The sequence below is a fragment of the Trematomus bernacchii genome, unplaced genomic scaffold (assembly GCF_902827165.1).
Source record: "Trematomus bernacchii unplaced genomic scaffold, fTreBer1.1, whole genome shotgun sequence".
Classification (NCBI taxonomy): Eukaryota; Metazoa; Chordata; class Actinopteri; order Perciformes; family Nototheniidae; genus Trematomus; species Trematomus bernacchii.
In genome coordinates this window covers 8,095,981-8,240,159 of record NW_022987477.1, presented here as the reverse complement: position 1 = coordinate 8,240,159, position 144,179 = coordinate 8,095,981, and the positions used below count along the sequence as shown (strand labels likewise).

Sequence of the window (144,179 nt, the reverse complement as noted above, 5' to 3'; positions counted from 1 at the left end):
TTGCAGTGGGCCTCGCTTTTTTCATGTCTCTCCAACGACTTACGCAGGTGCTTCCAGTCTTGATAGCCATCCCTCGTGAATGCACCTTCAGCTCCTGGGCTGGGGAAATGTCTGCACATTTTGCAGAAAAGCGCGTCCGTACTTGTGCTGTATTACACCCAGGGAAAATCTCCATACCACCTCGATGAGAAGCACCTTGCTTTCCCATGATTAAGAGTGTAAGGGAACTTATTCAATTGTGGCTGTGAAGGCGGTTCATCAATTGCAGACAGACTAGCAGGTACGCCTACACCTGCTTCACGCTGACGACCGGGAGCGGGCGGGGGCACTGCTAGCGCCGTGGAGCAAGCGGCCGTAACAGTCTCCGGACTAGTCGGAGAGCCTGGCCCTGGATTGCTGCTAGATGAGGGCAGTGGGGGCTCTTCTTGGAGTCTGTCTTTTAAAAAAAAAAGTTCATTAGTGAACTTTGAGCCATCATTTATTTTGCAGGCAGCTCTCTGCCTCTCTCACGTTATTATGGCGTGCACCGGAACCAACAACCAGTTTTTACCGTAAATTAGTTCGGTTCAGAGGATAAAACACATACAACATTAATTCAACTCGATATTTGTTCACTTGTATTTCACTTTGAATGCTTGGATATTCTCAATGGGTGAATACATTTTTTTATAATAATAATTAAATAATTAAAAAAAGAAAAGGAAAAAGAAATTACACCGAAGCTTTCTCAGGGTGGGCCAATGAGTAAACTGGGTGGGCCTGGGCCCGCCCTATGGTGGCTACGCCACTGCAGCACGCCCAAAACCGGAAGCTGGGTTGTAGCTCTCACAAGCATGCATATGACATCTCCGTTTTTGAGGGTTTTGGACAAAAATGGAAGGATGGATTATCAGTAATCCTTTCAAAGTGACACAGACACATTGGATTAACCTTCAGCAGCTTTGTTATCGTTTTAATGCCATTGAACAAAGCGGCAAACTCTGGGGAAGAGCCGGGACGCCAATACGGAACAATACGGAAGTGCCACAAACTGCAGTTCATATATTGGCCGATAGGCGATGACTGCAGAAAGGAGCAATTTCCATAGACCCCCATGTTAAAATGCCCAATTTTACAGCAGAAAAAAACAAGTTTCTACCCCTGGATTCAATAAATATTATTATAGATATAGTTAGATTCCACCTTCATGATTATGAATCTGTGAGTGAATTGTTTTCTAACGCGACCCTTTTATTTATATTAGGTCTTAACGTTTTTGCATAAATTAGGGCGTGGTCACTTTGATAGACAGGTACGTGCCTCACTGTCAGCTAACAGCAACTTGTCCACTCTGCTAGGCTACAACGTTAGTTAGTTGTAGTTACTGTACTTGACCCTTTAGCCGTGTTCGTGGTGATTGTGCCTTTTAGGGAATATTGTTACAAATACCAGACAATTAAAATGTCGTGCTGTGCGCTTGAATGTAGTAACAGAACTTCCAAGAAGTCTAAAACGATAATATTATACATGTTAACCCCGTTAGCAGGTGTGTGTGTGTGCTTGTTAGCTTAGCTTGTTATGTAGCTTATTAGCCAGCTAAGGACGTAACCCTTTATACATGTATACATATATATATATACAGTTTCGTTTATGATTCAGCCTTGGGTAAGACTTTTATAGTATATGGCTATGACGCCCATAATGCTAAACGGGAGAAAATGTTAAAAGGGGACCCAATTATCCCAGTGGTGGCCGCCGGAGCTAACAGAGCCGCAGGGGGCTAGCTACAGCCGGCGTCCAGCTCCAGCCGCGGGGATCGTTGGGCACCCCTGATCTAAACAATACATATTAACAATATAATAATATAATACATCTTATAATAAATCATTATTCATAGTGGCCATTTCCCTGTATCCTGCGATGACAGGTTCACTTTTGATATTGTAACTACATTTTGCTGATAATAGCTGTTTACTTCATCTGGAGTAGGAATGAAAATAAATTGAGTTATTTTGCGTTTGTGGAATTGCTTCTTTAAGTTAATTGAGTCCTCTGTTTTATAAACAAGATATAATGACTAAGTGCTGAAATCCTAGTCATTTCTCCCTTTTCAAACACCATATTACCTGTCTAACCTTATTTTGACGTTTTGTCACAATGTGAAAGATAATTATGACAGTTGTAGTAAAATGACAATAATTTGTGTCAGTGCATGAATGGACAGCGGCCTCTCGACAAGATAATTGGAGCAGGAGCGGATTCAGTCACGAAACCTGAAGGGTTCCTTTGCCCATTTACTGGCCGTAATTATAATGTGACAATTCTCAGCACTATGTTATCGTTTCCCCGTTGAGATGCATAATAACTTTATTTTCCATTAGGAGTCTGTCTCCATGGAGAGTTATCAGGTGGCGGTACTGCTCAGTGTTATCAGCGGGGGGGGGAAACCGTGGCCCTCGGGCTCAGGAGGTGTCCACATCTCCGTCCTCGGGCTGTCCTCGAGCCTCCTTGGCCTCACAGCAGCACAAAGGAAGGGATTCAATTATGAAGTGACACATTGAGGCACGCTGCTTCAAAAGAGATCACTCAAAATGTATCCTCTCCCTTTATCTCCCCTCCGTCTGCCAGCCTGTCTCCCCCTCTCCCATCTCAATTCACTGATTCCTATAGTGTTGCTCTGGAAAGCATAAAATAGATAAATGTCTCTCCGGGTGGCTCCCAAGGTCATATTGCTCTGAATGTGAGAACTTTGCCTTTGGATTAAAGCATTTTATTGATTCAATTAGTGCAGAAGTGAAGGGATAACTGAGCCTGCATCAGCATACATAATAAAAAACACAGCAGTCAGATTTCTCCTTGATTTTCCAATGTACATTTTGGACTAACACGTGTTAAATTACTTGTATTTTAATAATAAATCCCCTGCAAAGACTGCTGTAAACACAGATGCACATATTATTTACTTTTATTCTGCTTGGTTTAAAGTTACACAATGAAAGTTGTTTTTTTATATATGAAAAATTACGTTATGTTAAAGGTGTTGCTAATAAGATTCTGTTAATGGGCCCACAACCAGGTTTGGGAAGTAACGCATTACTTGTGACTGGATTACACAATCCAGGATTACAATGTTTTAGTTTACATTCATTCTTCTTTATTTGAAACACCTTTTCTTCAAATGCAGTAAGTTAACGCCTGATTTATTAAACAAAGATACTGTGATTGCTGTTAATTCATGTGTTAAACTAAAGCAGCACCTGTGAACTTAAAGGTAGGGTAGATATGTTTGAGAAACCGGCTCGAGATAAACTTTTTTTTATATTCCATGGAATGCTCTTAACATCCCGATAGCAATGAATATCTTAAAGGTGGGGTAGGTAAGTTTGAGAAACTGGCTCGAGATCGCTAGAATTTGAAAATACACAACCGGAGAAAATCTGCCACTTCCTTATAGAGCCCCTCCTCCAACACACACAAACGCGCACATGACCAATGAGGGCACGAGATAAGTTTGTGCACAGATGGAAGGCTGACAGGCAGGTAGGCCATCCAGTTATTTTAGCCGGACCGGCTAAAATGATTGGTCGTGCTTTTTACAGTATTACGGCTTCCACAGATGACATTTTTTTATGGATTTTTTGTCAAAGCACTTAAGATATTCATTGCTATCGGGATGTTAAGAGCATTCCATGGAATATAACAAAAAGTGTATCTCGAGCCGGTTTCTCAAACTTACCTACCCCACCTTTAAGTGCTTTGACAAAAAATCCATGAAATAATTTCATCTGTGGAAGCCTTAATACTGTAAAAAGCACGACCAATCATTTTAGCCGGCCCGGCTAAAATAACTGGATGGCCTACCTGCCTGTCAGCCTTCCATCTGTGCACAAACTTATCTCGTGCCCTCATTGGTCATGTGCGCGTTCGTGTGTGTTGGAGGAGGGGCTCTATAAGGAAGTGGCAGATTCTCTCCGGTTGTGTATTTTCAAATTCTAGCGATATCGAGCCGGTTTCTCAAACTTACCTACCCTACCTTTAACTGTTCTCTATGCTAGCCTATAACTTAAAGTGGACCTATCATGCTATATTTGAATAATATAGTGTAGGACCATACCTATATAAGGCATATTTATACTTTTTTTTTTTCAAAATACCAAACAGATCATGCATTTTAGCCATGCCTCATTTCGCTCAATTTGCACTTTTTTAGCTCTGTTTTTGCAAGGGCTGATTCTGTGAGAACAGCACCACCTACAGGCCTGTCATATCTACTACAGCGTCTCCAGCGCTTTCGAACGGCAATGGCCGTGGCTGTCTCCTCCTGATTGGTGGAGTTGGCCCAATAGCCGTAGTGCCACTGTCCTGACGTCAGGACAGTGTTCAAATCTGGATCAGTTTTTATCAGATCCGTTGCAGCCCCTTTTTTAGAGATTTGGGTATGGAGGAAAATAGAGAGGGTTGTGTTTTCTGACACTTGGTGAGTTCCCTGGAACACCGGGGACACATATTCATGTATAAAAGACGTACAAAAGTGCATTTTGCATGATAGGTCCCCTTTAATAAAACACGTTTTTGATACAAATATCTTGCAAGATAATTCATTTTTCTTACATAATACACGTAATACTTAACATCGTATAGATCTTTATTTTCTCTATATATTTGAATTGCATTTGATGTTGAGGTCATCCAAAAGTAAGGGAAAGTAATTACTTTTATATTATGATACTTCGATTAGGTTACTTATTACATATGTGTACTGATTGTAACGTTATACATTTTAAAGTAACCCTCCCAACTCAGCCCACAACTTTCCCTTTTACCGCTCTCATCAAGCTCGTTCCCAGCTTAGTTATTGATGCTATAAAGAAAATATATAAATAGTACATTTGTACATTGTTTGACAAAACAGAAATTAATTAGGCTATAGTTTTGAATTTATGAGGAGCAAATGGCCCTTAAGTGTCTTTCATTTCTGTGTTTCTTTTTGGCAGCGCTCATTATGCTATTAGGGTTTCTCAACGCAACACTGCATTCATTATCTTACAATGCTCACAACACAGGCCCCCCACACAAAATGAATAAATAAAATAAATGACAAAGGCTAGAGAGTGCGTCACATTAGGTTGAATGCAGTTTGTGTCTCATTCAATACAGGTCTGAGGATCATTGTTTTTATTAAAGTTTTCAAGGCAACAAAAACAAAAGCAACTTACAGAGGTGTATTGAGTTCAGTCTTACCAGCTGTCACAGAGAAACACATTGAGTTCATGTCTCAAACAGTGTAAAACTGCATGAGCAAACTTTAACGACGTTAGAATAATATGTGATCTGATATTTAAAAAAAACGCCATCATAAAAACACTTTTGTTAGACCTTAAGGATACAAACAATGCCTTTTAGCACTGAATGTAAACATGTGGTTTTACAATAAAAACTCCACAGTTAATGTAAAAAAATGCTTTACAATTAAAGTACAACAGTATAACAACTTATATCAAGTGTATTAAAGGTAACGTGGAGTTTTCTTTTCTTTTTAACAATGCACTGTGCAGCAATTATTTTTATTTTGTTATTTTATTTTTAAATGTTCCCCTTAAAGGGCCCATGTCATGCTTTTCCGGTTATTACCCGTCCCCTTGTGTGTTATGAAGGTTTTTATGCATGTAAACGGTGTGCAGAGTCAAAACCCTCAAAGTACACCCTGTAGCGAGTAAAACTCTAACACGCCTCGTTGGAGATACGTCACTGCCCATTTGAGTCTTCCATTTAGTTCCGGGTACGGCATGATGTCATGCGGTACCCGGAACAAAATTGACCAATCCGGAAGAGCTATGGCCACACCCAACGGCGCTGGCCGCACCCTCTGCCAGCCTAACATTTACTGTTGGAAGCTCTGGTTCAGTTCACAATCGATCCAGTCATGCCAATGCCAAGGACCTGTTTCCTGAAATGTGAGGAGAAATCTGAGCTGTTTGTCCTACCGACGGAAGAACCACAACGAAGTCAGTTGTTGAAATTTCTTTTTAACACTGTTCCTTCAGAGGTTCGAAGAACGTTACTGTGTGCGCGGCATTTCACAGACGAAAGCTTCCAAAACATTGCCCAGTTTGAGGCCGGATATGCACAGCATTTGAAACTGAAGGACGATGCTATTCCTAGTTTGTTTGGACCGTTTGGAGCAGGGGAAGATTCGGGTACACAACCTGTAAGTTTGCATTGTTATTTGTGTGTTTATCACAACAAGACTGTTTAAATGTGTAAACTGTGTCGGACTGCTAAGCCATTGACACAGTGCTAACTGTGCTAACTAAGTTGCTAGCGTTTCCATATATCAACTCGAATATCAGCAGATGGCCTTACATACATGTATCTCATAGCAGGAGAATGTCTGCATTCACACACGAAATACTCATAGACAGTATACTCTGGGTGATTTGCCGTACGGTCAGTCGCGAAACGTAATTACATTATAGCTGGCGTAGCGTGTATGCTGCCGAGCTAACCAACGGAGCTAGACATGGGTTTGCTCGGGAAAACATTTGTGTTATGCCAGCTACAATGAATGTAGCAGACTACCCGTATAAGATTGCAATTGTAAACACGTTCTTGCTAGCCTAATATGAATCACTAGCTTTTGTTCATAGTGGTTTTATTACACTAAACAAGCCCAGCTTACTGGGCTAACGACGTTGCTAGCGTTTAAATATATCAACTACAATGTCAGCAGATGGCCTTACATGTCATGGCAGGAGAATGTCTGCAGTCACACACGGAATACTCATACAGTATACTCCGGGTGATTTACCGTACATTGTGACAGTACATGTACATACTGCATGTATAGTGAAGTAAAAAGATATGATTCTACACTGTATTGAAGTAAACATGTATTGTTTGAACTGTTTTATGTAATCACAAACGGGTTTTGATAAGTCACTTAGAATAGGAATGTTATTCTTACTTTCAAACTCACTGATCCAGAGATTCTGTGTTTCAACACACCAACATCCTTCTTATCATCCCTAAAAGCCAGATGCGGCTGTTAAGTCGTTAAAGACACATCGTTAAATAGGTGAGGAAGAGTTTAAATGTCTGAAGGAGGATAGTTTAGGTGAAAATATCCCCTGGGAAAGGAATGTAGAGTAAGATAAGGTAAAGATAAACATTGACTTTTGACCTTATGGAACTTTATGGTCCGAACTCTGATTGAACCAGACCAGAAGCGAATCCAGCCAGTCAGGGCACTTGGGGGAGGTGGTCAGTTTAAACAGCTCCTCCCCAGGGGCTCTCTAATTCGCTTGGGAGAAAAGTGGGAAGGAAGAATCGACAAATCTCCGCCCCAAAGACAGATAGAAATACTGATGTTTGTGTGTGTAGAAATGCTTTTGGGTTTGGTGAGTTTGTTGGTTCCGATATCTGTGTCCGCATCGCATCACAAACTTGAAGTCACTTTCTTCTCGTTTGATGAGTTTGCCGGGTCCCGACGCTTTTATCCGCATCGCATCACAAATCTAAAAGCCCGGAGTACCCGGAGTACTCTGTATAACTTGTATACTTGTTCTATTTCCTACCAGTAAACTCAGAAAATTGTTATAACTTTGATTCCGGTGTTTTCAATTCCTTTCTTAATTTAATAGAGATCCAGCCTCATCCAACGAACGGCGCGTAGCAGAGGTGTTCTGCTCCAACAAGTGGTGACCTGCCGACGTGGGAGCTGATCTCTAGAAAGGGACACCGATAGCCAGGGGACAGAATCCAGTCCAGGGGGAGGACACAGAGATACTGTTGACAACTACACCAAGGCGCCATATACAAAAGGTGAGCAGACACCTGTTTTGATTATCAAAAATCTGTGATTGATTATACTAAAACATTTAGAGTTGTCAGCAGCGTTCTCAGTGTTCTTAGTCACGGTGGGAAATACAATACATATTACAAGTTGGGGATATTGGGGAAGTGCTTAGAGAAGGGTATTCAGTCCTGGACCTAGAGCAAAAATAGTGTTTGAGTGTGGCGGGTATTGAAGTAAGAAGATATGATTCTACACTGTATTGAAGTAAACATGTATTGTTTGAACTGTTTTATGTAATCACAACGGTTTGGGTAATTATATATAGAATAGGAATGTTATTCTCACTTTCAAACTCACTGACTTAGAGATTCTGTGTTTCACACACCAACATTGATCCTTATCACCACTAAGAGCCAGATGCTGTTTCTAAGTCGTTAAAGACATCGTAAAATAAGAAAAGATCCCCTGGAAAAGGTAGGGAGGGGAGATCGGGACGGAGATAACATTGACTTTTGACCTAGTGTGGTTTGGGGTCTCACTCTGTTCGAAACTCTGATTGACCTCGGCCAGAAGCGAATCCAGCCAATCAGGACACTTGGAGGAGGTGGTCAGTTTAAACAGCTCCTCCCCAGGGCTTCTCTGATTCGCTTGGGAGAAAAGTGGGAAGGAAGAATCGACAAATCTCCGCCCCAAAGACAGATAGAAATACTGACGTTTGTGTGTGTAAAATTGCTTTTGGGTTTGGTGAGTTTGTTGGTTCCGATATCTGTGTCCGCATCGAATCACAAACTTGAAGTCCAATTTCTTCTCGTTTGATGAGTTTGTCTGGTCCCGATGCATTTATCCGCATCGCATCACAAATCTAAAAGCCCGGGGTACTCGAGTACTCTGTATAACTTGTATATGTGTTTGGTTTCCTACTAGAAGTAAACTCAGATAATTTGTTATAACTTTGATTCCGGTGTTTTCAATTCCTTTCTTAATTTAATAGAGATCCAGCCTCATCCAACGAACGGCGCGTAGCAGAGGTATTCTACTCCAACAAGTGGTGACTCCCGACGTTTGTGAGCTGATCTCTAGAAAGGGACACCGACAGCCAGGGGACAGAATCCAGTCCAGGGGGAGGGCACAGAGATACTGTTGACAACTACACCAAGGCGCCATATACAAAAGGTGAGCAGACACCTGTTTTGATTATCAAAAATCTGTGATTGATTATACTAAAAAATGTAGAGTTGTCAGCAGCGTTCTCAGTGTTCTTAGTCACGGTGGGAAATACAATACATATTCTAGTTAAATTAGATTAATAGTGCTTAGAGAAGGGTATTCAGTCCTGGATCTAGAGCAAAAACGAAGGCTGCAAGGCTAGAAAAAGAGGGTTAAATTCCCCGCAGATCATGATAAGATTGATTAATGCGGTTACCTTGCAACGCTTTAATTAAAGACTAACGAAGGTGTCAAAATAGGGTTAAATTCCCCGTAGGTCAATATAACATTGATGAATACGGTTACCTTGCAGTGCTTTCATTAAAGACTGTAAGGCTATAAAAGAAGGGTTACATTCCCCGCAGATCATGATAAGATTGATTAATGCGGTTACCTTTCGTGGTGCTTTAAATGTATAAAATGTCTGTAATTGTTATATGGTGGGTGATAGAAGAGGAGAGAGACGCGACCTCCAACTAATTATTTGGAACGACCGGCTCTCATCACAAAACTGTTGTGGGGATAATCAGGCTCATTAAACGTGACGATAAAGAGATTTTGTTGACTGAGTTTTTAACTCTTGACCTGAAGTCGCAATCACCGTGAGGAGATTGTAGAAGCTTACTTCTGGAAGTCACGCTATCTGTTGAAATAAACATCGCACAATAATAATTTGCCTGACTGTGATATGATAAGGTATGAGAAGCTCTGTGTGATTTTTTTTAAGTCAAATCTGTGTAATACTTGAGAGACAGAGAGCAACAAGAAGGTGGTATAATGTCTGAGACCCTACCTTCACCCTATGGAGATAATGGCTCACGAATGCCACTTATGAGTATCCCATCTACAGATGAAGCGTCTTATTTTGGACAGTTTAAAGTGCGAGGGTCGTGATCGGTTCATGCACGTTCCGTGATGGCCGGCCGGCCCCCAGTCAGACTTGATACCGCCCCCATGATAAATACATTTAATTATTGTGAAGCCAGCTGCAATGGATCATTGATCCACCAGGGGGTGCAGTGGGGTTCCACACTGGAGTCATGTGAAATCAACTTCTAAATAATAGATGTTGTTTAGTCGGAAAAAACGAACGAGCCGGCTCTCCCGATTTTTAATCCTAATTTAATCATCATCATTGATGTTTATGTTCGCCGAATTGACATGAAATCACTGACAAATATGAATATTCTGTATTCAACTTCATTGAAACGATCAGGATGGGTGTTATTTTTCCCCACAATGACCAAGTCGCTGCAAATGATCCCATGTATTACATGTACATGGCCACATTCTCAACAAAGTTACGTAACGAAACATTCTGTATTCCTTGCTTACTTTTTATTTAATGCTTTATAACAGCTGGAATAGTTCGTTTAGAACAGGCACCTCACTCGCAATCTGCTCCTCCGCAACGCCTACCACCTACCTCCGGCTGAAATTATGAATGTACAGTAAGGCATAGTAATCATAGATAACACGGCAGGCTCCGTTACAGTTTGTTTTCATCTGATTTCAAATATTTCAAATGTCTGAAGTTAATAAATACATTCTCAGTGTTCAAGTCAATAATAGTCATATAAGAAAAGTACTGATCTAATAACAGAGATTTTATAAGGACTTTTCAATGTTCGACATCGCTCATGTGAAATACAGTAAACTGGATGTTGTGGTGCCGAGAGGCGGGGTATCAAAAGTACACGCTAAACTTTTATTTAGCATCTGAACGATCTGAACACACTTGTAAACAACGTGATGCCCGGGAAGCGAAGACCCGGCGGAAACAGCTGGTCTGGTTCACTAAAATGTCCGTGTACAGTATATCTGGTACTAATGTATAGCGGATCTTTGTTAAGATCCATATGTCACGGATAGATATTATATATAGAGATGGGATGGCAGAAGGTGCTATATATATATATATATAATTCCAAAGCTGGTAAAGACCTTTCAAATTTAGCAATAATAGTCATATAAGAAAAGTACTGATTTGTTCTTGAATATTATAATAAAATAAACACCGGCTGTTGTTATGCCTGCTGTAACGTTTACTTTCTCCGTTCTCCGCTTAAGTAACTATTACTTCCTGGTTAGCTTTCCGCTCGAAATTTAAATCTGAAAATGGCAAAATAACGGAGAAAAAAACGTTCACAGAGAAGACGACAACAATTGTCACTTGCACTTGTCATTTAGCATCTGAACACACTTGTAAACAACGTGATGCCCGGGAAGCGAAGACCCGGCGGAAACAGCTGGTCTGGTTCACTAAAATGTCCGTGTACAGTATATCTGGTACTAATGTATAGCGGATCTTTGTTAAGATCCATATGTCAGTAGAGATGGGATGGCAGAAGGTGCTATATATATATATATATATATATATATATATAATTCCAAAGCTGGTAAAGACCTTTCAAATTTAGCAATAATAGTCATATAAGAAAAGTACTGATTTGTTCTTGAATCAACTTTTTTATGGAAAATGTTTTATGTAATTTTATTTCATTTTAAATAAAATGAAAGACATTCACAGTTAATGTAATTAGATATACATTATTAATGCCATACATTTTTAAATGTAATTAGATATACATTATTAATGCCATACATTTTTGCATAAATATTTATTCAGTATGATAGCTGTCTAACAGAAGTTAAATCCATTTCTCACTTATTCTGACAATGTACTTAACCCCAAATAAAAGAACCCAATAAAAATAGTTGTTAAATAATAGTGAAGTCACGTTGTAATAACAATAACTCATCTCTCTCGGTTTTTTTTTTGTTTTCTTTGTGTGCTTTGCCAAAAGCCACTGTGTCAAGTGTCCTAGTTGGGTTACCGTAACGAACAGCAGCCGGCTCTCGATTTTTAATCCTAATTTAATCGTTTATGTTCGCCGAATTGACATGAAATCACTGACAAATATGAATATACTGTATTCAACTTCATTAAAATGTTATTAACGTGCCTAAACTCAGTAATTCACTAAAGATTACTGATCCCTCCGCGTCGCGGAGGGATCTTGATCCCTGGGTGTTATTTTTCCCCATAATGACCAAGTCGCTGCAAATTATCCCGCTTATTACATGGCCACATTCTCAACAAAGTAACGACATGACTCCCAATATTAATTAAAATGCTTTTATGGATTTAGAAAATATTTTTATTGATTTAAAACTTAGTTCTATGTATTGATTTAAATTTACATGCATCCGCTAAGAAAAATAGTCCGTTGTTACCGTTTTTTAAACAGTCAGAATGAAACGGCAGCTCTCAGCTGTGTGTTCACACTCCTAACTCTGATCTTTCTTTTCCAACAGTTAAGTTAACTGTAGGTTACTCTGAGTGACAAGCTTACAGTTAGTGAAGTAACACTTTTTTTTTGTGAGTCACGACCTCGCTGTTTCATTCTAACATAACGCTCCAAATATGACTGTTTCCACTCGGACTTCAATACAGCAACACCATTGTTTGGTTTCCATGGTAGCGTGTCTCTTTAGTAGCGTGCACTCCTTTCCTGTAAATTACAGGTCCAGCCAGGCAAAACAGTAATATGAAATATGAACGTTAGTTTTTAACTGAATGATCAAATAAAGTCAAAATGTCACAGTGTTTACAAACATTGACCATACCGTTCACCAGCCCCCACCCCACTCTTTGTTTAAAACGAATTGGCCATCGGAATGTGTGTGTCCCAACCCCCCCCTGTGATATCTCTTCACAGGGGGGAGAGAGTTAGACGCTCGTGAATTGTCAACGGGGGGGGGCCTTTCTGCACGGAGGAGCCGCGGAGAAGTGAATCACAGTGATCTGCTATTTTAAAGTAAATTCAACACATATCGACCCTAAATATAGCATATATTAAGAACGAGAAAGTGTTAACATCGTTTTTTGTAAACATATGACCAATGTGCGAGGGTGATGACATCAGAGCATCGTCCTATGGGCTTAGCCCCGGTCAGGTACAACAGGTATTCACTCAGAGGGGGGTAGTTATCCATTTACATGTCAAAAAGCAACATACAGTAGGCGGGTGGGGGATGGTGAACGTTTACATTTCTCTACAGCAGTGGTTCCCAAACTTTTTGTGCCCAAGGCACACCAAAGGACAAGTAAAAATCTCAAGGCACACCTATTGTGCGAAATAGCCCTTATAACACGTGTTATCACTCATATCATGTAAAATATCTGTAAATGTGCATAATTATTTACTAATGCCAAATAAAATATATAGATAGAACAATCAGTGGTTCAAGTTAGTATATTCCTGTGTGTAACATATCCACTAGTTGCAAAGCTTAAACATTTTTATATATTTTTTTATTTTAAGGGAAAGGATGTTTTCACTACTCAGTTTGTCAACTATGTTACGGACAAACTTGATGTCATTACAATCATTTGATTAAGTCCTGCACTTCAAGTAAAATCAAATTTGAAAGGCTCTTGAGTCTATTCTACCATATATCCAAAGATTTTTTAAAGTTTAAAAAATAATTGTATTAAAGTTTTGTTTTTTCATGTGATATGTTCAGCACTGTCATTAAGTTTAGGGATATTTTGTATTATAAAACTACCATACAGGTCATTTTGATAGTTTTAAGAGATGTCATGTAAAACTCCAACCTGTGTAGATATACATTATACTATAAAGGATATCAGAAGCACTATTTTAGATATTTTAAATTTGAAAAAATGAGGTGCAACATAGTTGACAATGAAAGTCAAACATTTGACGCAAATAACATAGTTGACTGGACACATTATTAACCATCAGCACTATGTTAATTTCAAGGCAGAAGTGCAAAATTCCATTGATAATGATGTGTAATGACGTCTACATGTCGTACATGTAGACGTCATTACATACATATTCCTATCAATATTATGAAGGCTTTTACAGAAGGGTTTGGTCATATATAATTCATAGCCTGAATTATATAACATTTTATACCTAAAAACATGGTGAAAATTGATATTTTAGGGCTGTTGACAGTATTTTCTGATTTATGGAGTGATACAAAGAGATATCCAAAATCCCTTCTGTAAAAGCCTTAGATACTAATATGACTACAAAATGAAACAATAATTTTGATCCTGGCTTTATCCAAAGTTCAGATTTCGGTTCCTGAAATGTGTTAAAATATGCGCATATTTCATGAGATAATGGTTCATTTGGATATTTAAACATGCTATTTCAGAAAACTTGTAATACAAAAAACAATTGCCTTATTGTAAGTAATTAACTGGAGAAATATTTAGCTGATATCTTTAAGTTAAAAATACCCTATTCACCTGGGGTGTCTCGCCTTAATTAGATGTTTGATAAGTGCAGATCACATAGTAAAACACGTACACAGATACATTATTTTGTATTTTTATTAAATTCGACAATGTCAATTTCACTTTCCACTATGTCCACCGTTGTTTTTCACAACCAATGGCAGAACTTTATTGAGGCCTGTAATTAGTCAACTACAGGTCTCTTGAGTCAGTCTTTTTCTTCCAAAAAGCTTGTGACAAGATGTTATTGCTCTTGGGGCATTAAAAACAAGATTTTAACTTTAGTTTTTTATATAATATCTGCATTTTCTATTGTGAAAAACTAAGTCTTAGTTATTTAATATATAGCGCCATCTCCTGGTTAAACCCTGAAATTGGAGAATAGTGGGAGGGCCTAACATTCCTGAATACTGGTCTTTGGCAGGCAACTGGCTGGCAACTGGCTGGCAGTCGGCAGGAAGCTGTATGCTGGGGTCCAAAATAAGAGGCTCCATCTGTAATACTCCTAAAGGAAAACGCATTGTTAGACCTGATATTCAGGGATAAGGAATGTTGGAAATAGTAATGGAAGATATTGAAAATCTTAAACTGGATCAACCAACCATGTTAGTGAACCCTGCTAATATGGAGCTAAAACATGTAGAATGAGTAGCAGCAGCTCTGGCAAAGACAATAGGTCCTAGCATGCAAGCACAGAGCGGTAATATGATAAGGGCTATTAAACTGACCCTTTTTGGAAATGGGATTTTCCGTTACACAACAGAAGACTCAATTCAGGTCTTAAAGAACGCTTTACAAACAAGTCAGGGAGTGTTAAATGTGGAGCTATGTTGCTCAAAAGGGAACTTACACTTTTGGGAAGAGATCTATCACTTTCTATGTCCTGAGGTGCTGCAGATTCAAAGCAGCATACAGGGTCAAAGACAGGCGTGACCTCTGGAGAGGAAGAAAATCTAAATCTGAACAGACCACAGAGCCCATTAAAAGGTTTTATGGCCTCTACAATGAGAGGAAGATCTGGAGATTGTAAGGAACTCTCCCTGAATATCCACCCCCACACCATTGAGGGGAAGAGTGTTCCTTTCACCAATAAACAAATCATCTCTTAACCAAGTCAGATTTCAAAATAGCCATACCTCAAGTTGTTAAGAAAAGAGGGAGATTCAAAAGGTTATCAATAATTGCCCAGTATATTAAATAAATACAAACGGACACGTATCAATATAAGTCAGATAATGTAGACGAGGTCAATCGTGGAAGAAGGCTGACATTTAATGCCTGATATATAAGTAATAGTAATAATAAATATATAGCTGATATTAAATAACTGATGTATAAGCCTCGATATTTCTGAAAATAGGAACACCGTTAACGGCGTTCTATTTCAGTAAAAGGGGGGAAAAGGATGGGATATACATCAGACAATATGTATGTGAGATTATTACGTTTTGAGGAGAAATTTATCAATTTAAAATACTAGTTATGGTATTTTTTGTTTTGTTTTATTTGTTGCTTTTAAGAGAAATTGATACATTTAAAATAATCTAGCTTTGGTTATTTTTTGTTTTGTTAGTTTGTTCCTTTTTTTGTTTTATTTTTATTTTTGTTCTATTTTTGATTTTTATTTTTATTTTTGATTTTGATTTTTGATTTTGATTTTTTGAGATGATTTCAAAACCATATTTCCAGCAACTTAAGGGCTTGGTATGAGACTTCTCCACACAGGCTGCTGACGTCAAAAGGGGGACCCGAGAAACACAAGGCCAACACAGCAGATTACGTCTGGTTGGAGGGGACCTCCCATGCCGTTCGCCTAGATGGAAAGGGAGACAACTGGTACCACTGGAGCCAGTGTGCGGTCGGGAAAAACACCTGCGAGGACCCTGGACGACATCAGGACAGAGTTGGCCCTCGTCGCGAGGACCCTGGATGACATCAGAACAGATCTGGCTCTCGTCAAGGCAGTCGACCCAGGAGGCGCCATCAGCAGACCGGAGTAGGAGGATCAGGACATCTCTCCAACAGTCGACCCAGGAGGCGCCATCAGCGGGCCGGAGGAGGAGGATCAGGACATCTCTCCAGCAGTCGACCCAGGAGGCGCCATCAGCAGTCCGGAGGAGGAGGATCGGGAGGACATCTCTCCAACAGTCGACCCGGAAGCCGCCATCAGCGGGCCGGGGGAGGACAATCAGGCCACATCTCTCTAGCAAGCACCCCAGAAGCCGCCGTCAGCGGGCTGGGGGGACGAAGACATGGCAAACCAAGACGGCACAGGGAACTCCATTTCCCGCTGAAACAGGTTGATATAGCCGGTGTGGAACTTTGTCTGAACAATCCATTTTTTTTGAGGAACTTTCAACTTTATTTTTATATCCCATAATGTAAGGGATTTGTATTTTTTATTCTACAGAACTATGTGTTACCAAAAGAGGGAAAAGTATGATAATGTCTTTTCTGATTTCTGTGGCTACTTCTATTGCCATTTTAGTGACATGTGGTTGTTGTTGTTGTGTGCCTTGTATCTGCTCACTGTGTGTTAGACTCATCAGTTCCACCATTGAGGGAAGAGTAAAGATGACTCAGCTGACAAGGACTTTGCTTTTTAGACATATTTTATTCTCCCTCCACTGTCATAATAAGTTGTTGTTGTGGACTGTTCCTAAAGGTTTAAAGTGCTCTATATCCCAACTTCTGATGGGTTTATATAAATGTTGGGACAGACACAGTAAGAAGAAAATTGACAGTGGTAATGTTTCAAATGCTATATGTTGATCTCGTGAGGTGAGATCAAAAGAGGGATTGAAGTAAGAAGATATGATTCTACACTGTATTGAAGTAAACATGTATTGTTTGAACTGTTTTATGTAATCACAACGGTTTGGGTAATTATATATAGAATAGGAATGTTATTCTCACTTTCAAACTCACTGACTTAGAGATTCTGTGTTTCACACACCAACATTGATCCTTATCACCACTAAGAGCCAGATGCTGTTTCTAAGTCGTTAAAGACATCGTAAAATAAGAAAAGATCCCCTGGAAAAGGTAGGGAGGGGAGATCGGGACGGAGATAACATTGACTTTTGACCTAGTGTGGTTTGGGGTCTCACTCTGTTCGAAACTCTGATTGACCTCGGCCAGAAGCGAATCCAGCCAATCAGGACACTTGGAGGAGGTGGTCAGTTTAAACAGCTCCTCCCCAGGGCTTCTCTGATTCGCTTGGGAGAAAAGTGGGAAGGAAGAATCGACAAATCTCCGCCCCAAAGACAGATAGAAATACTGACGTTTGTGTGTGTAAAATTGCTTTTGGGTTTGGTGAGTTTGTTGGTTCCGATATCTGTGTCCGCATCGAATCACAAACTTGAAGTCCAATTTCTTCTCGTTTGATGAGTTTGTCTGGTCCCGATGCATTTATCCGCATCGCATCACAAATCTAAAAGCCCGGGGTACTCGAGTACTCTGTATAACTTGTATATGTGTTTGGTTTCCTACTAGAAGTAAACTCAGATAATTTGTTATAACTTTGATTCCGGTGTTTTCAATTCCTTTCTTAATTTAATAGAGATCCAGCCTCATCCAACGAACGGCGCGTAGCAGAGGTATTCTACTCCAACAGTATATAAGTCCCAGCCCTTCACTCACTAAATACGAAGACTGTAAGGCTGTAAAAGAAGTATAGGTTAAATTCCCCGTAAGTCAAAATAACATTGATTAATACGGTTGCTTTACAGTGCTTTAATTAAAGACTACGGAGGTGTAAAAAACAGAAGGGTTAAATTCCCCGCATATCATGATAAGATTGATTAATGCGGTTACCTTTCGTGGTGCTTTAAATGTATAAAATGTCTGTAATTGTTATATGGTGGGTGATAGAGGAGGAGAGAGACGCGACCTCCAACTAATTATTTGGAACGACCGTATCTCATCACAAAACTGTTGTGGGGATAATCAGGCTCATTAAACGTGACGATAAAGAGATTTTGTTGACTGAGTTTTTAACTCTTGACCTGAAGTCGCAATCACCGTGAGGAGATTGTAGAAGCCTACTTCTGGAAGTCACGCTATCTGTTGAAATAAACATCGCACAATGAAAATTTGCCTGACTGTGATATGATAAGGTATGAAAAGCTCTGTGTGATTTTTTACCTCCACCCTACGGAGATGATAGCTCACAAATGCCACTTATGAGTATCCCATCTAATACTCCTAAAAGAATAGCAGCAGCTCTGGCAAAGGCAATAGGTCCTAGCATGCAAGCACAGAGCGATAATATGATAAGGACTATTAAACTGACCCTTTTTGGAAATGGGATTTTCCGTTACACAACAGAAGACTCAATTCAGGCCTTAAAGAACGCTTTACAAACAAATCAGGGAGAGTTAAATGTGGAGCTATGTTGTTCAAAAGGGAGCTTACACTTTTGGGAAGAGATCTCCCCCTTTCTCTGTCCTGAGGTGCTGCAGAATCACAGCAGCACACAGGGTCAAAGACAGGCGTGACCTCTGGAGAGGAAGATCTGGAGATGGTAAGGAACTCTCCCTAACTACCCACCCCCACACCATTGAGGGGAAGAGTGTTCCTCTCACCAATAAACAAATCATCTCTTAACCAAGTCAGATTTCAAAGTAGCCATAGCTCCAGTTGTTAAGAAAAGAGGGAGATTCAAAAAGTTATCAATAAATTGCCCAGTATATTAAATAAATACAAACAGACACGTATCAATATAAGTCAGATAATATAGACGAGGTCAATCATGGAAGAAGGCTGACATTTAATGCCTGATATATAAGTAATAGTAATAATAAATATATAGCTGATATTAAATAACTGATGTATAAGGCTCGATATTTCTGAAAATAGGAACACCGTTAACGGCGTTCTATTTCAGTAAAAGGGGGAAAAGGATAGGATATACATCAGACAATATGTATGTGAGATTATTACGTTTTTAGGAGAAATTTATCAATTTAAAAATAGTAGTTATGGTATTTTTTGTTTTGTTTTATTTGTTGCTTTTAAGAGAAATTGATACATTTAAAATAATCTAGCTTTGGTTATTTTTTGTTTTGTTAGTTTGTTCCTTTTTTGTTTTATTTTTATTTTTGTTCTATTTTTGAATTTAATTTTTAATTTTTAATTTTTAATTTTAATTTTAGTTTATTATTTTCTGCATAGTCTCTTGTCCACACTCCAGTCTAGTTGGTGCCGCCAATAAACACTAAAGAAGTAGAAAAGATGATTTCAAAACCATATTTCCAGCAACTTAACCTGTTTCACGCCTTCCCCCCGGTACCGGGCGGATAAACGCGTCATTTGCAGGAAACAACGTCTAAGGAATCTTAATATTGAATAAAACTATGAATGTGTTATATCCATGTAACGGGAAGAAACTCAGCTAACTGATCTTTTTAATTTTTCTTTTCAAAAAAAACCCACAATGCTAGCACTCAGCCTCTGAATTAGCCTCGATCGAAAAAACGGGACCGACAAAGGCACATAAACTCACTCAGAACTCCCTTATTACTTATCCTAGATGCACAACCAAACACTATTTTTTGGTGTCCTGGAGACACTGAATCTAACGGTGCCCACCTCAACACTCAGTGATAAACATTCGCGACGCTATCAACGAAAGCGTACATCATCACATGTGGAGCCAAGAAGCTAAACATATAAATATGGCTTACCTTGGTCAAAAGTGGTCTTCAATGGCATTAAAACGATAAAAAAACGATGCTGCAGTTAATCCATAGGTTCATCCTATGTGTCTGTGCCTTCTTTGAAATTATTTCTGATAATCCATAAGCAATACAACTGCGTTTTAGTTTCCAAACTCCAGAAGGAGACATTCCTCCAGTTTAGTTTCGCTTTCCACACGCGAAGCGGCAACATTTTTTCTTTACAATGTGTGTCTATGTAGGTATCCTCCTTCGATTCTATTGGCTCTAACGGTCACAAGGGTATGTCAACCAACCAGATCGAGCAAGGGGGGCCAGAGAATAGGTCAAATCCACCCAAATGACCCCAGATGGCCCAGTTTTTGGCTAAATCTCTCTAAAAAGGTCAAATTTCACTTGTTTTGCATCAATCTTGATACAGGGTACTTATTATATGTTGTACTTTGGATTCCTAAAGCTTTTAGTCTACTAACCCATCATCCAAGGGTAGTTTTCACTATCTGTAAAAAATAATTTTTGGACGGACACTATAATTTACAGTTTTTTACTATGTAAAATCTGAATTTTCTTTAAAATAAAAAACATTTATATTGATTCTGACACTTCTACATCCAACTCACAGGTTTATCATTACTTTGAGAAAAGATTATTAATTTAACCCTTTTAGAAGGGAAGATATGGTCATTTGTTCTGGGAATGTCATTTTCGAGCCTGAGACCTGAAAAACAGGCTCAGAGTGGAACAGGTTAAGGCAGGGGTGGGCATTTTACGGCCCGCGGGCCACATCCGGCCCGTTGGCCGGCCTTGGCCGGCCCGTGTGAGGTTGATCATAAATTATAACATAATGAAAAAAAACAGCAACCTTTTCAAAATAAAAGCAACACAGCTGTATTGCTTGCATGGCGTAAATACTTTTCTAACTGTGTTGCTTTTATTTTGAAAAGGAAGCTGCTGGTTTTTTTATTTATTTACGTAAACGCGCATGCCGTAACAGCTACGAGTGATGCTGGCCGGCTAGTCCTCGAAATGTCCGCTAAGGGCAAAAAAAGAAAGATCGATACTGAATGCCGCGTTTTCAACAAGACATGGACCGCTAAGTATTTATTTACAGAAGTGAAAGGTAAAGCTGTGTGTTTAGTTTGTGGTGCGCAGGTCGCTGTGTTCAAGGAGTACAATTTGAGTCGCCACTATGCTACCAAACACGCAGATAAATACAAGAACCTGTCTGAGGAAGAGCGGGCAAAGGGGTCGGATGCTTTGCTAGCTAAGCTGCAAAGCCAACAACACATTTTCACAAAACATTCCACATCCAGAGATGCAGCTGTCAAGACGAGTTATGTCTTAAAAGTTAACCGTTTTCGGACGAAGAGTTCATTAAGGAGTGTTTGTTGGACACTAATATGCCCTGAGAAAAAGGAGGCATTTGAGAAAGTGCCGCTCTCCCGACGCACTGTTACGAGGAGAATTGAGGACATCGCGGGAAATCTGGAGCTTCAGCTGCAGAACAGAGCGGTCAACTTTGACTTTTTTTCCTTGGCTTTGGATGAGAGCTGCGATGTACGTGACACTGCCCAGCTACTCATCTTCCTACGTGGGATAACTACAGACTTCAAAATCACGGAGGAGCTGGCAGCCATGCAGTCAATGAAAGGTACAACAACAGGGAGTGATTTGTTCACGGAGGTAAATGCATGTGTGGAAAAGTTGGGACTGAAATGGGACAAGCTGGCAGGCGTGACAACGGATGGTTGTCCAAATCTGACAGGGAAAAATGTTGGACTATTGAAGAGAATGCAGGATAAAGTGACAGAAATTAACCCTGAGCAGAAATAGGTATTTTTGCATTGTATTATACATCAGGAAGTGTTGTGTAAGTCAGTGTTAAAAATTAACCATGTTGTTGATGTTGTAACTAAAATAGTTAACTTCATCAGGGCAAGAGCATTGAATCACAGACAGTTTGTTGCACTTTTGGAGGAAAGTGAGACTGAACATCGTGACATACCCTACCATGCAGCTGTCAGGTGGCTCAGCCTGGGCAAAGTGCTGAAAAGAGTATGGGACCTGAGAGAAGAGATTCAAGACTTCTGTGTGAAGAAAGGAAACGACATCCCACAGCTTTCAGATGCAGACTGGATGGCAGACCTTGGTTTTGCTGTAGATGTGACTGCACTAATGAGTGAACTAAATGTCAAACTGCAAGGCAAGGGCCTTTTTGTGCATGACATGTACAGTGCAGTGAAGGCTTTCATGAGAAAGCTGCAGCTTCTCTCAAGCCAAATGGAGGACAACATTCTCACGCACTTGCCAACACTGAAGGAAGCCACACCATCAGCTGATCACCTCCAGAGGTACTCATCCATGTTAGAAGCACTGCATGGTGAGTTTTCAAGGCGATTTAAAGACTTCAAAACAGTTGAATGAGAATGAAATGAACATGATATTTTCCCCATTTACATGCCATGTGGATGATGCACCCAGTGATGTTCAGCTTTAACTCATTGACCTGCAGTCTGACACACTTCTGTCAGAGCACTTTAGGTCAGTCTCACTGCCTGAGTTTGACTCTTCCCTGAAAGAGGAGAACTTTCCACACATCAGGAGACGTGCTCAGAAGATGATGGTCCTCTTTGGATCTACCTACATATGTGAACAGACATTCTCAGTGATGAAGTTCAACAAATCCAGATACAGATCCTCTATCACTGATGATCACCTCTCAGCTGTCCTTCGCATATCCACCTCAGACATTGAACCAGATTTCCGTGCACTTGTTCAAGCCCAAGACAGACTGGATTTTTCTCACTGAACAAGTCAAATTAACTGAAAAACAAAAATCAAAAGCACTCATTTCTTTTTGTATAAAGCTGATTCATTTCTTATCTTTAACATACTGTAAAACATCTTTTCAGTATTGGTATATTGAGCAGAATTAAGTTCAACTTATTTTTGATTCGGCCCCCCAACACAGCTCGAGTTTCTGAAGTGGCCCCTTGTAAAAAATAATTGCCCACCCCTGGGTTAAGGGCTTGGTATGAGACTTCTCCACACAGGCTGCTGACGTCAAAAGGGGGACCCGAGAAACACAAGGCCAACACAGCAGATTACATCTGGTTGGAGGGGACCTCCCATGCCGTCCGCTCAGATGGAAAGGGAGACAACTGGTACCACTGGAGCCAGTGTGCGGTCGGGAAAAACACCTGCAAGGACCCTAGACGACATCAGGAAAGAGTTGGCCCTCGTCGCAAGGACCCTAGACGACATCAGAACAGATCTGGCTCTCGTCAAGGCAGTCGACCCAGGAGGCGCCATCAGCAGACCGGAGGAGGAGGATCAGGACATCTCTCCAGCAGTCGACCCGGAAGCCGCCATCAGCGGGCCGGAGGAGGAGGATCGGGACATCTCTCCAGCATCGACCCGGAAGCCGCCATCAGCGGGCCGGGGGAGGACAATCAGGCCACATCTCTCTAGCAGGCACCCCAGAAGCCGCCGTCAGCGGGCTGGGGGGACGAAGATATGGCAAACCAAGACGGCACAGGGAACTCCATTTCCCGCTGAAACAGGTTGATATAGCCGGTGTGGAACTTTGTCTGAACAATCCATTTTTTTTTTGAGGAACTTTCAACTTTATTTTTATATCCCACAATTTAAGGGATTGGTATTTTTTATTCTACAGAACTATGTGTTACCAAAAGAGGGAAAAGTATGATAATGTCTTTTCTAATTTCTGTGGCTACTTTTATTGCCATTTTAGTGACATGTGGTTGTTGTTGTGTGCCTTGTATCTGCTCACTGTGTGTTAGACTCATCAGTTCCACCATTGAGGGTAGAGTAAAGATGACTCAGCTGACAAGGACTTTGCTTTTTAGACATATTTTATTCTCCCTCCACTGTCATAATAAGTTGTTGTTGTGGACTGTTCCTAAAGGTTTAAAGTGCTCTATATCCCAACTTCTGATGGGTTTATATAAATGTTGGGACAGACACAGTAAGAAGAAAATTGACAGTGGTAATGTTTCAAATGCTATATGTTGATCTCGTGAGGTGAGATCAAAAGAGGGATTGAAGTAAAAAGATATGATTCTACACTGTATTGAAGTAAACATGTATTGTTTGAACTGTTTTATGTAATCACAAACGGGTTTTGATAAGTCACTTAGAATAGGAATGTTATTCTTACTTTCAAACTCACTGATCCAGAGATTCTGTGTTTCAACACACCAACATCCTTCTTATCATCCCTAAAAGCCAGATGCGGCTGTTAAGTCGTTAAAGACACATCGTTAAATAGGTGAGGAAGAGTTTAAATGTCTGAAGGAGGATAGTTTAGGGGAAAATATCCCCTGGGAAAGGAATGTAGAGTAAGATAAGGTAAAGATAAACATTGACTTTTGACCTTATGGAACTTTATGGTCCGAACTCTGATTGAACCAGACCAGAAGCAAATCCAGCCAGTCAGGGCACTTGGGGGAGGTGGTCAGTTTAAACAGCTCCTCCCCAGGGGCTCTCTAATTCGCTTGGGAGAAAAGTGGGAAGGAAGAATCGACAAATCTCCGCCCCAAAGACAGATAGAAATACTGATGTTTGTGTGTGTAGAAATGCTTTTGGGTTTGGTGAGTTTGTTGGTTCCGATATCTGTGTCCGCATCGCATCACAAACTTGAAGTCACTTTCTTCTCGTTTGATGAGTTTGCCGGGTCCCGACGCTTTTATCCGCATCGCATCACAAATCTAAAAGCCCGGAGTACCCGGAGTACTCTGTATAACTTGTATACTTGTTCTATTTCCTACCAGTAAACTCAGAAAATTGTTATAACTTTGATTCCGGTGTTTTCAATTCCTTTCTTAATTTAATAGAGATCCAGCCTCATCCAACGAACGGCGCGTAGCAGAGGTGTTCTGCTCAAACAATAGCTAACGAGGCTAGCTATACATGCTAGCGGAAAACAATGTATTCATGCCAGTTACAATGAATGACCGAACGTAGCAGACTACCCGTATAAGATTGCAATTATAAACACGTTATTGCTAGCCTAATATGAACCTTTAGCTTTTGTTCATAGTAGTTTTATTACACTACATTATAGTTGCCGTTCCTCCGAGCTAGCGTTCATATCGTGTTTGCTACCAAGGTAAACAAGAAAGCTAGGTTAGCATATTAGCTGGCAAGCTTACTGTGTTGATTAGATAGATCCACACTCCTACCACAACTACTACTAACGAATCTAAAACAACTAAGTTTCTCTAATATTTTGTGATTTGCATTTGATTTCGTCCAGCCAGATCCTGCCGGACAATACATGACGGGGACGGGACTACCACACTGATGCATCGTCCTAAAAAGCCGCGATAGGCAAGATGCCGACAATGGGGAGGAATGGATGATATACCGTGGCGTGTATATATGTATATTTATGTTCATTTTGTACATTTCTAAAAATAAAGTTTAATGGAAATACTTAGTAGGCCTATCCTTTCTTCCCTGAATTATTTCATTTCTGCTGAAGCTGCAAATCCAAACCACCCTGTGTATTTCTGACTCAGATTTAACGGGATTAACCTTTACGATCATCCTGCTCTGGGCTCTACCTTCCATACATCCTATACATCACTGTGACATGTTTTCAATCTCAAATTACCCAGTGATGGATGTTATCTGAAAATCCTGATGACTTTCGCAGCTCTGGCACAGGAGGAGTTATTGTTCTTCCCCCGCTCCTGAATCAATGTAATATCATCCAACAGGCATACGAGTGCACTGGCAATATTACAATTTGGGAAGATGTACTAGACTAGAGTATTCAAATGATTGTATTCCTTACCAAGGCACTGCATAACATGCTGCATGTTAATGTCTGTTCATGTAGGGATGGCAGACTTATGACCACCATCTGACTTTTTAATCACCCAAAAATATGAATCTGACTGATAAATCAACTGAATGTGTCACACCATCAAAACCATCTGATAGTATCCACCGTTACAAGCTAACGGCTAACGTTAGCCTCCTGGCCCCTTAGCAAACTTAATGACTTTGCAACAGCTCATCCTTCACAGCAGGCATAAATGATTCTGATTTCATTAAAGCCTCTGCAGAGATGAAGATCGGGACTCTTCATTCCAATTTTCCAACTTGACACTCGGATTATTGGCAACACATGTGGATTCATTTAAATATTTTTCAAATCAGACAAGGAAAATATGCTCATCATGCACCCCTGAGCTAACATAATATAAATGTTAATTAAGATATGTGCTGCGAGCTGGGGAAATGAATATTTGCAATAAAGCTCTCCAACTCGTAATATGGAATACAGTATTCGTTTTTTATTTTGTATACCTATATTTTTCAAGTAGGATATACAAAACAATATATGGTTAAGATGGAGCAAGACCTCTCACAAAAAGTGCTGCTTCTAAATTTGTTGTAAAACTGTCTGGAAAATAAGTATATTTTTCCATCACAGTAATACATATGTTTATTGAGAAAATGTAAATATGCAGATCTATATGTAAACACATTGGAGACAATTAAGAATGATTGAAATGAATCTGCCAGAAGATACACACACGCCAGTTGATGGTAGTGCCTCAGACTAAGAAATATATTAAAATGAAAACATATAAACCCATTACTGGAGATGACCAACTGACTGGCAGTAGCAGCCCAAGTGTTAATCTATTTTCTATTCCCACAGTAGTGAAAGTAAAACAAATCAATATTGCAGAAGTTTAACAGCACGGGTGGTGAATTCAAATCGTGTAGCAATTTTCATTCCAAGGCTCACGATCACATGGCTGAATATCTTCAGAAGCCACAGTCATTTCTGTATAAATGAATAAACTCCGGTGCATTAGACAGGGGTGAGACGTTTCCTCATATATAGGTTAAAAGGGACCAGCTGTGTGCGATCATGCCAGCCATGGTGCTGTGAACTTGATACAGCGAGCTAATTGTGTGTGGAATTGTAGTCGGCCCTCATTAACCTTACTGTGTTACCTTTTACTGGGGATAAATGTGGGGTGGGGGGGGGGGGCTTTAAGTCAGCCATCTGTAGCCGCGTAGCTTCCTTTACAGAGTCGCTATCAGAGTGGAAGTGACATACTGAATCCTTTCAAGGACATTTATGTTTTACTCTCACACCATGCAGACCATCTTTGAAGCCACTGTGTACACTCACGGATTTCAATATGGGGAGCTTTTTTATTTGTTCCATGTGTTTTTAATAGTTATTTTATTGAGGCAGTTGTTGATTTTACGATTTAATGTCGCAAAAACTCCTTATGTTTTGATAAATCCAGCACTTTTTTTGTATTGCATGTGTTTTTTTACTATGAAGCCCTTGACATCAGAGGACTGGCAGCTCAGGAAGTGCTGAGGAAATGATTTTCAGCAGCGGACACAATCAAAACAAAATATTCCATGTGGACTTAAAAACCATCCAACTGTGAAAATGCTCTGCGTCACACATGGAACCGGCTTGCAGACACGAGAGCTTCCAGGAGACTGTTGCTGTTTACCAGAACAACTTTCTTCCCAGCTGTGCCATTCAGGACAATGTGGGCAGATTGTAAATGCTGCTCTGCTGACTCAGGGTCAGAATCAGCCTTTAGGTCACGTTGTGTGTTCCAAAGTGAAGCACAAGAACTGGACTGTTTGTTAATCCGACTGAGGGCAGGTTTAACGAATTTGGAGACAGTTAATCGACCTGAAGTACAAGTCCCATATCTGCTGCACAAGTGCCCTTAAGTATTACAGTGATACGACAGCACCTGATGGAGGTGACAATGAACTTTGACCTTCTTGCAAAGACGTCAAACAGAAATAATATTCAACCACACAGATCAACTAAACTCAACTTGTTGGTTTAACTGTTAGTAAAAACATGTGGATGGATTTTCATCAAAGCAAGGAACTCGATCAACTTGTGTTTTCATCAATCTTTGACATAAACATACTGTATAAACTGTTGGAGGAAATCTCAGTCTGTGCCAGTTCCGGACCTCCTCAACACTTTTCTAACAACTTATTCTTTCAGAAAAGGTTCAAAAGAAGTTACTGGAGGCAGACAGAGTACGATGCAAAATAACTTTATTTCATCATAGACAGAAAACAAAGTCCGAGCAGACACCGGGATCATTATATAACAACGTTGTACTAGCAATTTTATCTTGTTCTTTTTTGGTCGACCTTGGTGAAGCAAAGTAAACAGCCTCCACGATTCTTTTTTAGATATTTCCGCATAGGTGTCCTGGCTTCATTCCATGCACTACATTGACCAACACTTGACCTTTTTTAGCACGTGAGAAGGGAGTTTTACTTTTGCCCATTTTCCTGTCGTAAATTAACCTAGACACACACACACACGTATTATAATAAGAGAAAAAATCTACTCTAAACGTAAATAATATTATTTATTTAATCTCAAACACTTTACTAATTTGCTCATTGTTTTGATCAAATTTGATTGATAGCAACTAAACAATTTATCAAAACTTCAACCTGTTTGAATGTAACTAAATCCTGATTGAACTCAATTGTTTCTACTTTAGTTTGACACGCTTCAAATCAATGAGAGGAGAAACAATTTGTCAATCAGTTTCTCTGAAGAATTCAAGAATACCTGAATTGGAAAGTGAAATAATTTAATGCGTTCATTTCATATATCCTGTATTTCATCACATGCTTGCAAGTTTGAGCAGAACGCAAAATAAAGACTTCAACACTCAAATAACAGGGGCAAGGCAGAACTTATACCATTTAGTATGAGTATTTGTGACGTTGATTGGCACATTCTTATAATGATTTACTGCAATTAGTGGGGTGTAGAATGACTTGCCAGAGGTGGATATATGCAGCTGTGGCCAGATGGAATCAGTATGCTTCTCACAGAACAGCGATATTAAAGGGCAGCCAGTGAAACCGGTGCTCTTAGTGAAATACAAGATGACAAGCTGCCTTCATGGTGTCCACTTTTCTGCTGACTGACGCTAATTTGGAGGAGAGAATGGATTTTTAAGTGGCACCCAATAGTGATGCACCAAATATTTACATACATCTTTTCACAACCTATAATTATCATGTCTGCTTTTATGTAAATACCTTAACAATGAAGCCAAAAGCTTCCTTCGCCTTTAGTTCATATTTATTTGTAAAATAAAGTGTTGATCATTCAATAATTTGACTACATAATTATATGACACAAACATTTTATTGACTGAAAGAACACAAATAGTTATCTACAATGACAAGGACTTTTATAGCCGTACAACAGTTGAATTATACTGTTTTTTTTAATACATGAACTGAACATACAAAGTTACAGTAAACATGCCTTTTGATAAAAATATCTTTACAAAAAATGTACATTTCTATACAACAGTTGTCAGTTACACTATCTCTACAAGCCCCATGATTCTGGGTAAAACCTGCAACCACTCCAACAAACTGTCAGTATATCATTTCAGCATTATTTTAAACTCAATAAAAGTTTTTTTTTTCATTTATTTGAAATAATAACAAGAAGGACTATATACAGGGTAAACTTAAAGATGGTTGAGCCAGAAATGTTTTAAAGTGACCCAGATAATTTCCAACAGTTAAAAGCAATGAGGTTTTTATTTATTTTTTGAAGCATTTTTGCAAAATATTTGACACATCACCATACTGCTCAGTAAATAACAGGCTACCAGCAAAAAAGATAAACATGTAGCAGAGCCATTTCCCTTAGACATGTCTTTGGATACAAAAATAGTGCTAAATATTACACATTATCATCATTCACCAGACATTTATTTTGAATGAGCTGCAGGACAGACATTTTTTTTAATGTTTTTTTTTTTCAGGCAGCACTGCCAGGTTTGACTGTTGTGTTTATGAAGTTGTGCAAGGCGACCGTTCCTTCACATTTAATTCATTCTCTGTTAAGAAGGGTCAGTAATACCCCGGCAAAAAACCCCGGTATTTTGGTTTTATTTGCTCAGGTTGTGCGGTCATAAGAAAGGTTCAAAGGTGTTTTGTGGTTCAAAACATTGATCAATTACATTTAAACTCCCCTTAACAAGGTTAGTATTCCCATGTTTTCATGGGGATAAATAGGACATTGAGTCAAAAAGTAACATTGCTGTTGAATTTCTCAAAATGTGTTTTTATGCATCAAGCCCTACATTTATTTTTTTATTACCGAGTGTTTAAAGCGCACACATCTCAAAACTTGTGCAAAAAGAACCACAGTTATCTCCTCTAATAGACAATAGCCATGTTTTTCTTGAAAAAAAACCTTAAAAAAGATTTTAACAGTGAAGTTATAGGAGCAGAGAGAAGTAGAGCTGTTACTCAGCTGCAGTGAGTTTAAGGACAATGATGGAGGTTAATGAGCGTTTAATAAGAAGCTGTATAATTAACGGCTGTGATTAATGTTTTAGCCCACTAGCCTTTTCTTACAACCCATAGCTAACTGACAGTATACCAGGTGTGCCAGCTGATTGGCTGATACACATCATCACATTTATTGATGCCATTGAGCTATCAGCTAGCACACCTGGTGCATGTCAGCATACGTTCCATCTACCTCCTTCTGCGAATACCTTTAACTGAAGGCTTAAGACGAGAAACATGCCTTTGTCAGTGTTGTTTGTCAATTTACTTTTTTGCAAACTGGAACTAAATTGGGCAAACCTGCTGCGAATTATTAACAGTAGAACATGAAGATATCCACTCACTGGTGACATATTTAAATTTGCAGCATATCAATCAGGTTGATTAAAATCACTTAACTGAAGCTGCTCCACATGGCAACAACACAACAACTAATGCCACTTTTGCTGTAACAATGTACATTTCTCCACCGTGGGACTAATAATGAATTTCTGATTCGGATTCTGAATAAATTGGCAGATATAATGAAGTAAACTGCACAAAGTGAGTGGACAAATCACCCAATGCTGGCCAGATTATCTTCCATTTTAGGTATTTTATTAATAGATTAATGGGTTGTATTGTCTCACTACTTGTTTAGGTTTTTAAGGCCAGTGTATCATGTTATACTATAACAGATGTATTCCAAATCTAACCGATCCAAAAGACAGATCAAATACTTCTAAAAGGAGTCTTGATATATAATTTAAAAAAAACTCAGCTTGCACTTTCGCCTGAGCAGAATCAAATCAAAATGCAGCGGGGTAGTAGAGGAGAATGAGAAAGGGCCTTGGCTCCTGAACAGCAGCAGTGCATGTTGGGATGCACAGGCTGAGCAGGGAGGAGCGCTTTGAGATGTTGGGGCATTGCTCCCTGGCAGGACGCCTGTGCCAGTGTTGGCTCTCTACCACTCTAGGAAATGTCTGCTTTGAAAGTTGGCAGGAGTTGGAATATATGATGGAACAGCCCCACAGGGTATTTGTGTGATAAATGGATAAGCTGGATAAAGTTATGCTCGTAGCTCATGGCTTATACACGAGAAAAAGCAGACTCAGACGGCACCGATGTTTCATTAGTTTTGTGGATATCATACTGCGGTCGCAGATTGTTCTAGTCATTTGATCTTCGAGCAAAAATTCTTTGAAATACAGTTTGTGAAATGACATTGCTAACACATTTCATATGGTAAATCAACAATTCCCTTCCGTTCCACGTAATTCAATTTGCAAATCTGAATAAAAAGCCTTTTTTTTTATACATTCCCATAGTATTTATTTTTTCAGGAGCAGGATTAGCGCATAATACTCTCAGCCTCCTGCAATGAAATATAAGTCGCACAGAATATCCATGAAGGTGGCCACTGCATGAAAATGAGTCTTGAATAGATTTTCTTCAGAGAGCACATCACGTTCGCTATGTGCTGCAGAGTTGGGAATCTAAATGTGATTCAGCATCTCTTGAATACAATTTACAGTCCAGTATGAGAGTCTTGATCCCTCAGAAATCTTTTTTCTGTCTCTTGAAGGCGATGATGAATTCTAATACCACCAACCGGGAGCGTCTGCTGCCTCATCCTGATGTGATAAAGAAGATGAAAACACACATTAGAAAACCGCATCTCCTTCTAAAACATGGTGGCTATTTATAATGCAGTTAATCTGATGAGGATTAGGCTGAGTTTTAAAGCTTGTCCGTTTTGAATGGCCTCCGAAATATCTTGGAAAGTGCAGAAATACTTGCTGGTATAAAGCTGCCTTCCTAATTCTACTGGACATGACTTATTAAGGTTCTTCTCACTGTGATTTCATATAACCACATTCATATACTCTCTGCGACCTTGACTGGGATTTTCAGGTTTTGAAATGCATGTGCTGTGAGGAGGTTCTGGTGAATTGGCTACTGATAGAATTTTGAAAAGGCAGACATGAGGAAAGGAAATGGAAAACTTAAGTGTAACGTGTTTCTTTTTTTTTTTTTAAGTGGCAAGAACTGGGACACTAGACGCCTCGAAAGGCAGATGGGAAAAGCAGTAGGGGGGTTAGCAATGAAAACTGTAGCTGGTGCACACATAAATGACAAAATAAACATAAAATTGAGAGCAACTGACAGTTCTTTTAAGGTAAAGGGAACAGATTAATGAAATAAATTCATCCGCAATCCCATCATAAATTAAGCCAACAAAACGGCTCACACTAATAATGTAGGCTAGCCAGCTAACATTGAGAAAGAGATACGCTAATGCTAATATTACTGCTAATTGTCTTCCTTACAGTTTGGTTTACATTCTGATAAAACCATCAAAAAAGTTGAATAGTGAGCTTTAGGGCTACTGGTGACCTGACTTTCTTACATTCGGAAAGATTAAGAGTAGCCATTTCCCTCGGTTTAATATGTATGCTAAGCTAAGCTAGCTTGCTGAATCTAGCATCATATTTTGTGAACAGACTTGACAGTGTCATTGATCTTTACGAATGGTTAATAGGAAAGTGAAAAAAGCAAATTTCCTGAAATGTTTAAGTATTCTTTCAAGCTTAACTTGAACAGTGAGTGACAATGAGAGATACAAGTTAATGTCTTTAATCAAGAATGTATTGTTTTGATGGTATTCAACAATAAAATACTGTTTATTTAGCCTATATCTTGCACACCTTGGAGGTTATAGTCGACACACCCTGAGAATTATACAACTATATTGTATAAAATTACAAATGTGACCACAATTGGAAAATAAAACAACTTCAAATAAATCAAAATCCGGGGCCAAAATGAACTATTGATTTCCTTTGCTCACACATAAAGCTATGGAAGAGTTAAACAGAGCTTACATAAACTCATACATACAGCTGAGCACCCCCGCTACGTGGAGCCGGCCAGCAGCGAGCCAACTGATGATGTGGCTGCATCATTACCCTCACCCTGAGAGAAGAGAGCAGGAAACTCTCTACCTAAGGCCTCACCATTCATACCCCCTTGCTCACAATTCAATTAGATGAATGTTGTTTATGGGCAGTTCTGGCCCATTGGAATGCCATTATTGATCCCTCTGTTGAATTCCGCATTAGCTAGCCTTCAGTGGAGCTGGTCTTCTAAATGTCATAGAGTTTATGACTTAGAAGATGATTAACGAATGTTTAGAGATGCTCAAGACACAGCTCAGCAGTTAAGGCTTTTAATGAAGGCTTTGAAGACTGGCTGCAGTCTAGTAAAACAAACTCACAGATCCTGTAATGGATTAATAAACCTTACCTGATCTCAGTTGTCAATATCCGATGCATGGTTCTCTATCTGAAAAGAAGGGGAGAGGGAAATAAAAGATATGGATATGATTTAGCGTTCAGAAGCGAGCAGGTTGTATTTAATTCTTTCTAAAAGGTCATGCTGGACAAGCGCAGCCTGAGAACATTCTTTGTGGCGTACATTATCACGATGTGTGATCAGTGTGACCTTCAGAAAACAAATAAATCTTTACCGCCATGTCGCTGAAAAATAATGTCTTCCATTAGCGGGGGCAGCAAGCTTTCATCAAGGAGAGCATGCCCGTACTCACCTGCTTAATGGCTAATAAATATATCATTATAGAGAAAGCATGGTCAAAGCCATGGCCAATGCAACAGAACAGAGGATGGAACCGAGGATAATTATTCAGATTTGAATGCAGTGTGGTATGAAATGAAGTGCTGAAAAATACTTTTTATATGCAGCAGTTTTTAAAAGTGAGGAAACAGAACACACAGTCTCTGTCTTTATACCAGTTCAATTTGTTACTTTTCTTGTAATCGGAACATTTTGCACAAGCAATTGTACAGCGTGTGCCTAAATCTGATGAAAATATTCTCTAATAGGATTCCATTGATTCTGGAAAAGTTCTACTTATACGAGTTTATTGAAATATAATTGTTGATGGCCATGTTTTTAAAGTTTGAGTACATTTTTCTGAAGAACATAAACATTTTGAGACCTGTCAAAATGAATTGATTTGGTTGAGATATTGGTAAAACATGTGAAATCTGTGAGTGGCTCTGTCTCTTTGAAGCTAAATGTTGCAGAATAATATGGTTTCTGGTGATCATCACTGAGAAATACATTTCAACCTAGTTTTGTAAAAACAAAGAACAAAAAAAAGGAAACTTGTAAACTGGTAGTAACACTGGTGTTAATTAGGTAGAAACAATTATAATCAGCATTCCTGAACACTATGAACACACCATTATACAAGAATTACGCAACACATGAATATGAGATTGATAATAAAATAATTACACTGTCAGAAAATGAGATAATAGACTTAAATTGACAAACAACTTTACTTTTGCAAATCATTTTTTTATAATATATAAAAGTGAAACCTTCCCAACAGCTCCAGTTGGCTTCTCCATACAGGTGCTACTTCCTCAGCAGCCTTGTGAACAGAAACCTATTTACACTATTTTACATCCAGATTCACACCGGTGGTCTTAAGCGCTCCTCTGTGTGTCTTGAGCCCTCTGCTTCAATTATAAGTTTGTGTGTGTGTGGGCCTGTGAAGAGTCTTGCTTCCAGTGTGATAGGGGGTCAACAGGGAGAAACTGTCAGTCCAAAAGCTCTCACCGTTCACTCATGTGAAGCTCGGCTCTCTCAGATCTGCGGCCATGAATAATTCTGTAAAATTAACTTTGGGAATGTGAATACTGTCTGCCCACTTGAGATCTCCCAAAGTGCCTTGCTCTCTGCCTCGCTGTCACGCCTGTCAGCCGTTTCTCTTACCAGATGGTGGTTGCCCTCCTCGTCGTACTCGTCCTCGCCTCCATCGGTCATCTCTCCCGCCTCCATCTCCAGAGCCCCGTCGCCCGCCTCCTCCCCAGAGTTTTCTGCCGTCTCCGACACAGACTCCTCATGCAGGGAGTCGCAGTTGTCCTCGTACTTTCTCTGAGCTTCTGAGTGAGAAAGAAGGGCAAAGACAATCGTTTTTGGCTCACACAGCAGTAAAAAAAAGTTGACATGGCTGCCTTTTTCTGGTTTTAAAACCTGTGCAGAAATGTGATGCCCTCACTATCGTTCCCAAGAGGACGTGTTGCTACATACGATCAGCTGGACAGAAGAGGTTTGACCTCAACAAGTGACAAATTGACATATGTCCATTGTCAACACTGTAATTTATCATCTAAAATGAAAGACACTGTTGCTAAATTCAGACAACCTGAACAACCGTAACGCAACCGAAGCCTCTATTTGTAGCTTTCCAGCTAACACCGATAAAACATGATTGAATAAAGTTTAGACACTGACAAAGGACCGCAGTTGCTGCTGTTGATGTGCCTCTTTCCATATGTAGGCAAGAAGTTAGCATTCTTGCGGGGAATATTTCTGGTATTTAACTCAACGCTACAATTTTGGGGAATTAAAGTGTTCTATGTAAACCATCAAAAGCTAATTCTGTGTCATTGGCATGAATTTGACAGTTTGCATTTATTTACATAAATAGTAAATGAGTATGTGTTTGTGTTCAAAACACTGCAGGATCTCTCGTCCTTTCTTTTATTTATCTTTGACCCTGAATGATAAAGCACCAGGATGACGGTGAATTCTGCTCAAGTTAATAGCCATGATAAATTGCATCATTAGAGCAGCTCATGACATAAAGTCCTGTGGGCTATATATAGGCCTACCACATTATGTTGTTGAACACATACTGAATTTTCCGTAGAAATAAAATAAATGATGAATCATCGTGCCGCCTAACCATAGTTAATCAAATATTTCTTCATGCTTCAAGCTGATAGCTTGTAGAAACAAACATCCATTTCGATCCAAAGGAAAAACTTTGATTTTGTCTGTTTATTTTCATATCTAGTGAAGTTTTCCCTTTGAAAAAAAACACAGTTTGCTGGAAGGATGAACAAGGATTTGTGTGATTTATTTGGTGATGGAATTCAAATATACAAAGATTGATAGCTCAAATAAAACTAAGCAAGCAAGCCTGGGAGAAAAATGGTACCATGAATGCTGTCTAAGTGACCTTCAATAGGACTGTCCTCTAGTGTCGAATATATATTAAGACCTCTCAAATAAACGTGGCGTCAGCGTGGCGTTGACACCTGTCTGCAGTTATGACAGAGAGCTCTACGGCTCTTATCTCCCAAAATGTCATGAAGACTTATGGCCAGCGTTTGCTCTTAATTCCCCTCCCTCTCTCCCGCTCTGATTCGTGTTGCTTCTCACCGGACTCGGCTCTCTGCTGCTTTTCGATCTTTTCCAGGCGTCCCAGCAAAGAGTCGATCTTCAACTTGATCTGAGTGAGCTCCCGCTTTATAGTCTGAAGCTGGTCCGTCTTCACTGCTGAGGGACGGAAACAAAAAAATACAGATTTATAGCTACTTTTAAGTTGTTCTCGTTTTATTCGTGCAGCCATTTTAATGACCGTGCTTCACACCGTTTTATCACAGACCGCATGCTGTCATCTGTTAATGCTCTTAGTTTTGGATATCATGTCTTCACTCTGAGTCACTCTATCCTCAGGGAGGAACATCTCATCTGGGCATCTGTAAAGTCACCCTGCTGAAAATATGGACCTGCTGCTTTCCATTTGAAGATTAGTGCACAGCTTACGCCCACCGTGCTGTGCAGTTCTGCTCAAGTTTTGCTCAAAAACGTCAATATGTGAACACACTCTATGCTGTAGTTCAGCTGGCTTTGGTGATTATATAAAGCAAGGGAATGTCATACACTATACAAAGTATCTGCTTGGATGTGCATATTGTGAAGGTCAGGTCAAAGACATGTATCTTACATTTGTAATCCTTCAGATGTTCATTTTATATAATTTTTAAAAAAAGTAGTTATGATCTACCTTTCAGCAGAAGCCATTTAATGTATTCATACTCTGTTAACACTTGGTCTGTTGTGATTGGTAAACCGCTTAGAGTTGTCCCGCCCCTTAGCCTATCACGTACAACGTGCTGGAGTGCTAGCCAATAGAAGTGCAAGTGTCATAGTGATGTTACTTTTTTACGAAAATGAACTAAATAGTCTAAATGAGGCGTTTCAGGCAGTGTGTGGGAGAAAAATTATTCTGCCGTGAACTTTGGGATTTAGCCTTTGCAGACAATTTTACATGCACAGAAACCTAAAAAAAAAAACTACAGGAAAGGGAATAAACCCAAAAAGTATAATAGTGCATCTTTAAAAGTAGTTTCCCAGGCGTAACATTGGACGGCTCTTGTTTTGAAGCAGTCCCAGACAGGCACTGTGAGCATATATACTGCAGTTGCTTTTTTTAAATGTTCAACAGAGTAGCTTCTTAAGAACTAAACAGTTATCAAGAATGAAGAAGAACTCAATAATTTTATGATTTTGTAACTTCTAAAAACTTAAACTGCTATTAGTAAACATGACTGTCAATGCTTCTTGAGTTTGAAGAATTATAAAAAGAAAATGCTATTGAACTGCTATCTGGAAGTGTGTCATTCCTAACTAACAGTGCAAACAACACAAAACAATTTCAACCATTTCTATAGCAAATGAAATAATTGGTAACATAATGTAGAGTCTTGTATTTAGGGCAAAACAGCACAGCTTGACATAAAGAATTATTTTACAGGCAAGCAATCAAAAATACATGAAATATGGTTTCTAAATATGCATGAATGTTGACCTGAGTAAAAAACACAGCCAACTCAAGCAACTGTCCCAGATAAGGGTCTCTGTGGCACCAAATGAAGTCTTCTTAACAAATTATTAAACAGGTATGGGACCCGTAAAATACCAGACTTAAATCCTAGCAGCAAATTATAAATGTGACACATGGAGTTCAGTAAAATAAATCTAGGATTCGTATGTGAAGAGGGAAAGCTGCTCATTCACTGCATGAAATATCCACATACAAGTATTTTGCAGTAAATGATGAATGACGCGCATCTAATATAACATACAGATAAAAAGTAGTTTTGTGTTTTCATCCAAACTTGAAAATGTTCACTTGTATTAAATTACATTGAAACATTAACTTAAACCAGTTTGTTTTAGTTGCTTACACTCACTTTCTGCCACTTTAGCAGACTACTGCCTCACTTAAAGTACTGCTTTAGAAACAGGGGGCACAATATGACCCCCCACAGTTTCTGTTTACTGCTTTTTGAATAATTTCTCTTCCCTTCTGCTTTGCCAAAGTTTGAGTCTTAACATCAATGCGTGAAAAACATCTGCTTAAAAATAAAACAAACAAATGCATCTGAAGGGCGTAACAATTAATTCAATGTGGACTGTATCACTGTTGCGGGTGTACTCGTGAACAGCTCTGAGAAGATTAAAGAATTTAGACCATAAAAAGCAATAAAATAATCTTATGCCTTAACCCACGGCAGCTGAAATGTGTCATCTTCAGAGAGGAAGGGAAAAACAGAAAAGCAGAAGTTGAGAAGAAAATCTGACACCTATCAGATTCTGTCAGGGCTGGAGAGAGGATGGATGAGTGTTCGGTAAACAAACCTACGAGTTTCCTGTAGAGCTGCGGATGGAAAATGAGGAGCAGGAGACATGCATAGAATCTTGTCAGGTATCATGTCGGCACGCGGCTCTTTAAGTGCGTTTCTTTGATGTATATTTACACCCACACCACATCACAATGCAGATCCACTCCTCATGTTGTTGCATAAAACATCTACGGTTGGAGATGTCAGTGCATGATACACATTTCAAAAAGATAAGCTGACTGTAAACTAGCATTCCAAAAAATAATCTTTCACACTAATTCAGAGTGAAAAACAACACTGCCCAGGTAAGATCCAATACATACTTTAGGCTATCTACCAAAACGTATTCAAAAACAGGATGATTAATGTGGGAAAGTGAAATAGGAAAGAAGGGGTATATAATGCCCCACTGAAAGCTATATTTGGGTAAATATCTATGTGAAATCACAAGAATGTGTCTCATGTTGTTTCGTAAAGCTGCAGTCAACTCTAAAGCTACAGGGATGCTGAAAATGGACTTTTTCTTGAGGGGAAAAAGGAGAAAATAGCAGTTAGATATACTCTGATATTACAATGGTGGGAAACACTGAAGTGTCTCTATCTCGGTGTACAAAGCAACATCCATAAATGCACACACATGTACACTCGCTTCCTTATTCCAACATTATCCCTGCTCGCTCTGGGCGGCTTACTTTGATGATAAGAATGTGTGGAACAGCTTTTAATTTATCTCCGCCTCCAGGTCTTTTTCCCTTTTGTGCTATCAGTCACATAAGCTGCAGAGAGACAACACACACATCCTTATCAACACAGCATCTTTAAATAGCCCGTTTTGAAGGAACAGGCGAAAATATTGCCATTGTTATTCAATAAGCATTATAAATAAGATTTATGGAATGAGTATTAGATCTGAGGATGTCTCAAATCCGTCTAAATATTTGACTTGCAGCTCTAGTTCAGTATCATGTAAGACTTATTTTGACTTATATTGAAACAAATTTGCTTATCAGAGAGGAATATGATTGTGACTTTATTAAAAAAAAATGTAAGTATAATTTAGGGGCTTGATCAAAATAGTAATTGAGGAAAATAAAAGAAGGAAACATTAGGAGAGCAGTGCAACAGTGAAATGAGTACTATTCAGAATAAACACAGGGTATTATAGACACATAAAGGTATCATTAAATAGTAAGTAAATCATATGATTGTGTAACTTTCTCAACACAACCAAACTTAAAGATTCATTCAGTCTTTCCTTAATAGACTGACAGAATGAGCCAAAAGCCAAATCTCTCTTCATACACTGACACTCAACACTGTGCGTCAAACAGCGTTTAATGTGGAAAACACAAATCTATCCATCTTCATGATCCTGCCTCTGACAGCTGTTTCCATTTCTCCCCTAAAGTGAAAAACTGCTTGAACAGACTATATAGTTTTAAAACTCCCTCCACTAGCCCTTCCCCCCTGTTTGGACACGCTAGCCTTATTGCACTGTCCAATCTATCTAGGCCAGAGTCAATACAAACAGGGATTTTTTTCCACAGGGGCAAATTAGTAACACACTGCAGTTTAGAAAGACAGGAGAATTCATCGACTCTGTCCAAAAGGAGGCTGTGAAATGGGCTTTTTTCCCCCTCTTCTGCTCTATAAAACCAACTGCAACTAGGTCTTCCTCACAGACCTTCCCAAGCTGCTCGCGCTGATAACACTGGCTAGACAGGCAACAATGGAATAAACACTGTAGCCAATTACACAGGCTACGGATAGAGACTAACGTTTAGGGAAACACAGCTGACCACAGATCCAAAGAGATGGCCCCAATCTCACATTAATTACATTTAGCACGTTATAATGCATCGCCAGTTAATCAGAGGAGCGAATGAGATCCAGATGGATCCTGGGTGACAGCAATAGCTCGCCGAATTAATAGTGCTCCTCGCAAAGCTCGGATTATATTTGTGTTTGCGATTTAGTGTTTTGCTCTACATTGCAGTGTGGCTTGTTGTGAGCTGCTGGAGTGAATTAAATAGCTTTTTATAGTGGCGTGGCGTAAGTAGCACAGCGGAATAATGCCAACCCTTTTCTCTCTTGGAGCCGTGTTTCTTTTTTTGCATTTTAAGGCTTCTTTTTTTCAAAAGGACAGAATGCCATTAGAGTAATTAGGCTTCGTTCTTTTGAAAAATCCATATTAAATCAAGTCAAATCTGAGTGTAAACACAAGATAAGTAGAAAGCACCTTATTGTACGTACCTTTGAGCCCGGAGGAGGACGTGGGAGGTCTGGAGGATGAGGAGGAGGAAGAGGAGGATGTTTTGATGGGGAAAGAGATCTTCCCGCGGCGGGAGGAAGGAGCGAGCACCCTGGAGCGCTTGACAGGGATCACGGCCCTCGGTGGGGGGGCCACTCTGCCATGGTAGTCAAAAAGCCTCAAGGAAAGAAAAAAAATCTAAAATATTACACTTCACTTCCCACACTTTTCCTATAAGTCACTGTCTTCTAAAAGATGTGCTAAAGCATCTAAAAGCTTTTCCATTTAGTTCACCATCACCTCTTTCTCAAGCCTGTTCCCAGTATTGTTTTTCAAGATACATTTTGTATGGATTTCTCTTGGGTTCATTCTCCGAAACGGCACCCGTAAAACAAAAGGCAGACTTTGCAGCTGAAATCGACCTCCAGCCCTCTTTCCAAGGCCGATACATGCATGCAAATATCCCTTTACATATCTTTTGAAAGTGAAGAGGCTGAAAAGAAGAGGGTGCTTAATGTCAAATGAAGGCGTCAGCGTTGACTGTTCTCAGTGACAGTAGGAGTCTGTCACAGCTCTCAACAAATTTGACATTTAGAAAGTGTCTCAACAGATAAGCAGTCAGATAACCAGCGGTTAAATGAGACCGAGGAAACAAGTGTCCTTCATCAGCCTCGAGTCGCATGCTTGATCTGATCGGACATTTTGACATGTTGGCTATTTCAAGGTGCAGGTGAGGATACTGAACTACATCTGTCATTTGAGACGTTTAATGAGGGAGTCATAAATAAAGAGGGAAGACCTATTGATCTTTAGCTAAACCACGCCCCTGAAAATGATTGTCCAATGCTCGGTCTTGCTTTGTATTTCTTTATGTTATGTAGAAAGAGCGTATTTAAAAAATCTTAGAGGGTGGTGAAAAACAGTTAACAAAAAGTGTACAGAGGTAGCAATCGTTAGCATACCCGGCTAACAATATTCGCATGGAACATATCTGTTACTAACAACATTAGTCTGTAGAAAGACATATTTTAAGAGTGTAATTTCAAAACATTTACGATTTATCAAGAATTGGTGATTGATAGATTACGGATTTCTTTGTTTTCTATGGAGCCAGTTCTTAGACAGAAGCAAAACAAATGTTCTTTGATTAATACAATCATTTTCAATCAATATTTTGTGTCAAATTATACATTTTTATTCATTAAAAAGCTGTGTAATAAGTGCGTTAATGTAGGTTATGTTGTGGATAATTCCAAAATAATGACAGTAAATTAGCTAGCTACCTCTAGTTTATATGATCAGCTTTGTTTTCCTCTGTCTTAAACTAAGAATGTTACGTTGTAAATGTACCCCAATTAGCATTGTAAACTGCATGTGTGTAGTTTGATAGCAACTACAACTAATGGAGGTAAGGCAAAGTTAACAGTCAGCTGTTTCCTTGTTAAATAACAAATGTGATAACATAATGTGAACAATACATACCTGCTGTAGAAGTCATCCCTGTAGTACTCGTAATCAAGTTCATAACCGCTAAGAGAGACAAGCAGGGGAAACAGACGGGGGAACAGATAAAGAAGAGATGACATCTGTCAAAAAGAAACTCAAGTTGTTTTGACTCAAACAGACATGCTCTATGTCTAAAGCCCACCGCAGGTTAGGCAGCAGGCCTAAGACACACTGGCATGCAAAGACCACAGATCAACAAAGAATCTAAATAAAGTTTCAGAGGGGAAATACAGTCGGGGAATGAAAGGAAAATAATTTTTTCTTAGACCCTGGAGAGGAAAATCAATGTTAAGTACACACTCAGGGTGGCAACTCATTTAAAATTCAGAGAAGAGGAGCAAAGAGGGAGCTGTTTTGAAATGCTGATAGTTGGAAAAGAAATGCTGTTTTGAAATGCTGCAAATTCTCACAGGAATTGTAATTAGTATTAATGTATTTCTATTTCAACTTGAAGTGGTGTACTGTTGTTTTTGCCACTCTTGTTCCTGTTCCGTAATTGCTATATTACTTCCTGGTGGGTTTCAGCTGTAGCTATCAAATGCAAATGAGGGTTTATGGTAAAACAATGCATAAACTAATGCATTTGTAAACAAAGATGTGCAATAGAAGAAACCAACAATTCAGAAAGGAGTAAATTGGAGGGATTAAAAACTTTTTTGCCATTGGACACACCATCTGAATACACAATAAAGTGTCCCAGTGAATAAAAAAAGCCTCCGTCACATCAGCCTGCGGTAAACAAGCACTGCTTTGATCTGTGTGTGACCAGGAGATGTGAACGGGGCAGAAAATCAGGGTCATGCTTAATGAAGCTTACACAACAGCATCTCCTCTGAGCTTTACAAACTCCAGTCAGTGCTGAAAATATGGAGAGCATTAAAAACTCAATTAGAAATTCAAGGCTCAAACATAATAGAAATCCTCATATTCAAATATTACTCTACATTTACATGAGCGGGAACAAAGCAGGGTGTGGAGGAGAGTTTATATTTATGGCTGCAGCTCCTCAGATGAAGGAGTATGGATGGTCAGATCTTACCTGTAAACAGCTGAGAGCGGCCTCTTGGAGCCTGCTTTGGGCCTGTAGGGCTTCGGCTCGCCCGCCATGTTTATGTCTGCAAAAACACAACAACAGACAGAAAACAGGTCAGCAATACTGAAAACGTTATAATAATAGGTTTTGGTAAGACTTCATTGAGCATAAACAGGCATTACATTGGAACACATTATTTGTAAGAACATAGCCATTGTTTTTTTCTTTTAAATTGGACTCTTTAATGTGAATATGAATATTTGAGGGGCGAAAAAATGAAATAATAATAACGAAAGAAGGGGAAAAGAATAGTGCTAAACCTCACATTTCCTCGAAAAGCTATTGAGTGGCTAATAAGATTAAGAATCAGAATCAGAAACAGGTTTATTACCAGGTAGGTTAACACGTACGAGGAATTTTACATACACATAAAAAAACTATTTGAAGAAAACTATAATAACATACAAAAATTGTAAAAAATATAGTAAAAAAATTGCAGTATTTACTTTGAATATGGTTGTTTAGTAGTCTTTACTGTATGTATTATATAAAGATATCTGAAATGTGAATTATTTCATAATTACATTTAGAGATTACATTATTTCTATTACACTATTTGTACTTAAAAGTGTTGACATTTACTTTATTCACAGGGAGACATGTCCTTAAATCTGATTATTACAGCATTATATTGTGTTACTTATTTGTATTACATTTTTATATACTCTTTATTGATGCAAAATAATGGGATGAAGTCAATTGTTTCAGTTTATATAACCTTGCTCTACAGTATGATGGGTTTTATCGGTTAATGTCTATAACGTCTCTAGCCGCAGAGTAACCTAGTTTAAAAGAGGAGAACTGTGTCAATGCGAGTGAAAAAAAACATTCTTTCTCCAAACAGAGCTGGCTCATGATAACATTAATGGTTCTGCGTTATAGCTCAAAGCCCTGGCTGAGCACAAGGCAGAATAAAAGTCCCCTCTTCATAATAAAAAGAGAGTAAAATGAACTCAAGCTCTCAGGAACCTCTGTGCCGTTCCATTGTAAAGATGAGCTTTTCATGAGACATTTGAATAAGCAAATTACAAAGCTGCAGTACTGTAGGACATATAGTGCTAAAGGTGCACCACTGCGAGAGCCAATTTTCTGAGACAAGACTGGAGACCTTGCTACCGTGCACCGGAAAGATTACAAAATGGAATTCTTGTTGTGAGGCAGGAGAGAATCCTTAAACGCATAAAAACAATGAAAGAGAATAAGCATATGAAGAAGAACTTGCACTGAGCTGGATGTTCCGGGAGCTTTGATTTATAGCCGGCTGTTTGTTCTTTGTGTATAAAAAGATACCATCAGGTTTGGTGACAAAGCCAGTCAGTGATGCGGAATTTTACAAAACGCTATACGTGCCTTGCCAAGGGTGTTGCAAGGTCCTTGTGGTTTGTTTTGAGTGGCTTCCGGGAGAGGAGCCAGTGGGTCAAAACAAGCCGCCGGTCCAAAGAAAAATACTCAAAGGCGAGGACAATATTCCAGAAACCATATGGATGCAGTCATGAGGCTATAACCACAATGATAGGGAATGATGCAGGAGTTTTTTAATCATCTTAAAGGTCCCCTATTATACTCTTTTTCATCAATATATTATACGTCTCAGATATATACAAAACATGTCTCTGAACTGTTTTGCTCGAAATATCAAACAGATCGTGCATTCTAGCATCCCATAAACCCCTCTGTTTCAGCCCTGTTTCAAAAGTGCTGATTCTCTGTCTGTTACTTTAGATGAAAATAAGGAGCCACTCCCCACGCCCCTCTGAGAGATATAAAGAACACAATGGTGCTCTAGGAGGAGATTCAGGTGATGAGGGGGGGGGGGGGTGTTACCTTGGTTGGTTATTGGCTAATGGGTACACAAGCCAAAACATCGTTATGACATCATAAAGTGGCCAAAATCTGATCAGCTCATTTTCAGACAGCGTTTTATATAAATGGATCAGGACAAAAAGCGAGCAAATCTTTTCTCCTGAAACTTTCAGAATATCTTTACACAGAGGGGACTCATGTTTATGTATAAAAGACATGAACAAGTGGATTTTGCATAATAGGTGACCTTTAAGTCGCAAAAGTAGCATTCAGAGGTTAGATATGAGCTATACAGTCAAAACAATGCGCTGAGGATTCTTAAGAATCTAAATGATAAATAACTTAAATACTTTATGTCAGAAGGCAGAAGAATTCAATCATGTGCTTTTTTAGATTGTCTTGGATATCACCATTTGTTTTGCAAGCATCTACATGCAGCAAGGTAATCTGAAGAGCCATTTCATAGCTATGAAAATTACAAGGTGCCCTTCAGCGACGATACCCAAACCCAAGTGCCTCCGGGGTACATGGATTACTTAAAAAAGCACTTCCTCACAAATTGTTGTTTTTCGCATTCGGCCATGTTCTCACTATCATGTTGTCCCTACAAGCAGCACACATTTGCATGAATAATGTATGCGCCTGCCCTGCCCCTCTCCTTCTCATCCAAATACCAAACAAGTGGAGGCGCCCAGATCCCCCGGAGAGCAACTACTGCACTGTGGTGAAAATAAGCCACAGGCAAACTCATGCCTCTCTCTCACAGTGGCTGCTCTCACAAGAAATAGGATTAAACCCTGCTGTTTGTATACGACTTACTTAGACATGCTAAAACACAGACTTGTTTCACAAAGTTGCATGACCAAATGAGTGCATAAGTGTGGATATGGACGAGTGGAAGTTGAGATTAAGTGGCAACAGCTAACGAAGAAGTGAAGCAAACAAGGAAGTGCCAAAAGTTTCCCAAATGGACACTAGCTGACGTTGAAGCAAGTCAATCCCCCTAGACCCCTATGCTAAAATACCCAACTTAACACCAGAAAAGAACATGTTTACAGCCTGGTAAAACTAATTTAGACCAACCCTTTAATTAGCCCATACCAATCGAGCAAAAATATAATTGGCATCCAAAACCTCAAGCGATTTCTAAAAATCCCTGACCCCAGATGCTGTTTTCAGACCAGAGTCAGTGTTACTTTATGGGTTCTCTGTTGAGCCAAATCATTGGTATTCTGTCCAGCTAGTGCATCTAGCAGAGGAGAGCTTTTGCAGACTTTGACTGAGGCTGTCAGGATGTGTCTGGTTTAAGAGTTCAGTCCACTCAAACGATCGATACCACATTTTTCGGCAGGGTAAAAGTTCAATGTAGAGCTAAAAAGCTGCTCATAAAGTAATTATAATTAGTCTAGACGTCAATCCAGACTGCAACTAAAGATTATTTCTGACTGTTAAATCTGTCTTTTTTTTTTTTGGATCAATAAATTATAGTCTAGTCTATTTAATATTGGTTAGCAGCAGAAACTGGCGAATATTTGGCATTCTTGCTTGATAGATCTCTAAAACGAAGACATGATTATGTTTTGGTTGTGTTTGTCTGTCAAACCTATCAATTGAAATCCAAAACGGTTGGTTTTCTTGGTTTAAACTGTAGTCTACTAAAAAAACATTCAGAAATCAATCGAAAAACATTCAGAAATATCACTTCTTAGTGTTTTGGTTTGTAACCAAAGGCATTGTTGCACATAATAATGACCATCACAAAAACTGTGGCACACTACTTCAGAGGGGGTTCTATCAGAAAAAGATGGAGTGTATAAAACACATACTGTGCACATAATATCTTTAATTCCATTTGTATAAACGGCATTGGAGGAACTAACTGCTATGCTGGTAATGATTACCTCTGATGCAGCTTTTAGCAGAACATTGTGTATCTGTGCAGCACTAAAGGCTGCGTTTGATATGAATGAGATGTACCCAGGGTTAGGGACCACATTTGTGTGCTTTACTCAATTATCCTCCTCTTTCCTGTACCATTGGTTGGGTCGGAGCTGTCCGTGGTGCTGAACAAAGCGGCTCTATTGCGGCTTTCACACCAGCGCTTTTCCCTTTCTAGCTCCTAGCGAGAGCTTTTCTGGTTCAGCTCCGGTTTCCCTTTTCAGCTCCCGCTCTGTTCACACTGCCCAGAGCTGCCGCTGCTGCGTCATGACGTCACAGTTTACGTCGCTGATTTTCCTCCCACAACAACAACGGGCCGGGGACTGCGTCGGGTCGATGATCGTGTTGCTTTTAATCATACGAAGCCAGATTAAATTAAATAACGACTTCTCCAACCTTATACTTTTCTCCAGAGTGCCGTGGTTCATTGTTTATTAATGTGTTTCAGCGGCATTTACCGACCGCTGCAGTGCTGGCTGCACTTCCACGGGAGTTTATTCTCCCGTTAGCTCCGGGTTAGCTCACACGGCTCTAAAGTATTCACTGTCTGACTGTCACACAAGCAGCTGATACATATCCCCAGTTCCCCTTAAGTGAATGTGTGTCAGTCTGAATTGACGCTGTTTGGCATCACAATGCTGTAATGAAAGTTTCTCTGGTATAACATGGGTGCTGTTAGCATAGCAACCGAAGCTAAACTGACTACTTGCTAAGCCGTTTTTTTCATTATGATTCTACTTGTGATAGTCGGACATGACAACCTGTACAGCCCATGTATCTCCACAATGATCAATAACAGCGAACGGATGGTCAAAGTAAGGTTTCCTGCACGCCTCGACGTAAGAGACGTAAGCGACGCCGCGTCATAGCTTCGAAGCTCTTGCCTCTGGACCGACAATTTTTTGGAGCTGGAAGTGAACCGCATTCCGGAGCTATGACGCGCCGCCGCTGCGGTGTGAACAGGAAAAACCGGCACTTTTCCAGCTCCAGCTCCGAGCAGGAGCTGGAAAAGCGCCGGTGTGAAAGGGGCATATAAGGTGTGTTGCAGAAAAACCAAAAGGACTCGACCTGCTGCGCGAGCATACACATGATGCAATTTGTATTTTGCAGCCGTGAAATTATTTATAGATATGCTATTGACTTGTTCTATCTCTCAGAGAGGGCTGTTGTCTGTCTGTATATAGATACTGAACAAACACAACACTGAATAAATATGTAAGGCGCGACTGTTATTGGCTCAGAAACCGTGGGAGAGAAAAGGTTATGGAGGTAAATTGCCGTGGAAAGAAAAAAGGCACAGAGCGTAAGTAATCACTGAGGACAGACTTGTGTTCCTCTGTCAGGAAAACAAGGATCCGTGACTCCCCGAAGCAGCCTGCCCATGTGTTTTATTGGCCTCATTTGTTGCCTTACATCTCTGTCTCCCTCCGACTTCTCGTGCTGCCTGATCTGCCGTCGGCCTCAACCCATCCCTCAACATCTCTTTCTCCCTCGCTTTCTCACCTTCCATTCCCCTCGCACAAGATCCGTCACTCTCTCTCACATCCCATACTTCTTCCTGTGTCTCAGAGGAAGCTCATTATGAGACATTTCATTTCTGAACATCACCTGTGGGGTCTTTTCTATTCCACACCTGTGCCGACATGGAAAAGCTTCACAAGTCTTATTTCTCCCCCTCCTTCAGCGAGGGATGAATAACAGTCGAGTAATGGAAGTCTAGGCTTTTGAATAAAGCAGGGCCATATGGCAACATATTGCGGGGAACTCACTGGGATTGGAAAGTACCCCAGAATGCAGGGAACAGGAAAATACCTTATATTACTGGAAGGAGAATGATTGAACCACTCCGAGCTGCCACAAACACCTGCTGACTGTAATCTTTCCGTCTCTCACTCTCAGTTTCTACGCTCTTCCTTTTCTCTTCCTCTCACAATCAGAGGAGATAAAACAAGCTAATAGCTCGTAGCTTCAGGGGGTAAGCTAACAAGCACCGGTCAGAGAGAAAGAGAGACAGATAGATTGTATAATTTCAGCCAAAGAACCTCTTTGTTAGAGTGCTGGAGGATTGGCAGATTTGTGAAAAATCTTTTTAGTTTGCAAGATGCTCTTCTCATCAGTCATCACTCTGTGCTATTGGAATAATGACAATTCAATCACTCAGCTTTCAATAGCTCATTTTGCACAGGCTTTGCTTTCAAAACAGATCATTAAAACTATTGTAGACACCTTGCAAGTCACGTCCATAAATGTAGTCAATCATATTCAAGATAAAAACCGCCAAACGTCATTACTAATTCATAAATACAAGCTCAAAACAATTAACATCTAGAGCAGACATTTGGTGCTACGCTCTCACACCAAGGCAAATTAAAATAACACCAACTATGACACAAACATTATTTAAAAACTATGTCAGAGTTTGTGAAATGTGTCCTGACAAGATATGATATGTTTGATATACCTTCATTATAAGTATTTTTGGCATCCATTTTTCCTGCATTTATTTATTTTTTGCTAATAAGCCATAATATTAATAATTGGAATTACCTTGGGAACCATGGAGGCCTAAACTAAATTCTAATGCAATCCATCCAATAGTTCTTGAGAAATTCTCATACACTGTTTATTACTGTATATTAAATGACAGATTATGGGTTCAATTTGGATGAATTTGGAAAAAATTGCTGTTTTCCAGCATTCTAAATTTGCCAGCCTCCTCTGGCTTTAATCCATAGCAGTGGTCAAGGCAACGGTGACTAAGGCTCATGGGTCACAATCCCAAACTGATTGAAAAAGCATGTATTCTAAGAAACACAGTTGTGCTCAATAGCATAACTGAGGGCCATGACATAAACCGATATATTAACAGATTTTATGATGTGTTGTAATAGTATAGTCAAAAGAGACAACACCTGCAAAATGTTATTTGAAGGGCAGTGTTGATTACCGGAAACACCTTTTGGCCATCAAGGTACGAAAATAATTCCCTCCATTGATAACCTAAAAAGCTTTGAGGTCTCCTTTTTGATTGATATCGCAGACGTGCAGCACAGCGACCATGGTGATTGACTGCAATAAACTCAGACCTTCGAGGAATGAGAAATGTGCCCTTTCCTTTTCCAAAAAACGGGGGGAATTCTCCAGAGACCAGAGTCGATGGCTCCACAACACATTTGTCACTTTTCTCTTTGTGAGGAGAGGAGAATATAATGAAAGAAAACCAAAAAGTAAGCAGAGAAAAAAAAAGATTGAGCAGTACGCAGTGGGAGATACCGATCAGTTCTTTGTGGAAGAATCATTTCCCCGATGTCTTGCCCCTTTCATTGTTATGCAAATGTCTCATTAGTGGGAGAAACATAAGCAAAGAGACTGAAAAGAAGGGAAGAGAATGGATCAGGTGAGGGAACTCCTCCAAACTTGACTGGGGATATGCCTTTCATGTTTGCTTTTGATCTGATAAAGGCCATATAGTAGGTGTTAATCCATGTTATCAATTGACTACTCTATTGACAGATTCCCTCAAAATCTCAATATGCCGTTCACAGTTGATCTTCCCTCGATTTTGAATCCTAAATCCCAGGCATTTACTTTTAGACATTAGCTGTTAAACAAGGCTTCAAGGTTGTGCTGTCCATTCAAACTGCATTTACCCCCTCCCCCCTCCTCTCAACACCAGCACACAGCTTTTTTTAACCACTCTCATCAAAGGACATTCGCAGCCGGCCAACACTGTGGATGGCTGCTGTCTAATTACATGGGGAATGGCATGGAGACAGAGGGCTATCTGCATATGAAAAGGTGCTCTTCTCGAAAACCTTTGAAAAATATAATATCAAATGGAGCTATTGAGTACAACCGGGACACAGGTTCAAGGTTAAGTGGTGTGTGTCTACATTTTTCTATTTAAACGTGGAATTATTGAAGCATCAATTAAAGGCACGACTCTGAAACTCATTACATGGCCCATTCCATTTAATTCATTTCAAGCTACGTGGATATTTACCGCGAGAAGACGCATCACTTTAACACTTTGATTGTACAGGTGTTAGTCCAGTAGGAGTTGCAAATGAACGATGAACAGATTTCTGGAAATGTGGATATTTTATTAGGTTTTGGCATCAATCTGATGAGGTAAACATTTGGTTAGATTCTTGTCTGGATACTTCAACTATTAGAAAGTATATCAATTGTTTTGATGTAAAAACACATTAGAGCTTTAACGATAAGTCAGTTAATGAATTTGTCCGCTTCAACAGAAAATAATTAGCAATGAACTGATATTATGCTGAATAAACTACAGTTTGTGGCTTTTGGTTGCATTCAAAAAAGCTATTAAAAATATCAGATTGGTCATTACAATGGGCATTTTCACTATATTCTGTATTTTATGCTAGAAAGGTTGATAGATTAAACAAAGAAACGGTTAACAGATCAATTAGTTTTGAGTTGCAGCAGTATATTAAACATACTTTGATAATTGTATGTTACCCCAATCACCTGCGCTTACTCTAACGTGTTAATAGAGGCACAGTGATATGAGAAATCACATTATTACTTTGTAAATTCATTTTTTGCATCACGGATTACACTTTGCAAAGTACTGCAAGACTAAGTTTACAATTAAGATTCCGAGCCATTTATTCCGCCTCCATATGAAACAACTTTCAAGGTGACACAAGCGACAACACACTGGTGCATGGAGCTCCAAATATCCCTTTTCCCTTTTCCTAAGATACAAGGCTGTGTCTCAGTCGCTGCATTTTATTATTAGCAGAATCCGAACTTGTAATTAATTGTGTGCAGCATTTTTCACAATGGATTACTCTACTTAATGCAGAACATATACAGTACAGTTGGCTTCACTGCACAAGCATAGTCTGTTAACTCCACATTGCAAGTGTTGTTTTCTTTGTTGATTAATCTATTAAAAAAATCATATAAAAGGAATGCAAAAGAGCCAATAATACGTTTGAAAAGTCTCCGTAATAGCTTGTTTTGTCCCACCATCAGATTAGGTTCAATACACAATTAAATAAATCAGAGAATCGCAGCAATTCTCCCTTTATGAGAACTCAGTACCAGCCAGTATTTTAGTGTTTTATTTTATTCCATTCCTCTCCACGCATTCACCAACTGTCTATTTCATGAGATAAACATTAAAGGCAGAGGAAGAACGAGGAAGCAGGAGAGAGCTGCCGATCATCTCCTCATGGAGGGAGAAACTCTGGAAACAATCTCCCCAACGTCCTAATTAATTGAACAAAGTAACAAATCATGCAAATTGCTTCTCAGCGGGAGACAAAAATGAGACAAAAATGAGACAAAAAAAAAGGAAGGGAAGGAAGGAACGGAAAAAAGCAGGTGATGGACGTGCCGAGAGGACAGGTAGGGATGTGGGAAATTCGTCTCCGCTTTATCTTCAGCTTGGTTGTATTTGACACCAACTCCTCGCTGAATTGTGAATCTGGACCTGTCAGGGAGGAAGGCAAGTGGATTGAGATGAAGGAGTTTCTGCATCTTATACCCAGAGCTGTTCATCATGACCTGCAGGTGAGGCACTCCAGATACTCCTTTCATCTTCTTGCTTCTCTGATAGAAGGCCATATTGCAGGTGAATTGACATCTTAAGTGTCAGATTTCCAAATAATCTCAGAGGGGGTTTAAAATAAATGATGCCATTCACAGTGGATCTTCCGGCTCCACGCTGAATCAGACCTCACACATCCTTCATCCCCACTCAAAAAGTAAATTAAAATGTTTATTCCTCTAAAAGCCTGCAAGAAAGAAAAGACAACTCGTACAAATGCCAATCACAAGTTCCTGAATCCCAAGTGAAGTTTCCAAATTGCTTGTTCTGACAGACAAGTCTGAAACCCAGAGTTGAGATTTAATTCACAAAATGAAAGAAAACAGAACACTGATTCCAATTTGAGCTTTAAACTCAGCAGATGATTGGCATTTCGGCTTCAAAGATTCACTAATGGTTTCCAAACTAACTTAAAATAGTTTTTCTTTGAGGGCTTCAATTAATGAAACTATGCACAGCCCATTAGACATTCTTTGCTTATTATTAAATTGGCACATTACTGTACATATCAGAAAATCACTTAATTTGACATCTCCAAATTCCTTTTTATGTCCAACCAACAGTCCACAACCAAAATATATTTAGCTGAAAATCATAGAAAACGAAGAAAACCAACACATTTTACCATTTGGGCTTCTGAAATGACCGATTCTTGGTTTGAAAATGACATACATAAATAACTAATGATCAATTATAAGCAGCAGATTACATTTTATTTACTTCTATGTTGTTGGAATTTTCCAAACACATGCTATTCGCTGGCTTGGCAACACAACCATTTCCTCAAAAATCACATCCTACTTAGTCCTCCAAAGTACTATTTTTATTATATTCCACTGCAACATCTCAGTGAACATCCCATTACAGAACTGGAGCATCTCTCTCTCTGTAAACACACGAGTGTGGCTTTCAGTCTGCCTCTCCTCCTCGCTGCCTCTTTGAGGCTGCATGGCCCTAAGTCCGAGGGGGATCAGCTCATAATCCCCCCCGCTCCTCGGCAGAACAGATAAAGGCGTGGCATCGGTTTGAGATCACATCCTCTCAGTGTGACCTGTAGCGCCCAGCCAGCTGTCTCACGCCAGCCAACAATGATGCTCTGCAGAAAGCGGACGGTCGGGGCGTTCGGGCGGATGAACACGGTCCCGCTGGGGGAAGCTTATCGGTGGGAAGCGAGGCGTGAAAACAAACACCTAGCAGTCAGACGCACTCACATTGAGAAGATTTTCCTCTGAGAATCAATCACGTTAATAATCACCGTCGACTTTCCTCACTGCAAAAACAGTGTGTCTTTGACGTACAGCAGAAGGTCTTTCAGACATCATGCTTAAGACATTTATATTTCATTCAAACAAGGAATTAAAGGGAATTACTGATTGAAAGGAATATGGCAGGCATTATGCTGGCTTATGAAAATGTGATGCCATTTTCTTCTTGCCTATTTTAAACATCCCTGCATAGGTGAGAGACGAGTGCGATAATAGAAGGAAAGACAGAGCAAGATGTTAAGTTCTGTAATCATCTTGTTCTGCTTTCCATGACAGACCTCAACATATTCAAACTGCTATAGTTGTATCTGTAGATTTTGCCTGTTGCTCTAAATAATCTGCTCCTTCACGATAAGACACAAAAAAAGAAGAACCTGCCATTATGCACCATTTCTTCCCCAAAGAGCTTATTGCACACAGCAGTATGGATAAAAAGGTGTTGTTGGCTTACGATTGCTGGTGTTTTATCTGTGAATGTGCAGATTGCAGTGTGTGCGTGTGTGTGTGTGTGTGTGTGTCACTGAAAGCTTGTCTTTATTTCACACTGATTGGCACTTCCCCTGGCAACAGCCCAAACAGAGGAGCTGCTGGTGGGAGAGGGGGGGGGGGGGGGGGGGGGGCGGGGGGGGGGGGCGGGGGAGCGACATCTTGTGACAACTCTGTCACATTATTTCATCATCGTCCATCTTCCGAGGAGTCTCATTAGGTCATTTCTGACAGATAAAATCACATTTCCAGGACATATTGGATTGTGTCTGTCCAGGTCAGAAAAAAAAGGCAAAGCATAAAAGCACAGCTGTTGTATTTTTGAAAGTGTAACAACTGCATCTTGAGCAGCAACTAAAGTATCTGGAACGGGTTATATTCTGTAAAAGCTTGTGATTTATTCAAGAGAAGCAGAGCAGCAGACACAGATTTGTGTTCCTTGGTTCCTGTAGACACGCAAACTGAACATTTGGGGGAAATCGAGCTAAACTGAAACGAAATCTAGTCGAAAAAACCCACAGACATGCAACCATGACTGCCCTTGACACATGGCTTAAGATACGCGGAGGACATTTGACAGAAAATGTAACAGCCTGCCCCCTGTGCCCCCACCCCCGCCTCCTTCCACCACCAGCAGCACACAAATAGAGCCACAAACGAACATCCGCAGCACAGAAAGACACATTCATGTGTCATGCGCTGCAGCTTTCAATCACGACAGGAATTGCAACTGAAAGAAGGAGGCCCTGATGGAAATAAAAAACACTGCAGAGAAAAGTCTAAAGAGCGTGTGTCGAAAAAGGAAGATTCCGTACGATTGATCAATTTCCATTTGCACTAGCAAGGTTCAAAGTATTGCTATGCTTGAAGTAGAAATCGTAAATCCACATACTGTACACAGACGAGGGAATAACACACACACACACACACACAGGGACACGGCACTAACCCCATTTGATCTGTGAAGATTCCTGAGCTGCAAAATCTTAAATATTAATGGACTCAAATACGCAAGTTCTAGCTCAGGCTCATGAGAAAAAGAGACGTTTTCTTTCCTGATTTAATTAAACACAACAGGCAACATCATAAACATGCACGCAGGCTTAGGGTCCACCTTTAGATAAAAGAACAAAGCCAAGGCACGAAAGATGAATTTTCCAACGGGTATTAACTGCTCAAAGCGCAACAACAATAGAAGAGATATCTTCACCTGACTTTCTAATTAGGGAACCAATACTGTTTGTTAAAGCTTGTATTTGTTTAAATCTATGCACCACTGTTAAGCCTATTTTGAAAAGAATAGCTGCTGGTGCATTGGAAGAAATAATGAATTGCTGTAGTGTAAGTCATCCTAAGAGTTACACCTACACAAACATCTTCTCAGTTATACGTTACTCACACATCCATCATGGCTGAGTCTGCAGTGTATGCTGATGAAATCTCACACTAACTGATAGCAAAAAGAAGCCATTGAAGGGGTGATGCCAAGGTGCCTGAGGTAAGCTGTGTTGAAAGGAGGCCATTTGTATCACCTTGGTTAGAAGTGCACCTAAGGACACAACAACATAAATGCAGTTTTCTCATCAACGATTTACCGTCTATCGTCCGCATGCATCAGACTCCACAGCACCATATGGTAATGTTGCAGCTTGTACACACTTCACAGGTTTATCTATTTCTAAACGTACAGCAGGGATTTGGACCCGCAGCAGCACTCTCCTTCCTAATAGAGATAGATTCAGGAACGTCTTCACCAGCCAATACGCCCGTTAATTGGCTTTATACCAGCCTATCACTGCTCTTTGACCTGGTCTCTTGACAGTGACTCTTCTGTGCTCTGAGTCCAAATTGTCCTCCCATCTTGTCTATATACCAAGCAGTCTATATACCATCACGAAATTCATGCAATGCGACTTATTTATAGCCTATGCAGTGCACAATGTAGTTTTGCATTTTCTCTGCTGAGAAGAAAACAAAGTATCTTCTAAGACACACACATGTAGACCACAAACCGTCCTAAACCTCTATTGCTCTCTTCCGTTGAGTGTGCACTAACCAGCTGGTTATTAGTGAATACCCATAATATTTTAACAATAAACTGTTCAGTGCAACAGGCTTTAAACTCCAGGTTTTGTTACCATACCCATTGGTATAACACAGTCATATGTTTGCATGAAATTATTCTGTCATTATTATACAAGTTAATTAGCTGATTATGTCCTCAATCTATTGATTATTCGTATCCCAATTTCGTTTATAAAACATCAGAAAAAAATGATGTCATAATTGCCCTGAGACCATCGTAAAATTGTTTCGGTCTCACAATCTAGGAAGAAACTAGGTAATGATGGACATTTTTTTCCAGATAAGAGATTTGATTAATCTTTTGTCAATGTATAACTGAAGGGACCAATTATTACCCCACCTCTATTTTTTTAGCAACACCATTGTTGCATGGATTCAGACCTTAACATCAGCAGAAACATGGAGTGAAATAATGATTTGCATACCAAACTGTGTATTCACTACAGAACGATTATGTAAAGTTTTTGCAAAGCACCAGCAGGACTTTATTAGAATTGACATTAACATTTTAAATACCTTAAATTACAGTTTCCATCATCAACTTTGATGAGTCGACACATCTCATTAATATGTATGCCAATGCCAACAAGAGCAGAATGGATATTACAACAGTGCATATGCAAGGATGCCTTCTCAAACTAGGATATTGATTCAAAGACTAAACAGTAAAACGGGCAGCAGGATTTACTGTTTGTCAAATACAAGATCCTACAAAATGTGTTACATTACAGACAAAGACAAAGCGTTCACGCGCCAGACAAATAGCGGTGGTTTAACCTTTAACTTTGGCTGAAACTGTGCCTGTGTTTAATAGAAATGTGGCCCTAACCCTAACCCACGCAGTTTAAAGCGAACCGGATGCATCTTGAAAAACATTAAGCACGGCTCAATATTTGAAACTTGTATCGCGCGACATCAGCATAAAGAAAATGTCCTCGCGCGCACAACGTAGCCCTAAATATTCTGTTTTAACTTACATCTATGGTTGCGACGCTTCCCCTTGTACATGGTCATTGTGTAGCGGTCCAGCTTTGCGCTCTTTCAGGTCCTCTTCAGGTGCTTCAGAGACACAGAGCGTCGGGACTTTTGTGCTGCGTTACTTTGAGAGCAGAGCAGGAATAAATGAGCCCTTCAGACCGGGGATTGGAAGCGCCGCTGGAGCGAGGACCATACCAAACTGGGAGACGGGGGAGGGGGGCAGGACTACACAGCATCTCAAGCATAGACAGTATGATTTTAAGTAAGTAAATAAGTAATCAGACATCACCTAATTAGGAGGAAATACATCTGAATAAGGTGTGAATACAAATACATGACTTGAAACAATAGAGTAGTCTGTCAGGATTAATTTAGTGCAATTTTTTCATTTAGTATCACTAGAAGAATCTGTCAGGATTCAAAGAGTATAGGCTCCTTTTTCAGCTAATTTTTATGTAGTTATTTGTAAGCTTTCTGAGGTGTATATTTTCTTTTCATACACTTACAAGTTATATGGTTGATTAATTATTCTGTAGGCTACTGATAGGCTGTATACTTATACAGATTTACTGCCATGCTAATTGCATTTTAAGGCTGCACTAAGCACAGTAAGCTTTTTAGCTCAATGCAACAGGTACATTTTTATAAATTCTTATTTTAGCATGATAGCATTTATTCTAAACAAAACTAAACACAAGCGTAAAATAAGGCTGATGACATGAGGATTTCATGGCAATCCATCAATTGTTGCTGGGATGTTTCCCAGGAGGCGTGTGGTGTAGTAGTGGACTAGTGCATTGGTGTTCGTATCAGGGGAGCACAGGTTCAAACCCTACTGCAGTCAGCATGTCGCTGTGTCCCTGAACAAGACACTTCACCCCAAATTGCTCCTGTGGGGATTGTCCACAGTATTGAGTATGTAAGTCGCTTTGGATAAAAGCGTATAACAAGTAACATGTAATGTAATGTAATGTTTCAGGCTGGTTTACAGCACCACCCATAATGCTAGCATGACAAGAAAACATACAAAATGTGTTCGCTCTAAATCACCCAAATGTCTTTTTGTACTTACTACGTGCCTCAGATGTATTCAGATATTATGTTAGGAATACATTCATTTGGATTCACACATAGAAAACACATTGTATGTGTGCAAATCCAACCTACGGACCTTGAAGGTGAAACTGTAGCAGTGATAGGTCCTTTCTGTATTAAGACTTCTGACACTGTAATGCTGTCTGATTATTATCTGACTCTGTTTCTGCATACAGTGACATTGGTATAAATACAGGGACGTGCACAGACATTTGGAGGGGCTATTGCTCTAAACTAGAAAAAGGGCCTCCCCCCACCCCCCCCGAAAAAAGACCTTTTGAATTTTTTTCTAAATGAAAACCAGGGACATTTTTAGTTTTGCGGTACATATCTCATTAAAATATCTAATGTTACTAACTATTAAAGAAAAAATGGGGACAATTCTGTTTTAATGTGCGGACATACTGATAAAATAGGGCTTCTAAGTAATTTTCTTAAATAAACTCACTAATGAATTAAACCAGTTCAATACGCATTATTCTTATTCTTATCATTCTTTATGAGTGCAGTAATGGTAAGGTATCTAATTACTTATTTATTTAGTATTCCATAACTTAATAACAGAGATGGTCAAACTAAAGTGGTAGAGACATGGCAGAAATCCTACAATGAAGCGGGCAGTGAAGTGTTCTCCCGTATGTGAGAGAGGGCGATCAAGAAAAGAGAGCGAGCGGCCCCGTTGAGGGAGTTTAGAGATGAAAAGACACAGAAAGACAGAAGCACAATAACAAGTATATTTCGTTTTTTTTGTTGTTGTAAATAACCGACGGTGTCAAGAGGAAGTAAAGTCCCCTGGTTTGTCCCCTATACTCTAACTGCCATGAGAAAACTCAAAATCAATATGAGCATATTTAAAAACTGGGACATTTCTGGGGACAAATTGACCCAGGGATTTGCCACCAAAGCCAGGCGGGCATTTGGTAAAATCGACATAGCCATATGAGGCCGGAGGGCTGTCCTTTGCTTTCAGCTGTCAGATTGTAAACAAAGTCACGTGACTGGGGGCAGATCACAGCGCTGACAAGGTGTGTTTTATCGCAGCGAGACGCTACAATACTAATTGTGGGCTTATCATGTTGATTCGGCCAAAACAGAAGAAAGAAAACCTCTTGCTCTCTCCAGAGGGGCAGGTTAGCCAAAAAGGGCAAAAGGGCCGTTGCCCGGGCAACATTAGCCCGTACCTTTGCACGTCCCTGTATAAATATAATATTCTACTCCCACAAGAACCTCTGGGCACAATTGAAAAAAAGGTGCATCTCATCTTACTTGCAAAGGGTATTGTGTTGCTACGGAGACAAGGATAGGGAAGCGGCCTGGATGTTGATTTTGTGCAATTCATTTCACTATATAATATTTGTATGTGTGGGTTGAATAAGAACACCTATTTCTTGGCCCAAGATTAATGTGGAGTAGAAACAAAACAACCCTTAAAAAGCCAACTGCATGGAAGTAGCAGGAATTCAATCAGTACTGCTTTCCTTTGCTGCTGCTCTCACCTAGTCAAGAATGGAAAATGGTTCGCTTCATGCTTTACTTTGATACCTAGAAAAGATGAAATCCCTCAGTGAGTTTTGTGAAAATAAAAAAGAATCAACAGAGAGGATTGTACTTGTGTATGCCCTGGTATATAAAGGTAAGTGTTTTGTTGTATAAATGGCTTTTTAGCATTTTTTGTATCACATTTCAAACTCGTTCTTTGAATGTGGAAAACAGAAATAAAGGTAAAATCCTGCCACAATCATCAGCACCAGCAATGAGAAATAAAATGGTATTCAAAAGTATAGCAGGGACATCTGGTGTCCATGATGGATTAATACAAGCAGCCTCAATAATCCAATAGAAGGCAGAACATGAGGACATTTGAATGTGTAATGTTAATAATCTTTATGTGCTTAATTGTTCAACTTTATTATCCTAAAAATGAGAAATGAATATTGTACTCTACACAGGGCAAGCTGCTACATACACTAGACATGCAATGTTGGTAGAGCCTGGGACCTAAGATTTTCATCGTCATAACTACACTGTAGCTATGTACGTATGACTAATACAAGCCTTGAACCTTCAACCTTTGCCTTTTTTTCAATGAGCATCAGACAGAATACAACTCAGAGCAAAACTTCAAACATCATTTTGCAGTTCCCCTTCAACTATATAGAGCATTTTTAACACCTTTGAACTCAGTTTCTAGGTTTTCTTGGACATTACACTTTTATTTTAGTGTTGTTTAAAAAGAAAATGGTCTAAAAAGCAACTGGACAGTACATTAACTGCAAACCAACAAAAGGTGGACAGACAGTGACTATTAGCTAAACATAGACCAGTATTTAGCAGATATAGAGCCAGATACTTCCCGGTGCAGTTGGTGGTGACTGAAAAAGAGTTAAAATGGAGAGTATATAGTAGGTGATCAGAAAAGAGTTTGTCTTATTAGCAAAACAGCTGGAAATGCATTAATGCTTGTTTCACTGCCATCAGGTGGCCAAAAATACAAAATACACACCTGTAACTGTAGGTTAAACTAGTTGTAAATATTTCATAATGGAAGAAAGGGTAAAACCTTGAAAATACAAATTTCCCCAAAGAACCACAGTGCTGTCATTTTTCCATTATAATTGTCCATTGTTCAATTATAATTGTGTTCATATTAAAGTATGTCTTCTTCTTCTTTCTTCTATTATTGTAATATATAACATATTAACCCTTTTCTTAATCCACTGTCTACTTGCACCACGGGGTGCTGAGTATTCCTTAGTGTTAAGGGAAGATTTAAGTGAAAGCTGGTTTTAACTTGGGATGTATTTTGTCATTCTGGAACGATTTTTCCCATGTGTTTGTGTCTAAGTGACAATCTTTTTTGAGAATGCTCTAGTATTGAGCACGAAAGAAACTGGCAGAGCCTTAACTGGCTGCAATGAAATTGCTAGTTTGAAAGACGCATCATTATGTCCAATGTCCTCTCTATAACAAATCACCTCTGACTGGCAGAGAAGTCTCTGCTCCATAGTTTCTCTTGGAATAAAGTCACACTGTACATTTTACATTTATATATTCAGTTTCATATTTAATATTCCATCTGTCACATACTTATGTATATATAATACCGTGCTTTATGTCTTGTTATTCTTAACAAGCATATTTTCTACTTTCTTGTTTATTTATTGTCTTTTAATTTGTATTGTCTTTTTATGCTGCTGCAACACAAACATTTCCCAAATTGGGATCAATAAAGTACTATCTTATCTTATCTTATCTTATCGTATGAAAGGCTCAGATTCTTATCATAAATGTCTGACAACATTATGGTGTCTCTATTAATTATTGCATTATGTGACTTGTTGCGAATTGACAACTTTGGCAATTTTAGTGAGACTTTGACAGAGTAGTAAAAGAAAACATTTTATTTTCTGTTGAGTTCTTTCCATAATGCTGACACATATAATAACACAATGAGCGAGTGGCCAAAACAAGCACTCTTTTTTGGACGTAAATTGATAAAGAGCATTTTTCTGAGCGACTGCATTGCAGCCTGTTTAGCTGCAGTTCTATTACTCAATACTGGACCAAATACAAAAATGGTTGTCCCTATTAGACCCCAAAAATGTTCTCCAGGTTGACACACACCTAAATTAGCCTTTAGTTAAATAGCTAGTTTATAGCAACCTTGTGAAGCCTTTAAAGCACTAATCACATTGTTACCCTTTTTAAGAAACAAAGAGATTCTAAGAAGTTCATGCATCAACCTCATCTAAAGTGCTCTCCTTTGTCAGACCGTCTCTGCTGGCATTTGAAACACACTCTGTGTTAACAAATGGCCCTCATTAATAGCATAGATGGACGGATGCTGTGGATGCCCTCTGGGAACATTTCCTACATGATGGATATAAATCTGCTCAAGCCGCATCCCATTGGCCTGTGCCTTACAGCCTATCTGAGCTCATTAGACAGGCACTGCTTTTGGCACTGAGTCATTGCAAGTGTATCTAGTGTCAACTGATGCAACTGCTTAACAGTTTGCGACAGAAAATCATCTCTCTTTGCTAAGCTTACAAAGCCTTACAGACTTATGTGATCGGATTTGGTCCAAATTGACAGGCCAGTGTCAAGGTGTCAACATATTTTAAGAATAAACTCAAAACAAACTCTCTTGGGAAACAATGCTTGTGTGGTAAATCTGCACATTCTGTTCATTTAATAACATCAGCATTCACAATGAAAATAAACTTTCTATAATGCACTCAGTGCAACATTATGGCCTTTTTAGCAGAGTTTTTTCTTAAACATTAGCTTCTCAGGTTTATGTAGATTGCACTATACTACTCAAAGGGACAGTGTGTTCAAAGTGGACCTTATAGTCGGAAGAATAACCACTATCTCCTCAGAGAGTTCTCTAAAATAACAGTATTAAGGAGAAAGCAGGCATCCTGTCCTACACACACACAAAACCACTCTGAAAGCAAAAGTGTAAGGAAACCTCTTAACAGGTTTCCAACAAAAGCTTTCCTGTGGTTCAAGTGTTGATTGCCACCCAAACCTTGGAAGAATAACTGCACACTCTAGTGGAGAAAACACAACATAACAGCATCCATCCCTTTCAACAGAGAGAAACATCAACATTTACACCTTTCACATTAGCTTCTCCTCATAAGGTGGACATCAGAGACAAATGAGGATGTATGTAGCAGACCTTACATTTAGATACATATTCTGTCTATACTGTGTGTTGAAGTTACTAGGGTCAGTGGGCAAACATTTGTCCAAATGTTTTGTTCAAATGTCATGTTTTTACATCTGGACTTTATTATCTAAAATCACAAGATCGGTTACTGTTAATCAGTCGATGGGTTTAGCTGTTATGCTAAACTGAATGGGTTTTCCTTGAATATATAAATAGTAATTATTCATCCATTTGTTTCCTATTTTATTCAGGATCATAATGGGAGCTGACGCCCTTCCCAGCATGCCTTTGGGCCAGAAGCAGAGAACCACCTGGCTGCCAGTCTGTTACAGAGCATACCATGCAGATAGAAAACAAACTTACACATTTACATTCATAGGTTTAAAAGTCTATTCTATGACAAGTGTTTGGAGCATTGTTCAATATAATATAAACAGAAACCAGAAACAATTATACATGAATTCAGTTAGTCGTCAAAAATCAGTTTAGATAATAACATCTGTAGTGACATACAGTGTGTTGTAAGGTAATGACTGCTATCTAAATTTAAAAAATCACATTTAATTGAGCAGAAACTCTTGTTCCCATGCTAATAAAATCCTGAACTAGCAAAACAAAATAAAAATATGTTGACATTGTTTGAACCCTTTTCTTCATTAAATTGAGAGTACATTTTCAAATGCTAAAACAAACATTCTCCCTTATGTGTTTTAGCCCATTGAGCCCATCTCCTCTAGAGTAAAACGTGATTTAGATTTGTTAGGCCCTAATCTGATTATCCCTTTCACTCCCCTTGTTTTCCCTCCACCATCCTCTCACTCACAGATGTGTCTCTATTTTTGCTTCCTGTTCTCCATCTGCCAGGGTCAGATCGCAATAATCTGTATTCAAATGTTGAACTTGCCACAATTGCTATTCATACAGACATTAAAAGCTGCCAAATCTAATTCAGCTCAGACGCTATGAGTGTCACAGCAATTCACATAGTCTGCAGAGATAATACAAACCACACAGGTAAGCGGCAGTTCATAGATATCTAATCACAGACAACAATGTCTCCTGTAATGGAGCCACAAATGACAGTCATTGCCAATACTCCAAGGAAAGACGCAGTGAAGAAAGGGGATTTAACTTCATCTAAATGTGTACATAATTGATTAAACAAGCTTCTGATTCCTTTTCCATGAGTTGAAGATCACTCGTAATAAAGTGATTACTACACCATGGATGACAAATAGCATTTTTGACAAAAAAACCTTTACGAGAAGTACAATTCAGGTGCATGATCACATACTCTGTGTCAGTAAGTGTTTAGAGGACTGACTGTTGTTAACACATCTGCTCACAAGATAATGTTTGTAGTCACTTCTTTCTACTTTCTATAGACATCACAGAACGGGGGGTTACGTATTGTAACCCTAGTTCTATAAGCACAGGCGGAGCCCCCTACTGGACTTTATGGGTACTACTCTCATCAATGTTACGCGAGCGTTCACACACTGAAGTTGTATGTAGCCGGCCAATCAGGGCGAGCCTACCTGATTGCGCGCGCAGGCTCACAGTATATAAGGCAGCTACACCTCCTGACTGTCATCCTACACCCTCTTCAGCGAGCGGCATGGGGAAGACAGGGCCCCTAGGTAGAGGGCTCCGCCTGTGCTTATAGAACTAGGGTTACAATACGTAACCCCCCGTTCTATCTCACACAGGCTCCGCCCTCTACTGGACTCTTTGGGTACAGTGGGTGGAGCCCCGATTAATAAATGCCCTGACGGCCCACACATCGACCCACCACACTGCCCCTGACCGGCCTTTGGTTAACAGCCATCGCACCCCAACTTCCTATCACCCGGTTGTGACCGTGGAGAAGTCGGGGCCTCAGCTTACTTGACTGGGTAGAGCCTAATTGGTCTGAATAAGCCCATAGCTCCACCCTGCAGGTGCCAGCGCAAGTGACTACACACTGCGCACCACGTTTCCCAGGTCCCTAAGGAGCATGGGAAAACGTAAGTGTACTATGTCCTCCACACCCACACGCTTACCTCGTGTAGAGTGTGCGCGGACCTCAGTGGGGGAGAGACTTCCAGCCCTGTATGGGGCGTACTGCGCACCACGTTTCCCAGGTCCCTAAGGAGCATGGGAAAACGTAAGTGTATTATGTCCCAGGGGGTCAGATACAGCTTACCGACCCACAGCCCCCCTCTTTTCACCAGTCCACCAGTTGCCCCAGCAAGCACAGACGATGAGAAGGAGCCAGACATGTCCAAGAGATAGAACCTTATGAACGGGCTTGGCGTAGACCAAGACGCCGCCGTACATATGTCCTCCACACTCACGCCGTCAAACAAGGCTGACGACACAGCCACACCACGTGTAGAGTGTGCACGGACCCCAGTGGGAAAAGGCTCTCCCCCCCTGTATGGGGTGCCGCCTGCCCTTAGGCAGGCGGGGAGAGCCCTCCACCCCTGGAAGACTAAAGCCATCTAGCTGTATAACCCTTCAGGGAGAAGAGCTCCAGAGGTTCAAACGGTTCTGTAACCAAAGCCTCGAGCACCAACGGCAGTTCTTATTGCGGGGTGGAGACATGCACCACTGGGCGCTGTCTCCTGATCCCCTGCAAAAAACGCTTCATAAGCGGTTGGCTAAAGACTGGTCTGCCGCCAAATCCCTCATGACAGGACGAGATGGCTGCTGCATACACCTTGACTGTGGCATGAGCAAGCCCCTTGTCCACCATTAGCTGTAGATAGGATAGAATAGAGCCCAATGCACCGGACAGAGGCTCTAGACTCCTTTCCTCGCACCAACGTTCAGTCTGCCTGAAGCAGGGAGGTCTGTCTGTTCTCTGACAGAGTGGCATGTAGCCTGCCCTCCTTCTCGATGGGGCGTACACCTCTCTCTCGATGGGGGCGTACACCTCTCTCTCGATGGGGGCTGCATCGAGCAAAATTCCCAGATACCCCACCTGCTGGTGAGGTATGGGACTGCTCTTCTTCCAATTGACTGCAAACCCCCAACTTGGTTTGGTGTAAAGGCCCCTACACACCAAACTGACACCAAAGAACACGTCCCGACAGAACACGACTGTTGTGTCGCCTCATGTCTCCTGCGTCTTGGCCAAACAGTCGCACTGGAACACACCGCAAAGACTTCAGCCGACGGCCAAGTAGCACGTACGAACTGTGCATGCGTGAGTGGCAATAACTCTCCTTAGCAGCAGGCGGCGGTAGTGTGTATTCGTCATTCAAAAGAGGCAACCAGAAGACAGACTGCGTGATATATACATTATACAAACAACAAATAGCTACATGCTACAGCTCAAGCCAAGCAGCACAGGGATCAAATCAAATCAAATCAAATCAAGTTTTATTTATATAGCACATTTTTAAAACTATTTTTGGTCGAGCCAAAGTGCTGTACATGCAATAAAAATAAATTAAAAAATCACACACAGGGAAATGTCAGGAGTCGTACTCTGCTCTGACTAGAAGGCCAGAGAGAAGAAGTGAGTCTTAAGTGTAGATTTAAAAACCCATAGGGTCTGGGCCGACCTCACACGGAGGGGTAGAGTGTTCCAGAGCCTGGGGCCAGTGTAATAGATATGACAAGTCATGGTTGATGACCTTCCGGGTCTGTCCAGCAGAGGGCGCTTGTTGTTTGCCACTGGTGCATAATACATTAGACTTGAAGCAAACGAACAACGTCTCTGTTTCCTTGTCTGATATTTTCCCCATATTAGGTGAGTTCATCCGTGATAAATGTTATATATGTAGACTGACTGTGTGTAATATTAATGTGAAAAGCACACTGTTGGTGTGATAGTTGTTGGAGGGTATTTTTGGAGGGTTTTTCTGGGTTCTGTAATTGTTGTAGCTGTGAATGCTAGCTGTGAATGCTAGCTTTTCTGGCGCCATTAGCTATGCTAGCGCCGCTAGCTATGATAGTGCAGTTTAGCTCCAAGAAGGGGATTTTGTGTGTTAATTTGGATATGTATGTTTGTAGTGTGCATTTAAAAAGGGACATTTTGTGTGTTAAATTGGATGTATGTTTGCAGTACGTGCATTGTTAGTTATTGTTTTATGTCAAGAATCTATGTTTTGTATTATACAGTGTGCTATGTGTACCATGTGGTTGGTTGCATAATACATTAGACTTGAAGCAAACGAACAACGTCTCTGTTTCCTTGTCTGATATTTTCCCCATATTAGGGGCTCAACAGCCAGCAGCTGCGAAGGCTCGGTGCCCTCGGGTTTTGAGCCTGGTCTTGGGCACTATCAGCAGCAGCTGGTCAGCCGACCTTAATGAACTATGCCAATATTTTAACAGTACCGGTGCAGTGCCTTTTCAGTGGGGCAAGATATAGCAAATATGTGTGCCTATCCTGCTATTTGTGTTTATTATTTTAATCACACAGCGTTAAGAAAAAAAAAAATGTGCCTACATAACTGTCAGTTGCAGCCGTAGAATTATTATTGGTTTAACTAGCCTACTAATATTATATTTTTAAAACATTTTAAAATGACCATCTTGAACAGCTACAACATTAAAATACTTCTAGGCAGATTGTGGACAGTAACAAAGTACATTTACTTAAGTTCTGTACTGCTCCACTCCCATTCAGGCAAATAGTGTTTCGCTAAGCTGAACAGCCAATCAGAGTGATTTATTTTGCCGACAGGCTCCGCGGCCGATTCAACATGACGAATCATCGACGGCCAGACATCTATCGACGGCCGAAATCGGCTTGGTGTGTCCGGGCCTTAAGATCAATTGGGCTGTGTGGAACATCGGCCCATTCCCTGGACCTGGCCATGACTGTGAGGTCATTGAGATAAAATAAAACCCTCATGCCATGGTCGCGAAGCGGCTGAAGCGCTGTGGCCACACATTTGCTGAACGTGCGTCGGGACAGGGAGTAGCCGAACGGTAGTCTGTTATTCCCTGGAAGGCAAAACGCAAATACTTCCTGTGTGTTGGCTTTCTAGCTATTTCAACATGAAAGTAAGCGTCCTTCAGGTCGATGGTTGTGAACCAATCGCCCGGCTGCACCAGTTCCAGTAACTGCAGGAATCCCAACCACTTCGTCCTGTAACAGGCTGTGGTGGATCCCACTCTTGCTGCCTGGATAGTCTGTATAACCTTGTCAGACAGTCCACCCCTTCTCAGCCTGTCCCTCTCAGGAGCCAAGCCTGGAGAGGTTGGCCCAGAGTGGGTAACGCCCCTATTGCACTCTTTTCTCTGGAAGTTGTTCCTTGTACATTTTTCCTTGTACATTACATGTAACAAGTAACATGTAATGTAATGTAATGTATTTCAACATTACATTACATGTTACTTGTTAGACTTGTTAGACGCTTTTATCCAAAGCGACTTACATACTCAATACTGTGGACAATCACCACAGGAGCAATTTGGGGTGAAGTGTCTTGCCCAGGGACACAACGACATGCTGACTGCAGTGGGGTTTGAACCTGTGACCCCCTGATCCGAATACCAACGCACAACCCACTGCGCCACACACCTCCCCGATCATAAATATGTCAACAGTTAAACAACATCTTAGATTTATTTTCACACAATACATCTCCTTGCAGTATCAACACTAATTCGGCTGACTTTTATATTTGATCCAATTGGTAGATAGGCTGTATTTACACCATAACGGTGCACAGCTGATAGAAAGTGACACCTACTGGTTAAAGCACGTTATTGAATTTTATTATTTGTATTATTAGATATTAATAGGATCCAGTGGCGAGCCGTGAGCTTTATACCTAGGCCCTCTGACCCCCACCAATTCCCTCGAAAAAAAAAAAAAAAAAAGAGTTATTACGTCACAGCGTATACTTCAGCGGAATATCAAAACAACGGCCCAGGGTGCAAAACGCATCAATGACAGCGACCTTCTACCAGACAAAACACCTGTGAACCCAATTTGTGTTCTTTGACATTGAAAATGATATTGCATTGTGTTTGTTACTTTCGTTGCAGTTGTATGTCTTAAGTGTAATTTGGCATGCTTTTATTTTGAAGGCGAGTTCACGCTGTTGACAGGAAGTTGTTGTTGCTATGGAAACAAGAAAAGTTTCACAGCGGGCGGAACTTGTCATAAAGTCCGCGATAATAAAACCCACCCATTTAGAGGGAAGATATGATTGGTCAATTGTACTGTCATTTGACATTACTCTCTCGTTCAGTTACTATAGCGGGCCCTCTGTGAATCGCAGAGAGGGCCAGACGAGCTTCTTTCATGTAACCCTTCACATTCAACAGAGACTGCACAGGCAGATTTGAAGGATTTCTTTCTTTGGAAATGTTATTTTAAATACAATTAAATCAATTTTTTTTCGGTAAAACAAATGAAAAATATAACAAAAATAATATTAAAAAAATATATATTTAAAAAAAATGTTTTATTTTTAAATGTTTTTAAATATTATTTTTTAGAATATCTTAGGCCCTCACAGAGGGCCTAGAGGGCCCTGACGGCTCGCCACTGATAGGATCCCTATAAAGTATATAGAGTGGCGAAGTCACGCCTATCTACTTCCGCCCCATGGGACCTTATTTCGGAAAAATAATGTATTGAAGTCAATGGAGAGAGAAAACTTATCTTTCGATCCCGTTTGAATTGTGCCATGAATTACACATATGATGTTTGTCAATCTTAAAAAATCATTTCCATGTCAAAAAAGTCACAGTTTGTCGTAAAACTGTTGAAATATAAGACTATGAAAAATACGCAACTAGAAAGACTACAAATCCCAGAGTCGCGTAAGTGATGTCACAATTGTTTTCCTCCACCCCATTCACACCAACGGTGTAAGAGATAGCTAAGATCAGCGCCATATAGATAGAATCTATCTATATGGCGCTGGCTAAGATAAGATAACTTTACCAAGATGCCTGTGTGCTTAGTACCAGGTTGTTCATACCAGCAATGGGTCTTGCTCGTTCTTTCGCTTCCCGTCTGATGAAAGGACTAGGAGTGTCTGGATCAAGCTAGCTAGTAGCTAGCACGTTAGTTAGCATTACAGCCTTGTCATTTGTATTAGCCTTAACATGAAGTAACATTAAGTAACCCAAAATGTTAAACAGTAAGAGTAGTAGTCATATTTCGTGAACCCTTTGAAGAGTACTGTCACACCGGTGTGATCATTCTATAATACACAATGTAAGCCCGGGGGAGAAATGCTAACGCTAACGCTAGCGATCTTCTCTACTTCATGCTATCTGCACAAATGGTTGACATTAAACATTAAAAAGACCAGGCAGTTCAGAGAGAATCAAAGGAAGGCAGGCAGGCAGCTTTGCATGACTTTCTTCAGGACGTGTTTCATTGTGGTGATAGTGAGGGTCGTCAATCGTTTTGTTGACAAGACAGTAGTGACGGCCATCTTGGTGACGTGTGTTGTTCTGTGAGACCAGAGATGTAGTTCATTGAGCGTTTCACACAAACAAATGTGTTACTTCACAGTTTTACGACACATTTTTTTTTTTTGACTTGCAAAATTATCTTTTAAATTGACAAACATCATATGTGTAAAACGGGATCGAAAGATACGTTTTCTCTCCCCATTGACTTCAATACATAATTTTTCCGAAATAAGGTCCCATGGAGGTCCACCGGAAAGGGAGGGACTTCACCTCAGAGAACATAAGAACATTAATGCAGTAGTTCTCAAACTTTTTCTGTCATTCCCCACTTTGAACAGGTGGGCCTTTTCAAGTCCCACCTGTTCCTCATCGCTCCAATAAAATGGTAGGCCAAGCTTAAAATTGTCAAATGTATCGTTCTATAACAGGGGTCTCCAACCTTTTTTAGGATGAGAGCTACTTTCAAAAAATAAAACCAGTCATGAGCTACTTTTACTCCTTTTTTTTGTTTTTTTTGCAGTGTATATATTTAGCACATTTTAACATTATGATATGCTTATGTGGCGGTGTGGTGCTCGTATAAAATGCTCAGTTTGCTGACAACGCCACCTGGGGGAGTTTCGCCCCCAGGAAATTACTAAAAACTAAAGTTATCCAATTTAATAAAAGGCAATCAGGTTCGTTTGAACACCACAGGCAGAGACAGTGTAAAGGATATTACCACAATGGTTATTTTATTTATACATAATTACATTTCTAATAATAAACAATATCATTTTCTAAAAGTTCTCCAGGGAGGAGGGAGAAGGACAGTGCTGGGGCTTACCAAGGCGGCAATTAACAAAACGGGGAGGAAGAGGTCAAATCAAAATCACCCGTGACACTGCACACCAAACAAAACGGACACGTGAAGAACACCACCACCAGGGATTGGGTTTGCCGCCTCGAGCCCACAGCACCTGTCCGGCACAAGAGAAACAGTTAAAAATCAGCAAGATTATAAAACTTGGTTGGAGAAAGATAAACAAAAGGAAAACAAATCAAATAAACCAAATCTAAATAAACGTAAACAACAAACATGAGTAAACTAATTAAACCAAACGTTAACAAAAGAAAATAAACAAAATCACATAATTAACAAAATACTATAAATGTACTCAAAACATTAGATGCACAAAACAAACAGATAATCAAAGTGAATCAACTAAAACAATAAGTGTCCTTGCTATTCCGTGACCTCAAAACGGCCCTGGTGACAGTCCCACACGGAGTAGTCAGGGCCTGTCACTTCTATGACGCCACAGCTCGGTGCGAAATATCGCCGAGCCAAAACAGCAGGAAGGCGGGGCGGGGGGGGGGAATGATGACCAGAGGTGGGGAATGATGACCAGAGGTGGGGAGAATGGTTACGGCGCCCCAACTTTTACAGCTAGGCACTGCCACAGAGCCCACCAGGAAGGGAGAATGTTTACTGCACCCCTGGAAAGAGGTTTAAAATGACTTTATTGTTTATTGAATGAAAAGTTATCTATGGGGGAACTCATACATACCAGCCTGTGCGGCCAGTCGCAGCCACAGAGCCCACAAGGAAGTGAGAGAGAGACTCAACAATTCCACGGCCAAATCCCACTGTGACATGAATGACAGTCAATACACCAGAGGAACCAAGCAGCAGGTGAGAAAACGGCAGACAACGGCAACTCACCAATAGTTGTAACACTGCAAGACCAGGGAGCCTCCGGCGGAGCAAATCCTCCTCAAAAGCACCGGGCGTCAGCTGCGCTAAGACAGAGTAGTGTCAAGCCGGGTGTTGCTTGTGCCCATGAATAAATGACAGAATGCAAGATGCTTTACCTGTCTGTAGAGAGTGTGATGCGCTCCCTGTTCAAAGTGGGGAATGACAGAAAAAGTTTGAGAACTACTGCATTAATGTTCTTATGTTCTCTGAGGTGAAGTCCCTCCCTTTCCGGTGGACCTCCATGGGACCTTATTTCGGAAAAATTATGTATTGAAGTCAATGGGGAGAGAAAACGTATCTTTCGATCCCGTTTTACACATATGATGTTTGTCAATTTAAAAGATAATTTTGCAAGTCAAAAAAAAAAAATGTGTCGTAAAACTGTGAAGTAACACATTTGTTTGTGTGAAACGCTCAATGAACTACATCTCTGGTCTCACAGAACAACACACGTCACCAAGATGGCCGTCACTACTGTCTTGTCAACAAAACGATTGACGACCCTCACTACCACCACAATGAAACACGTCCTGAAGAAAGTCATGCAAAGCTGCCTGCCTGCCTTCCTTTGATTCTCTCTGAACTGCCTGGTCTTTTTAATGTTTAATGTCAACCATTTGTGCAGATAGCATGAAGTAGAGAAGATCGCTAGCGTTAGCGTTAGCATTTCTCCCCCGGGCTTACATTGTGTATTATAGAATGATCACACCGGTGTGACAGTACTCTTCAAAGGGTTCACGAAATATGACTACTACTCTTACTGTTTAACATTTTGGGTTACTTAATGTTACTTCATGTTAAGGCTAATACAAATGACAAGGCTGTAATGCTAACTAACGTGCTAGCTACTAGCTAGCTTGATCCAGACACTCCTAGTCCTTTCATCAGACGGGAAGCGAAAGAACGAGCAAGACCCATTGCTGGTATGAACAACCTGGTACTAAGCACACAGGCATCTTGGTAAAGTTATCTTATCTTAGCCAGCGCCATATAGATAGATTCTATCTATATGGCGCTGATCTTAGCTATCTCTTACACCGTTGGTGTGAATGGGGTGGAGGAAAACAATTGTGACATCACTTACGCGACTCTGGGATTTGTAGTCTTTCTAGTTGCGTATTTTTCATAGTCTTATATTTCATGTTTTGCCTTAAAACTGTGAACACCAGGCTGCAGCCACAAAGGAGAAGCGGAGGGGAGGGAGCAGATTTGTCACCTCCACTTAAATAGCAGGTGCGCTGGCATGGTGCCAAGCAGCGTCACAGAGGGAGGAGACATCCGGTCACATCTACCCCCCACTTTTGCATCGTCGACCCGACGGTGAATATAAGAAGGCTAATACTAGCACCAAGGCCTGAAAACGGCAGACTGGGAATTAGACATGGGGGCTCGAAGTGGACTCGCTGCATTGTCCTGAGGGCCAGTAGACCGAGGAAGATGGTGGACATTTGAGTGGTGGCCAGCCGTAGGGCGAACGGTTCGACGCACAGCCTGATGGCTAGTACTGGGCTGGTCGGTTGGGGACACTGAAAGGCCTGGGAGGAAGCAACCTGCAGGGTGAGGCGCCTCCTGAACAGGCCTGGCCTGCAAAGGGTTTGCAACGGAGGGACAAAAAGCACCTGGAGCTACTGCGGGTAGTGAAGAGTGAGTCTCAGGAACCAAAAGCCAAAGGTCGCTATCGGCAGAGGAGTCATCTGTCAAGGCAGTCGACACAGGTGGAGGTGGAGGCCTGGGTGGAGAAGCGGTGGCCTCAGGACGAACCACAGCCTTCAACATGTCCCGGTGGACATTTCAGACTCGTTGTAGGTCGTGCACTGGGGCCACAGTATAGACTGTTCCTTCACCAGATGGAGCCTTCACAACCTGGTGGACCACAGAGCTCCAGAGATCCTGGATTTTATGTCGCCCTCTAACCCCATGGTCCCTCAGATAAACCATTTGGCCAACTGGGAGATGTGCCTCGCGGACTCGCTGGTCATGCCGCTCTTTACGCAGCGTAATGTGGCTCTTGTTGGCCTTGGTCTCTGTGAGTTTGAGCAGAGAGCTGATCTTGAACCCTGCAGCGTTCCCTGTGTGAGTTCCATAATTGAGAAAATTCCCAACGTCCAGGATGACCTTGCAGAAACTGGGCATGAGCGTGCTAGTTCTGAGAGACTGGCAGGCCTCCGCCACCTTGGCTCTAGGTTTGAGCATATCCAACACTGATGAAGTCTCCTCACACAACAACATGCACTCAATCCTCAACTGATAACAGGGAACAGTGAGAAGGCAGGTGTAGAACCGGTCAACATTTGCCAACTTTTCTTTGTCTCCTTGAAAGGACTTCAAATGTTCAATCTCATGGCTCTCTGGTAGGAGCGTCACAACTTAGTACGGTCCCCATTCTGAATCATGGCTACAACGTCCTCATTTTTGCATTTGAACTGTTTACTAAAATAAAATGTATTCAATTTAATTATTTTAACCTGCTTTATTTGGGGGTGGACCTCACATCCTCTAGGGGGGTCCGGGGGCATGGAAGATTTTTTTTTTTAAATGTTGAAGTGAAATGCATCAATCTTGTGCGCTTTGAGCACAAAATGAATTTATGGATACAACTCTCAACACTCATATGAAAGGGAGCTGTATACTTTTCAATAATCCAAACATCTTTAGAATATGATCACAACCAATAACAAATAATTTAAACTTGTTTATTCTTATCTTATGTTACCTAGTTAGCATTCTTTCTTTTTATGTATGCATATTTTACTAATCACTCCCTTTTTAAACAGTTTTTTGTTTTTTTACTGTCCTATAGTACACATTGGAATGATTTCTTACTTTATTTTTTACATCTAGGCTATATTAAATAGATAAAGGTGTGCTCTCTCTAGCTCTCTCGCTCGCTCTCTCGCTCACAGAGGCTGTGTCCTCCTCCGTGGCGATGACGGCTTGCGTTAAAAAATAATAATAAACATAGGCCTATTTGTAAAGTGGGGGGACACAAACGGGATTTCGAAAAGTGTCACGGTTAAACTCCTTTACGGTTTACTCCCGACTGCAACGCTGTTGTGTGTGTGTGTGAGAGCGTTTCACGTGTGTGTATGAGAGATTTTTACATATGTGCGACCCACCTATCACATCTCTGCCCCACACTTTCAGAAACGCTGCATTAATGGAACATTGCAGCACTTTTAAAACGAGAAATACTTGAATATATCTAAAATACATTTAAAAAAGGCGCTGTATAAATCTAAGCTATTATTATTATTACTCTAGATAGTGTGATTTCCGATTCATAAAAATGACTAAAGCATATATAATTATGACTCTTAGAACTTCTTGACATTCACATGCATACAAACAGCTGTATAACATCTGTATATACTGTACGTATTCAGTTTTTAGATTCTGAAGATACATTTTATGTGCGTTATGTTGATCAGCTTTTGCAAATGGCAGGACAAACATGCAAGAGTAAAACCTCTTTAAGACATTTCAATTGATATAATATTATATTATCTTATCTCCGTCTACTTCCAGGCATTCAGTATGATGCATGTCAAATCCAATTGCACCAAAATCCAGACTTTTCCAATGTTTTTCAAAGGTCATTCATGAGCACGTTAAGATATAAACCTTTCCTCTCCACAGCAAAAAGGCTATTTAAGAAAAGAAAACCAATAGAAACTAATTCAATCAACAAATTATTATTCAAGGAATATACTGTTCCGGTGTAAATAAATCTGTAAGGCATGATTACTTCTTTATGCTTACTCTACTGGTTATAAAAGTCACAAGTGGTAATAACTGCTGTAAACCACAGTGTGGTGCTCACTGACCATACAGTGAAAAAATGCTGTTTAAACACATACTTGTGACTCCATTTTCTCCATTGACTCCAAGTATGAGGCGACAAGACTGACACTGTCATGACCCATCATCTCAAACCAAATGAGCACTTGATGAATTTCCCCTTTTCTTATGCCAAGCGTTCGTCTTGGCCGGGGCTCAAATTTCATCTGACAGGACGACTCCCACAACTCAAAGTAATGAAGGCAGCCCATCTTCGCCTGTTAGATGAGGTGCGTAAATGCAGACACAGCTCATTAATAATGATGTCACACAGGTAGGCTACGGAAAAAGAATGTGACACACTTTAGAGCTCAAGCACTCTGAGTTCCAAAAACTGCATGGGCCAATTACAATAAGTATATTCACATAGTGAGTCTGTCTTCTAAAAATGATGTTTGCACAAAACTGAAATGCATTGTCATATTTTTTTTTAGGAAAACAAATTATGTCCTGGATTACAGAAGCATTTTCAAACACGTGGAGAGCGTTGTGTATTAAAAAAAACAAAAAACAGTAGTCATAGCCACTTGGTTATAGTTTAATAGATCATGCTCGGCCTTAAATAAGTAAATATGATATTTAAGTTAAGTATTGTAGCAGGTATCAGGTTAATATAGGTCAACATTAACTCTCATTAACCCTCAATATAGGTCAACCCTAACCCTCATGGGGGTTAGGGTTAGATTTTTATTTACCCATCTATCCACGCCAATGACCTATTACTTTCATTATAAATGTTTTTATCATGCATGAAAAACAGAATTAATCCAAGAGAAAAAAAACATATTTGACAGTGCAATTTTTGTTGTCAGGGTAAGAAATATCCAGAACGATGCACAATGTGTAACCTAAAAACTAAATTGCTTACGAACGTTGTACATATTTTACATCACATCAATACACACACTTTTAGAGTTATTCTTTATCCTCTCTCATGTATTACATAATACATTTCCGTATATGTGACTATTCTGTAGGACGCCTCGTTTTTACCAACACATTTCCCCCCCTGTTGAATCATCATTGCCACTTGTTTACCTCTTCATACTTTTCCAACAAGGCTACAGGCTTATAAGGACGTGTGAACAAGCCACAAGGAGTTGTCAAGGTCAGGCTTGCACTTCAAGCCAGCTGCTATCTTTCGATTCAACGCCTGCTTATGCGTTTAAAGTTTGCATTCGTCCATTATTCCCTTGGGCACACTGGAGACAGCTGTGTGTCATGCTTCCTCTTCCTCAACAACTGCAATGGATAAATGGTCATTGTGTCAGCTCAGTACCGTGTGCACCTTTCTACGGCTTTAGCAACTTAACTCTTATCCAAAGAGAGTTTCACCAAGCGAGCAGGCAGTTCAGCAGTTTAATCAAATCTTCACAGAATATGCAAAATATTCTAGACACCTTTTATACAGAGGTCAATTCAGGTAGAAGTCATTATGCCTTACTGATTCCCTTAATTAAATCTGTGCTAGTCACAAAGGAGAAGACAGATAAAAAGAGAAGAAGCTGAGTTTGAGAAAATAGTTTTAAGCTTTGAGATAAGTGCGGGAAAGGGCTGAAAAAAGTATCAGATCTTTTGTTTCATCACTGTACATTCATTTAGACATATGCTTGCGTGTGGATCTATTGTCAGGAACAAATCAGTGGTGAAACAATCCTCGTAGCTGCTCCCCGAAATAGCAGAAGCTTGAGGTCTAAGAAGGCCAAGTGGCCAGTTTTGTCATGCACTGGCGCTCTAAACACTGATGGAGTACCTTGGGATGGTTATGGCCTGACTGCAAAATGTCTCTGGATGAAGTCAAAGAGGTTGCTCTTGGCTGCAGCTTGTTCAAAGTGTTGAGTTCGATAAACTTGAGGTAGTTAACCGCAATAATGCTCGGCATGACCTTTTTCCGGACAGCAAAGAGCCCAAGGCTGGGTCTCGTCCTCCTGCTGTGAGTCACCATTCCACATAACAACTGGACGCAATGATTCACAAGCCTCGAGATCTGTAGCATAATTGGCGAAGAGGCCTTGTAAGTAAGAGGATGAGGATGGAAGCAAAGTAGCGTGAAAGGGCGAGGAGACAGACAGAGTTAAATAAGGGAATGTAAGAGGAAAAGTAAACACTTGAGAGAACAAAAGATTGCTCCAGGCGAGGTTATGGGCTGTTTTTTAATGTTATTTTGTTTATACTGTCCATCTTCATTTGGGGGGGGGGGGAGAACTCCGCAGTGAATGTGTCACTGTGAATCTTAATTTGTACACTAAGCGGGGGGAGTCAGAGTCAGGTCACGCTGCAGGGCTTTGTGAGCGGGGGTCCGCAGAACCCCTCGGGGGTCGCAGTAATTATCACTGCATGTGTAATCACAAGTTAGCATTTCTCACACAAATCACACATGTTATCGCCAAGATTTGTCTCTTGTCATTCAGCCTGAGGCGCAAATCGACAATTAAGAGACATACATGACTGAATGGATCAATTATTATGGAGTGTTAAAAGGGCAGATTATCCATTCTGGGGTCTTTGTCAAGTCTGTTATGAAGGTCTGTCTGTTAATCTGTATAAAGGTCGCACGGCAGTGGTCTCTGTCATAGCAGGACTGCACACACTGCTTTTCTTACTGAAGTATTACCTCAGCATGCACAAGTAAAGAATATGCAAGAGGACTAATCCTACACAAAGGCTCATTACTTTTGAAGCACATCGCAGGGATGTGTAAAGACTCCAGAGTTAATGGTGGTCTTATCATAACAGGTGGAAACATGCACATTTAGTGTACAGGATTTATTTTGTTGCTTTCCCTGAGGTTTCCCATTTCTTCCCCTGTTGATTGTGGGGTTTCTTATTGGCAGTTTTTCCTCTCTAAGGACATAGGGTGCCGTGTAAAATATTGTAAAGCCTCCTGAGACAAATACATTGGATTGATTTTGCATCATAAGGAAGTCCAGATCTCCAACTCCAAACAATGATCTAGTATTTCAAACCTATGCTGTGTGCATAAGCATGCCCTATTATGTGAACCTAAGCTCTCAGTAGAAAACAGTCAGCTTTGCATATGCATGGGGAACAATTATCCAACTCCGTTCTCCTTCAGTGGTCCAGAGTCACTTCCCTTCGCAGCCTGTCCCCCTCCCCTCTGTTTCTCTCTTCCCTCCTCTCTGTAATAGACGGATGTAATATTAATGAACACATCTCAGCCAGGATGCTTGTTAGGCTTCAAGTTAATCCTATTTCACACTGTCCCCACTGTTCACCTCAGTCTGGGCTTCCATCAGTTTATTTACTAACAGCTAAAAGCTACAAGAGGCTTCAGGGATCCTCGATCAGACAAAGGAAGGAAATGTTGCCTCAGACTGTGAGGTAGCTGTCCGGTCAGTCGGAAGATATGAAGACAGGAATGAAGATGGATGTGTGTCCTCTACTTACTGACTCACGTCGGTGTGTCGCTGTTATATCGTGGGTGCCGTCACGAACACTGGTACAATGGTAGGGAATATAAACACTTTACTACATTTAAAAAGAAAGTTTGTTGGTTTGTTTCTTTCAAAACAAATGTGTGATTTGTACATTGAATATGCTTTCTCTCAGACCCCACTGTTTTTTCTTTAGGTGGTTAAAGTCCCCTACGTGTGTTGGGGTTACAGATTGGGTCCAACACTAGCAAGCCACATGAATGTCTGGGAGCAAATTAATTGTATATGCTACACAATGGCCAGGATCCGTTGAATTTTCGAAATATTGGGTTGCAGATTAACATTTTCAAAAGGGGGGTTCGTTTAGCATGAAATACTTGAAATAACTAAAGGATAAGTTAAGAAAGTAGAAAGAAAGTTAGCAATGATTGAGAGTCAGACCTAAACATTTCAGATGTGTGTATCTCACACGGCACTGTAACTTTAATTCATTTATCTTTTGTTATTCATGTTTTATTATCTTTGCTTTTAAATTAGTGTTTTTAAATGCCATTTTATAATATGTTTCTTAATGCTCTTAATGTCTTTCATTTTTGTAAAGCACTTTGAATTGCCTTGTGTTGAAATGTGCTATATAAATAAACTTGCCTTGCCTTGCCTTGACCTTATTTAAACCCAATTTATTTATTTAAAGGGGACCTATTATGCTATATTTGAAAAATATATTGTAGGGCCATACCTATACAAAACATGTCTGTGAAGTGTTTTGCTTAATACCAATACCAAACATATCATCCATTGTAGCCATGCCTCATACCCCTCTATTCCAGCCCTGTTCCAAAAAGGCTGATTCTGTGACCGTAGCTTTAAATGGAACAGCTGCTGCTAGCCACGCCCCTTTGTAGCGTCACCCAGCTTTCCCCTGCTAAGAGAGTTTTCTACCGGGAGAAACTCTGCTAAACGCTGCCGTGATTAAATGCCATATTATGTTCCAAACCACTTCAAGCATTATTTCTGAAACGGTATGGAGCTCAAACGTTTCTCTCTCGCAGGGTTTAGGACATTACGTTACACATATTCTCTCCAGTACAGCGTTAGCTCTGAATGTTAGCGATGCTTGCTAATGTAAACACAGAGCATATTACTCCCAAAACACGCCGCGCATTGTTTCTGATACAGCACATAGCTCGACATGTTCTTTCTTAAGTGTTTACCGCTAGAACAGTGCCATTATATGTATTATATATAACAACTTTACTCTAAGTGCCTCCTGCAGACATCCTGCTGAATACACAGACACACAGCTGCGAGAGGGGATTCAGCTAGACGACTGTATACGGAGACGATAGGTTTGGACGTGTCACGTGCGCCACATTTTGCCAATGACGTCATATGAGCCAAATCCTGGATCTGCTCGTTAGCACTCCTGTTTTTTTTTTTTTTTTTTTAGAGATGTGGGTAAGGAGGAAAAGAGAGAGGGTTGTATTTTCTGAAACTTTGTGAGTCTCCTTACACACCGGGGACACATATTTATGTATAAAAGACATAAAAAAGTGCATTTTGCATAATAGGTCCCCTTTAAGGTTTTATGTAATAACCACACTGCTACAAAATAAGCTTGCACCATTGCTGAAGAAATGCTTTAAACACGACACAGTTATCTCTAAAACAAAACATTAGGATTAAAGTAGAAGTGTGTTCGCTTTTTCCGAAATGGCTTGCCTGCATTTGGGTAGTCAATCTTTTATATTCAATTAGATGCAACACTGTGTGGCTCTGCTTTACAAAACAGAAACAGTCTTTGTGTTTGATTGTGTTTTTTATTAGAAGCCTTTCATCTCAGCCAGATTACATAAGATGTTGTGTTTTTCCTGCTGTTTCTATTTAATTTATGCTGACGGAATGCATTACAAGAAATTGAACATTATTGGTGTTCAAAAACAGTTTAGTGTCAGCCTTTGCATTTACTACTGTAAGAAGCAATAAGGGTTAAATCTGTATATTATATTTTGTATGTGTTCATGTGTTGATCCACTGGATATCTACTGGAAATCCCGGTGACTATGCAGTGGATATTACATTTTTCATTTTGTGCTGAGGAAGCAGGTTTTTTTGTTTTGCTCAAGGGCACTTTGACACGTTGGCTTTTTTGACACATATTTTGACACATTGCAACCCTTCAAACAACCAGCACACCGCCCTGCACCCCAATAGGGATTTTTATATAATATCCTACGATGTTGCTCTGTCACAGGGGGATGGAAAAGGAAGCTTCGATTGTTGAATAAACTATTTATTTTATTATATTCAGGTTATGAGAAAAACCTTTTTGCTTTAATGTATCTCTTAAAGTAAATGCTGATTGCACAATGTATTGGCTGTGGTATTTACACACTGTGTCTCAAAGGGGCCATGTCATGCTTTTTGGGGTTTTCCCTACCCTGTAGTGTGTTACAGTATATAGGTTTTTGTGCATGTAAATGGTCTGCAAAGACTAAATCCCAAGTAAAAATTGGACTCCTTTAATTACTTCTGTAACAAATAATGACATCACTGCACTTGCGCTTCTAATAGCAAGCGTTCCAACATGTTATACCTGATAGGCTAAGGGGTGTGACAGCTCCTAGCGGTTGACCAATCACACCAAAGCTGGCCAGGTAACCAATCAGAGAAGACTGGGTTCTGGTTTCAGACAGAGGGGGAAAAGAGGTAAAATAGAGTAAAATTAAAGACCTTTTTGAACATAAAAGCATACATGTCACAGAGGCAAATAACACACAAATGAACCTGACAATGAGCATAATGGGGCCCTTTTAAGATGACACACAATCCTTAATTTAAATGTGCGATTCTCTATGCTTCTTGTTCATGATCCTGCTTTGGTGGAACAAGCGCTGTAGTTCTGAGGAAAACAGAAAGCATCCGGTTGCGATTTGAAAACGCATGTGGGGAATTTTAAAAAGCTCTGTGCCATATTACATACTGTATCCTAACACAACCAAAGCACAAACGCAAAGACACATGCAGTCAATACAAGCATGTTTCACTCTACACATGAGCAAATGCATCCACCCACCCACTTAAATATATTAACCACACACACACACACACCCACACACACACACAGACTCACACTCACACTCTCACACACGTTTCTGGATCCCGCTGAGCTCTGCGCTGCGACTCTGATTCACAGCTCAGTGTTTCTCTGCCTTTTGAACCCAGGTTTCTAATCAGAGAATTAGCTTCAGTTTCCTCTGCCAAAATCCACACAGTAATCCATCTCACTTTGTCCACACAGTGGCTCATGCCCCACTAACGCATTTGTCAGTATGCTTGAAAGAGGGAGAAGGATAGAGGAAAAGAGAGAGAGAGACAGAGAAACAATAAGAGATCCTGGCAGCCGGGGAAATGTGCTTTCCTGGTTTCCTGGGTGGCTTTATTAAAGCCTATTAGTTGCACAATGACAATCTTTATATTTCGTCAGTATTGTTTCTGCCAGAGAAACACGTTCTTATATCCTGAATACATTACAGCTCACATAAATCCTCAGCTCAGCTATACTGTTGATGTTATTTTGTGAGTGTGAGCCTGCACATCGCTCTGTACCTGATGTTATGGATTCTTTTGTCGAGTGCTGGGTCAGGCCAACTGTGCATTCAAACGTCCGGCCCAGTCTCTCCGAGCGTGATTAATGAGGGAGGACACGGACAACCAGGGTGCATTCTAATCACCCACAAGGACAAGCAGAGATATGGAAAGGAGGGAAGAGAGAGAATAAGAGAGCAGACGGAGAAAAAGATATGTGTATGTATCAATATTACAGTGTGTCTGGTTAAAATCCTTTTTCTGACTCAAGCACAACCCTGAATTCTTTAACGTTTCCCATCTGCGGGCACACACACACAAGCTTAGACACAGTGGATACTCTCACAGCTTCAGAAGCAAACACGAGGACATGAAAGACACAGAGGGGGCCTTATGGGGTTAATAATAATAACAATAAATTATATTTCTATAGCGCTTTGGCAAGGCTCAGGCCAATGGATCAGGAGGAATTGGACCATCTAGTTGCATACTGCAATACCCATTAGGCCTCTCACTCATGACTGTTCATGCCTCTGAACCTGGCTCTCAAAAGTTACTGAGCTGTGCAGTTATTGTAGACATAGTTGGAATTATCTATGCAAATTTCAATGTGAAAGAGAGCCTGTGAATACTAATGGGGAATGATAGAAAGAATTACAGCAGCCAGGTGGAGAAAAAGCAGGGGGATTGGTTTGGATAGACATTAAAGAAAAATCCCCCTCGGGTAATCACTTAGAATATTAAGCCTCTGATATTTAGAGCATTTCAGGAGTTCATGTATTTTGTGAGTGAGTGTTGGAATTCTATGAGTTGCATAATCTTGTCTTTTTCCAGAATACCGCTGAATCTAAATACTTTCTTAACAGGCGTTAGGAAAAAAGCAAAGGCCAGCCACCCACCATGAAACAACTCTGCTGTTTTTACACATTGTTATGTTTTAGACAAGAATGTATCACTTGTGTTGCTCTACCTGAAGTTAGTAGGGTCTATTAATGACTTAAAGAAGAGCCATGTTAGCTGGTTTCTCTTTGTTCTAAGCTAAGCTAGCAAGGTAGTGGAAGCTAAAACCGTATGTACATATTTGGCATTGATATCTAATTCCTTATGTGAATGTTGGGAATAAATACATTCCTAGAAATGTTGACCTATTGTTTTAAGGCACCTATAGTTTAAGATTGTTGTTGTTATTGCTAACAGCAATCTTACGAGTCAATTGAACAGTATGTCACCCTGTAAGAGGTGAGTCTTGGTCACAATCTGTGTCAGACTGTCAGTCATAGTAATAAAATGCAAACAGAACATTTAAAAAAAGGTAACAATACAAAATAAAAGTGACGAAAGAGATGGTAAAGCTCTTCATGATCAGCAAAAATAGGACAATATGAAACACTGTAATTTCTTAGCGTCAGCATTACCCTTACTTACTAATCAACTCTGCATTATTTCTCGTCATATACAGAAGGGTTGGTTTGATTTATTAACTTAATTATCCCAAAGGGTAATTTGTTTTCAGTGGGGGTAGACCATTTAACATAAGTAATACAAAAAAGGCATAGTATACAAATGGCAGAAATCCAGCAAACATGGTGTCATACTCCACAAGCAGAGGGAAAACTATATAGTAATAAATAAGTCCATAATAAGTCCAATGTTTTCAAATGTTGGCTTCATTTCTCATACAACTGTGTTCTTCTAACTGGGGCAGCACACAAATCACACAGTGTAAAAGCCTTTAAGAGAATGTAAACTATTTTAAATTGACATAGCAGCAACTGTATTTGGCAAGTTTATTTCAACATTTAAAAAAAAAAAAAAAATCAGGAAACAAAATGACATACCTTTAGTAGGTGTATTTTTCCACTGCCATGATGTAACACACTACACACTTAAAGCAGTTCTCCCTCCCTCTACCTGTCCCTAGCCATTCTTCTCTTCCCTCGCTGTATACTTGTGTGTCCTGTGCTCTTTGCTATGCATCATGTTGGCCCAAAATGACGATTGATTGCAGTCCCACTGCCTTTGTAATCCGCTTAGGATGGATTTTGCATCTAAATCACGTTATTATTTATGTGCCCAACACTGGCCAATGCCATTTGGAGGCAGTATGATTGGTGATCCATCACACATTATCCTTCAAGTTGGTCATTAATATTGTAATGGGATGGACCTTCACCATGACACCTCCAGGTGGAAAGGAATGCAGATCTCTTCTAGGGGGGTTAGGATACGCAAAACAGCAGTCAACAGAGGGAGGATTATCACGAGTGCTTGCTACAAGACAGACTCTCCAGATTTGTTGTTAGTTCCCTCTCTCTCTGCTATTAACCTCTCTTCCTTTCCCCTCCCATACTCACAGGTTGCTCAGCAGCTTGTATCCCCATTCATGGCCTCTTTCAGAAAAATGTGGGATGTTATTCTTTCATTGTCCTTATCCACTGGGGCTTCAATCACCACCTGCCAATCACACATATATGCTGCCTACATGGAGGTACACAGAAGCACACAGTGCCATATTGGGACATAATTGAAACAACCACCCCTGTAGATGAGAAAAACAAGAAAAAGCTAGATCTTCATCGTACGACATATAGGGCAAGGGTGGTGTGCATTGCAAAGTTTTTGATTCAAATCCATCAAAGTAGTCCAACTATCCCAACTCTTCAGAAAATGTCTTTCCAAAACCTAAGTTGGTTTTAAGCTAGCTAGTTTCAGTTACATATGGGTTATACAGTGAGTTGTATACATGTATATGTGGGGACTCAGCAGTAGAATTGTCAGGTTTAGTGCACACTGGGAGAGCCGGGGGGAAAACAATATGTCACTCTTTGACTCTATGGCAGCCCACAGAGTTGACTGAGGAGCGAGGCCATGGAGATACAGCAGAGAGATCTCAGTGGGCGATGACGGAAAACTGCTCAGATGCATTTGAGGATCATGGATGCCAGCAATCATCATGTCACTGTGTCAGGAGGAATTCCCCAATCCAGCTTTTAGCCAGAGGGAAGACACACAACGACAACAAGCGAGAGACAGAGAAACTTGTACTTAACGTGCCTTATGCCACAACATAGAGCTGCACTCAGATGGCTGTGATACTTTTGTGACTGCAGATTGCGAGCTCCACCCATCTGAGCAGAGGTCTAATTAGCCAAAATAACACCTATAGCTTTGCAGTGCCTTTGAAACTGGTAACACTGGATAATGGGGTGTCATCTCAAGGAACTTCTCAGAAAACAAATTAGATCCAGGCACAAATAATGTGCCAAAATAACATTAAGAGTGCTGTAAAATGGTTTGAATGAAAAAGTACATTATTTTCCGGTATCCTGAAAATGAAAAAATTCCTATACTGTAGCGTTAGCAGACAACATGGAAAGAGACAAGAAGGTATCAAAACTCAAAGAAAGATCAGTATGCTTATGACATTTAAACAGTGGTGAGACATTCCAACATACTACTAGGCATTACTGTTATATGTAATGTAAGGTGTATTACCTTCTTTAATAATAACAAAAAAAACAATATCCTAATATTCAAATGCTTTGCAGTTAGTGCATGTCAGTTTAAAATCTGTTTAATAAAGTTTGCAAACAGTAAACAAATTATAAATGCCAAAACACTGCACTATGCAGATGTATTTACTTAATGGATTTAATTGGAACGCTGTCTGAGTTTTCAGCACCGCTGTGAAAGAGACAACAGAGGAAATATCCTTCACTTCTGCTTTGCAAGACTCAAAATGCAACATCTGTGTTCATGCGGAGTACTTTAAGACTGATTTATTCATGCTTGTAACTCAGGAAATGCACAGAGACATTGCACTTGTGCCATTCAGAATAGCATTGCTATTTAGTAATGATTGCTGTGCTCACAATCCTAGATGTGATCTCGTGAACGCCTATTCATATTTGATAGGGTAATGGAGCATCCCCTTTTTGCCACTTAGTGGCATGGGGAGGAAGGTGATGCCAGCTGTGCTATAATATCATTTTTGCATTCATTTATCAGCTTTTTTTCATCCACAGTCGCACACACACATACACACAGATTCAGAGTGATAGTCTTATCTTCTGTGGAGGTGGCAGGCTTTGACCTTTGACACTTGAGTGCACAGATAAGTCATCACCAGTGCCTCTGAGCTGCTGAGGTGGGTCCGTGCAGTCGAAGAACGATGTGATTATTCCTTTGACCTCTTTTCCAGTGCCAGCAGAAAGCCATGATTTTCAAACGTACCTCTGCCTCCGTAACAAAATGCCATGCTTCATTTCATACGGGCTTCTCATGATCCCAATAGCCAACGGTGGTTGAAACACCAACATATCTGAATGCAGCTCCACCAGTAACACGGCTCAAATGTGATCCCTGAAATTGAGGTGAAACAGTAGGACAGATACTTTGTGGAGGTAATTTACTAAACTCGATATCATTATGTAGCTGATCCATTCATCTGCCATTGTAATATAAAAAGCATCAGCTTGAGAGGAGACTGAGGGTGTCCTTGATTGTCAATTAAGACTTATTCTTGTCCCATGACGTGTAGATTGAGTGATATCACTGAGGGCAGTGTTGCCTTACTGCACAGTCGGTTTGAATTCAACTATGGTGTCAGATTTTTGATTATGTGTGCTTTCTCAACCAAAAACAAGAAATCATGCATAATGAGAGTCTTATGAATTGTAGATAAGAAACACATACATCACTAACACCATTATTCTGGATATGGTAGAGTGCTCATTTTGGCTCTGACCTGGTCAGAGCCAAAATGAGCACTCTACCATGATGGTCTTGGTTTTAATAACTGTTTTTCTGCTTATTCGCTGATTACAATATTCATAATGGCAAATATGAAACTAATGGAAGACTGAAAGAGCAAAAGCACATTAGCCACCCTTTAATCAGGCATACAGAGCTCATCATTACTTGCAATTTTAGATTTTTCTTTACCATGCTTTATTCATTGTTGCAGGGATATAAGATCAGAAAAAAAAATTTCAGAGTGAACATCCCATTAGTTGGTGAAAAGGTGACATTAAACACCAATAAGGCCAGCCTTGATGCACACTACCCTTTTTAACAACAAAAAAGCAAATAAAGCAAACCAATTGCTTTCATCTGGCATTGACTTGTAGCTTTGGTGTTTTGATCCCAAGCGGACAGCTCTGCAAAGGAAAGTTCACACCTGGCATATAAATGCATCTTCAAAAGTGTCTTGATTGATTCTATATGTTACAGGCAAACTGAATCACCCAGAATATGTGTAAATTGCAAGCTGGGCTTTTGGAAATGTTCAGACATTGTGGATTAAGCCAGCTCCTAAAATCAAACCAACAAGAGATAATAGAACTGGGTTGTTGTGGGTCATCAGGATGCTAAGGAAGCATTAGCATTTACGGTACAAAAGATACCTCCGCAAGTGGTTTTAGTGATTAGATCATAATGTTTTTTGCTACTATTTTACAATTGTATCAGTGCTGGCCACTTTGTCGAATAAGGATTTTTAAACCATGTGAAAGCAGGGTCTTGGCCAAATGGCATTTTTAAGAGGCTGAGGCAGTTTAGTCAGTTGCCTGGTGTTATGTTTAGGTTAATTAATGTGTTCTGGGAATACAAAGAAGACCGTTAACCTGTCCTTTAATAACCATTTAATGAGCTGAGTTAATGCTCATTAACACAGTAGTTAACAGTCTGGGGAATATCTTTTTCACTGGGTAATGCCCTTTAACTGAGTTTGTTTCCCCCGGTTGTGTTCATTTTCTTGTGTGAAAACTGTATTTTTCATTATCAACCCTAACCCCAAAATACCGCCCTGAGGATAATGTATATTGAAGTGGCAGAATGTAGAAGTTGTTAGAAAGATAAGCTTCAAGCCATGGTACAAGAGTCCTGCTGAAATGTCCATGAAGGAACTATGTATACCAAAACCATGGCGGAACATTCTAGTTCCCCTTGTATTCATTGTTTTTTGGGTGACCGGATTGTAATAGTGCTTGAGTACTTGAAAGTACGGATGCATGTCATTTGTATTTAGGACTAGTTGCAATCCAATTGGCCAAACCACCTCTGTATATTGTCAGGGACGTTTTGTGTACAGTATATGCATTGCATTTTCAGACAATATCTTGCTATAATCTAAGCCATAGTGCAAACTCTTGAGGCCTTTGATCAGCCATTTGAGACAGTGATAGCCTCTTACTCAGTGCAAACACTTAAAATACATATTGATACCAGGAATAAATGTAAAGACGTTGAATCATTTAAGTGCAAAGGGGTCTAGTTTCCCTCAGATCGGAAAGCCATATATTACTAATTAATATGCCTGCCAACTATTTGTCAACAACATTTACTTAACCACCAACTGTAGTGTCCACCTGTAGGGGGGAAGGTATTACCATGACTCACTAATCCCTGCTGTGTGGAGCTTGCTGTTTCAACGTGGGAAGTGGCCAAAGCATGAATGCCAAATAAAAACTTGTAGACATTAACATAATAAATCCAACACATACAGCTCTCTTTGACCAACTCAGGCCCCGGCTCCACGAGGACGAAAACGGGTTGAATCCGCATATTTCTCATGCGTATAGCCCTCTAAGCTCGACGACGCCGTAAGGGAAACGTAGAAACAGACCCCGCAAACGACAACGGGTCCAAAGGTGGATAGATCTGGGAACGGAGCGCTCTGGGGGGTCCAACGGGGCCGTGGAGTCGCCTATACGGTCATTCGTTTTCATAGCCCCGCCTCTCCCCCGCAGGGTTGCTATCGTGCTCCAGTCGCTACTGACCATGCTACAGTTCTTTGTGCAACATCTACAGGAGCTCCTCCTTGAATTCAGATTATTTATCTTTATCTCGATATGGACATAAACGCGAGTGAAGTCTAATCTGACAGGACGGAGACACGCAGCTCCTGCCGCTGTGATGCAGCGGGAGCAAAACACACACTTCAAGTCAGATCATCACCCTTAGCTATTTTAATTACCTCTCAAACTACCTAAACTAGTTATAAATATGTTCATTTCTACTGTCGGGTCACTCATTACAGGATCAGCTGCTGCATGAGACAGACACTGACGCTGTCAGAAGAGAGGAAAAAGAGACAGCCTCCGTGTATTTGATGATTATATATCATTATATCGTCGTTATTCATTTGTTTTAAAGCTCAATAAATAACAATGAAGACCTTTGACCGGCACTTTTATAATTTTGTCCGGAAGATTTAAACTTTAACACACGCTGACCGGCGAAAAACTCTGCCCGGTTCTGTCGGCCCCCACCGCGGAGAATACACAGAAGCCATGACAACCATTCTTCTTCGCTGCTTTTGTAGAGGAAGTTGCTGCTTTTGTGGAGGAAGTTACAGCGCCACGTACAGGTTCGGCATATGTACTGCAGCTTTTCCAGCGTTTGGATGTAAACGGAGCCGTCTCGTGGAGCTTGACACAATCCGGTGTATATTGCGTGGGGACGGAAGGTTTTTTGCGGTTGCATTTGCGTTACTCCGATGCGTTTTGCCGTATTTGTCCTCGTGGAGCCGGGGCCTCAAAGAAAACAAGATTACATTTAAATACACTAACACCCTTGTTCTCTTTACTTCCTAGCACTTACCCTAACCCTAACCCTGGTTAAAATACCAAACAAGTTGCAACCACCACACATCCACTGTCACCCCACTGTTGGTTTTGAGTCTCCTTTCCCTTAATTCATATTATCAATTCACAACCACTGCTGTGAAAAGCCTACGACAGATCCCTGATGCCAAATATCAACTCTGTACGTATTCAGCATTCAAATAATAATCCATCCACACTTAACTTCCATCATGCAATGATCCCTTGTATCATCATACGCTGATATTTTTAACTGTATACTGACAGCCAGTGATATTTGCACTCTTAACACTCTGAACCCTTCCTTAGTTGACACACCAAACACGTTTTAAAATACTTTAATCAAAAGGTCTGTTGCCTGCATGCAGATTCATCCAGTCGTGATTATTTTAAAATAATGTTTTAAATAAGCAGTGTCTAGAAATGAGCACTGCTGAATCTAATTCCAAAGCTTCACAAAAAAGGCCTGAGATGATGTATTTCACATACAAAATGAATTCCAATTGAGCAACACAAATGTGTATGAAAACATTTTATAGTCAACATCCACAAAAGCAAACCCATAGCAAAGTACACACAGTAGAGAATGTATCCTTGGGCAGCATAAGTAGCTACATCCCATGGCCATTTAACATATTCTGCTAGTAGTGTGTCTTTGACATACTTTTGCAAGTTGCTGCCTGGTAAATGTTCAAATCAAACTGCGTTTATATTCACTTGTAGATCATTTCACAGATTCCAAAGGGATTTTCTCCAAAACAGCATGACAACAAGCACAGACACTTCAGCATTTAGGAGCCCAGGGAGGTTCTAAACTAGTCTGCAAGGTGCCCAAGGCATATTATGTTCCCGGGAGAGACAATCCATTACTCTTGTGAAGAACAGGCTTTAACAAAACATCCTGTAGTCCAAGGGAAAAGTTTTCTGAAGGGACATATCATGTTGGCTCTTTATGATTTTCTGATGGCATCAGCAATTCGACAAAAAAGAGAGAAACAGTAAAAAGCAAAAATGACTCACCAAGAGGCTGTCCAGCGATGACACGTGCATTTTCTCCAGACACAGCTGCCCGTGCGTTCCTCTCGTTCAAATACTGTACGAAGGCGTAACCTTTGTGCACAGAGCAGCCCACTATCTTGCCGTACTTGCCAAAGAGGATCTCTATGTCCGTCTTCTTGACAATGGCTGTGTTGAGATTGCCAATAAAGACTCTGGAGTTTAGCGAGCGCAGGTCATTCTTGTTGGTCACGTTGCTGGTCTGGAGTTTACCAGTCATTCTCATCCACTTGCCCTCCTGGGACACAGAAAGAGGGGGGAGGGGAGGACATAGCTTTAGAGGTTTGGGGCACTCTAACTCCAGCTAAATCGAACTCTAACATTATGGAACCCCAGGTCAATATTATTTGAACAAATAAGAAATTATGAAATAAATAATCCTATAGTGAAACATATAAATTACCAATTTAACTGTTAATCAGTTAACAATCAAGTGTAATTTTGTCATTTGAATCTTCATATTGCATGGCCCCAGCCTCCCTCATCAAACACCCGCCAGCTTACTAGCTAACTTACTCTTGGCTTACTGTAAGTAACCACAACAAAGACTATCTGTTTTTGCACTTCAGAGTTGTGTGCCTTGGAAAAGCATCATTTAATAACAACACTGCCACATTTGTTTTGTTATCTACTGCCATTAATACTGGCTCTCTGTGGTGTATCAATTGTACTTACTGGTAAATTAGCTAGCTGGCAGTTTCTGATGGGATGGCATGAAGTTGGGTCGTGAACTTGAATGGTTAAAGAAAGAACAGGTCATAGGGACGTCACTTTCATTTTGCGCAACACGTTTCCGGACCAGCTGAGAGGCTGGGGGCAAAATGAAAGTGAAATTATGTCATGAAACATAATGTGAGATTAAAAATCACTTGGAAAACAGACTGGGAAAGCTCATTTCAAAATGGAAATTATATAAATGAAGAAAAGTTAACTATGATGCCATAAAATAAGAACGATCATTATTTTTATTATAATGCCCTACTGTAATACCCAACCATTTATTTCACAATTTCTTATTTATTTTATACTGAACACTTTAGGGCTCCATAAAAGACATTGTACTTAATCAATGTATTTCACAGTGATTGTTAATGAAGGCCGTTGTTGGTTAAGGTACACATTATGTTATGTATCAGTGGCAAGTCAACTGCTTACCTCAGCATCATTTTTTGCATTGTTGAAATGCTACCACTGTATGGCTGAGAATTAGGAGCAACGGTATGTGAATTTCACAGCAGTTTTCTCTGCTTTGTGAGAAACCAAATACAGTAGCTGGTAGCTGTCAGTGAGAAAGCTTCTATATCTCAATACCCATATTGTTGCGTCCCTAATGCTTTGTGTGCCGTTTCACTGATCACAGAATGCGGAGGCTGTAATTCATGTTACAGTTTTATTCAGACTTTTTTGCGCTGTCAAGTTATCAGCACATATTACCCTCAGCTTCTGTAGGCCTCCCTTGCAATAATTATTTTGTGACCTTTTCATGCCCTGAATGTGTCTATAAAACATGATTTGCAGGAAAATTATGTCCCAAGGAAAGGATGCACTTGTTTTAATTCCATATGTAATCACAGTTAGAATAAAGTAGATAAGTAGATATATGATTGTTTGCATTTCCCATTGATTTTAGTTTTGTATAGCTTAATAAAATCAGTTTTTCATTACAGTTTATATTTCAGCATGGTATACACGTTGTTTATTAAACACTGTGAAATAGTGTGAATTAAAACACTGAATATTCAATATTTGCCTCCTCAGAGTCTCTGTCCCTGACACACTTTGAGCTTTGAGACGAGGAACCTGAATAATGGATTCAATCCTTAGTAAATAGAATTAGTAACCAAGGTAACACTGATGCTGGACACACACACTCACACACACAAACACACTTTGTCACATGGCTGTCTTTCTTTTCCTATATGCAACTTCATTTTCCATTGCAAGAGGCTGAAGATCCTTACAGCTCAGTATCTTCACAATTACACGATGTCTTTTTATTGTGAAATGCTGCACTATAATTCAGCTTATTATAGCAGGGAATGCAATAATGTCCAAACTACAGTGAGATGATGCAATTCACAAACGGAGTTAGGGGTACATTCCATCACAAGGTCGCTCGCTCTGTACCTACGGTAGATGATGAGGAAACTGACCAGTCATCCAGGAAATACAAGAGCAGCCATGTGATTTACAGAGAGAGATTCTCTGGCAGGCATCCATTACACCTGAGACTGAGATCATGCTAGACATTCAGCTGCTCACTCATGGATAAACACATATTATTTCACTTGGCAGCACATGTTTTTAGCATTACATCACGTACAGGGTGATGCTATTGGCTTGACTTTTCAACATGCACTACGGATATGTGGCAATGTTTATAGTGCTGCATTGGTGTGTGTTGATTCTGCGTGTGTGTGGAAATAAACTGCTGAACGCCATCTCTCAAGTGGCCTTGAAATGTATCAGCAGCAGACAACTGGAAATTAATGTGGCGCCGGCACACACACATACATGTGCTAACTCAAATGAGCTTCACGATGGCCACCTAACGGTAGTTTAAGCCCACCATCTGACACCCAACCCATATTGATGTCATCGGACAGGTCACAGCGAACATAACAAATCAGCAGAGAAGCGTTAAATTGCCTCTCTGGTCAGATAAATCAGGAGAAGGTTGCGGTCACAGAACCCTTTTACCACACCTTACTGTTATAATTCATGTTGTCTTGTCTGTTGTTTTCTTTAGAGCTGGAACCTAATTTATTCCATCACTGGTTTTTCCTGCTGACCTTGCAATCTACTTTATTTACAACCTCCATTAGGGTTCTCATCCTTTGAGGTGGTAGGGTCATGAAGAGAAACATAAGGAAACAACACAAGTGATAGGCACCGGGAGTGTAATTGGAATGTAATTTGAAGAGTAATTGTTCAGAAGACTTGACATTTCTTGTAAAAAATAAAAGAGCACAAAGAAGAGCTTTATCCCAGAAATAAACTCTACAAATGGCTTTTAGAGGAAACAATGACCTGGTGTTCACCCGCTCTTTAAAAATGATTACAGCTTCTACAGTGCTGCCTTTTTGTCAGTAAAGAGCAGAAGACAGATAAGTCTTCATTTTTGCTTTCATGCCAGCATGGTCGTGTCAGAATAGGTGTCACATTTTTCAAAAGGTGGATGTTTCCTCTTGGAATGAAGCACTTTGTTCTTGTACCATTACAGAAAACCCTGGCAAAGCTCACCTCTTTATAATAAAGTGGTGAACCATCAGGGCCTTCAAAGTACTCAGAGAATACCCTGGAACACTCAGATAAAACTAATAATTATATGAATACAATTTAATAAAATGTAAATAAAATGAATAAATGAGAATCGTATCTGTGTTGTTGATCTGTAATATTACAGTGTTACGTTGATTTGTTTGTCTTTCTCAGTCCATGCACTACGCATTTGAGTGGTTTTGTGTTACGAAAAAAATGCAACCAATCAGATACTGTTCTGGGTCTCTGGGAAGAATATCCTTCAACCGAGGTATTCTATATCCTTGATAGAATGCTCTGGCCCTACACTGAATGAGAGCGTACGTTTGGATTGACAATTTGATCAACCAATCATATATTGATTTGTAGCCAATGGGCGTATTCTTTCAGAGTTTCGCACGGTTCCAGGGTACTCTAGAAGGCCCGTTAGTTCACTGGCTCTGAAGACAGAGGATCCAGCGTAAGTGCGACGTAGCTATTCATTTGAAGTGTTATTGTTTTTTTACGTCGAAATGGCAACAGGTGAAGATGATGTTGCGGAATTGTTGTTAGTACCCTTTTCAAGATGATCATTCAGTGAACAGATGTACAGGAGGGGGGGGGGGTGTCTACAGAAGGTCCAGTTGTGCCACTGGTATAATAAAGCATTGCAATCTCATGCCAATGAAACAAATTCTGGATTAGATCAGTGGAAAATGCACTTAGGTCATGTGGTTAACAGCACTGCTGTGTTTAGTGTAGAATATAGTATAGAAGTATAGATATATGACGGCGTGTACCTTGTTTTGTAATGCATTGTGGATTGGTGGACAGGCTCTTAAAGGTTGTTGTTTGGGTTCGGCCACCTGCCTGATTTATAGACATCTTTTCATAGAGGGAGGTAACTCATTGAATTGATTCCTTTTGTAATTTCCTTCCACTCCACCACTGTACATTTCTCTTCGCCATGCCTCAGCCACTCTGCTCTGATTGCCAAAGCATCTTGACGGGCTGAGGAAAGGCTGGAGAAGCTGCTCACTGAGACAGAACAGACAAAGGTAGCCTGATACACCTTTTCCATTGGTGTAGCTGCCATGTACTGCAGAGGTGGAATAATTGCCTTGTGGATTCCTTCCATTTATATCTTGTCCTAAAATGTGTCTCTCTGCCGGTGAAAGCAAGGGCAACAACCAAGAAATAAATTCACTCTATTTGTAAATCAATGATGCTATTTGTTCTGTAGGCTATAGGCTGCAGAGCATTTATGTGGTGCAACCAGCCACAGTGCGCTTTTGTGTAGCGCATTCAGAGGGTGAAGCTATTGTGCCCGACAATGACAAACGAAAGTCACAGTATTCTGTCTGATTTGATGGGGGAAGAAACATAGTATATTATAAAAAAGGATAGTGGCCTTAAGCAATTAAATGCCGGTTAAATGCCAACCGGCTCCTTTTAAGTGTATTTAGTCTTAAAGATAGAAAGAAAAAACGCTTAATATGCCAATTTCGCTTCATCAATCCAACGAGTTGGGCTGTGATTCTACTTAGTAAGTACACGGCTTCAACAAATAGAGCAAATAAAAAGGAAGTACAACAACTTTACCTGCCAAAGGGCCTTGAAGCGCTGTAAAAGCATAAATGAATTACAGTGAGTAAGACACAATATCACTTTTATGACTCAACATAACCCTCTACCATTCAACCCTTGCTGCTTTAGTTTGAAACGTCTTCGTAAATCATCTGTCATGCCATGTTTTGAAAAACAACACAGGGAGAAAACGGATTTCAGCTTTTCTCATACTATTGATTGTTTTACTGTTCACTTGTATGTATTTTTGTTTTTTGTACTGTTTTCACAGATTTATGTAACTCTGACGAAAACCTTTCTCTTTGAAAAAAAGTTGAATTATTAATAATTAAGGGGTAGCTTGCCTGGCAGGCAGTTTTTCCATCATAAAAGCTCAGATCAACACACTGTATGCTACCTTCTGAGCAACAAATTGCAAAGTTAGCAAGTAGCTCACTAACATATCGGAGCCTTTAGCAAGAGAGACTACATACATATTATATAAAATATACTATAATATTTGTGAATTTGTAAATGGAAATGAGCTGCTGCTGGCCACGCCCCTTTGGAGCGTCCGCACGCAGGCGGTGAGCTCTGTGATTAAACACCCTATTATGTTCCAAACCACATCAAGCATTATTTCTGAAACAGTATGGGGCTCAAACGTTTGTCAAGCTGACTGTATATGGGGACGATAGGTTGGGATGTGGGCGGGACGTTGCCAGGAGTTCAATGTAAAGCCAGCCCACATTTCCGTTATGACGTCAAGTCCGCAGCAAATATGGATCAGCTCCGTTGTACTCCCCGTTTTTAGAGATGTGGGTTAGGAGGAAAAGAGAGAGGGTTGTATTTTCTGACACTTTGTGAGTCTCCTTCTAACCACAATGTCACAAGTTCGACACATGTGGAGTTGTTTTTGGTTTTGCATATCATAACTGTCCTGTCATGCCAGATCCCGCCTTCCTCCAGGCTCTTGCAATCAGCTCATTCCCCTCACCTGGTCTCCCCAGCCCTTCCACTCACCTGCTACTCATTCCCTCATTAGCTCCACAGTATATACACCACCTCACTCTCACTTGTCCTCTGCCAGATTGTTTTGTGTGTTTTGCCAAACTCTCCAGCATTTCCTATCTCTTTTTTACTTGTTATCTGTTCTGCCCGGTTTTGACCATGCATCCGTACCTGTGAACGTGATACACAAAAACCTTCTTGAAACCATTGACTTTCTTTCTTGGGCTATAAATACTTGAAACAAATTACTAAGAGTTTGTTTTATATACTTGAGAGTACTTGGGAAAAACACCATTCCGTACCTCATATATTTAGTCTTGCCTCAATACTACAGCCTCAAGTGGCTTTTACTTTTACAGCTCCAACCTTTTTTCTTCTGAACTCCTCTTACAAAACCTTTTCTCAGAAAGTGCATTAACTGTCAGAAAGCCCGAGAGCAATTTTACAATTAGCCAAACATGCAAATGGAGCAATTTCTCTCTTGGCCTTCAATCACCTGCAGAGGGGAAATGGATTAAATGAGGTGGGAACAACTCCTGTGTGCCGCGGCACTGCAGGCTCAGGATGAGTTGCGAGTAGGATTTGTGATTGTCCTGGGGGAGTCTGCTGTTTGTGATGGACAAGGGAACACTTCAAGTTTAGTGAAAATATTTTATTTCTTTCAATGGCAGTATGCAGCTGCACAGAGTTGAGACTAATCTGGTCAAACACAGCGAGCTGTCGAGCGCGGTATAGATCAATCTCTGTCTGCTCTTAATCCAATTTGATTGGTAAGGATAGCACCAGGGTGTTTTATGACACACTGTTTTGAAAGCCTGCGTCTCACTATAGAACTTTGCTCCACAGAATATTTTAAAGCTTCCTGCCCAGAGTGCTGCAAAACATTGACAAAAAGAAAAATAGAATATGTTTCTGCATAACCAATCACAATCAGAGGGTTGAAGGATACAATAAACATGAAAACACTGAAAACAGAGTTGCAATCCTTCCTTTTAGTACAAGCAGCAAAACAATAAACACAACTACTCAAGGTCAGTTGCTACTACGGTCTCACCTCAATACACCATTGGTTACCATGGCAATGCATCCTGTTTATGCAATGCATTAGTTGCTCTGAATGGAAACAGAAAAGCCCTAGTGTAAAGTGTTCTGAAGTACACTCTAATGGGATAAAAAAAGTATACAAATTTTTTTAAAGGTTTGCTATGCATGTTTAAAAAAATAATCACATTCCATCCGAAACTAAAACTTCTCTTCAATTTCCATGCCCATTGCATTAACTTTAACACTGCATTTTCAAAACTGAAACCCATGTTTTAGTTGTGCTACAGTTATTATGTATTGAGGGGCTGCAGACTGATTTAATATAACGTTTTACCAGTGGTGTCAATTGATTCAAACATTTAATGGCGTTAATCGCAATAATAATCTGTGATAACTCATGATCACAAGTTTAAAAGACTAGCATCGGTAAACCCGCTGTCACAGAGAGATGGTGTGATCACCCTCTGTACAATGTGTGCTACACTGGGAATAATATCTCTGCCACTATCATACTGCAAGCACTATTTGTTGCTACAGTGGTGACCCTGATCTCAAATTCCTGTAAAACTTCAAGAAACTGGTGCATGGTTCAGTGAAATGCCTTTCCTACGTTTTCACCCCGAATAAAGCGTCAAGTGCAGTTGTGCCATTAAACCTAGATAGTGATGGTTCTTATGATGTCCAGCGGTCTTCGGTCAATCCAAAAATGCAACGGTGACGCTTTCTCTGCCATGTCACTGCCATGCTATTCAAGCAGCAACTTTTGGTCAAATGTGTTAATGTGATTAATTTGCATTATTTTTTAATCGTTTAGGTTTCCAGATTAATCGTGAGGGTAAACGTGTTAAAGGTCACCTATCATGCTATTTTTAGGCAATAGCATAGGTCTCAGATATATAAAAATGTATAAAAAACATGTCTATAAAGTGTTTTGCTAAAAATACCAAACACCCATCACCCATTCTAGCCATGCCTCATATCGCTCTATTTCAACCCTGTTACTAAAGTGCTGATTCTGGGTATGAATAAAAAAGTATAAATAGAGGTGTTATGATTCTATCTTTTTATGCACAATGTTGATTATTCTCTCTGAACTAGCTAAATGCATGGGTCAGGGGTAGAGTTCTTCAGAATTCACGTGGCAACTCTACCGTGAAGTCAGAACCTCTGACTCTTTGACTTGTTTTGTGAATTCTCCGGCCGAAGCTCCAAATAAACCCATCAGTGTTTGACATCAAAGCTCCAGCTCTCCCCGTGTCTCCTTTGAGTCGGTGACTCCTCCTGCATTGCTACACAGAAGTTTCCCCCACAAGAGGGTTTTGTTTTCTGACACTTTGTGAGTTCCCTAACACACCGGGGACACATATTTATGTATAAAAGACATCAACAAGTGCATTTTGCATGATAGGTCCCCTTTAATGTTTATAGCCCTAGTTCTCACAGTATTGCATCATCCTACTAATATATAATATATTGAAACCAGCAGTATGAACTAAAGTGTAACAATAACGATGGCTCCAATTACTATAACAGCTGTAAAAACAAGTGTAAGAAAATCTTGCATGTTATGGCAATCCAGACTGCTGCATTAGTCATCAACTAATAGTTGTCAAATACTTGATTTATTACAGGATATTTTATGATGTTGGTGCTACTACATACTAATCACTTAATTCCAGCTTTATACCAGCTTGAATTTTCTGTGTTAGTCAATATTTTCCACAATTTGCAATGAGTGGAAACATATGTAAACAGATCACTGACATATATTCACTGCTAACTACAACAATTACCTGCCTTCTGCCAAAAGCAAAACAGTAAAGCAATTAAGTCTATAATGCTGTAGAGTCAGTGAGGATTCTGTTTTTGTTCATTGCCATGAAAGATTTCTACCACTTACAAGAAGTGATGTGATCCATTGTTGATACAAAGAAATGTAATTTGAAACTACACATTTGATTAAATATAACTGATACGTAAAATATCATACTATATCACTGCTTAGGAAAGAGTATTTTACACTTACTTTGCATTAGGGTTAGGTTTTTCTGGGGCTATGCTGTTGTTAAAAGGACCCTATTATGGTAATTATTAAGTTCCTTTTTGTATTTTGTGCTTCTACTGTGACATGTTTCCATACTTCTCACACTGCCTGTGCTGCATCACCTCTTTTCACCCCTGTCTGAAACCAGAGCTCAGTCTGCTCTGATTGGTTATCTGGCCGGCCCTGTTGTGATTGGTCAACCGCTTTGTCCAGCCACTCATCACGTACAATGTGTTGGAGCACCAGCCAATCGAAGAGCAATCTTACATAGTCACTATGTAACAGCAATAAAGTATAGAGTGCAATCGAGGCGTTTCAGGCAGTAGGCCAGTGTGTGGAGAGAAACACACATTTCATTTAATGCTAACAGAAAAAAAAATGTTGTCACTTGTTGCATATTGTTTATGGTTATCTTGCAAATTAAAATGCTCACTGGCGCAACTTACAGTATAACCAATGATCAGCACACTTAATTTAAATCCAAATGGAGAAAAACATTATTAAATGAAATAACTGAAACCAGAGTGTTTAAATATGCAAAAATGTTGTAGAGGTGCTAGTTTGAAGGGTCGAATGGCGCATTTCCACTACACGGCCTCGCTCGGTATGGCTAGGCCTCGTTAGGACTGGCTCACTTTATGGCGCATTTCCATTACAGTTTAGGAACTGGGGTAGTATCTATAGTAACGCAGTGTAGGCGGAGCCGTGACGTCATCTTCAATGAGAACCCCAAAAAAACAACACAGCCGTTAGCTGTTAGCACTCAGAGCTCACAGCTCCTCATATATGTTCAGAAACTAGACAAAAGTTAAACAAGTACAAACCACAGACTGCCTGTGTCATGGCGAATACAGTCGCTGGTTTATTTATGTCTGTATAGGCCGTTGTGAGTGTGGACGGTCGGAGCATATACTGCGTTAGCTTAGCCAATCTCCATTTAGAAAACACGCATTTTAAAAGGTTTTTCGCCTGCCGTCTGTCTGCAGACTTGTCAAAGCATTAATTCATGGTTTTTACTAACCGGTATCAGTATGTTGTTACTTCGGCATCATTTTGAAACGTGTATTACAATTAAATCACGGTCAAATATGTCCATCTTGTTGTAGTTGTAGCCCCCTTGCCAGCGATTCTCTCTCTAGTTTAGCATACTCAGCCCGACTCAGCCTCGTTGTCTCTGGCCCTAGAACCACGATTTTATGAGGCCAGAAAAACTGTGAATTAGGACCCGCCGGCCGGTACTAGGCCAAGTGGAAACGCAACCAAAAACGGGCCGCTGACGTCACAGCCCTCTTAAACCGTGCTCCGCGCTGTAGTGGAGACGCGCCATTAGACCCTGTTTACACAGAGACGAAACGGGTGTTATCCGCTACAGTTCTCTATCGTATTGACGGTTCGTTCACACAAGGCCGTAACGGAACCGCGGAAACGGAGCCCTCAAACTATAACGGGTCCCAAGGTGGGTAGATCTGCGGACGGAACGCTCTGGGGGGCCAAACGGCTCCGTGTGTACGCCCTATACGATCATTCCCTGCCTCTCTCCACCTCTCCTGCTCACCCTAATCTAATCGGACAGGAGAGAGAGATCAGAGATCAGCTGCTGCTGACAGACACGCAGCTCTGCATGATCACCTGCAGCTCCGCTCGCTGTGATGGAGCGGTGAGCAGAGCAAAACACACACTTGAAGTTAGATCATCACACTTAGCTATTTTAATTACCTCTCAAACTACCTAAACTAGTTATAAATATGTTTATTTTTACTGTCGGGTCACTCATTACTGGATCAGCCAGCTGCATGAGACGGATACTGACGGGCTGTCAGGAGAGGGGGAGGAAAAGAGAGACTCCGTTTATTATTCTTATATTATTATATAGAGTCGTTATCAATTTGTTTTAAAGCTCAATAAATAACTAAGAAGACCTTTGACCGGCACTTTTCTAATTTTGTCCGGAAGATTTAAACATGTTGACCGGCGCAAAAAAATTATAACGGAAACTCTGCCGCACGGTTCCCTCGTCCCTTGGAAGAGCGGAGAGGTGGGTGTTTTTCATCTGCTGGTGGACTACCGGGGAGCCAGGCTCAGAGTTAGTGGCAGTGGGTGGTGCACCTTCCTTTTACAGCAGGAGCACACGCTCGCCTTGGGGAGGGAGAAAAAGAGAAACAGAGGCCGCCGAAACAGCCAGAGCCTTGCCTCTCCCCACCTCTGCTGCTCACCCAAATCTACAGCTCCTCTACCACAACCATCAGCAACAAGTGGACATGGAGAACTACATGAACTACATGTTGCTAAATCCACCGCGGAGAATAAACAGAAGGGCAACCAGGCAACCATGCTCGGGAGGTCTTCTTTGCTGCTTTTGGTATATTTTGTGGCGGAAGTACAGCGCCACTTACAGGCCCGGCTTATGTACTACAGCGTCTCCAGCGGGTCGAGCGGTCTCGTGTGGACGGACACGTTTATTGAACCGATTGCTTGTGGACGGAAGACTTTTTTGATATCGAATTCTGTTCGTTTTCCTTTCCGTTTCCGTGTAAACAGGGTCTAATATATTTGGCCGTTGACCGTTCTGCTCCTCATTAAATCTGGATGTGTCATCATTAGTGGTCCAAGTTGCAGCTGCAGCTGGGACACATTTTTAATGGGGGCAAATTAGCATGTATTAACATCTACTCAGCAGGAGGAGTAAAACAGAAGCCCCACTCTTCATTAAGAGTATACTTAAAAGTGTTTGACTGTACTGAAAACACAAACTGCAGCCCTGGCTTCAGCATCTTTTAGAGTCACTTCGCCAAACAGTTGAATGTTTAGTCAAACTATCGATACAGTAATCAGTTTCCAGAAGGATATTTTGTGTTTATAGGCAGCACTTTGAGCTCAATTGCGTCTACTGTAAAAGATGACAGGCAATTGTTGTACTTTAATGGCTTGGCAGCAGCTCAGTGGGATTTAAATGACCTTACAATTGACTGGTTACATTTATGGAATTATTATGCAAGACAGGACTATTATTGTCATCAAAATAAGTTTCAAAAAAGTTATTGCACTTTGCTGGTGTTGTAGACTATGCATATGAATGCAGTGTGTTCTGTTTTTGAGTCAATAGCCAAGAGGTTATAGGGATGATATAATTGGCATTCCCTCATTCTGGTGGTGTTGGTCAGCCATCTGTACCCTTCCATGACCTATATGTCAGCAGCGGTTTCATTCAGCTGCAGCTGCCCTTGCCTTCCGCAACGCCTGCCACAAAAAAAGATGCTAGCCCATGTCCATCGTCGGGTTTATGTACATATTTCTGCTGCTGGTGTATCACCAAGTCTGTTGTGAAGTGCCATTGCCCCGGCCGAGCGTTCACACCTTCTAGCGACACAATCAACCAAGAATTCACTAATTCCATATTGAGGTAAGCTGCCAGGGAAAATCATCCTACACATGCAGAGTTGGCCAAGAAAAGTTGGCTATGGCTCTCCTTTATGTGGCCATCAGGCTTGAATGAGCAGGTTTTCCTCATTTCCAATGTCAATTTCATTTTTTATTCGTCAACATTTTGTCTGCCAAGTGAGAAAAAGACGAGACTTATATTTATTCATTGCGTACATGAATGGAATAATCATCAGTACTTGTTGGTCAAACAGGGTAACTTTAAAAGAACAATGTGTAAATATAGTCTAGGAAAGTATCCACATAGTTACTTTCACTGTGAACAGCATTAGCAGTTCTACATGAAGGGACCTACGTGCATGAGACATGTGTTTGAAATACCCTTCAGATGGACTTTGATGATACAAATCTCCATCATGTTATGTTTATGCCTGTGACTGCTCCCTTCTCTTATTGCCGGGCTGAATGTTCAAAGGTAGCAGAAAACTTTGTGTAAAGCATTGACAAGAGAAAAAAACCCACTGCATCGCAAACTTCAAAGAATCCCCAACACTTCAAAAGCTTCTTCATGGTTGGGTGACTAATCTTCAAAGTCATGCCAAGGATTGAACTGATACTGCCGCTGTGTATAGCAGGTACAAACATCCTTGTCAGTGGCACTGAGGGGTGAGGTGTAGAGAAGAGAGAGGAGATAAAAACCGAAAGCTAATTGAGACAAAGTCTGTCCCTCGTCTGTGCGAAACACAGAGCCCCATGGCTGAAGACATTTGGTAATTACAAGTCCCAGAGAAGCGATCAGTCAAATGAATACGTCATTAGAAGTTGCAGCCACGCATTAAGGTGAATTAGGGAGTTATTGGAGATCCTGGAGGTTTATCGGAGTCATTGTGGAGCTTACTGCAGATCTATCTTACCTCGTTGCTGCCTTGTGCAATAAAGTAATCTCAAGAAACGATCTGGAGAAACATGTTGCGCCTACAGAAAAATACTTATTACAGATTTAATAACTTCCACAGCCTCTCACCTGTTCAATCAATATTCCCCTCATAATTGATTTTGAATGCATCCTTTGACCAAAAGCGAATGAATGAATAAATACCACCAAATAACTGTAGTTGCTTGCTTTTTATTTTGACTCTGCGGTAGTAGAGTAGTACAGAAAATGGGATAATGGTGAAGCAAATTATGGAAGGATATAAAGATTTAATTTAATTAATGTTAATGCAATCCAGATTTTGACACAATGGTACCTATTTTAACCCAAACCAGTCTTTAAAAAAAAAAAACCTAACCTGTAAAAAGTACAATTTATTTCCTGTGAAGACATTTATTTTTTAAAAGACTGTATGCGTAACAAGTGGAAATCGACATGTGTTGCTTGACATAAGTATGAGAATGAACAAAATATGAGGAATACGTTGTCGTAAGCTATCCAACAAACACTTTTCTAGGTGACATTGATAACAAACAGACTTTAATTGTAGTAAAGGTGTATGCAACTTCAATTACAGTTATCAACCTTCCTCCAGTCATCCCTCTGAAATACATAGCAGGCAGAAAAAAAGTCTTAGCTACGAATATGTAGAAACATAAAGACTGTGAGAGTGTGCAGGTTTGTATATTTATTGTTAGATCAGATTACCAATGTTCTCTTTTAGTTTTATACATCAGAGAATACTGTACGGGAATGTGTCAAATCGAAGAATGAAGGAATTCAAGACAAAAACAGAGCTCGCTGTTGTATTCAATTGATTCCTCTTCATTAAAAATGTGCATATCAAATCAGCCTCTTGTGGAGAAGAGCATACTTTAAAAAAATCTAAGAATGCTTAGCAAACCCTGCATTTAAGGGCCGGATCTCAACAACCCACAACCCCCTGGAGAGCCACAACACTTATTACTAGAGAGAATGACACATCTACTCAATGCATGGCACACATATAAATCCAAAAGCATTGGAAGTGTCATATGGAAGAACACCGAGAGAGACAAGATGAAATAAATTACGTGTCTTGGAGAGGGAAATTGAATCTTCAACAGCTTTATTTAACTGGCTGGCATGTGGTGTCTTCATTAAAAATGTCTCCAACCCTCTCTGTCTGCATATAGACACTTCATCACGCCCCCTCATTTGATTTCCTTTTAATTGCACTGCGTTCGTAGCTTAACAGTGAAGAACTATTAAAACAATCTCAATATTTGCTGACAGCCACACTCTATAAAGACTTCACTTGCCGTCTAAATAATTCAGAATCAAGAAGAACTGTAGAGACAATTGTATAATCTTAATGCAGTCCAGTATATTGCGCTCTTTTAGGTTCCTTTACCAATGTGTGAAAACAATGCCAGGTTGTAATTTCGGCTAATTCCACATTTGATAAACTAGACACACTGCAGCTCACTTGCTCTAAGCGGTAATTGCAAGACACAGTTGCAGGTTTTTTACAGTGTTTTGGTATTGGAGCCCAAGGGAACCCTTAAGGGCCTCTCTTGGCAATAAAACCGTCACCGTGCTTCATGAAGTGTAGCAGTATTTTTGTCTTCTTCTCCACCTGGCATATTTCCATGTATCAGGTCTGCTGACATGCAGGATAATAGCTGCACACTTTAGTCAAATGTATAATATTTAAATGTTTGTCAAAAAGCAGCCGTCATACTTAAACACACAGATGCATGCATACACGCTCCAAAAGGCGAAGCAACCGTGAAATGCACAAACACAAGCACATGTGCATACACAGATTTCGAAAAACACACATAATCTGACACTCACACAGAACACACATGCTTGTACACACGGCAGACAAAAAGGAATTGAGAACCTCATACGGCGTTCACAACCCTTGAAGTATACGTTTTGACAGTTTGACAGCAAATGCTGTATTTTGTGTAGCTGAAAAAGCTGATGGAGTCTGCCTGCTGCCCTTGACACTTCTTCTCCTCATGGAGTAATAGAACGCACGCACCATATGGCTTTATGCATAACACTACACAAGCCTGAGACTTCACTCGCATGAGACAAAACAAACAAAATATAAAAATAGACATTAGAAAAGTACCAGCTCAGTGGCGGGGTTCAAAAAGCAGCATTATCATATGCATTTGAAGGGGTTGCTTTTTCAAAATAAGACATCCATCATTTGGAAAGAAATGACACCTACTCTGAAGTTGATTCCTGTCAAAAGGCACAAACGTACAAAAAAAACATGTCTGAAATGTATTTATATCTGAGCGAAATTCATGCTTGTTTTAGAGGTAACAACTACATATAAAGTAGGGTTTCAAGCACTAGAAACGACTGAAACCCTTCATTTCCTTTTAGCACCATACTGGATGAATGGCGAGCCCTAAAGAAAGAACACATAAGGACATCGAAGCTATGGATGAGTGCTCTCATCCTCCAATGCATGGCCTCAAACATTGAAATGGCAAAAGTTATTATGAGGGGAATGTTGCTATGAGGGTGACGGGCCACCTTAAAATAGAAAAAGACCACTGGGGCTGTTTTTCAGACAACTGTCACTATTTCTCATCCCAAATCCATCTCCATGTCCCACATACTCAGTAACGATTACTCAAAATGACTCTTCCCCCAAATATCTATAAATAATACAAAAATATCTGGAAAAAAACATTGACACAAGAAATCTTATCCACTAGGATTACGGGCTCTATATCTGTCAAATTCAAAAATGCCTTAAGGGGAAGTGAACTGCTAAACCTTTGATCCTCCTCTCTCTCTCTCTCCCTCTCACGCCTTATCACATCATCCATTTCCTCACTTGTTTGTTGCCGTGAGTGGCACCTCATACTCAACCTTATACAATATCTGTCACATTGCATTATAAATGCTGATAGACTGCCGGATGAATCATGGGAATAAACCGCCCGCGGCGAGGGTGGGAGGAGGAGGGGTGCGGAGAGGTCACAAAATGATCAAGGAATCGTGAGGAAATAGATGACAGAAGGGGCGTATTTTGTCTCGCCACGCCAACCCTAGGGAGTTTTAAATAGATAGATAAACAGCTTTTTCATGGTAGAGTGAATCCTGTTAATTTGTCCTGCTGGTGAAGTTAAAGCAAGTGTAACACAATAATAATCCCCCCTTGTGGTTTCTCTTTTTTGACACAGTGTTTTACAATCTTGTAATCACCGCTTCCTGCTTATCACGTGCATGGTTTCAAAGTTATGGTTTTACTTGAAAAAAAACTATCATGTGATAATGACTGCGTGGTGATTCCCTGCTTTGCCTTGCAGAGCTGAAGAGGATTAACCCTGGGTTCCCTTCATAGCTAACCCAATAATATGTATGACAGAGCTGAAGGCGGCTTAATGTTTACTGCTTCACATCTCTCTGAGGAGCTCGGACGTGGTATTCTATCCATCACCTCTGCTTCTCCTCACACTAAATCACTTCTGATACCTACTGCACTGCAGCCCACCTTCAGCCTCTGCATTATAGCAGCACAAACGGTTCCATCTGACTGCAGCTATTTTGTTAGCCTCCTATAGAAATGTATTCAACATACAGTACAGTGCCTTTGCTAACACACATAATGTGGTCCCCAGTGGAGAGTGCTGTTATGAAAATGTTTTTTATTAACAACATCGCAACAATACACCTTTAAAGGTTCCCTATTATACTGTTTTTCATCAATATATTATAGGTCTCTGATATATACAAAACATGTCTCTGAAGTGTTTGGGTTGAAATACCAAACAGATCACCCATTGTAGCATCCCATAAACCCCTCTGTTTCAGCCCTGTTTCAAAAGTGCTGATTCTCCGTCAGTGACTTTAGAGGAAAATAAGGAGCCACTCCCAACACCCCTCTGCGAGATATTTGGTTAAAAAAACCACAATGGTGCTCTAGGAGGAGATTCAGATGATAAGGTGGGCGGGGCTTACCTTGGTTGGTTATCCGCTAATGGTTACACAAGCCAACAAAAACGCTATGACTTCATAAAGTGGCCAAAATCTGATCAGCTTTTTTCAGATAGGTTTTTATATAAATGGATCACATCAAAAAGAGAGCGAATCTTTTTTACTGAGATTTTCAGAATCTCTTAACGCAGAGAAAAATTGGATTTTGCATAATAGGTGACCTTTAAAGCGACATACTTGCCAGTTTGTTAAAAGCGTATTGCTGTTGTCCTGTGAAAATCATGTGTCTCCAAAAATGGAGCTTAAATTGTATGAAGACCAAAAATGAAAACCTAATCTTTCAGGTTAAATATTAAAAAGCACCTAATTTATTAAAAGACTATTCCTGAAAACGTCGCTCCCCTTTTAATGACCAAATGTACCAAACATAATTTCATCAGATTGCTTATAACTTTTCCTTACTCTATGAGGACTGTTACCATGATTTTTAAGTGATTCAGGAAATCCTCAGCGGTCTCAGTGACCCAGTTGTGAAACACGGTGCTCTATATCTGTACAGTAATTGGTGGTGACAGCGTTTTTATGCCACACTGGTGAAGCAAAATGTTTATATCTGAATCAAAAATGTATAATTTAACAACGAAGACAAAAAAGGAACAGACCAAATCAAGTTATATCTTGATGTGTCAGCTCAAAGTCAGCCATTATTATTGGATGATGTTAAGGTTCGATAGAAGCAGTAATGTAGATCTCAAATCCATAGCCTACATTTTCAAGTCTCATGACAGTAGAGCGGTGAGTATTTCAAGGTAGTGACATCACACGCAAACTGAAGCTGAGCAGTGTTCTATCCCCTGTGACACAAATATGATGCCTTCTAATGAGTGCTAAGAAATACAAATAAAAACTGTTGTAACTTTGTCAAATGTTGATGTATAAACACACAGTTGAGGACATAAAACGTTGTCAACAGCAACTATAATGACATTTCATTTGTGGTTATGGGAGATAGTGGCAAGAACAGAAATTGAGACATGATTTGAAGGCACATTCAAAGATAGTCCAAGCTACAACACATGTGTATTATGTTAGAATGTCTTTTTGACTTCACTCCAGACATCCTTAAAGATATGAATAGTCATAAAAAAAACAGATATGAGGACACATTTGCAGTTTTGTCTTGGGCATTTGCAAACGGCACATCAATTAAATTGTCAATGTTTTGGTTATGAAACAACATAATAACAATGACGTGTTTTCACTTAGAATCTGGAGTATCTGAATCCATTCGGTAATGCTGCACCTTGGTTATGAAAATTGTATTGACAAAAGCAACCACCAGCTCAATTATTTAATATGCAAATGACATGTAATGACTTTGTTCCTTGTCTAATGACTCACCCACAAGTTTATTTATGAAAGTGTATTTGGTTGGATATGACTTGAAAGAGAAAACTCAAATGAAATTTTCGGAGCAACATGAATTCCATAAAATAATTTTGTTTTCAATTATAAGTTTGCCCACTTTTCTTTAGAAATATGAATGTCTCTGTAATGTTTCTGATATTACGGAGTACCTGATAAGGTGGCCAAATTGGGCAATGCCTGAACACCATTAACCAATGATTTCTCTTTGCATTGACTTAATACAGTCACATTAATTGCTAACATTGATGTACCCAATCGTTCAGTACTTAAATCGTGTCACCGTGAGACAATGAAGATGTTTGTTTGAAGTTTTCATGGTTTTAATATTATATCAAATGCAAATATGTAGATTTGTACAGAACCCCAGACAATGTTGAGATCTTGTGCAATAAAACAGCAATGTGCAATATAGACACTTTTCTTGAAATACTGTGCAATAATCACCATTATCATCATCAATCGTAATTGTTATAATGTCTCAACACCTGACGAATGTGTGTGCTTTTCTTCTACATGTATTAATATGTATGTATCTTATTCTGTGTTATTGCATGCCTTTTTTACCTGCAGTGCCACCTTTGCGTATGTGCCAATTTTGCTGTAACAATGTAAATGTACCCGCTGTGGGACTAAAGGATTTCTGATTCTGATTTGAACACACTTGTATGACATGTTTTGGATCTTTGGAAACTTTGAGAACTCCACAACAGTCATGTTTGTTTTACCTCCTATATTTTCACTATAGTCATGTCTGTTTCTACCTCCTATATTTCAGTTTTCTCCAATAGGGAACCCTAATCCTAACCCTCAGCCACCGTAGTGTCTCGAACAAGTGGGCGTATTTTGTAGGGGGCGTAGTTTGTAAGGGGCGTGGTTTGTACCGTCTTGCTGTGTCAGCAGCTGGACCCTGATTTTAACACACTTGTATGACATGTTTTGTATCTTTGGAAACTTTGAGAACTCCATTATAGTCATGTCTGTTTTTACCTCCTATATTTCCACTAGTCATGTCTGTTTTTACCACTTATATTTCAATTTTTCTCCAATAGGGAATCCTAACCCTCAGCCACCGTAGTGTCGCATACGCGTACAAGTGGGCATATTTTGTAGGGGGCGTGGTTTGTACCGTCTTGCTGTGGCTGCAGCTGGACCCTTCTCATTTTCCTGCCTGGTGTGATTGTCTGCTCTGCCCTGATTATTTCCACCTGTGTGTAATCACCCTGCTGCCCTTATGTTTGTGCGTGCCCTCTCCAGCTGTGTCTTGTCTATGTGATTAGTTCTACTTGTATTTAGGTCCTGGGGCCTCATTTATAACGCCTTGCGTAGGATTGGCGTGGGAAGGTTGCTTACGTAGGACAAAGCAAATAAATACGCACCGACACTTCCTGATTCATAAAAGACTGCGTACCGGCACAGGACTTGCGTACGGCACATCCTACGGCGGTTTCCCTTTTATATATCACAATCAACTCGAAATGCTGCGCAGCTTTTGCGGGCTTCACATAACGCCCATATTTGCCTATAAATAGTCAAAGAAACGCCCATTCATTCATTCATTTTGACTGCATGAAGAAGATCGCAGGAAATGACAACAGAACCGCTAAAAAAGACATCTCACACCGTGTCAGATTTAGGTTATTTTGGGGAGGTCGAGATAAATCATATTGTTTGGTGGATGCAGTTTGAACCAGAGTAGCAGCATGGAGGTCGGATCGTCACCAAAATAAATAAATAAGTGGTCCGAAAAAGGTTAATGACAAAATACACATAACCTTCCTCAGGCAGTGTGTTTGTCCCGGGGACAGGAGACACCCCCTTGATGAGAAACTCTAAGAAATGATTGGGGAATCCCTCCGGAGTGGAGTCATGACGACTGGATCTGAATTTTTTTTTTGTAGTTGGTGGTTTGTGTTCCAGCTGTCGATCAGCAACTATATATCCATAATCCACCAGTTAAAGGAAATACAACTAATGTGTTGTGTTATATTAGCTGTACAATTTACCAAATATGGTGTTCTTAGTTTCCATACCTCCTGTGTTTTGCGAGCGACTTATCAAGTAGGCGGCGAACGGCATAAAACCAACCTGGTATCACGGCAAGACGTGAACATGTGACGATCTACCATGCTGGGAGACATGAATATGTCACGGTTTCGTCCCTTCAAACGTGACAGTTACACGGTATTGTTAACATGGCCCAACCAGTGGAGAAATACCCGGAAGTGCCAAGCAAATGGTCTACCACGCCTATTGGTCGGTTTTTATTGTCAAAATTAGATGTTTTTAATTTATTTTTTAATCGTCACACTCGATTTTGCCGATTTTCTTGTTGCCCTAGCTGGTCGACACCTCTTTTAGCAGAAACAAAGGCTACATTAATGTATTAAATCGATGTTAATCCATGTGTGTGGAGGTGAGGATGTGGAATTAATGAACGTGACGTTAGTTGCCAGGCAACGCAATTTACAAACTCTTCAACTACAACCCTAATTATATTTAAAAACATTTTAGACGGCCTCACGAAATACTTTAATGTAAATTCAAATGTAAATGTGAAGGAATGTGTGTAATGTGGTGATTGACATTATTCACCCACGGATCTATGGGTTGGGGGTATTGTTCCGCACGGACATTTTAATTAACCGGACTTCCTGTTGATGTGAAATCCGAAAACATTTAAAAAAAATACAATAATACTTTATTCCGAGTTTGCTTGCTTTTCTCTTTGGAGGTCATCACATAACGGCATTGTAATACACGGTTCGGCTGCATTAAATATGACATATCTGCCGTAGTTCTGTATTTATAGAGCCCTGATGAGAAGACTTCTGGACAAACCGGAAGCACTGCCGCCAAAACTGAAAACGTGACGTGGATCATAAATATATCAGCAATTAAACAACATCTTACATTTATTTTCACACAATACGTCTCCTTGCAGTATCAATACTAATTCGGCTGACTTTTATATTTGATCCAATTGGTAGATAGGCTGTATTTACACCATAACGGTGCACATCTAGTGGTTAAAGCACGTTATTGAATTTTATTATTTTATTATTTTTCACAAAAATTAAACCATCAATAGCAGAAACAGAATTAACTGTCATTAGTAAACCACCCAAAAAAAAAGATCATAAGTGGTTTTGTTTTATATATATTTTAAGGATAATAATAGCAATGTAACACTGTCTATGACACTTACTGTATAACACTGATTTGAAAAACATACAGAAAAAACGAATTCACTGCCCTTAATAAAGTATTTAAATATACATTTCAGGTGTGCTGTTTTGTTTAGATCATTGACATCTGGAGCTCTTTTAATGTCCTTTTTGATTATTGTTACACCAGGTCTTGTCAAAACCTTTATTCCATATTCAATATCATTTACTAAACAAAACAGCAATTCTACTCCACTACAATTCAGAGGTTAACCTGGTATTTTTACTCCACTACATTTATTTTAGTTACTTTGCAGATTCTGATTAATGATGTGAAATATAAACAACCCTTAAATCAGGCTTTAGTTACACCTGAGTAAAATGCAGGGAAAGGTGATTGTCAAGTGCCAACAATCAGGAGAGATATTTTGATAGTTGCTGCTTGAGAAGACTAAACATTTATCTGCAGATCCCTATAAAGTATATTCATTACTCGTTATTCTCTACTAATAGTTAATTAAAGACTGTATATAATGGCTATTTTGCATATCCCTTTCAAGATTTCAAGATTTTCTAAGGATCATTGACATATGTCAATGATCCTTAGAAAATCTTGAAATCTTTTTTTTAAATGTTTTCGGATTTCACATCAACAGGAGTCCGGTTAACTAAAATGTCCGTGCGGAACAATACCCCCAACCCATAGATCCGTGGGTGTCAATAATGTCAATCACCATATTACACACACCCCTTCACATTTACATTTTAATTTACATTAAAGTATTTCGTGAGGCCTTCTAAAATGTTTTTAAATATAATTAGGGTTGTAGTTGAAGAGTTTGTAAATTGCGTTGCCTGGCAACGCAATCGCACAACGTCACGTCCGTTAATTCCACATCCTCACCTCCACACACATGGATTAACATCGATTTAATACATTAATGTAGCCTTTGTTTCTGCTAAAAGAGGTGTCGTCCAGCTAGGGCAACAAGAAAATCGGCGAAATCGAGTATGACGATTAATAAATTAATTAAAAACATCTAATTTTGACAATAAAAACCGACCAATAGGCGCGGTAGACCGTTTGCTTGGCACTTCCGGGTATTTCTCCACTGGTTGGGCCGGTTGGGCCATGTTAACAATACCGTGTAACTGTCACGTTTGAAGGGACGAAACCGTGACATATTCACGTCTCCCAGCATGGTAGATCGTCACATGTTCACGTCTTGCCGTGATACCGGGTTGCATAAAACATGATTAAACATGATAGTATATAAAACCATGCTACTGTAGAAATGCAAAACGGCGTCAGTTTAAAGTAATTCTATCCTTCTGTTTACCGCATCATTTATGAGAATACATTTCTTAACAAGAGAACATAATCGAGGGGTGATCTATAACATTTCCGTATTTATTTATTTCTCCAAGTTATGTTTTTGTGTGCACTGAGGAGTCTCAAACAGGCGTTTGTTAAATCATTTTAAGATTGGCTTTAATCCATTTGTGAAAATGAATTCTTCATATATGATAAATGACAGGTAACATTCTATTTATGGTATTATTTCCACATATTTCTCTCCATTCTTCCTTCTGCCAACGGTGTCGCAGTTTCTCGTCTCTCCCGTTTTTGTGCTTAGTGCGTACGCATGGGACAGAGTTCGCGTGGAGGACCGCACATTTTCCCGTCAAGTTAGTTTTTTATAAATCGCAAACAGTGCGTACGCACCGTTTATAAATGAGGCCCCTGGTCTTCTGTCTCTGTTGGAGACCTTTGTATAGGTTGTGGCTTTTGTAGTGAAGTCTGTGTACTTTTACTTGCCTTGCTTTGCATGGATTGCCTTGAATATAGGTATTTTCTGTTAAGTGCCTGCACTTCAGCCACCCTGCTTTCATTTCCTTCATGCAGGACCAAGAAGCAATGCAAAGCCGTGTCAAAGGAAGTTAAACCTGTTTTTAACTGAGAACAAACACACAGTCATCTGTTGCTATCTAGCTTAAAGCTCATGTTGTGAAGATGAACTTGCTGTTTTTACCGTAAGGCTTTGCAGTGAGCAAAGAGCAAATTGCGTATCTTGTGAAGACAGCTATACAATGCTTATAAGCTAACAAATACAATGCTAACATAGTAAACATACCAATTCTATAGTCTGTTTTTGAAAATAAATGACAACAATTTGTCCCAATTCCTTCACTTTGATGACTCAAATAAATGTTTTTACATTTTTACAGAAATGTCAGTGTTTTACAAAGAACTGGAGAGTTTCCTGTGTTTTCAATTTGAACATCAGAATTGCTGGCAAAGGACATGCATAATCTGTTCACTGTAAATACCTCAGTAACCACATTTCTACACAAAGATCTTCAAGGCTCATAGAAACATGAGTTTTAAGAGTTTTTTGCAGACAAATATACTCCCACTGTGTGCATTAAATGATATAGAACATTTACAAAAGGCTTGTCACGTGGATGAACTAGTTAGTCTAACAGCCTATTCATATACATGCAACGGAGGCTTTTATTCCAGGCTTGTGTAGAGTCTTTCAGGGAGTAATACATCAGAAAAAGATAAACAATGCAGACAATGTTTTTATCTAAATGGCTTCATCTGGCGTGAGCTGGAAAATATTTTGTGTTAATAACCCATGACACGATTGAGAATTGAGGAAACCTGCTCACATTCTTCCCCTTCTGCATGTGATGTCACGTCTCCAGGTTGTGTCCCAATTCCTTGTGTCCCAACTATGAAAGTGGGTGAGCTGGAAACATGCCATGGTATTGATTTTATGGCAGCAGTTACAGTTGTAACTGAGTTGTAAGAAGCAGAGTATCATTGCAGCACCCATTCAGCCTCTAGCCTGACATACAGTACAGTATTTGGGTCTTTAGCACTTCTTTATTTCTAAAGTGCGTTTTCTAAGATTTGAATTGGTCTACTCTTTGTTGATCTGATAGATGTGACACCTTTACAGCAGTGAAATAGTTGAACAAATGTATAGTAAAATGCACTATAGGTGTTTAATTCTGCAGCCTTTATTGACGTTAATAAACAACATTACTTCATCTCCTTACTTACCTTATGCGTTTCAAAAACAGAAGCCAATTAGGGATAGGAAAAAGAGAAGTGTGATTTTGCTATTGTGCTATACTCAGATATGATTGCTTTTAACTCGGTTTTTCTGAGCTTTTGAGGTTGAACGTATCTCACAATGGAAGGTTTAAATTAAACCCATTTTGTGCTCAGACAGGATCTAGAGTCTCTGAGGTATCTATGTGCGTCAGTTTTCTAAACACTTCAATGTCAAGAGTCATTCATTTTCTCTCAAGCAGATTCAAACTAAAATGCGTTCATCCTAAAATGTTAGTATTGTGTAGAGATGACAGTCATGAGAACATTCTAACCAACACAGGCAGATGAAGAAACAGGTTACTCTCCAGTCAATGTAAACATAACATCATGTGTATGTTCAAACCAGGAATACATACATTTAAAGAATCGTGGAAGTACAATAAACAATTTGGAGCATATTCAATTACTTTATTCCCCTTACATGGACATAATATGGATAGATTTGGCTGGGTCAATTAAAAAAAGAGCTCGGACTTGGATCAAGCACATGAAAAGCTACTGTATGCCCAGAAGTGTGCCCTCATTGTCTCTGTTAAATTGGCCCTATACCAGGTTAAATGTATAACAATGTTAAAACTGATCACTTTAGCTGTTTCAAAAGTAGTGCATATGGCTTTAATTCATACAGGACAAAGCACTTGAAGAGATACCCCTATTTTGCTGTACAGTGTTTGAGTAAATAATCCTTACTGTATGTTAAACTGAATTTACCAGAGGGTATCCAAAGGGGGTATTGTAATCAAAGCCAAACTCTGCCTGCAGATGCTACATTCTGTATTCCTCTGCTGGAAATCAATAGTGCTGAAGTCTGCTGGTTTGTGCCGCTGGGTCATGTTTACTATTCAGTGTATATAGTAGAGACAAACTTGGAGTTGCTGGTGTAAATAATTCTCTTTCAACAGTACAATACAGAGCAGGCAAAAACTGATGCTCCTGCGACCATTTAGCACTGCAGTGTTTTGTTAAGTACTGCAATTATCCTGTGTTTACATATTTGATATGGTAAAGTAAAGTGACACAGCACAAGTTTTGGAAATGCATGATGCTTTGGAAATAGAAATATGTTATGTTGACACAAAAGGAAATATTATCCTGCAATCTATCAATATGGTTTTCAGTATTTGCAATATAGATTTTAGTATAGTTTTCAACTTAATTATAAATATACTGTGTCTTAGCAAATGTATCATTGTGACCAAGGCTTGTTGGTTCGACTTTGTTGGTTCGTCATGAACAGTTTTATTTTGGTTATTCAATGTTAATTCAGAAACGTTAGACTTTTATCAAGGGATTGTTACTAAAGACAAATTGAGATGTTAACATTCAAGAAAGTCCACTTGGATTTCTTTTGTGGACTGGAAGCAGGGGGAAACGGCTATAGCTACAATTTTTCAGATAAAAAATAAATCAACCGGCACCACTAAAGCTGACTAATTAAATAACTTGTTCCTCATTTGTTTAATCTGTATCTAAAGTGAAATGTTCAAACAATATCTTATAGTTTCATGCAGTGACATAACTATATCTATGTTTTGTGACTTTGGTCATTGGTCCAGAGGAAAGATTTGTCATAGCCTTTGGGAGCAAAGGTATGGGACCCGAAGGGAGACTAGTAGATTCAGGGATTTATTGATCAGCTCATGGAAGCAAAAGCGAGGCAAGGATCAAAATTAATTGCAAATAGGGAAAAACAAATCCAAAGAGGGCAGGAGGAAAGTCTAAAATTTCAGCCAAGGTTTGAAACACAGGTTTGTAACAAGTCTCCAGTTACACATTTCAGGTTTCAGGTGACAGAAGCCAGCACTCAAAGGATTAAGGCATAATAGCAACTTTGACCATCTTGGCAAAGCGGATATTACCCGGCACTGTAGATGTACCTCTGGGCTGAGAAGGGGGAGTGGGAACAGGTGAAGAAGTGGGCATTGAAGGTCATGTGGCTTGAGGTATAGGGCTTTTGCAGGGCAGTCAAGGCAATTAAATAAAGGCGGAGACATGGCCTCTGACCCCATGGGAGCTATGGGAGTAGGACACATGTTCAATATCTGAAGCAACAATATTTAAAGGTTACAGCAGATGGTGTCCAATAAGGTGCAGTTTAGGTTGGCATGCAAGAACTTTTGGGGATAAAAGAGATTACGGTTCCTATGATTGTACGCCAGATAGTGCTGGACCATATTTAAATGCCCATATGTTTTATTCTGATGATGTGCCATGATATGCAACCTTGATATTGGACTCCTTGAAGGCAGGAGTGAAAGTGGATATAGATGAGGGACAGGCGAAAAGTGGTCGTGGTTCTGAATCAAGTGGAAAAGTCTAAACAGATGTCTTGTGGACAGGAAGAACATTAAAATAAACAAGTTAGTGGGCTTTAGCGGTGCTAGTAGGTAGGTGTATTTTACATTTGGGTTAAGTATTCCTATCTCTAACCCATTGCTTCCATTTGTTTTGCTAAGCTAAGCTAAACAGCTCAAACTCCATAGTTAGCTCAAAGACAAAAAATAGGTGTTTATCTTCTAATTGTCATCGTCATTGTCATTATTTATTTTCATTCCAGAACATGTCATACATGAGGGTGGAAAGAAATGGGGAACTCAGGTACCAGTGCAGGAGTCTAAGAACTCTTGACAATAAACATTTTAATATATTCCTTTGGCAACGGACATTTCAGTATGTCAGGAGCAGCTTGCAATACAACAGATATCTTTAACACAGATTATAGACAAACAGAGATGCAATAGTCAGGAAATAACCCACAAATGTGAGCCCAAGAAGAAGTCATTAGTGCTGTAAAATAACCATAGCAACACTCCCTTGCAGGTATATTATTGTAATTTTCTGCTAAATGATTGTAAAACTCTTCTTGTCTTTCTAAATCCATGATTCAAACTCATGAAATATTTATGATGCTGGGCAAACAACAGGATGTGTAATTATCATCAAACACAAGTGTACACAATGGCTGCAATCAAGCCACTTCTGTCTTCCTGTCAGTCAACCCAGGGAAAGGTTAAGTTTCACTCCTACTGCGCTAATTTCTGTTGACCTTTGGAGGTTGATGTCTCAAACCCAGCAACATTTCTCCACACTTATTAAATCACTCAAAATACGATCAGCGTTGGGCTGGCTAAAAATAACATTTGTTCAGACGGATGTGTGTGCCTCCCTCTCTAACACTGCAAAAGATTCAGGAAGCCCTCAACAGATTCTCTGAAAAGTGTTGTTGCATAAGACCGAAATCTTGACACTTAACTATGATACTGGCAGGGATCCAAAGTGGGAGAAGAGACACAGCAAGGAAATTAAAAAGCATATTGAGAGGCTACATGGAGTATTTTTGTTCCTTTTTAATTTAGCTAATGAGACTATTTGATACAGAACTACTTGGGAATGTTTAGCATTCTTACCTCGCTGAGGGTACAGTTTGTTTCAAATTAGATACTGCTAAACCATCACTGTAATGTATGAAGCACATGTATAATGACATTGTCTATAAATTGAAGTAGTATATCAGTGTGTAGGGCACAACAAAGGTTTTAGTCAGTGGTGTAAAGTAACTACTGTAAGTGGATTTTCTCAAGTACTGGACTTAAAGGTCCCATGTTTTGGCCATTTCTACTGATCATAATTCCATTGTTGAGGTCTGCTAGAATAGATTTACATTGTTCAATGTTCCAAAATCACATTGGGTTTCTCATACAGTACCTCTGTATAGTATGTGTATTCACTCTCTGTCCTACACGCCTTGTTTGAGCTCCTGCCCCCCCCCTCCCTATGAGCCCACTGTGCTCTGATTGGTCAGCTCGCCCACTCTGTTCTGATTAGTCAACCACCGTGACAGCGGAACATCAGTGTTTATGTTTTACAATGGCGTTGGTTAGCAACCAGGAAATGACACCAGTAATGACAAACAGATGAGAATGCTGCGTGGGGTCTGGGTGCCGTGTTGGCGGGACGTTGCAGGCTGTGCTCCGCGGTGTCCGCTGGCATGGCACTTAGTCTATATCCAGCATCCAGGGAAACACAGAGGGAAATCCACCTCACACTGTCCGCTCCGGGGGCCTCGCGGGGCGGACTCGTAAGCTCCGTTATGTCCCGCTAACCTGGCACTTAGTCTATGTCCAGCATCCAGGGAAACACAGCGGGAAATCCACCTCAAACTGTCCACTCCGGGAGCCTTGCGGGGCGGACTCCTGAGCTGCTCGGGAGTCCACCCTGGCAGAGGGTGTGCCTATTGTTCTATAGCTGTGTGCCAATTGGTCCAGACTCAGTCACGTTAATAGGCCCCGGAAGAAAAAAATGGAAAAAGAAAAATCTCCCAACGAGGCGTTCTGGGGCAGCATAGACACGTCTTTTCTGTGTTAGAGTTTTACTCGCTACAGAGTGTACTTTGAGGGTTTGTGACTTTGCAGACCGTTTACATGCAGAAAAAGCTACATAACACACAAGGGGACGGGTAATAACCGGAAAAGCATATGATGGGACCTTTAAGTATAATTTTGAGGGTCTTGTACTTTACTTGAGTATTTTTACTTCTACTCCACTACAATTCGGAGGTAAATTGTTTACTTTTATAATACCTTTAGTTACTTTGCAGATTAATGATGTGAAATATCATCAACACTTATATAAGACTTTAGTTATACTGTAACTGGAGTAAATTCACAAGCTACCCTGCAGTATACAAATAAATTAAAACTAGCTATTAGCTTAGATAACACTTCAATGCATCAATAATTATAATACAAACATATCATATATATTATTCTGAAATGGACCAATCTGCTAATACTTTTGTACTTTTACTTGAGTAACATTTTGAATGAATGCCTTTTACTTGTATCAGAGTATTCCTACACTTCTACTTTTACTTAAAGGGGACCTATCATGCAAAATGCACTTTTGTACGTCTTTTATACATGAATATGTGTCCCCGGTGTTCCAGGGAACTCACCAAGTGTCAGGAAACACAACCCTCTCTATTTTCCTCCATACCCAAATCTCTAAAAAAGGGGCTGCAACGGATCTGATACAGACTGATCCAGATTTGAACACTTCTATGTCGTCACAGAAGTGGCGCTACGGCTATTGGGCCAACTCTCCACCTATCAGGGGAATGTGGGGTTGGGCCACGGCCGGCCATTGCCGCTCGAAAGCGCTGGAGACGCTGTAGTACATATGCCAGTCCTGTAAGTGGCGCTGTAGTCTGCCACAAAAGCAGCGAAGAAGACTTCCCACCCATAGTTACCATGGTTACCCTTCTGTTTATTCTCCGCTGTGGCTTTTTTCTCCCTCCCCGAGGCAAGCGTTTGCTCCCGCTGCTTTAATTCAATGCAATCCCTCCCCGTCGAGGCAAGCACTGTAATTCTCTCCGGTTAGTCCACCAGCAGATGACAAACACCCACCTCTCCGCCTCTTCCAAGGAACGAGGGGACCGTGCGGCAGAGTTTCAGTTTCTTTCGCCGGTCAAGATGTCCGTTAAAGTTTAAATCTTCCGGACAAAATTAGAAAAGTGCCGGTCAAAGGTCTTCTTTGTTATTTATTGAGCTTTAAAACAAATGAATAACGACTCTAAAACACGGAGGACGGAGATCTCTTTTTCTCCCCCTCTTCTGACAGCCCAGCAGCTGATCAGAGCACGGCTCATCTCTCCTGCAGGGGGGCGTGGTCAGCAGAATCAGACCCGTAGACAGCAAACAGCACATAGAGCGAAATGAGGCATGGCTAAAATGCATGATCTGTTTGGTATTTTGAAAACAGAAACGTATAAATATACCTTATATAGGTATGGCCCTACAATATATCATTTAAATATAGCATGATAGGTCCACTTTAAGATCGGACTACTTTTCCCACCTCTGGTTTTAGTCCTGGATGGAGATCTAAGGAGGGGTTCACTTTTTACATTTATTTTTCTTTCCACAGGCCAGTGCAAGATATGGAGGAAATAATTCACTTTTACAATCCAATTTTCCTTTTATGTCCTCACCTGCAGTAAAGGGATAATCCTTTATCCTGTTTACTAAATCCTTTTTAATACGTTTAAATAAAGTAGAAATAAAGAGTCATCTCACTGCTTTACTTTGAGCAAAGAACTTGACTTTATTTCCCATTATGCTATACGGCAATTTGAATTCCATACAACATTTAGTTGCTATACTACTATCTATTGATCAGTTTGTGCTAAGATAAATATAAAGTAAAAATCTTCAACCTTGACAGGAAATGAAAGACTTATATTTCATCAGAGTTTAATGGCCGGATGATTCAATGGAGGATTAAAAGATAACTTTATATTCATATTTGAGCCTGAGAAGTAAAAATGGGCAAACCAAGCAACCCCGCTGGCACATTATTTGACCTGCTCTGGGCAATATAACACTGATGTGGGTAAAATGAATCTGTATTTAGTTTGCACACACCACTCAGAAAACGTAATGGCCCTCTAGTTAATCTGAATTGTTCCTTTCCCGTGCATTTCAGACTTAAATCCCCTTCGTTTGAAGGGGTTTTCAGCTGTTTTATGACCAGATTATGATGGAATTGGTGAGAAAAGAAAATCAAAGAATTAACACTTTCAATTCCTCCACCAGTGTTCCAATTGTATTAGCTTCTCGCTTTCCATAACGAGAAAGCCATATATTTTTTACTACATGTCAGGACATTACTTTCACATTTTCAAACTAAAATTAATTTAGTCTTGAGTTGTATTTCCCTTATAGCCATCCTCTGCTGAGTTTGACACTTTGGGAAATATGCTTTTTCACTTGCCAGAGACAGTTAGCTTAGCTTAGCACAACGACCGTAAAGGGGGGAAAAAGCTGATCTGCATCTGGAACTAATTTCTCCCAACTGAAGGGCTCCGCTACCAATTCATAATGCTCAATTGGCCAAAGAAATTCACGACAGGTGCCAACGTTGCGATAACTAGCGCAGATTTTAGGTGAAACTGGTGTCTCAGGCCTTAAAATAATGGACTGATCCTATTCAGTTGACATGTTATGGCCATTTAAACACATAAAACATCTCTAACCCTAACCTTCTGGAACTCATTTATCTAACTGAGGGGCTCCACCATCAATTGATAATGCTCAATTGGCTGAAAAATGTCCCGACAGGTGCCAACGTTGCAATAACTAACTCACATTTTGCGGCGAAACCGACATCCAATCGTCGGCCTTGTGTCTTAGGCCTTAAAATAATGGACTAATCCTATTCAGTTGACATTTTATGGCCATTTAGATGCATGAAACATCTCTACGTCCTTTACAGGCAAACATTTGCAACATATAAATGTCTATCAAATGTCCCTTTTAAAATGAACTATGAAGAAGATATACTATAACCTTGAGTGAACAAAAACCAGAATGTTGTCCATACACATTGTAAGAGCTGAAGCACAAGCAAAGGCCTTCCGTCAGCTGCCAATGTGGAGATGTCCTGTAGTGCCTCTGAATAGAAATTAATTAAAACAACAGAAGTGTTGTTGGTTTTGGAGCATTTTTTTCTTTTGACTAACAAGCGACAGTCAGTATAAATATTATTAAAGGGACCTTCTCCACTTCCACCCACTCGTGCGCTTTATGCCAAGAGGCTGGACACGTGTGCGTCAGAACTTAGTAGGTTCAACCAATAGCATCGCAGGGAGGCAGTAAAACCCTGGTAACGCATAAGTGCCTTGCTTTTCCTTTTATGCATGTGGTGTTTCTATTTCCACATTACTTCTTATAGCAGCCAGAAATAAGTCTTCTTTAGAGCAGCTGTGTTTTTAGTTATTGTTCAGGCAATTGGATGGTAACTGCTCAAATGTGTATAAAAGAGATTTCAGAAACAGGATAATCTCCCGCAATTGCACCATATGTTCTTCAAACATTGATCTTGGCAATTTGTGAATAACAGCAGCGCCACCTTCTACTTTTCCTTCCTGTCTTTAGCGCGAGCCACTTTCAACCTCTTCATGCCTCCTGTAGCACCTAACCGCTCTCCATGTTGCCCCTGGATACTAACACCTTCACTTGAAGACTGATGTTGGCAAATCTGTGTGTCAAAATCAAAGATTGGGAGACTGGAAACTCAAAAGAAAACGAGGGAGAAAAGATGAGATGGCTGTAGAGTGAGCGAGAGCGACAGCCACAAGAGAGACTGTGCATAGAATTTGTTTAGAATTACATTTCTGCTTTTATCCATCTGCACTAACGGCTGGTGATTTAAACCCAAACAAGAAATGGAAAATAAAGGCAAGAAATAAACCCCAGAGGCATTTGTTCCATATTTTCCAAGAACTACCATTGTTTTCACAGTAAACATGTTGTATTGTGATAATAAAAGCCACATGAATTGATTAATTGCTTCAGCTAACCAACGCACATCCTCCATATGTTACTGTTTAGATGCTTCTTGTATCGTTCTAATAAATGCATTATGTCCAATGCATTTAAACACTTTGTATTCATTTGTCAGTTGTGATAAAAGTGTTGATTGTTTCCCCCCCCCCCCCCCCCCCCCATGAACGGGAGCTAAAATAAACCTGAATCTGGCAGTTCAATCCCTCTCACCTCTTTTCATTGTTTAACACAGTCAGGAGGATGCTACTGGATGGGAGTCTTATCTGTGAATGTGCCCAAATCAGAGCTAACATGGAAGAAGTGGCTTGCCAACAGATAAAGAGAAAGGAGACAGACAGCTAAATAATCAGCCTGCAAAGACCCTGGCAGAGGAATGTAATTACTGAATGGACAAAGCATCTGTCTTTCTGGAGGCTTCTGGTGGGATCTCTGAGGGTGGAGAGATGGGCAGCCCCATGGGGAGCTGGATACTGAGAATAGAGGTAATGTGTTGGAAATGGAGAGAGTTGAGGGCATCACATCACATATTCTTATCAGTGCACTGGCGTTCCATTGTTAATGTTCTAATGATAGTGTAGCAAAAGAAACATGTTAGATATCTAAAGAATAGAACAGTACCTAATACCATTTTTATTTTTGTATCTAGTTTGTAAAGAAGTGGTGTCAAGTTTGTGTTAATCAGAGAAGACAAATACCGTTTGACTGCAAACAAGTATCATGAATTATCTGGTGATTTAAATAATGTATACATATTTGGTTACATCCTTAGTGCATATAGACTGTATGGTGCAAACAAAGACAATGCTACTTTTATTTTTGAAAAACTCTAGAAGAACATTTAATATGAAATAATGTTCCCATGATCTACAAATAAATCAATCCAGCTCTCCCGATCCATAATTACATTACATGTCACTTGTTAGCCGCTTTTATCCAAAGCGATTTACATACTCAATACTTTGGGCAATCCCCACAGGAGCAATTTGGGGTGAAGTGTCTTGCCCACGGACACAACGACATGCTGACTGCAGTGGGGTTTGAACCTGTGACCCTCTGATCCGAACACCAACGCACAATCCACTGCACCACACGCCTCCCTGCTAAGCTACTGTGTTAATAGTATGTTTAAATGTAGTAAATGATTAAAAGAATACAATTATGTTTACCTTAACAGTTACCTTTGTTGTTTGCATTTCCATTTAGCCAACACTTGTACAGTTATATCACACTGTGCCTGAGTACCATGAAGTGCTACAGTAGCTGAGTGCATCAGGTGGATTTGTTTTGTGTGTTTTTGAACAAGGTATGCTCTCCAGCTGGTTATGCATTTTCTTAAGTGCATTGTTTTGTATCCGAAAAATGAAGGCAGTATATGGCTTTCATTTTACGCTATACAGCACGAAATAATTTCACAGACTTCTTTCCAAAACACAAACACACATACTATACAAATCCACATATGCTGTCACCTTGGCACAAACACATTCTGACACATATTGCAAAAAATTAAAAGCTGATGAGGTTCAAGCTTTAAGGTCTTTTTTAATCTGTTTTCTTCACTTAGCTCGTATTGATTTCCTAGCTATTGCTTCACATATTGACTTCCTAAATCACTCTCATTCTTTCAGTCAATAATTAATTGGAATCTGAAATTGCTTTTCAAATTGTTTCAACTTGCATTGACTGACCTAATTAGTTCAATGATTACGCTGCCTGGGAAGAGATCCCTGCCTAAATGATGTGACTAATTTGTATGAATATTTCAAACTGATGTCTGCAATTAATACCATTTACATATGTAATGTGTCTTCTTGATTACTTAATTATGTTTGTACTCCCTGATGATGTCACTGACAGGTGTCTTTTAGAGTATATAAATAAGAAGAGACTCAAGCAGATGTCCTAGTTCATTTACCTCCTACGATTGTTGCAGAACTCTAATACGGCTCTACCTGCGTTACAGAGTTGTGGGGCTCCTGTGGCTCGCAACGACTACACATCTCCCTCTGACAAATATATTCACAGGCATCCACTGCCTTGTCAGAAACTGACATAAATTGATTTTCCTGGCAGTTAGTTTCCCATGGCTCTGAAAAAAGGAATGAATTACCGTCAATGTTGAATCTATCTATCTATCTATCTATCTATCTATCTATCTATCTATCTATCTATCTATCTATCTATCTATCTATCTATCTATCTATCTATCTATATAGATTACAATCATATTTCTTCTATTGTTGTTTTTTATCTGGTCAAACACTTGGGACAAGTTTCCCTAAGCAAGGTGTTTTGGTTTTTACATTTTACTCATGTTATTTTGTGATAATTTCTGAATATAATCTGTCCAAATTTAGGACAGAGCTAGGTTAGCTGTTTACATAATTTAAGATAGCTGCTGGCTTTAGCTACATATTTACCATATCTATTCTCGAAGATGCAGTTTAAAAGAAATATAATAAATCTATTTGGTAACATAATGAGGAAATATTGCTAATGAATGCATCTGGCAAACTGCAAAAATATTGATGCCTGACACATGAATGAAATAGTTCTCCGGTATCAAAGTCCTACCCTTTTTGCTCACCGTCCACAACGTCAAAAACCTTAACTTCTGTTGGGAAACATGTGTGCGTTTCCCTCACCCAAAAACATTTGCCAGAGCAAGTAATCCAGGCCATCATAACAACGTGTTTTTCTTAGTGGTATATGTACACCTATCTTTGGAGGAGAAGTCCCTATAAGCCCCAATTTTAAGACCCTGTGTTCTAAACAGTTCTTGTGTCAAAATCTAGTTTGAATGTGCTGCTTAGGTATGTTAACATTTTCTGAAATAAATTAGCATTACATTAATTTTAGCAGAACAAATTTGGAAAACATTGTGCTGATGGGAGTGCCTGTACTGTATGTCCCACTACTGGGTATTGTCCTGCTTAACTAATACATATTTAAAGATATCTATTTCGGTCTGAGTCACAGGCAATGTTTCCAAACCTGGTTAAGAAAGTGGTCACAAAACCAAAAAGGTTGTGTGGGATATGTGACACAAACATGTACAAATGTGTTATTATTCTGGAAGCTGCAATGTACCGTGAGGAAGAACTGAGTAAAATCAATATCCTTTAATAATGCCACGCCATACTTCCTTAGTGATTCAGGTGCTGTTGTAATAAATGGAAGATGTTTTCCCCCAAATGAACGAGGCAGAAATCCAAACCCTGTCTCTGCACGGTGATGAGTGTACTCATGATGTTTATTAGAGAAAGTGGATGGAAACAGGAGTAAAGGCTGTAATAGCCGCTGGCATCTGCGACAACACACGGCAATGAGCTCCATGATTTCCTCTGATGTCAAAACCTGGAGGAAAAATCAATATGAAGAATGAAGCCTTATTTACACTCTCCACCTGATTGACTGTGGCTCACTGCGAGATGTCAACAGGCTATTAATGTTTCAGTAGAAGATTACTTTTTGAGGCTAAGTGGGGAATTAAATGATGTTCTATTTTTACACAAAAACACACTGGTGAGTAGAGAACACTTTAGCGAGACAGATGTTTTTTTTTTAAACTCAGATTTAGCTCCGAGGGCCTCTGTAGCCTATAGTGGAGTGTAATCAGTCAGGCATTTGCCATTCTTAATCTCAATCTGGAGAGCGTGCAAACCTGTCAGGGATGCATAATTGCTGGGATGTGTGCATATACTCAAAACACACAATTGGGATTAAAGGTTCACTTTGTGTCCCATACTGATAAACCAAAAAGCTGACTGGAAAAAAAACATTATTTTCGCCTAGTTAGTGGAAGCGCAGCAGACCAAAGCACCTCGACAAAGCCAGACAACATTTAAATAAATGTGAACCCCTTTGAATGAAAAGTCTGTGTATGTGCTGGATTCCCTGTCAGGCTCAATCAAAGTTTGAATGTGCAGCGGAATCCATTCTAGCCATCACCGTCAACAATCCCTCGCTAACCCTGAGTGAACCGTTTGTCGAGAGAAACATAAAAGGTTTTCTCCCTGGACATGTTTTTCGCCTCAGGGGTACACAAACTCAATAGCTAGCAAGCTAGCTAGCCGTCTCTCCTTGAGTGCACCTGTGCTTTCCTGGTGGCAGACACAGAAAATTGAGGTCATGATCCTCGTGAGTATGTGAGTCAAGATGCCTCTGTGTTGAAATATCTTTTTTTTTTTCATCTGTCTGAAATGTATTACTGAGAATATTAGGGGTATTTTCCATTGGTGTGTTGCAGCTTGTTTTGCACAATTTACAGTTATTTTATGTAAGCAATTATGTTTCTACGTATTTAGTATAATTAGTTTTGCCCTACAGTATTTCACCTAGTATTTTTCTAACTGTATTTGGCTGGTATCAATATCTATAGTTTTTTTACAAGGTTAACTCAAACAGGAGTGACAGTATAAAAAAATAAAGCAATATTTCTGATACTGCTATTATCATTCTTGGTTTAGAATTGTTTGTCCTAGATATATATTTTATGCATTTTACATTAGATAAGAAGTATCTGAATACCTTCAAAAGCCACTTTTAATTAAATGTGCGGTCAGTGTAAACACAACTTCAGAAATAAAAGGATTTCAAGGACTTAAAAGCATTTGTTTGCATTATCTTAATGTTTTTCAAAGTGATTAAAGTTCTCTCCCTCTCACCCCTCAGATAAATGATATAAGTAGGTTTAAGTTTGGTGTCTAGACACAGCAAATCAACATCAATGATTTGTACTTTTGCCCACTCAGTGACCACAAACTGCCGGAGTTGCTAAAAATTAATATGCGTGTAGACGTGACGCGACCTTATTTATGAATACAAGCTTAAACGTTTTACGACCTCTGACACTTCTTCCAAACGTCCCTATGAACGTGGATGGATAATGAGCATTGGGCCTGTGGGCGCAGACATCTATAAGCCCCCCCCCCCCATCCTTCTACATAAGCACGAAGACTGAAAGAGACGCAAGACTACAAACGATGAAGCCTGACTGAAAGAGAAATACATTCTAATCCGACTCACAGGACGTATACTCTGGTAATAAGCACGCCATTGGCCAGAGAACTCAGCGGGAGTCTCCTCCCCCCCACCACCACCGGTAGCTGTGTGTTACCGTTTTGCAAGGTCACCATCGCTGCATCCTGTGTTTGGACTATTGTGATTGAGTGTTTTTTAACCCTATAGCAGTTTGATCATTCTGACTTTCTCCAGCGCTGACAATTAACAAATAGTGTGGCTTTGTATGTGTCTTCACAGTCGCTTAGTGTGTCCCTTTGGTTGATCTATACCTCTTTATGTCGATTATTTTCTTTTTGCAGTCAGTTTAGCATCTCCTGGGGTTACTTAGAATCTCTTTGTGGTCCTTTTGCATCTCTTTTGAATGATTGTATGTCTTTTTGGTGACTCTTTGTGATCGTTTTGGGTCCTTTTTCAATTATTTTCATTTGTTTGTAGTCCCCTTTCTTCTTTTTGATCTCATTGCACGTCCAATTCTGTCTTTCTTTATGTTTTTCTTTCTTGTTCTCCTCTAGTTATTTTGTGTCTGTGGTTGTTTGCGTCTGCTTGTTGTCATGTACCTCTTTTCACAGTCGTCTTGTGTCACTTTCAAGTGGTTCTGTGTCTCTTTTCATCAACCACATCAAACAGAGATTCCAGCCCAGGGATATACAGTAAAGCAGTTAGGTGGCCAAGTAGGTGCCTTAAATAAAACTCCCTTGCTTCTGAAAATTGTCCTGATGCAGATGTACAAAAAACGTTTAATAAGGCTTCAAATATAGCTGTCGCTACACGTGATTTACGGCACAGTATATCGTACCCAGAGATGGCAAAAGTACACACATCCTTTACTGAAGTAGAAGTACAGATACTCGTGTTTAAAAATACTCTGGTGAAAGTAGAAGTAGTGACTAAACTTCTTTACTCAAGTAAAAGTAAAGAAGTATGGGCTTCGAAATGTACTTAAGTAAAAATTACCCATAACTACCAGCTGTTTTAAAGAGTACCTGACCTCCCTTTATATTAATAGAACAATAATGTCATTGTTAGCTAATGAATGTTTCGATGAACAACGGCAACATGACAACGTTTTCATTGGTCGCTCTTCTTTAGAGAAGACCAGGAAATTATGGATACACGGATCGTGTTCAAATCAATAGGCACGCAATGACTCTAAATAATAATGATCACGCCACCAAACACAGATTAAAACTAAAGTAACTAACCTGTTTTGAAAATGTAAGAAGTCAAAGTAAAACGTTGTCAGTGGAGTAAAGTACTGATACCAGACAAATGTACTTAAGTAGAGTAACACAGTATTTGTACTCCACTACTTCCCACCTCTGATGGTGCCTGTTGAGACTGTGGCTTCAGTGTGTCAATGCTTCCACAACTGGTCCCACGCAGGTGAGAGACAGCTGAGGCCAGCAGGACGACAGTGAGAACAGCTGATCCCAGCAGAAGCAGCCTGGAGCTGACCCAGAAGAGGATGCTTCACTGTAATCGGGTCCCTGAGGTAATCTAGGCAGGACATTATCTGCTTCGCTGCTTCTATGCAGTATCTGGAGAATCCCCCACCTGCTCTAGAAGCCCCTCTGCCACTTTTGTTTCAGGTGTGTTTGTTTTGTACTCAGAATCATCTGAAGTAGGATCTTCGTGTTCATGTTTATCTTAAACTTTGTCTCCTCCCTTGGGCCATTGGGTCTTGTTAAATATCAATGAATTACTTTCATGCAAGCATTAAATAAATGTTTCGCCAATTAACGTGCCTCCTGCATGATGTTTGTACACTTATTATATTAATGCCCAGGTCATTTGTGAACAGCTGCTTTTGCATCCTAGTGTTACATTAATTAAGTATGCCTTATAGAATGTTTTGATTATGTTTTTCCAAGTGCAAGCTAAATACTAAACTCTTCAAGTTGACATCTTAGACCTTTTTATTTTTGTATTTTATCTTTTGTATTCATTATCTTTTAAAAGCTGCTCCTAGCATTTTATAGTATACGTTTTGTTTGTGCGTATTATGCTCTCCTACATTCTATGGTTGCACATGAGTGGGAAGATAGCATCATGTGGAAACAAGTTATGAACAGCATCAAAGAAGTAATTGCAAGCTGTCACTTTTTTTCCTGGAGACCTTAACTATAATATTTTCAAAAACGAATCTGAAGGCAACTATATTGATGTGTAATGGGATAAAAACTAAATGCATACGCAGGTCAGAAAAGAAATAAAACCGTGCTATTTGATCTGCTTTTGATGGTGTCTTGTTACATTGTTACGTCCTTCCAAAAAATGTAAATTACATTTCCGTAAGCCTATACAAACCCGAGCTCAGACTTTCCATTATTTCAGAAAGGACAGTAACAAGCAGAGAAAATTGTCAAGTGACCTTTTGTACGGTTGTCCTTTTGCTTATGGATTAAACTTTAACGATGTGCCCCACTGACAGATGTGGAGAAACTGTTTTAATATGCCCAAAAGTTTAGTTTCAGGAAACAAACTCGTACAGAAACAGAGTCATTATCTGGATCTATACTTTGAGAAGAAAAAGAACACACATACTATCAGGGGCATTGACGCTGAATCTGCAGTAAATGTAATCTGAAAACTAATTCTGTATGTTTTGATCCCATGTGATGCTGCTGCTGAATGTAATTTGATGAACAGCGTGATTAGATGCTATTGGATATGATGAATAGACTTGAAACAGACGTCCCCTGGAAGCTATCGGGTCGGCTGGATCGATATCTGCACACTGAGCTGACAAAGTAGTACAAACTCCACTCACTTTAGAAGAGAGTTTCACTGTTAAGTGACATGTAAGGATCCTTTTATCTTTGTGAGTTCAGGTTATACTTTCTTATCAGACTGTGTGAACCCTAATTCCTTCTAAAATTAGAACACGTAATTTCTCTGTGAGCTTTAGATAAGGAAAAGGAAAGTAATTGCAGATTAATTGGACATTTTTTAAACTGTATTTTTACTGCTGTGATTTATTCCTTTTACGCAAACACATGCACTCAGAAAGTATGCTTTGTAGGAACGGTTTAACTGAGTGAAATAACTGGGATGTATAAGTGGCAGCCATTATCAGAGAAAGTCTCTAAAAGCTAAGGAGAGGTATACTTCGATGCCTCCTTTCTGACATTTTCTTTGGCATAGGGTTAACATGAACATCAAAGGAAGATAGAAAATGTCATCGCACAATTCTTTATGCAGAAACACATCAGTTGCATACTTACTCAGCTTTGTGTAAGTGCAATATCATTTTGAAGCTGTTTTTATAAACGTTTTCCATCAATTTTAAGGAAAAGTGTATCTTTTTTTAAATTATTCGACCCCAAATCAACGCAGCTACGACATTATGCCACTGTTATGTTCCAAATTCCAATCAAATGTCACTTAAAATCATAATTAGTAAAAATACAATGACCTGAATGTCCTCATCAGCATGTAATCTAGTTACGAAGCGACACGCTCAGTACAAAAATGTTAATGAAATATAACTAAAATGGCCCTTCCATGATGAATTATGGAAGTGCAATTATGTAATAACATGTCAGTAGAGAAGGCTCATTTAAGTGAGACACGATAACTCAAATGATTCCAATAATCGTCGGTGGGAAGTCATTCAGCCTGACCCTATTCTTCAGATATGGGTTTAATTGCCCACAATATGAAGTGTGAGATCCCTGCACTTATCAAATTAACAGCTTCAGAAAAGGACAGTAAAATACTTAACGCTCATTTCAGGAGAATGAGTCATGCCAAAGGTAAGCTGTTTATCTGGTGGTGGGGGGGGGGGAGCAGGAGGAGGAGAGAGCAGGAGGAGGAGAGAGTGGAACATGATGTACATGCCAGTGTTAGTATGCGCCAGGTTATGTAGATATGGTTAAGGGTTTCCAGCTTCATATATCCTGATGGAAGAAGCTCTAAATTGATTTAAATGCTCATATTTTAATTTGAAAACAAATCAAGCTATAGCAGCAGAAATAACTCATTTGTGAATATGTTGCTCTGGAATGTGTTGCGTAGGCTACATAAAGAATGTACTGCTGGCACAAAACTGAAAAGAAAATATTACATTGAATATATATTTTATTTATCTTCTATTAAAGACTGCTCAAACTACAAAATGTAACAGGATTTCTTTACAATATATAATGCATTAACAATTCAATAATCAACATTGTATTAGGTATTTATTATTATGAAAACACAAAAATAACCAATTTAATCACACGTTATTTTCTAGATTGATATATTTAAAGGGGCCTTATTATGCTCATTTCAGGTTCAAATTCTGCCTCTAATGTAACATGTTTACACGCTTTAATGTTCAAAAAGCTCTCATGCTGCCTGCCTCTTTTCCCCCTCTGTCTGAAACCTCTGCGCTGATTGGTTAGCTGGCCGGCTCTGTTGTGTTGTGTTGTTCAACTGATTTGAGATGTCCCGCCCCTTAGCCATATCACGAGTGCTATAGCCAATAGAAGTGCGAGTGTTATGTAGTGAAGTCACTATGTTGCGGAGGTCAACAAAGGAGTCCGGGGGGGGGGGGGGGGGGGAGTTTTTGGAAGAGAAGATTTCAGCCTTTGCTGACCATTGACATCCACTAAGACCTATATAACACACTATGGGAAAGGGGAAAAACCAAAAAAGCATAATAGGAAAGGAGGAAGAATAGGAAAAGATGCATTATTTCTTTCTTCCCCCCCCCCCCTGCTGAGAGCCATGGGTAAAGGAATTCTGAGTTCTGATTAAAAACACTACAGAGAGGGAATAAGACACTTACGTCAGATACATGTTAAGTATGAGTGTGAACTTTAGATTGACTTTGCAGCTGCCAGACATGAGATTGACGTAAGGTTGGAAAAGGGCATCTGCTATGAAACGTTAAACTCCCTTTGTGCATATATGGAAGAAGAAGGCCAATAAACCCACTAAAGCTCTGCTCCTGCTTCTTATATAACTTTAAGCTTCTTTCAGAATCCCTTCCAACATCTCACGGTGACTGAAAAAAACCATTATCTTTATAAAACAGTCTTAAAGTGTGGTTCTTTTCTACAACTTCTTAAGCCTCAGATTCTGATTGTAAAGGGTGTGCGTAATAGTAGACACTGAGAAGCTTGTTAAAAATTCAACAGAAGATGCATCTGGGCTTGTAAAATGTATCAATATGGATTACAGTGTTCATACCATGCTGAATCCAACATATTAACAACACAACATATGTGTAACATATGCAACACATAGCGTATCAATTATGTTTACATTTGTCCGACTCTGTGTTGCTGACACCTTAACTGCTGTAACACTCACACATTCAGCCGTACACAGTTAAACATATACTAAGTGTACACAATTTGCTCTTGCCTGATGTTTTATTCATGGTAGCAAAGGTATATCCATTCATGAGCTATCATATTTCTCTGTAAGTCTCCTGTGCAGGTCTGCCTTGGCCTAGATAACAGGACGCCTGCCTGGAGGGGAGACACAACACCGCAGGAAGTAATAGAAGCTATCATAATGCTTAGCGGGAGACACGTCCAGCAGCCCTGTCAACTAGGGGGCGGAAAGAAACGTCACATGATGTTCAAGCGTTATTAAAAATAAGACGTTGAATAAGTCTTGCAATTAACACATCTAAAAAAAGTCATGTAGATCAGATTTAGCACCATGTTGGTGATTCATTCTGCCGAGATAAACAAGAGCAAAGTGTGTTGCCTTGAAGACGTTTTTATAAATAAGCATATCTCCATAATGAGCTGGGTGGCTTGAAATAAAGGCCTTGAAAAATGAAGTCATTCTTTCACTTGTTAAATGTGATTAATTATTAATGACTGAATCTTTGTTTTTGTTTTTTAAGCACTTTGTTTGAAGAATCAGATGTTGTTTAATCGTGAATAATGCTTTAAATCAAAGCAGCATAATAATGGTTTATTTCTATCACCCCTCCTAACAAATAACACTGATACATTGACACCTACATCTGTTTAATGAAAGCTCTGTGAGCAAACACTGAATGCAAAGGCTATTAAACCTGTTTGTTTCACAACTTTAAAACCATTATACCTCCCTGTGGGTCTTGATCTACAGCTGCTTTATGAGCAGCATATATTTGAAGAGGAGACAGGGGAGTCAATACATGATAACAGCTTCCCAATACATGATCAAACGTATTATCTTAATTGCTCTTATCACTTTGTCTTATTAAAACTTTGCCTACCTAGCTCTGCATTCAACATTTATCATTTCCCAACATTAAACTCTACTGATTCTGATCTCCCCCCTTAGCTTGTTTAATGACACCGGGGGACTTAACGGTCTATACCCAGACTTTATGATCCACCCCCATGTATTTATAGGCTTACAATATTGCACTAATAAAACCTTTTGTTCTGTAAAAGTGAATACTTATGGATCAAAATGAAGCAAATTCATCAGATGTTAAGTTCTGTTTGATACTGAAGCCAGAACGTTAGATACAAAAAAGATTAGTCCAGACAAAAGTCAGATAAGGTTCATAAAGCAGTACTTTTTGACTTTATACTCACTAGACGGAAGGTCCTTGGACATTTAGAAATGTTAATATAGCACATCCTTGCATTAGTAAACGAAAATAACCAGAAGTATATAGTGTAGCCTACTGAACACAGACATATAATGCGATCCATTTCCTTTTTTAAGACAACTATTTACTCATGTTTGCATGTCCTAAAGCAAACCTTTAATCTGAAGTTAAACCTTGCTCTTGGAGGATTAATGCACCATAAATCCTCTTTTAGTCCTGTCAGTGGCCCTATTCCTTTCCTGCGAAATCAGATTTGTCCATTCCAAGAGTACTTATGGATATAGGCCGATTTGAGTGTGTCCAGCAATAAGGGGGGCACTTAAAGTGTACTTCACATCCTGTAGTGGAAATTGTATTTTTTATAATATTTTCCCGTAGCGTAGCCTGATGCAGTTAAAGCATGCTGCAGCAAATGGAATTGTGATATCTGCCCCTGCAAGTCCGGTATGGATGGAGTTGTTATACTTTATCTGCGGGAAATCATTTCGGTGGCTATAGTGCATCCTTCCGAGGGACCTGCATGTTGCTACTTACATTTACTCCTCAGCTGCGGTGGCTTGAAGATTGTTGAACTCAAAACAAGGAACACATTGTGATCAACGACATGTAATCCAATCCTTGTTCTTGAATTGTTGATCGCATCACTGATTTTTTGTATTTTGGAATGCATTACGATCATATCAGATAACCTTCAGATAACATTGATAAAGAATGCCTTTTTTAATAAGCAATTTGACTGGCCTTACAAAAATAACTCGTCAGCCACAGGTGCATATTTATATCACCTTGTTCTTTATTGTTAATACAGAAACGTGTTCACTCATATTATATATATACCTGTAAAGGGGAAAATGTCTGTTCATCCTCGTTGAAACAGAAAACAAAAACGCATTGAACTCCCACAAGAATCAAAACTCCCCTCGTCCACCCAGCATCCAAAAATACTTGACACTGCCACCAGCAAAAGTATAATGAAATCGAAAAAAGAGAGAAACACAAAAACAACAAACCTGAGAGCTCAACTGCAAGAAAAGTATCACGTCAAAACGTTTAAAAATGACTCCTTGTTATAAAGAAAAGAAGAATAAAGTAAAAGCAAGGGCGGTGGGATTCACCGACACATCAAAATCACAAAACTCGAAGGCAACAAACAACACTGCACAATGCAAACCAAAGCATAGCAACAGCAAAAGTCGACAGAAACAAAAAATAAAAATGTTTCAAAACCACCAACAAATTGTTTGAAAAATCTCAATACTGACAAAAGCTGCTTGGTTTCGACCCTCGAAACAAAACTGCAAGCAAGTAAAGGCTCTCTCACGAGCGATACCGCACCGATTACCCTGTTGGCACTCTCGGTCAGAATAACTGCATGCTAAAAACTTGAAGCCTGGATTTGAAAAACGCTCAAAACCACCATGTCAATGCTCAATTCAAACACCAGCAAAAGGAGTAAAAATAAAAAAGGGGGCAATTAAAAAGACAAAAAATGCTTACAAAAAAGCCATTGGAAATGTACTCACCGAGCGGGAGTAAAATGTTGCAATAAAAATGTGATATGGCTCAAAATACAGTATGGCGGTTCAAGCCGAAATGCTGTGCCTTTTCTCTAGATCTCTGCCTCCAGCTCGTCATGTGACTGAGTCAGCCTCGACTTCCAGCAATGAAAGCCCAGTGTTGAACAGCTGATGCTGAATGCTCTCCCTAACGCCTTGGCTCTCTCCAAAAGTAAAAAGAGGTAGTCCTTATCGTCCCACAGTTATGACTGAACTGCCTGTGTGTTTTCTTTGGCTTTTTTTTTTTCTCCCGTTTTAAAGATGCAGAGCTCAGTCGATGTCAGCGCCACGGAGGGATCCGGACATGCTTCCATTCCATTCAGAAGCACGAGCGTGTATGCACGGCATGTTCTGTTCTCTTATGAGGAATGAAGGGCTATGCCTGTCGGATTTTACAGTGGGGCTGGTCATCGCAGCGGTAAAATTCCCATACTATAACGCGATCCCTGTCCATGGTGCTAAAATCTGGCGACACTGATAATAAAGCAACGGGATCACAATCACGATACAAAATGTGAAGCATTACATTGAGGAAAAGCAAGTCAAAGTGTCATATTAATAATCTCACCCAGCCCTCTCCATGGTGCTAAAACCAAGGGAATGTTGTGAATGTTAGTAAAAAATAGCTGTGTTATAAATACCATACATAAATTAAGCACATCATAAAGTCAGCATGCATACCAATACTGGAACTATTGGACACATAAATTGAACATTATGCACAAGACTGGAAGAAATGTACAAATTACGTGTCAATAAGAGTTCATTGTGAACAAAGAACATAACTGTTAAGTCTTTGGAAAATCACCTTGCATTCTATGAGCGTATTTCGATTAATTGGAAGTGACATTCATGGTTGCATTTTGATTTGAAGGCATTTACACATATTGTTGTATTTCCTGTTTGTATAAAGCAGTTATTAGTTTATATTTGTATATGGGAAACACAAATAGAGTGAACAAAGACAGTTACTGTATACAAGCAGTAAATAGTGTATGGGATAGACAGAGGCATGGATATGCCATAATATTGCACAGTTCTATCCATGGTGCTGAAACACACAGCACACTGAGAACAAACCATGCTTTCACCACCATATCTCTCGTTTGTTAAAGGATGCTATAACATACCAACAAGTAGAATTTAACCAATGTAATAGTGAATAGTGAATGATGTCAGAGACTAGTCCTGTCCATGGTGCTGAAATTATGATTGGAAATGTTCATTTATTTACTAATTGTTGCATAGTGCATTTTATGTCGAGGACTTTTTAATGTGTCAGATAATATATTTAAGTGATAATAACCATACGTTTCAGACCACATTTGGAATAAATTGGTCAACACATTGAACTATTTAACAATACCAAATGTTTAACACTTTTACAATTCAATACTGTTCAACACCAGCCCTGTCCATTGTGCTTAAACAGAGGGTTGTTGCATAGTTTCAAAAAAACAAACAATTTGGTCTATCTCCGCTGCATTTCTCAGCTGGAAGTTTCAGGAGTATATCAGTAGAAATCCAAGCTGAAATAGCTTATAGTTTTTCATCGCTTCCTACGTCATTGAAGTGTCAATGGCGCTGCCGGAAACAAAGGGCTAGAGTTTTTGAAGCTGCAAACAAAACTGAATACTTTGATCGTCTGTATTTGCCATGGACATTGATTGGACATCCAAAACAATGTGCCCCAATTTCCCTCCTCCATCACCAGGTCCTTAAACTGCAGGGAATGCAGTACATGGAGGACAAATCCCCACCAATATAATGCTGGTTTAATTTGAGCCCTGTCCATGGTTCTGAAATGAGATTATTTTGGCAGATTAAGGACAAACAACATATGGCACTGAATCTGAGTTGTATACTAATATGTTTCATGATTTAGACCATAATAACAGAGTATTATACCTTCAATGCTCTGTCCATGGTGCTGAAACTCGGTGGCTTTCACCCGCACTCAACATAGAAAGACACAGTATTTATATTTGTCTATATTTATGGTTCAGAACTCAAAAAGGCGCACTCCTTCTCACTATCTTTCTCTCATTTTGTTCATAAACACACCTTAAAAATGTAGGCTATAGCTAAATGATGCTGGACAGGAAAGTAATAATGTGTTATCATTAGCGTCTGACTGCAGTTGTCAGACAGAATTCAGATCAAGTTCATGCAGCACACACCGCTGGGGACAACTGTCACCATTCATTCATCATAACGGTGGTTGGTGCACTGTTTCTACCTTAAGCAATGTCTAATTTAATCCACTTTTCAGATCACATCCAAGCCTTTGGGAGGCAGGATTTAAAATGCTTTACAGTCTCTAAAGAGAGCAGTTGATATCCAAGAACAGCGATCAAACACTCAATATCATAATGGATAATCTAGCAAATTATTACATGTTTCTTTTAGCCTTTTAAGTCGCAAGATACTATATGGCATTGTTTTTCAATGTCAATTAGGGTTACATGGTAACAGTGTCATTGCACAGCTGTCTCTGGGCTTATAAACTGAATTTGACAGTCAGCATGTTGTTGTGCAGGACATGTCAGGACATAATTGTTGATGCCGCGGGGTGTTAATGACCTAACCCACTGTCAATGAGGTGATTTACAAAGCTGCAGAGGTTTAACTTAAGACTTGGATGGATAGATAGAGACACCAACACACTGGCAGAGCAAAGGTAACACATTAAATGCTATTAAACCTCAGCCAGCTTGATTCCCTGCAATCCAATATCAACACTCTTTAATAAACCATGACAACTGTTTGAGGTTGTTATTGATAAACAGTCATTTGGCTTCAAATCAACCTTTCTCCCATTTTAATGCTGCATGACTTTTCATGGAAGCTTTGGAAGAGAAATAATTGATGTCCCACCTGACATGATTTATACATATGTGGCCATAAACACGGCAGATGCTGTCAGGTTTTGCAATACACACCCTCCAGGTCTGTGTTTTTTATCAGCCATGCTGGTGCATCAGAAAGAGACTGGCAAGGTTAAAGGAATGCCCTTTATGAATATCTGAAATAAGAAATATCAATCATATCAACCTTTTTGACATGGAGGAGCTCTTTGAATTCACCCTGCATGGCCAAACACACAACGATAAGAAAACATTTTTTTGTGTTTCATTTCAGGACTAAGCTGGATCTCAGTGCACTTGCCAATGGTAGTTTTAAAAATTAAATCAAGTACAAAGCTAAACAGAATCATAATTCATTGCCTGGTATGTGTATGCCCATTAGTAAAACACTGAGCACGGACCACTCATTGCCTTTGGCCATAAACAGCCAATCAGAGGCACAGCTCAAAACATGAGGGCCTCTGGACCTTTCCACACATCCAAAGTGTTTCCTCTCGAGGTGGATTCATCAATATTTGTTAGTACATTATTTATCGGCTGGAATCAAGTGCAACATGCAGCAACACTGAGCAGAAAGAAAACAAATCTAATTATGATTCAGTTATACATCTACTTGTTGTGTGTGTTGTATAAATGACCCCTCTCAGTTATATATTGTATTGGTTAGTGAAAGGATATGGTAATTCTAAGAAGAATATCTAACAACATATAGCATTTTTACGCAGCTTTCTCTGTGAGAATCTGTTTTAAATGGGGTGAACTTTCTATGAAGTGTAGTCACAAGCCTACTTCAATGTAACTGCATGGGATCTTATGACAATTCAAAAAAAATAAAAAATGGGCTGAATGAATATCCTTCATTAAAGCAATGAGAGGATTTGTAATCTTTAATTACCATTTTGTCAAGGAGTCTGCAGAAATGGTGTGGGGATATTTTAATCAAAAATAAATGGAGTGTGCACACATGACTCGAAAGGGATTTAATGCTCATTGCATTAAACGGGTTACATTTACACATCTGAAGCTTCAGGTGGAAGGATTATATCAAATTATTTTAAATGAAAATATATATTTCACATCTCCTGCGTTTGCTAATATCAGCATTGAATATACAGGTTTATTAAAATCATTGCGAGGAAGGCATGCATATTCTAAAAGGTTGGAAATGCTCTTGCGTGGGCTGGGTCAGTTCGAAAAATGTCAGCCAATGCATTTTATTGAAAGGATCTCCCATGTGTCTGTGTGGCACCTTCATTTTCATTCCTGTCAATGGGTGCACTCTGTGAGGGCTGACTGACCCACCGCGGCCTGTGGGACACTGGGCAGGCTCACTGACGCCAACAGTCTTCCTGCAGAAAATCATCATGTTTGACTCTGAGTGGTCTGAGAAACTAAAGAAATATCAGCCTTTGGTAGCCTCTGAGACTAACTGTTTAAGTTTTTAGCTAAACCGATGAAGATTTACTCCATTTTAGGGTTAGGAATCAGAATACCTGCATTCGTCCCACAGAGGGGACATTTACATTGTTCCAGCAGAAAAGAGCCAAAGACAGCTTAATGTTACCTAAGAAGCATGCATACAAAAGTATAAAAGATAAGAAAATTATAATTAAAAAAGTTACACAATTTACAAAATACACATGTAACAGTTCTGAGGATTTAGCAGCCAGGTATATATTGTTATTAACGGCATATATATATATATATATATATATTGCACATATTGCAGTTAGTTGGTTGGTATTTAACAACAAGGGTTGTTATAGTCGGTGTTATTCAACTGGCTAGTTCTTAGATTTGTTCTTAAAGGTTCAATCTTTAAGCATTTCATGAAATCAAACCAATTCAAGTTTTCTATACTTTTTTTCTCCTCCCATATTTTCAACAAATGCCATTCGATTTATTTATATTACCTCTCTATAGTCTAGTAGTTCTCACTGATATTTGGAAACCCGCTATTCCTGGACAGGATTTGAATTGCTTTCAATGTAACAATGCATTGATGTAATTCGAGATTTTACAGTTTTTAATTGTTATCATTGATATCAGCTTTTGCTATTTACTGTTCAGTCGTGTTACTCCATGTCAGAGCAATGCAAATCTAACTATTTCTACTGCGATCATTTCACAATAAAAGCATTCAGCTTGGGTAACAAACAAGGTCAAATGGTTTATCTGAGGTTAGTCGAGGGGTGTCCTATACTCAGATTTCCAAAAAGCACACACAGAGATGCTGGTTAATATAACTGAAAACAGATATTTATTAAACAATACACTCTGGTTGACTTTCCAGTAATCATATCTGATAATGCATTGTAATTTGTAAAACGATTGCTTTCCACTATCAATCCCTCAAAGCATATCAGCATTCTCGCGAGTTGCATGATTTCATACAGACATTTCAAAAGGTGCTCATTATCAATACATGATATTATAAATACTAGATGAACACTTTGAAAATAATACTTTTTATATATCATGCTTTCAACCATAACTCAAAATATCAGTTTGATGTTCCCACTACAAAAAAACATGACATCAAAAGCTCTTAATGGCTCCAACAACTTGCAATTCCTCTTCAAATGAATCCCTAACCTTTTTGTCTCCAATTCAGTCCTAGGGAACAATGGGATTTTTTCAGTATGATATTTATTTGGATTTTCATTAGTATGCTGGTACTGCAAAGGGCTCAATCAGAGAGACAAGCAAAGTGGAATTTGAAAGCTGCATTATTCTTTTGCGGGACAGCATGTTCCACTATCTTTGTTCCTCTGTCTAACCTTCAGC

The 144,179-nt window shown here is 39.8% G+C and overlaps 1 protein-coding gene across 6 annotated transcripts; it reads right to left on the bottom strand.

Moving 5' to 3' along the window:
- Positions 1-29,542: 29,542 nt before the first annotated feature.
- Positions 29,543-138,596, bottom strand: LOC117494595 (RNA-binding Raly-like protein). 6 transcript variants are annotated; one of them, XM_034145535.1, is made up of 9 exons: positions 138,493-138,596; positions 92,124-92,397; positions 43,596-43,671; positions 42,533-42,580; positions 41,053-41,228; positions 36,551-36,667; positions 35,096-35,265; positions 33,599-33,637; positions 29,543-31,926 (listed from the first exon to the last, which is right to left on the bottom strand). In XM_034145535.1, exons 2-8 carry the CDS (start codon positions 92,383-92,385, stop codon positions 33,605-33,607), a joined length of 882 nt encoding a protein of 293 aa, XP_034001426.1. In that variant the 5' UTR covers positions 92,386-92,397; positions 138,493-138,596; the 3' UTR covers positions 29,543-31,926; positions 33,599-33,604. The 6 variants fall into 6 exon arrangements, with proteins under 6 accessions (XP_034001426.1, XP_034001419.1, XP_034001441.1 ...); XM_034145528.1 differs by having other exon boundaries at positions 137,807-138,556; XM_034145550.1 differs by having other exon boundaries at positions 35,096-35,262; positions 137,807-138,556.
- Positions 138,597-144,179: the final 5,583 nt, after the last annotated feature.

Coding starts and splice junctions, on each gene's coding strand:
- LOC117494595 (XM_034145535.1), bottom strand. CDS start 92,385: ATGAGAATGACTGGTAAACTCCAGACCAGCAACGTGACCAACAAGAAT. Junction 41,229..42,532: donor AGGGATGACTTCTACAGCAG/GTATGTATTGTT, acceptor TCTTTCCTTGAG/GCTTTTTGACTACCATGGCA. Junction 36,668..41,052: donor GTCCTCCTCCGGGCTCAAAG/GTACGTACAATA, acceptor TCCGTCCCTCAG/CAGTGAAGACGGACCAGCTT.